The following is a 140,793-nucleotide window of genomic DNA, read 5'->3' on the forward strand; positions in this document are numbered from 1 at the left end:
GGCCACAGGTGAGTGAGGGCGGTCCCTGGGTAGAAACAAAGGGCAAATGAAAACACAGAGGGGTCGGACCTCGGTGGGTCATACCTGTAATCCCAGCATTTTGCGAGGCTGAGGCGGAAGGATCGCTGGAGACCAGCCTGGGCAACAAGGTGAGACCCTGTCTCTAAATACAGAGAAAAAAATAACAAACAAAGAAACAAGCAAACAAAGAAAAAACAGGCCTAAGCAGGACCTGAGGCTGGGCCCGTGCAGTGGCAGCTTGCTGTGCTTGGTCTTGATGGCCTCTGGGACAGGAGTCTTTGTGCCTTCAGGTGGTGAGTGTGCCGAACGGAGCCCCTCAGCTCAATCCAGTGTTTTTGCAGGGTTACCTCCGGGATAAAGGAAAGATGGCGTGAGCCCTCCCTCAGCACAGGGAGCTCAGGGATAGCAGGTCCATGTCAGCCTGGGTCTGTGTGAGCAGGCGAGGAGAAATCTGCCCGCCTCCCAGCAGGTGCCTTGAGCACCCTCTAGCATGGCCTGCTTGCCCACAGGCGCGGGGAAAGGGACAGGTCTCTGTGAGCCCCGGCTCATAGATCACCTCACCTCCCTAGTGCAGTCATACTGCTGGGATCCTGGCAGAGACAACTTACCTTCCCTAGAGGGGACACATCACCCCAGGATTCTGCCACAGGACTTTTGGAGGTAAAGCTGAAGTGGGGCCCACAGCCTCACAATGACAGCACTGGCTACCATCATGGAGAATCAGTGGCCAGGTCAAAGAGCAAGGCTGGACCTGTCAGGCTGGACCTGTCACGGTTCTGGGGTGGAATCATCGAAGAGCCCCAATCACATCATTGTCAGCAATGGCTGGGAGCATCCACCCCCTCCTCACAGCAGCCCTAGGATGTCGGTGCCAGTGTTACCCCCATTTTCAGACAAGAACAGGAGGGAAATGTGACTTATGAAGTTGGGCTCCAGAGCCTGAGCCCTTTCTCGGATTTGCTGCACTCACTCCCGCTCCTGCCCTCTGAGATTCCCTGTGGTGTGTGGTGTGTGGATTGTGGTGCATGTGGAAGGAAGGAGTCGGAGGTAAGTCTGGCTCAGTATCTCACAGGCCTCGGGTCATCACACGAAAAACAGAGTAGGGTAAAATGAGAACCACTGTTCTCCTCTCTGGCCTAATCGGGTGAACTCTGCAAGCACAGACTGACCAGCTTAGAATTCTCAGCAGATCACAGAGCAGTTCTCATAGATGTTTGCATTATTGTGATGTCAAGCTACTGACTCCTCAGATCTCTAATAATCTCTCTGATACAACCACCTAAGGGTAGAAAGAAAGGGATACAAAAGAGAAAAGTTAGTTTAGAAGTCCAGGGAGATTTGAAAAGCAGCACATACACAAGCCTGGTCATTGAAATAAAAATCTCATCTGATGAACTCAACAGCAAATCGATGCCCCTGAAGACAGAATGAGTGACCTGGAAGATGATACCAAAGACACTTCCTCTTGCCCCGTTCTTAGCAGATAATGTGGCTTCCTACTTCTGTGATGCACTGCAGCAGCCCCTCCTTGGAGTCCGGAGCCCTAGGCCTTCCATGCTCCCAGGCTCACTACTAGACTCCTGGCCACCCCAACGTCTTTATTTTTGCCCCCCCCACCCCCTGCTCTGGGGGTTATAGCTTCTTCCTTCACCAACTCTGTTACTTCAGTGTCCCTTTTGCACTTTCAGCCCTCAAACCCCAAGTAAACATGCTTTCAATTCCCTTTCTTGAGATACTTGGTGTGTATTTTTGTCTCCTAACTGGTTCCTGACTAACCCACAACTGGCCCTGGGTGAGGTTCTAGAAGAAAAGGCCTATGTATACAGAGTTTGGGTATTGGTCTGGTCCTGCCTTTGGGCTGGAGTGCAGGGTTGAGCATTTTCCCAGTGGGAAGTGGGGCATGAGCCATCCATGGCCTGCAGTGGCTTCACAGTTAATCGAGCTGTCACTTCGGTTGTTTGGGATGATGGGCCAACTGAAGTAAGCACCAGGGAGCTCAAGTCCTTGCTGCACCTGACTGTCATGGTGGTCGCGGATGGCTAGGAGGGCTGTGGTATGGGATGATCCTTAGTGGCCCTGACTATGTACTATGAAGACACGATGGGCTCAGGCTCCCTAACTCTCAGCTCAAGCCACAGTGAGAGAACCAGGGTGCTTCCAGGAAAGGCCTCAAAATTCCCTTACTCCTTATACCTGCAGGGCTGACAGTTCTGACAATCACATTTGATTGTGCCAGTTACAGATTCCCAAAGTGATGAATTCCCAGCCTTGCCACATTTCACACGTGAATTGTGGGCAGTGATTTGGGAAGAATGGGACCCTGAAACCCGGAATTGGGCCATCTGGTTGGCCTTGGTTGAAGCTGAGACTCAAGAAGCCCCCAGTCCCTCTGCACCTCCCTTGGTAGTGGAGGTGGTTCGACCTCCCGTGTCTGGGGGACTGGTGTTTCTTTGTTGGAGAACTCTGTCGCAAGTTTACCTGGGGAGGAGCCTTGCCAGGGGACACTCACTTGTATCATCCAGGAGACCCTCTACAACTAGATCGTTGTCATTAGACCCAGAACTAGTGTCAGGTACACACTTAGGGAGGGAGGGAATGTCTCAGATGGGCCCTGATACCAGGTACAGCCCAGGTCCTGCCCTGAGCGGTAACTGTGTGTGCTTGGCTTCCTCACCCAAGTACAGAATGACACATTGGATCATTCTAGCTCTCCCGAATCTAACGACCCAGCTTCTCTAACCCAACCTCGGCCTGGCAGGGTGAGGAGGCCTCATGAAGCGGTAGAACCTCTCTTGGCTGCCCAGGGGAGGCCGGGCTCCGAGGGTGAAGGCGAGTGTCTGGCTCTCCAGGACTTTCCTCCCTGCATTGGTGTCCAGAAGGGCCCGGGCTGCACGCCTCCACCCACGCCACACCTGCACCTCCGTTCCCTCCGGGGTGGGAGGGTGTGCGGGGCTGGCGCGAGGCGGTGTCCGATAGTGGGTAGCTGGTGTCCAGGGAGGGCGGTGGGACGGCGGGGACAGGGGAGCAGCCCGGGTTGCAGAAGGCTGGCTGGCCCAGGAATGGGCAGGTGGGTTGGTTGCTGCCAACCCCAACATAACCCCAGTGAGGCGGGGAAGGAGCATGAGGAGGGGACAATGGGGCTGGCCAGCCAAGGGTGCGCTGGGGAGTAGGAAGCTGCCAGGTATGCAGGGCCGGCCTGCATGGGTGTTTCAAAATGATGGCACTAACATCCTGACCACAGCCCTGTGTGATACATACTGTCCCCGTCGTGAGCGCCATCATCCCCTTCTACAGCTACCCAAGGCCCCACAGTCAAGCAGCAGATTTGGGGATTCAAGCCAGGTTTTGGGACACATGGTTCCCGAGTCCCTGCTGGGTGGCTTCTCCACGGGAAGTAATCAGAGCAGCAAGGTGTTAGGAGGACTCAAGGGCGAGGGGGCTGGCCCGAGGCCAGGGTCCATGGCATCTTCCAGGGAGTATTCATTACCAGTCTCGTAACAGCTAAGAAACACACTTGTCTACTCAGAAGCCACAGCCAGGCCAAGCTGGGAACAGGGCTCACTCCCCTCGCTGGGCGATCATGGCTCCTGTGCTCATTACTTTGATCTGCCCTACTGTTTCTGCCCAGAACCTTCTAGGGGACTGAAGTGAGGCTTTGGGGGCTCTTTCGTGTGTTTAGAAATTGTACATTTTCATCATGGAATTTGTTGCTCTATTTGTTGCCACAGTGCGCTGTGTCCTGTTGTCTCACCAAATCCGACATTTTGCACCTGAATACAAGCAAGCATGGCTTGTCTGTTAAGAATGCCTTCCTCTAGGCCGGGCACGGTGGCTCACGCCTGTAATCCCAGCACTTTGGGAGGCCGAGGCGGGCGGATCACAAGGTCAGGAGATCGAGACAATGGTGAAACCCCGTCTCTACTAAAAAATAGAAAAAAATTAGCCGGGCGCAGTGGCGGGCGCCTGTAGTCCCAGCTACTCGGGAGGCTGAGGTAGGAGAATGGCGTGAACCCGGGAGGCGGAGCTTGCAGTGAGCCGAGATTGCGCCACTGCACTCCAGCCTGGGCGACAGAGCGAGACTCCGTCTCAAAAAAAAAAAAAAAAAAAAAAAAAAAAAAAAGGGAATGCCTTCCTCTAAAGTACTGCTTTACAGCCACCTTCAGTGTCACTGCATCTACTCCTCGCAAAACGGTATTTAAACACCACCCCCCACCACACACTTGAAAGGGTACACAGAATTATCCTGCAACACAGCAATTCAATTCCACTCCTAGTATACACGTCCCTAAGAAGGGAAAATCTACATCTACACAAAATCTTTCACATATTTTGTGACATCTACTCATTCACAAAATATGTGAATTGTCAGAACACTATTCACAAGAGACAAAAGTGGAACTAATCCACATTCATCAACTGAATGGAAGAAAATGTGTTATCTCTGTACAATAGAATAGTATACGGCCATAAAAAGAATGAAAACCACTAAATTGTATACTTTGAGTAAAATTGTCTGGAGTGTGAGAAGCTATTACCTTGAAGTAGTGAGATAAGTGAGGTAAAAAAATTTTTGCTTCTTTGCATTTTCTAAATTTTCTGCAATCGCCCTATAGAAACTATTTTTACAAAATAAATTTTGAAATTTTATGAAATAAGCATCATCATCATGCTCATTTTACAGGCCAGGAAACCAGCTCAGTGACTTACAAGGGCAGGAGTAGGAAAAGGTCCCGAGGACTCCAAGCCCCAGGCCAGTGCTTCCATCTCTATCCTGCACATTCTGGAACAACTCCTCAGTCACACTGGTCATGACACCAAAGATCTCTGACCACTTAATTTGGACAAAATAAGGAATGGGCTACGCATGGTGGCTCACGCCTATAATTCCAACCCCAGCACCTTGGGAGGTCCAGGCGTGAGGATCACTTGAGGCCAGGAGTTTGAGACCAGCCTGGGCAACATAGTGAGACCCTGTCTCAAAACAAAACCAAAGCCAAAACAGGAATGTGACACAGCAGACACATCTAGTAGAATTTTAAATCTAGTTTTGAAGCTCAGGTTCAACTTTTTCTGGCTCTCTGATTCTAGCCACATACTTAAAAAAATTTTTTTTTCGAGGTGGAGTCTTGCTGTGTTGCCCAGGCTGGAGTACAACGGCAGGATCTCAGCTCACTGCAACCTCCACCTCCTGGGTTCAAACGATTCTCCTGCTTCAGCCTCCTGAGTAGTTGGGATTATAGGTGTGCACCACCATGCCTAGCTAATTTTTGTATTTTTTAGTAGAGAGGGGGTTTCACCATGTTGTCCAGGCTGGTCTTTGAACTCCTGACCTCAGGTGATCCACCTGCCTTGGCCTCCCAAAGTTCTGGGATTACAGGCGTGAGCTACTGCACCTGCCCTCTAGCCACATACTTTATGTGCTTATAGCTGACAGCAAGGCATCAGCTCAGGGACAGCTTTTCAGGCCATGTGTTGTTTTCGAGCAAGTGCTTCCTTTGCAGCCCATTATTCTTTCCCAGGTTTACTGGTGGGGGCCACAGCTCATTCTCCTTCTGGTTTAGATAAAAGCTCTTTCCTTATTTAGGAATTGACCACTGAGAAACTGATTCACACAGAAGGCACGTGCTGAATAAAGCAGCTGGTTTTGAAATGCTTTATTAACATTGACTTGAACAGTACAGTGTGGAGACCTTCATCACAAGCAGTACAGGACATCCTAACAAGCTTTTGCTGCTGCCTGACAACCTCTCAACTGTGAAGGGGAGATTAAGGCAAACAGTGAAGGGAATTCCAGGGTGGCTGCAGGTGGCATGGCACAGAATTCCAAGGTGGGAACAGCGGTAGGTGTCATGGTGTTATTGTGCTGTGGAACCTAGGCTACTGCAATCTATACTTCAATTCACATTTTCTTTACTCATGAAGGAAATACACTGTAAAAACTATTACCTCTACCAGTTACGAAGGAAACACTTTTGAAGAACTGATGACCTCTACCACTTATCTATAGTCTTATCAGAAAACTTACTATCAGGTGGTTGTTTTGTTACCTATTTTTCTCACTTAAAGTTGTGTAACTCCCTTTAATGATTCAAAAATTACAGTGGTACTTGTATATGCAGTCACCATTTAAAGGATAAGTAGTTAGCTTGAATTTCCAAACTAGGGGATGAAAGAAGGTGTTAGCTGGCTTTGCTTTTAAGAAACAAAGCCTGACAGTATAGATTTAAATGATGGTTTTGGAACAAACATAAACATAGGGTAAAGAGGCCAAAAGACCAAAGCTAACAGCTATTTTAGTTCAACAACATGCATTTCACGGCCACTATGATATGTCTGGCACTAATTCCATACATATCCAGCAGTTCCTCGGACTTCCCACTCTGGGGCACTCCTGACACTGCCAGCGAATGAACCTGAATGTCAGGATCCATGGAGACGGCCGCACAGACAGCTTCCCCGATGCCACCTGGGAAAACAAGGATGTTAGGCCCTTTTGTGAAAGCAGCTCCTCAGCCTTAAAGCCTCAACACATAGAGGCCTTTGAATGCGTGGGAGGCACTTCTTAGTATGCCCCTTGTGGGACGAGGGGAAGGCTGGGGCAGGACTTCTTTGTTCCTGCCCTGGTGGATCCCACCTGCATCCTTTCCCTGTCATCAACCTCAGGTGTGAGGACAACCGTGTGCTGGGTCCCAGGAGTCCTTCAAGAGAATCAGACACCACTTGTGCAAGCTCAGGGCCCCTGCCACGTGGACACATGATGCTCTTCCTTGCATCACATCTGTCCCACTTAACCTTTCCAGGCGCAAACACTGCCCAGCCCCTTCTCCCTGATACACTGTTTTTCTGCACTTGCTGTGTTCTCTGCTTGCAAGGCACTATTCCTGCTTCTTTCGTCAGGGCACGCTTTTTTTTTTTTTTTTTTTTTTGAGGCAGAGTCTTACTCTGTTTCCCAAGCTGGAGTGCAATGGTATGATCTCAGCTCACTGCAACCTCCACCTCCTGGGTTCAAGTGATTCTCCTGCCTCCACCTCCCAAGTAGCTGGGACTACAGGCGTGCACCACCACACCCAGCTAATTTTTGTATTTTTAGTAGAGCTGGAGTTTCACCATGTTGACCAGGCTGGCCTCAAGCGATCTACCTGCCTCAGCCTCCCAAAGCGCTGGGATGACAGGTGTGAGCCACCATGCCTGGCCTAGGGCATACTATTCGTCATTCCAAACCTAAAGAAACAGTGATGCTTTTCATGACGCCTCGCTTGCCTGCAATAGCCACTCCTCTGTGTTGCCACTGACCCGGCACCGTGCACTCTGCTGGAGACACACAGATGTGGATAAGCGTGGCCCCACGCTTAGTGAACACCAAACAACAAAGGCATGCTGGGTGAGAGATAGACTATAGGTGATGCCTGAGAGCATGCCATGTGGCCAATCAAAGAAAACAAAAACACCAAAACCTTCCAAAGCATTCCCAATGCCCACACACACCTTGCAGGTAGTGATCCTCCACTGTAATGATCCGGCCCTCTGTGGCTTTTGCACTGGAGATGATAGTGGTGACATCCAGAGGTTTAATGGTAAACAGGTCGATGACACGGATAAAAATATCTGCAGAACAGCAAAAACCAGCTTGGTACAAGAAACAGACTTAGCTAACTAACATGCAGGGATAAAAATAAAAAGAGCACTCAGGGCATAGGAGGTAGCTGAAGTCCTACCTCTTCCCAGCTTGAACCTCAATGCTCAGACTCAACCAACTGACCTTGTTTCAAAAGCTCATCAGCAGCTGCTAAGGCTTCATACACAGTAATTCCAGCTCCAATAACTGTGACCTTGTCACTGACACAGTGGCGGAGGACCTGGTATAGTGCCAGCAAAACAGAACACCGTGGTTACTACACACAGAATGCATCTCAAAATGGAAGGCACTTTGCTATGCTGCTATCCTCCAATTCTAACAATTTCACTCCTTAATAATTTGCTACTAAAAAAATCAGATGCATTTACGAGTCAGGACACATACTTTTTGATAGGCAATCACACTGCTCCAGCTGTCCTGGAGCATGGATATGCCACATACCCACCAGGAGTCTGGTTTGAGAGCTCACTATGGCACGCAAATATTGGACTCCAATGACTAACACGTTAATGGGAACATGCTGGGCACTGGAAACACGCTCAGTGCTAAGATCTTGTGTGCCTGAGCTCTGAGAACCCTCACAGCCTCCCTGTAAGATCTGTTCAGTGGCACAACCATTCTGCAGCTGAGGAAAGCAAATCTCAAAGCAGGAGGAAGTGGCCCAGGGCAGGGCTGGCACCCACAACCAGGTGGGGCTGACATCAAAGCCCTCGCTCTCAGTAACGTACCATTCTGCAAGCAAAGACAGAGTTCCTGGGCTTCTTTCATAGTTTAGTTGCCTCCAAAGCTACCCATCGGAGGCGGCATCTGGAATTATTCTCCACTTCCTCTCTGTATAGGTTTCCCTGTAGCTTAAGAACCATTGCTGATGGTACAGATAGGGTTTCTGAGCCACCCCATTCTTTGAGGATGCCCTGGCCTCTTAAAATACATATACACGTATGCACACATATTCATGTCCTCTTTGCAAAGCCCAGCCCTCTGATGATCCATGCCATGCATGTTATCACACACATTTAACTCACATTCTTTACTAGCAGTAAATTTACTTGCTTTTGTCAGGACAGGAAAATTATTAGAAAAAAGATGACGGAAATAAGCAAGCTCTGCAAACCATGTGAATGTCAAGAGACCCTCCCCATAGAAACAGAACCTGAAGTTAACACCAAAGGTGAACACTGACTTTTCTATTTGGTGGCGTTTTCCAGCTACCTCATGGCACACAGTGGACAGTTCTGGAAACACCTGCTTTATGGCAGCACTCTGGCCATTCTGAGCACTTGCAACTGTGAATTCTGGAGCAGCCTAGTCCTTAGCAACCAAATCAGATGTTACCTGCTGCTCTTTCAAGAGTGGCTATGGGCAAACCTTTCTATACAGTACGATCGCAACTCTGTAAAATATACATGTATGCCTAGAACAAAGACCGGAAGGAAGCATGCCAAAATGTCTGCAAGCTCCACTCCCTAGGTGAGCAGAGTCACTTATTTTCTCCATAGAAGTTTCTGGTTTTCCCCATGCATGGCCCTGACAGGCAGGCTGAACAGGGGATGGTCAGTGTGGTAGGTAGGCCTGGGGAGATTGGGCTCACTACTCAGGCCTGGATTCTGGTCTTGGTACTCACAAGCTGTAAACCCTTAAGTAAGACACTTACCTTCTCCAATCCTCATCTAAAGATAGGGTTGATAACCTAACTTCTCAGGGCTTTTGCGAGAATACCAGAGATCATGTTCCCTTTTATTCCTGGCCTCATATCTGTAAAATCTGAACCTAACAGATTATTCATTTCAAGTAATTTCTATTATTTTTTATCTTGTCTTGTTTTTAGAGACAGGGTCTTACTCTGTCATCCAGGCTGGAGTACAGTGGTGCAATCCATCATAGCTCACTGCTGCCTTGAATTCCTGCGCTCCTCTATCCTCTTTCCTCAGCCTCCTGAGTAGCTGACACCACAGGTGCATGCCACCATACCCAGTTAATTTTAAAAATTTTTGTAGAGATGGGAATCTCACTATGTTGCCCAGGCTGCTCTGGAATTCCTGGCCTCAAGCAATCTTCCCACCTTGGCCTCCCAAAGTGCTGGCTTCTGTTTTGTTTAGCTTGCAGCCAAGATAAATTACAGCCACGATGCTCAAGTGGCTTCATGTTATTATCTTTGAGCTCAACAACAAAAGACTCCATTTGGAAAGTAGAGAAGTTCAGGCTAAGCTGAAGTTCATAGAATGTTCCTTCCCAAGGAAAAGCAGGTAAAGGTCACAATTGTTTTTTAAAAAAATGACAGCAAAGAAAGGATGATGTCTCAACCCTGAAGATACCTGGTGATAGATTCAGAAGTGTTCTTTTTACAGGAGATGATACTGAATAACACTGCAGCGCTTAAGCCCTTACCTTGGCCTGTCCGATCTCAAAGCGTTCCTGTGGGGTGTAAATAACCATAGTTTCTGGTCGGGTGGTCCGAATGAAGCACATCCCCTAGGACATAAATGGAGCCATGGTTTAGAAGAGCAAACAATGAATTTCCAACAACAGACATTGAAAGAAGTGAAGGAGGGTTGTGAACAGGACAGCTCTTTTTACTAAAACTGTAGGCTTTGGAGCAAGGGGTGAGCATATACAACCAGTGGACGACACGTCCCAGCAGGGCCCTGGGGCTGCCCTGAAGGACAAGCTCCCCGTGCCATCACACCAATCCCCCTGAAAGATTCCCCAATACTCACTGACTTGTTCTGTCTGCACAGAACATTAACTCACGGCAGGAGCACTGACTCACATTGACTAGAAAGCCCAGAAAAGAATGTTAAAACATTAACTTTTGCCACAATAGCTTGTAATGTTTCATCCTTAGAAAGACCATAAACATCTATCTGAATACAAGATGACTTGCCCCTTTCCCGATCAGATGTAAATACATTTTTATGACCAATTTGAGCACATAAACATTTACCAGCATAAATGAACACTTATATGTCTAAAGTATTTGTTAATTTACATACATGTTAATGGATGCATCATAAACGAATATAGCAAGAAATGTTGCTGCTGTTCATTCATATGCCATGACCCATCTTTATTCAGTGTCTTCACTGAGGCATAACTCAGCTGCAGTGAAATGCATACATCCTAAGTTCAGCACTTCCCGAATGCTGCATCCACCGTGGAGCCCTCTTCCAAGCCCAGCAGCGTTTCCGCCAGCAGAGCCCTTGTTCCTCTTTCCAGTCAGTCTCCACCCACTAAGAAGCAACCTCTACTCTAATTTCTAGCACCTAATCTTGTTTTGCGCCTCTCTTGACCTTTCTAGAAATGAAATCCTATAGCATGTGTGAATCACAGAACGATCTCCAAGATAAACAAATTTTAAAGGTATACAATTGGCCAGGTGCGGTGGCTCATGCCTGTAATCCCAACACTTTGGGAGGCCAAGGCAGGTGGATCGCTTCAGGCCAGGAATTTTTAGACTAGCCTGGCCAACATGGTGAAACCCCATCTCTCCCCCAAAATACAAAAATTAGCCGGCCGTGGTGTAGCCGACCTGTAGTCCCAGCTACTCAGGAGGCTGAGGTGGGAAAACCTGGGAGGCGGAGGCAGAGGCTGCAGAGAACCGAGATCGTGTCACTGCACTCCAGCCTGGGCGACAGAGTGAGACTGTCTCAAAAAAAAAGAAAGAAAGAAAGAAAGAAAAGTACATAGTAATATGTAAAGTGGGAGCCCACTTATATTAAAAAAAAAAACAATCAAAGAACCCATGAGTGCTTGGAAAGGGAACATATAGTCCCCACCCCAACTGTGCCAGGGGTTACCTGTATGGGGCATGGGTGAGGTGCAGGGTGGCAAGGGGAGCCTGCTGAACATTAGCAGGACAGGCTGGGAAGATCAAGACCACACTGCCTTGTCTCCCGTGCAGCTAGGTTCGAAACAGGAATTTGATTCTGTCCATCTGATGCCCTTGCATGAGGTCCCACACACTCTTGGCGCCCTAAGCTGTTCCAAAGGCAAGCCAGGGCCAGGGAACACAGATTCGTCTGTAGTGGCATCCTACCACCCGCTCTCCAACTTCCTGGATGTCAGGATGCAGCAGGAGCTTCTTCACCTCTGGCTGCAGCCACTGGGGGCTAAAACACTATAGTCTGGGACTCTGCCTGGGGCTTGCTCCTGCGGCTTCTTAAGCAACCTTTGTTAAACACCTTCTCATGTTTACAATACCCAGAATGGTCCGTGCATCTTCTGCTGAGCCCTGACTGAGACAGGCTGTCAGGTTCTGTTCAGTATCCTGTACTGTTTGACTCTTTTACAAAGAAAATGTGTTTGTGTGCATAATCGCCTGTTTTTTATAAAGAATTCTATCACCAAATTTTCTAAAATGAATTACCACTTTTATGCTGAGAAAAAAGGTCCAACCATCAGTATGAAACTAGTAGCAGAGTCCAGAAGCATTTTCTGTCTGAAACTAGTGTCCCCTCAAAAATACCTTGGTATTGGCCGCCAGAAAAACAGCATGCTCCGTGGAGACAGCATCAGTTGGGTAGAAGATCGTGCACTTGGGAATGGTTCGGAACATGGCTATATCCTCCAGGGCCATCTTGGAAGCACCGTCTTCACCTGAGAAAACCACAGCCCGATTAAAACATGAGCATAACCCCATTAGGAACCTGCCCTCCACGCGATTCTAGCTCTGAAGAAGTAATTATTCCTATTGCCACTGGATGTCCGAAGTTCTAGCAGAGCCCCATAAATGGTCCTACTGCATCCTTGTAACTCATTTACATTGTGTTCTTGCACGCCTGTCTCCCTTGAGGTCACACTGTGACACCTCGGGTTAGGCTCCCAGTTGACTTTTCAGATGGATCACTCCAAGCTACTGTCCACAATGGCTGAGAATTGGCCTCTGAACCCGTGCTCTTTAGGAACGTCCTCAGGCTTTGTTCTCCCTTTTCTGCTCTACCTTTTCTACATCCAGAGACCGGGTTTTACATACCAAAGTGGTGTTTTTCATTTCTCCAGGCCTTCCAAGTAGTTAACACACCTTTAAGGCACGTTGAGAGTGCTACAGGGTACTTTAGGGTATATCTGGGAATGCAGTTTCTGGCCAGAAATGTGGGAGAAATCTTATTGTGCACTGGGTGGCTTAGCTCTTCTCAGCTAGGAAGGGGACTGTCACCATGCACACTGCCTTGCCTAGGACCACTGTCTAACCTCAACAGCCCAGCTTTTTTTTTTTTTTTTTTTTTTTTTTAAATTAACTTATTATTTTGAGACAGAGTCTTGCTCTGTTGCCCAGGCTTGAGTGCACTGGGCGATCTCGGCTCATTGCAACCTCCACCTCCCAGGTTCAAGTGATTCTCCTGCCTCAGCCTACCAAGTAGCTGGGATTACAGTCATGTGCCAACATGCCTGGCTAAGTTCTATATTTTCAGTAGAGATAGGGTTTCACCATATTGGTCAGGCTGGTCTCAAAATCCTGACCTCAGGTGATTCACCTGCCTCGGCCTCCCAAACTGCTGGGATTACAGGTGTGAGCCACTGCCCTGGCTTTTTTTTTTTTTTGGACAAAGTCTCTATCGCCAGGCTGGAGTGTAGTGGTGTGATCTTGGCTCACTGCAGCCTCTGCCTCCTGGGTTCAAGCAATTCTCCTGTCTCAGCATCCTGAGTAGCTGGAATACAGGTGCGCGCCACCACACCTGGCTAATTTTTCTAATTTTAGTAGAGATGGGGTTTCACCAAGTGCTGGGATTACGGACATGAGTCACTGCACCTAGCCTTCCAGTTCTTCTTTGGATGGAACCTAGGGCCACTTTCTCCATGTGACTATTTCAAAACTGACACTGAGCACAGCTGCAGGTGGGCTCAAGGACCTCGGCCCCTCTGCCCCTGCAACACTATCGTGCCTCCAGCTTCACCCAGACAGCCGTGACTCCAGCTCCATCTAGAGCCATCTCGTCCAGCCTCATTCTCCCATGGAGTCCCTGAGATGGCTACCCAATGTGCACCTCTGGCATTCTAGAAGCGTGTGCAGCCATATCTACTGAGCCCATCTGCCTGCCACAGGCACGCCAGCTGGCTCATCTTCCCATGTCATTTCTGTCATTCATGAAAATGACTCCCTGATGTTTCCCAAGTGAGGAATCCTGGAGATTGGTGTGTTTTGCTCTTCACACCATCGCAGAGTGCTCCATCTGTTAGGAGGCACACTCACCTCTCTCTTCACTCTTAGAGCCCCTCCCCACCGCCTGGCTTTCTCCCACCTTGCACAACTTCTTTCAATCCCCCCTCCGGCTTCCCATTGCCTGTGGTTTCCTTCTAGCCCACCTGCCAGGTGAATACTATTCTGAGAAGGGCGTGTTTGTAAGAGTTCCTGCCTTGTGTCATGCTCCAGGGTTCTTGCTGCCCCAGGCAGGAAGGAGGGGGTGGTGGTCCCCCCTCCCCCGACCTGAGCAGGCTGTGCAGCCAGTCAGAATGCTCCTTGTCCTCTGTGATGCTGTTCACCTTCAGTTAGATTGCAACCACAGCGAGGGCAGAAAAGGCTCCATGACTCTGCCAGTCCTGTCCATAACCTGCATACAGCTCAACACACAAGGGGCACTCAGGATAGGCAACTGTTTCTCACTGTCTGAAACAACAGTACCACCGAGAGATGCACTTCAAAAGTTGCCCTGAGCGTCTGACACTTTTAAAGAACAACATGGCACTTTCAAAAAAAAGACTTGAATAATCAAACTTCATGGAACCATAAGGAAATTCATGGTTTGACCAATCACATGCTTATCTTTCTCTGTGAAGGAGGAAGGCTATCAAGATGATGGCATTAAAACCCTTACCAACAGATACCCCACAGTGGGAACCAATAATGTTGATGTTGCTCTCAGACAGGCCTCCTATCCGGATCTGATCAAATGCTCGAGTCAGAAAGGCAGCAAAGGTGCTAGCAAAAGCAATGGTCCGTCCACGGGAGGCACAGCCCAGCGCCACGCTCACCTGCAACACAGAGAACATGAATCAGAACATCCCTGGGTACTGCCCCCACTGCCCCTTCTCCCACAGTCCCCACGATAACCCCCATTCTGCACCTGGTGAACTGCTCTGAAGTTCTAGCAGGCGTCCTTCCCACGCCCCTCTTTCCTCAAACCCTGGGCACCCGTCTGTCCCTCCTGCTCAGATGGTGCCCTCAGCTCATAGCTCCTAGGGAGCAAGAGACGAGTCTCTTCTGCCTGCCCTCCTGGTGCCTGCAGTTTTCCAGGGTCCACGCCCTGACAGGACATCCTGAATCCATCCTGTTCCTTTCTCACAGGGGTCTCCAGCCATGCAGCTCCTCCTCCCCTCTTGTGCTACTTCCTTTTCTCTTGGATCATTCCATTTCCATTCAGGTGTGTGCCAGTACCTTTTATCTGCACACCCCCATCTCTGCCTTGTCCTGCCTTCACATCTCTGTTCTCCTTCACAGCAAACTTCTCAAAACTTGCCTAGAGTCATTGCCCCTTCCTTCTCATTTCCCATGCTCTTCCCAGCCAACTTCATCTAGGCTACCATCCCCACAAGGTACCTCGAAGCCACAAAACCAAGAGGCTGCCTGACCTTGGCTGGCCTGTGACTTGACTTGGCCCTTGATCTCAAGACATTTCCTCCTCTCAGTTTCTGCAGTGTGGCAGTGGCCCGGTGCTGTCGCCTCATGGGCGCTGCTGGGGCAAGTCCTCAGGGCCCTGCGCATCCTTGGGAAGTCGCATCTGGCCCAATGCTCCCCTGATCTGCATTCTGGTAATGATCCCCACTTTACACTGCCACTCTTTACCCCACTTCCCCAGAAGTCTGGGCTCAAATACCCCAGTAGGCTTCAAACTAGAATACACACCTCTCTGGGGCTACACATAGGCTTTCCAAAGGAGATGCGGCTGTGGGTGTTACACTCAAGATCCCAAACTCCAGATCAACTCTGTCTACATTCATCTGCCAAAAGGAGGGTCTGTACTTCCCTTCCACAGTCTTTTTTTTTTTTTTTTTTTTTTTTACAAGGTCTTGCTCTGTCACCTAGGCTGCGGTGCAGTGGCACAATCTTGGCTCACTGCAACCCCCGCCTCCCAGGTTCAAGCGATTCTCCTGCCTCTGCCTCCCGAGTAGCTGGGATTACAGGCACCTGCCACCACATCCGGCTAATTTTTGTACTTTTAGTAGGGACGAGGTTTCACCATATTGGTCAGGCTGGTCTCAAACTCCTAACCTTAGGTGATCCACCTGCCTCGGCTGGCCTCCCAAAGTTCTGGGATTATGGGTGTGAGCCACTGCCCCGGGTCTCCCACTGTCTCTTTTAACAATCACTTCCTAGCAACCTGATCCCCAAACGGCATGCTCTCAGTCACCTGACTCTTACAGGGGGATCATCCTGGAGTGAAGAACCTCCAGACCCAAGCAAAGAGGACAATTTGAAATAACTATGCTGGTGGAGAGAAAGTGAAGAACTTAATTAAACTGTCAACTCTGCAAATAATTTTTATAAACAACTTTACATGAAAGATCAGTATGTGATTTTTTGGCTTATAACTGGGAAGGAATTCAAAGAATTGAGTGACATTCCTCCAACAAAACTTCCCTTCCCATCTACTTATTCATGTAAGGTTTCGTAGCACATCATTAAAATGAAAAACAGGAACAGAATCTGTTCTCAACGCTATCACATTCAAATTACAAGTATATTCATCCACTAACATACTAGCTAATAATAATAAAAACTCTATCTCACTCCAGAAAAAACCTAATGCTCAGAGGCCTATAATTTTTTTAAAAAAGCTATCAATTTATATGCATATTTTTGTTGCAGAGAAAAATGATAGGACAATCAATAAAAGGCTTTCATGCATAAAGATATATTGGGGAAATGAATGGAATGGAAATTGGAAATAAAGTAGAAAAAGGGATTTAATTTCTGACAAAGAAAAGTGGCTTAGCATGAATTTTTTTTTTTTTTTAAATTAGAGACCAGGTCTCACTATGTTATTCAGGCTGGTCTTGAACTCCTTCTTTTTTTAGACGGAGTCTCGCTCTGTTGCCCAGGCTGGAGTGCAGTGGCGCGATCTCGGCTCACTGCAAGCTCCGCCTCCCGGGTTCACACCATTCTCCTGCCTCAGCCTCCTGAGTAGCTGGGACTACAGGCGCCCGCCACCATGCCTGGTTAAGTTTTTTTTTTTTTTTTTTTTTTTGTATTTTTAGTAGAGACAGGGTTTCAGCATGTTAGCCAGGATGGTCTCGATCTCCTGACTTCGTGATCCACCTGCCTTGGCCTCCCAAAGTGCTGGGATTACAGGTGAGCCACTATGCCTAGCTAGCGTCATCTTTAAACGGCATGATTTGAGTATTAAAGTTTCAAAAATGTCAATATATGAACAACTACATCCTTTGCAACTATTTAAATTTGTGATTAAAAATTCAGATATGGCCAGGCATGGTGGCTCATGTTCACAGTCCCAGCTCCTCAAGAGGCCGAGGCCAGAGGACCCCTTGAGCCCAGGAGTTTGAGGCTGCGGTGAGCCATGACTGTGCCACTGCATTCCAACTTGGGTGACAGAGCAAGACTCTGTCTCTACAAAAAACAAAAATAAAAAAATGATGTTAGCTTAAAAACTATGCCAAGGGATATGTAGTTTAGAAAACTGCATTTAGCGGTGTGGAGCAGCCACATGTGAAAATGACTGACTGATCTACTGCCCAGCCATCTGATACCACTGTCTCCCCTCTGTACATCTAACCGGTGCCCCAACCCCCTAGGCCCACAGAGAGCTCCTGCTGGTGCCCCCCAGTCCACTTCTCTCCCAGTCTTGTCAATCTCAAGAGGTGATACCACCTTCCCTCAGGTGCTGCCGCCCACACTCAAGTGCCAGCCTTGGTTCCTGTCCTGACACCTGCTGTTGGCAGCCTGCTGGCTCTCCTGCCAAGGCAATATGTGACGAGTCTGCTTCCCTCCGACTCCACAGCTACTGCCCTGGTCCAAGTCACCCTCTCCTTCTCCTCCCTTTCCTACGTGAAGCCGTTCTTCACTCTTCAGAGTCTTGGAAAACGCAGGCTGTTGCTTTCCTGCTTAAAGCCCCCCAGCTGCTTCCCAGCAAACTGCAAGAGAACCACAGATACTGAACAGGGCCTCTGTAAGACCCCGTATGACCTGGGCCCTGGAGAGCTTTCTGTGTTCACCATGCTTCTACCACTTGGCCTTCCCTCTGCTCTCCAAACATCCCAAGCCTGGGCCTGCCTACAGCTGGCCATGCCCCCTGCTCGAAACGCTGTCTCCCACATCTGTACACGGCTGACCCCTCGTCACGCGAGACTCAGCTTAAGTATCACCTTTTCTGAGAGGCTGTCCCTGACTGCCCCGGTCAAGCTCTACACTGTAGCCACCTTTTTCAGCATGGCACTAAATACCACCTGCTCGCCTTTTCTTTACAACTTTTTTCCAACTGTGAGAACATATCAGCAGGCACGGAAAAGACTACATGGCTGTGTGCTGAGGGAATCAGTGAGGTGGGGAGCAAACTTTTTGACAGGAATATCAATCCAGAAAATTATGGATTGCATTGTTTTCCATTCAAAATGAAAGCAGCTTAATGAGCCAGGCTCGGGGGCTCATGCCTGTAATCCCAGCACTTTGGGAGGCCGAGGCAGGTAGATTACCTGAGGTCAGGAGTTGGAGACCAGCCTGACCAACATGGTGAAACCCTGTCTCTACTAAAAATACAAAAATTAGCCAGGCGTGGTGGTGCATGTCTGTAATCCCAGCTACTTGGGAGGCTGAGGCAAGGGAATCGCTTGAACCTGGGAGGCAGAGGTTGCAGTGAGCTGAGATCGTGCCACTGCACTCCAGCCTTGGTGACAAAGAGAGAGAGAAACTCCATCTTGAAAAAACAAAAAACAAAAAACAAAAAAATCAAATGGCCCAGCAGAGCATGGGGAGCTGTGGGGGTACCCATCTCAACAGGGGTGCTTTTTGGCTTCAGTCAACTGGCGTCAGGAGGGAATGCCACCCTGTGGTAGCAGTTCTTCCCATCTTTCAAGAGAATCCAGAAATGTGTATTCTATATAAGACCTCCTGATTCATTCTTTTTTGAGACGGGGTCTTGCTGTTTCACAGGCTGGAATGCAGGGGTACACTGCAGCATTAAAGTCCCAGGATCAAGCATCCTCCTGCCTTAAGAGTCCCGAGTAGCTGGGACTGCAGGCTTGTGCCACCACACCTATAATCTGATTTTTAAATGCTGGCAACTAATTTTAAAAAATTTAAAACATTGGCCGGGCGCGGTGGCTCATGTCTGTAATCCCAGAACTTTGGGAGGCTGAAGTGGGTGGATCACGAGGTGGGCGGATCACGAGGTCAGGAGATCGAGACCATCCTGGCTAACACAGTGAAACCCCGTCTCTACTAAAAAAATACAAAAAAATTAGCAAGATGTAGTGGCGGGCGCCTGTAGTCCCAGCCACTCGGGAGGCTGAGGCAGAAGAATGGCATGAACCCAGGAGGCAGAACTTGCAGTGAGCCGAGCACTCCACTCCAGCCTGGGCGACAGAGCGAGACTTCGTCTCAAAAATTTTTTTTAAAAAATACTACTTGTTCCACATAAAGTCACTGGTGGTCACATAAGACCTGCTGGCCTGTGGTTTTCTGGCATAATGACAGGGGATGGGCAACATCTATGACGCACAGAGCTTTAGAGTTCAAAGGGTTTACTGGCAGTAACTCCTTCCTCTTTTGAGAGAGGTGTGCTTGTGTGCATGTGCTTGAGATACTCGCTGCATTAGTATCCCTCTGGGGAGAGACTGAGGCACAGATAAGCAGAATGGCTTTGCCTAAGGCACCAGCTCTAAGTATTGATATTCTTGTGATTGCAGTAAGTACAACATTTGCATTTCTGTGATATATTAGGCCCCTCTACAGTGGAGAGAAAGAAATTGCATTCCCTGTGACTCCTCAACCAATGTGCCTCTGGGTGGTTGCAGAATTGGGCAGAAGGAGCTACTAGGAAGCCTGGGATGCTTCAGGCCCAGAGCCCTGGGTTCAGATGGTTCTAGGCTCAGAGGGCCCACTGTCTGTGGCCTTGGGCCTGCTGCCCTCAGCCAACTTGGAGAGGGTGCCCAGAGAGTGCCAAGTAGTCTATTACGGCCCTCGTAGCAGACCTAGAAGCCACCTCTCAGACTCTACCTGGCTACTTGCCTCCTGTTTCCCTGGACTTTTTTTTCCACTCCTTTTGCTTTCATAAATGGAAAGAAAAACTAGCACAGGCTGGGCCTCCTGTGTCCAGTGGGCCATTAATTGTAAGAAGCCCTGGAGACACTACACACTCACCATGTTTTGCTCAGCCATAAAGCATTCGATGAAACGCTCAGGGTACTCTTTGTTGAATATCTCAGAGAAGGTAGAGTACTTGGTGTCACCATCCAGCACAATGACTCTGTCATTTGCATAGCCCAGCTTAGCCAGAGCCAAACCACATGCTTTCCGGGTAGCTATCTAGAAGAAAGAATCAGGGGGTAGAGTTTCTTCAAATGCATTTAGAAGGAACGACTACAGAAGGAAGGTGCCATATCGTAGAATGACAAATTATCATCTATCTTGAAGAAGGTAAATTTGTGACTCACCAAAAATTTCCTTTAATGTCATAAACATGGATTGCTAGCCAATCTTAAATCCATACTAAATAGCTGATGTGGCACTCAAGTTTTTCTCAAATTGTGTTCTTTTTAGTCAACATCCCCCCTCCCGACCCCCACTTCCTAAGCAGGTAAACACTCCACAGCTCAGGAGTGAGGTTTCCGACATCAATGGTTCTCATTATATTTTTCAAATTACTTGGTCAGGTGTGCTGGCTCACACCTGTAATCCCAGCATTTTGGGAGACTGAGGCAGGTGGACCACCTGAGGTCAGGAGTTCGAGACCAGCCTGGCTAACAAGGTGAAAGCATGTCTGTACTAAAATACAAAAATTAGCTGGGTATGATGGCGGGTGCCTATAACCCCAGCTACTTGAGAGGCTGAGGCTGGGGCAGAATCATCACTTGAACCCAGGAGGCAGAGGTTGCAGTGAGCCAAGCACTCCAGCCTGGGTGACTGAGCCAGACTCCATCTCAAAAAAAAAAAAAAAAATGTTGAATTTTATGAATTGCTTTTGTTTAGTGTGTATGATGATGATCACACCTCCCCCCGTCCTTTGACCTAATACTAGAACAGTGAATTCTATTCCTACGTCTCCTGGCATGAGTCATCTGCATTACTAATTTGAGCTCACTGATTCACTTAACTTTTTTAATGTACTAATGAAGTTGAGATGGGTTAATGTTCTATTTAGAATTCTTACATTGCTATTCACAAATAAAGTTGCTCTACAGTTTGCTTTAGGCTAACTTTGTCACATTTTCGCTTCATAAATAAATCGCGATGACATTTTCATCTTCCTCCGTATTTGGAAAAATGTGAAACAGTTTAGAAATTACTCTTTTCGGGAAGGTTAAAAATGAGTCACTCTTATATAACCTGGTGAGCCTGGAGCTTTGGGGGATGGCCCTTGGATAGCTTTCTCCATTTTTTTCTAGGGCTATTGATCCATTTAAGTTTTTATACCTCTTTTAGTCAATTTTGATATTTTATGTATTCCTAAAAATGCTCCCCCCGCTTTTCACATTTTCATACCAATTATACAACTATGGTGTTATACAGTTTTCTAAAAAAAAAATTTTTTTTTTGAGACAGAGTCTCGCTCTGTTGCCCAGGCTGGAGTGCAGTGGCCCAATCATAGCTCACTATCCCCTCAAACTCCTGGGCTCAGGTGATCCTCCTGCCTCAGTCTCCAGAGTAGCTGGAACCACATTATGGCACCATGCCTGGCTAATTTTTAAATTATATGTAGAGATGGGGGGTCTTACTACTTTGTCCAGGCTAGTCTTGAACTCCTGGGCTCAACTGGTCTTCCTGTCTTGGCCTCCTAATAGTGCTGGGATTACAGGTGTGAGCCACTGTGCCTGGCCCACCCTCTGTTGATACACCTTTTTCTTTCTTCTGGTTTTTATCTTCTGATTTCTCAAGTATTCAAAATTCATTTATTTTTAACCCTCATTACCAGGCTAAGAAAACACAAACAACATTCAAAATTTCTCCAAATAAAAAAGGGTCAGAAAGTGTGTCCTTCCTCCCTAGGCTTGCCATCTTACTTCCTCTAGGCCATAGAGAACTTGCCTATGTCAGGTCTGCTATACCAGAAGGCAGGATGTAAACATGCTAAAAACCAAAAGGACTTGATATTCAGAGTTTTGTGCATAATTTTATTCCTTTTTGAGGTTTCTGATGAATTGGCCTGCTCCTCTGTGTAATTCAGAGAGTAAGTTCAAAAGATCAGCCCGCCTGGGACCAGTATTCTTAGCGGAGATACAGAATTGTAGCAGTTCCGTGCACAAACCGAAGTTGGGAAGCAATAAAAAGGCACACCACACCAGGAGTTAATAAATAGCAGTGGACCAATCAGAAAATTCAGACACACGTGTGAAAGCCAAAAATAAAAATCAGACCTAATAATAGAGAAGGGGGGCTAGGAGTGGTGAAGGATCAAGTACCTATTGGGTGCAATGTCCACTACTCTGATGCTGGGTGCACTGAAAGCCCAGACCTTACCACTACACAAAATCTATCCATGTGACAGAACTGCACTTTGTGCCCCTAAATCTGTTTTTTTTAAATGGCAAACCTCTCTTTATTGCTTATAAACTGTTATACGTTACTCTAATAATTGATTCGTCCATGGAGACCAGAATAAATGAAGAATCCTGTGTATATACGAACAACATTAGAGAACAAAACAGTTGACATACATTATTTATTCAATTATCCACCTTTCTGCCTACCTTGTCACCAACTCTGTAATCAGGTGGAGAGGTCATCCTTACATCTGTGATGTTGACTTCAGGTGAGTCCTCAATGGGGAGCTGTGGGTCAAGATTCCTGCTGGTCTCTATCTGGCTCTCAATTAATTTGATAATGGCATCTGCTCTTTCTCTTGGCATTGGCTTTCCATGCCAACTTTCTGCATCCTCAATACCTGTAATGAAACAAATAAAAGACATCCATTCCATAAATATTTAATGAGTGCCTATGAGGTCACCTGAAAAACAGACCCTGATGAAAAAGACGTCACCCTAGGACTCACAGGAGGAACACCTGGCACGGAGGGCCTGGGATGCTGCTGCAGCCAGAGAGAACAGCTTGGACAAAGATCTTGAGGCTTTTTGTTTTGAGACAGGGGTCTCACGCTATGACTCCTCCCCAAGCTGGAGTGCAGCGGGTGGTCATAACTCACCACAGCTTCCAACTCCTTGGGCTCGAGAGATCCTCCCGCCTCCGCCTCCTAAGTAGCTGGGATTATAGGTGCAAGCCACTGCACCTAGCTATGCCCCTGAGGGCCACTGGTGAGTGGAAGGGAGAATGATGACAAGGCTGGAGTGACAGGTAGGGCAGATCATCGAGGGTGGGTCTTGTGGGTATGGTAAGTTTGAGTTTTATCTAAAGCAAGATTGGAAACTATTGAAGGGTTTGGAGTGGGGAAAGTGACTGATCAGATCCATTATAGAAAGATCACTGTGGTGGCAGTGTAGAGACTGGTGCAGAGGCAGGCCAGCTGGAACTTTGGGAGAGATGATGGGTGTGGCAACAGCCATGGTAGTAGAGACGGGGAGGAGTGAATGAGTCCAAGATATGTAATCTAGGGGACTGGGTGTATGTGTGGGCCTATGAGGGGGAGGCAGAGGCAAGGCCAATACCCAGGGTCCTGCCGGGAGCACACTGGCAAAATAAGTTACCGAACAGAGGGTACCAGAGTAAAACTATATTTTCGGTAGGAGTCACAGAACGGTTTTATTCTAAAATGTCTACAGTCTTAAAAAAAATCCAGGAACTGGCCGGGCGCGGTGGCTCAAGCCTGTAATCCCAGCACTTTGGGAGGCCGAGACGGGCGGATCACGAGGTCAGGAGATCAAGACCATCCTGGCTAACACGGTGAAACCCCGTCTCTACTAAAAATACAAAAAACTAGCCGGGCGAGGTGGCGGGCGCCTGTAGTCCCAGCTACTCGGGAGGCTGAGGCAGGAGAATGGCGTAAACCCGGGAGGCGGAGCTTGCAGTGAGCTGAGATCCGGCCACTGCAGTCCAGCCCGGGATACAGAGCAAGACTCCGTCTCAAAAAAAAAAAAAAAAAAAAAAAAAAAAAAAAAAAAAAAAAAAAAAAAAAATCCAGGAACTACACTCTTTGTAATGAGTTAAATTGAGATAAACAATTTCAGCTATCAGCCTTGAAATGTGATAGTTGGTGATTCCAAGCTCCCTTCTTCCCCAACTCCCAGGGTTCTTCCAGAAAAGTGTGGACCTAGGCACGTGTTTAAGTATGCACTCTTATTTCTGCACCTGCTCATACACACAGCACACTTTCTGATTCTACTAACCGTAGAGATGGTTCCCTGTCAGTCCTCCAGTGGGCTGTACTCCTAGCCACTCCCTCGTGCAGGCAGTACATCACTGTCCACCTGCTAGGGCTTTCGATGTCCCCTACGCTAAGCAGACACTAGCTAGTGAAAATGAGAGAGCAGGAGCCTCCAGCATATACTCCAGGCAGAATTGCTATTCACTAAATGAGTCATCTTCCTAGGCCCATTTAAGCCTCTCCCCACCTCTGCTGCTGAGCGGACAGATGCTTTGAACAACCAGGAGCACGAGGAAAGGGCTTGCTTACTTGGTGTGCCCCGGCCCTTGAAGGTCTTGGCCACCACAGCAGTGGGCTTGTGCTTCACCTGAGAGGCCTGCCAGAACACCTGGCACAGCGCCTCCACGTCCCGGCCATCCACCACGTAAGTGTTCCACCTGCCAACGGAGGAGCAGGCTGGGTTACAAGAGATGAAGGGGGCAGGACAGAATGGAAATCAAGCGCAAGAGAATACAGTTACCCGAAGGCTTCGCAGCGCCTCTGATAGATGTCTATGCAGTGCTCGGCGGGCAATGCACCACTGTGTCCCAGGCGGTTCACATCAAAGATCGCCACCAGATTGTCCAGACTGTAGTAGGAAGCAAAGGCCATTGCCTCCCAGACAGAGCCTTCTGAGGACTCGCCGTCACTCATGAGGCAGAACACCCGGTAGCTGGAGCAAGACAAGAGAGGTTTAGGACCCTGTGGGGGCTCATCTGGGCCAACCAAGCAAATGCGTTTCAGGAGGAGAAATGGAAGCAATTGGAGCAGCTGCTTCAGACCATCCACTTCCCACAATTTCCGTCATCAACTCTGCCCCAGCCCAGCAGCTAAGGAAGCCGACCTTGAAGAGCCTGGGGCTCACAAACAGGCTTTGCCTCTGGCTAGTTTTCTCTTTCTAACTGTAAAGCAACTTTTAGGTTCTTCTGCCACATTTCCTTATCAATAAGCAAACAGGGCCAGAGGGGAAGGGGAAGAAAGTAGCACCCTTAAGTTCCCCAAACATTTACACATTCATTTTCCTGGTAAGTTCCCTTTTAAAGCACTGCCATCTTCTAATTTTTTTTTTTTTTTTTTTTGAGACAGAGTGTCTGTCATCCAGGCTGGAGTGCAATGGCGTGATCTTGGCTCACTGCAACCTCCACCTCCCGGGTTCAAGTGACTCTCCTGCCTACAGGCCCACGCCACCATGCCCAGCTAGTTTTTGTATTTTTTAGTAGAGACGGGGGTTTTGCCATGTTGACCAGGCGGGTCTTGAACTCCTGACCTCAGGTGATCCGCCCACCTCGGCCTCCCAAAGTGCTGGGATTACAGGCGTGAGTCACCACCCCCAGCCACCTCTTTCTAGTTCTGTTCTTACAACTTATTTACAATAATCACAATCAAAACACCCCACCTGGAAACGTGTTCTGCTGTGAAGTAAATTCCTCCACAACCAACAATGCGAGTGTTCCCATCAAGAAAACACATCCGGCCAGGCACGGTGGCTCCCACCTGGAATCCCAGCACTTTGGGAGGCCAAGGCAGGCGGATCACCTGAGGTCTGGAATTTGAGACCAGCCTGGCCAACATGGCGAAACCCCATCTCTACTAAAAATACAAAAAGTAGCTGGGCATGGTGGTGCATGCCTGTAATCCCAGCTACCCAGGAGGCTAAGGCAGGAGAATCACTTGAAACCGAGAGGCAGAGGTTGCAGTGAGCTGAGATCGTGCCACTGCACTCCAGCCTGGCCACAGAGTGAGACTCAGTCTCAAAAACAAACCACACATCCCAGACCCCACTAAAGTGCTGGAAATCTTCAAAAAAGCTATAGAACGGAAAGGCAACAGCAGCTGAAACCTTTCAACAGACCTGTGGGATAGGAAGCGGGGCAGCTGCCCGAGGAGGGGAGAAGGCACAGGGAAGCCTTCCAGAGGGGTCACCACGGGATGTGATGGGGACTAGCCCTTTAGGGCTCTCCACTTCACGGAGATAGGTGGCTGTCCCCCAAGACTCTAGGAAGGGGGACGCAGGGCAGTTAAATGGCTTCTGGGTAAGAGCCTTACCTGGCCCGATCGAAGTACTTGCCAGTATATGCCATTCCACATGCGACTCCCAGTCCTTGTCCAAGCCATCCTGTTGCCACATCCACAAACGACAGTCTCTGTAAGAGAAGGGACCCAGGGAACCCTGATGCAGCTGCAGGACATGGTATCAGGTGGACTCACGCACTGAGTGCAGGCTACTCCTGTCAGCTGTGTAGCAGTGTTCCATCCAAACGGCCCCTCCCACCCCGCTGAGTGAATTCCTCTTCCCCACACCCATATGCACCCCAAGCTTCCAATCAACGTTACAAGTGGACAATGGGTCAAGCCCAGGGCTCAGCCTGGGCTGGAAACTCAGGTGACTAAGGTGACGAAGACATCCACTGTCCCTGCCTGGGGAGTCATAGCTAATCCATACAGTATGGCAAGGGTGGCTGGAGCTTTGGGAATAGAGACAGGGAGCCTAAGTGTAAAGCAGAAAATGTACAGTATGATTTTTGCCATTTTCCCATGGCCTTTTCCGGTCAGGTACAAATGAGATGTTCAATCCTATGGAGGATATGGATTCTTAAACAGAAACCAGACTATTCTGGTTCCCTGGTTTATAAAACTCAGGTCAACTGAGATCTTACAAGTGGTCATCGAGAAGTGCCCATGCTACAAATGAATCCCTTTCTACTAGCATTACCCCACCCCCAACATTCTGTTTGCAGGCACAGGGTCATCACTATCCCAAGCAGAAAATGTGGCCCTCTGTGGGCCACAAGGTCATGCCAAAGAGCTGCTGCACTGACTGGAGAGGCCCAACTTGCAAGCATACTGAATTTACCCAACAGCTTCTGCAGCCACCGTTTCCACCTGGTCTTAAACATCCCTTGCATCTGTCACAGCCATTCTCAATCTAGCCACCAGGGGGAGCCTGTTAAAACTGAAGTTGACTGATCACATCTCTGTTAACTTTTCAAGGTCTTCCCACCTCCCACCAAGTACAGCTCAACTTTTTGCACCTGTCTGCCCACCCCAGCCCCCATCACCTCCATTTCTCCCTCCCACTGCTCCGGCACCCTGGCCTCCTTGCTGCTCCTTGAACACAGTGGGCATACACCTGCCTCAGGGCCTTAGCACTCATGGCACCCACTAGTGGAGTGCTTGTGCCTGGATGTGGACACAGCTCACTCTCCTGCCTCTTCCAAATCCCTACACAAGCGTCAGCACTGAGGTCTTTCTGGACCATTCTTTTTCAACCAGTGCCTCCTACCTCCTCCACTTTTACTTGATCCCAGATGCTTGGCCCCACCTTACACTCCATCTATTGACTTAAAAGTTTGTTTCCTGCCTGTCACCCTCCTCTGCTCAAATGTCAGTGCCTTTCCAGCAGAGAAGAGCAGGGTCATCACTACTGTAGATGGATGGATGGTATTTATGATTCTCAGATCTCCTGCTTCTTGCCTCCTACCCTCTGCTACTCCCTGGGTACTCTTGACCTTCTCCGGCATTCTCTGCATGCTTTGTGCCCACCAGAGACTCCCTTTTGGTTCTGCATTACCAGCCCAGCACAACTGTCCCACTCAACTCAAGTCTCTTTTGACTATGTCTCCAGTCACGTCTCCCTTCCTATGGCACCCACCACACTCACGTAACAAGCTCTGGCTCCCAGTCGCCTTGCATGCCCTTGGAAGTCCTACAAAATCATGGACCGAGCCTGGGCTCAGCAGTACAGACCAATTCTGCTTCCCTCTAGCTGTGAAGTGTGAGGCCAGCGGGCCCACCTCAAAGATTTTATGGGTACAATGAAGACCAGAGCCCCTTAGGTGACAGGAGGTTAAGGATAAAGTGAGGATAGACTGAGAAAATGGTGAGGCATCAGTATGATGCCTGTTATGGCAGAAGTGCTCCCACATGGGTGTTGTCTTTCTTAAGAACCCTTATGCTGTGGGGGTAGACAATTCAGGGAGGTGAAAGGCTAGAATACAGATCTGCTCTGCTTGGAGGATAGCTGTTTGCCCCGTCCCCAGGCAAACCATAATGGACTATGCTTCACATGTTTTCTCTTTTGTTCCAATTTCATCTACCAGCTAAATCTGATGAACACACAAATTCTGGCAGCTGAACAGTGCCTGGTGTGCTGCTGCCCAATAGAAAGCCTCTTCATCCCCTAAGGCCAATGGCTCTGATAGCAGCTGTTACATGACAGTCTAGACTTTTTTTTTTTTTTTTTTTTTTTTGAGACAGCGTCTTGCGCTCTGTCTCCCAGGCTCAAGTGATCCTCCCACCTTAGCCTCCTGAGTAGCTGCAGGCACGCATCACCATGCCCAGCTAATTTTCGTATTTTTTGTAGAGATTGGGGTCTTGCTATGTTGCCTAGGCCGGTCTCAAGAGATCCTCCTGCCAGAGCCTCCCAAAGCACTGGTGTGAGCCACTGTACCCAGCCTTTCCTTATTTTAAACCAGAAATCTAAACACCCATATTGCATTTATACATCTAATTTCTTTTTTCAATTTTCATTGTAAAGGGGGCTGGAAGTGGTGGCTTGTTGCCTGTAATCCCAGCACTTTGGGAAGCTAAGGTGGGCGCTTGGGCCCAGGAGTTTAAGGCCAGCCTGGGCAACATAGTGAGACCCTGTCTCTACAAAAAATACAAAAATTAGCCGGTCGTGGTGGCGCATGCCTGTAATCCCATCTACTCAAGAGGCTGAAGTGGGAAGATTGCTTGAGGCCAGGTGGTCAGGAGTGCATTTTGCTGAGACCAAGCCACTGCACTCAAGCCTGGGCAAAAGCGAGACTCTATCTCCCCCCAAAAATAAAGAAAAAAAGATGTAAAAAAAGTTCAAGTTTACAGACATGTTTAAAGACTAGCACAATGAATTCCTTCCTGTATACTGCTTACCTCCAGTAACCAACTAAAAGCAATGGAAGGCATTTACTTCCTCTCTCTCCACACATGCGCGTACACATATAAATTCTATTTATTTTTTGCCAAACCGTTTGACATTATGGTTCAGACACCAAGACAAGGATCACAATTATGACCTTTAGGCACCTCAACTATGCCCATAGTTTTTGTCTTTACTTCCCACTGTGCTAATCTGACATTTCTATTTGGACACAGTACTCTACCCAGCCAGATTTTTTTTTTCTTTTGAGAAGGAGTCTTGCTCTATTGCCCAGGCTGGAGTGCAGTGGCACGATCTCAGCTCACTGTAACCTCTGCCTCCCAGGTTCAAACAATTCTTGTGCCTCAGCCTCCCAAAAAGCTTGAGATTAGAGGCATGTGCTACGATGCCCAGCTAATTTATTTATTTATCTATTTATTTATTTATTTTTAAGTAGAGACAGAGTTTTGCTATGTTGACCACGCTGGTCTCGAACTCCTGGCCTCCAGTGATCCGCTCACCTCAGTCTTCCAAAGTGCTGGGATTACAGGCGTGAGCCACTGCGCCCGGCCCCTAGCCAGGTTTTAATTTGCTTCGGGACACAGTGTACTTTGAGATGGCATCAAACCAGCCACACAGATTGACCTTGAGGTTTTTTCTTTCCTATCCCCCAACATCATGAGGTAGCTGGTATTGCGCCCAATCTAATGAGAAGTGCCCCATCAGTTTCAGGTCAGATGTGCAGAAACATAGAAGAGGAGGAAGCTGACTGACAGGGGTGGGATGTCCCTCCCAGTTACGCTCAATTTCCCCCAGGCTCAGTGAGTGGGATTCACTGAGGCTGTCTGCCTCTGCTCAGGCAGCCCAGAGGGTGGGAGCAGCATAACCCGCCAAGGAGGAAGCTTTCATGCTAAGTGGGGTGAGGTAGGGTATGACCAAAGGAAAGGAAGGACAGCCAGCTCTCCCAAGCCACCCTTCCTACCATGCCATCACAGGGCTCCAAGTGGCCCTCACTAGAACACTAAAGCTTTAAGACTCAAAGAAAGAACCAAAATGATAAACGAGGCCCATTTCAGGCCTTGTTCCCACATGGTGGCTGTTCAAACTGGGCTTAACTGGCAAGCACCACAGCAGCCCTAGGCTCCCCCCGGCATACCTTTGCGAGGACAAATCGGTCGTTGTCTGGATTCTCTGGATCTGACTGCTTGTACCTCATGATGTAGAAGAACAGCACAGACATGATCTCGGCAGAACTGCTACAGGATGTAGGGTGGCTGAAAGACAGACATGACACTGGTCATTTCTCACAGCAACTGACTTCCTAACACGTGACCTTGGCACATGGTCTCCTCATAGAAGCAGTCATTTATCCCAGCCCGGGAAGAATCCAACCAAGGGTAAGGAACGCAGGGCTCACGGGTTGGAAGGGTGCTTTAAAGCCCAGTAACCTCACCACCCCTCCCCCTGCGCACAGCGAGGCCAGCTCCTAACAGCAGAGCACTGTGGACTCAGGGCAAGTTTCCTTCATGCCTCTGACGTGAGTATTCTTTCACACGCTTAAATTCATTTGTGGCCTTTCCACATGCCGAGGAACTTTCAGGAGCATTGCTAACCAGAAATGCCATGAAGATCCCATTCTACCTTCTACAATGAATTTCTTTTAGGAAGTGAATGGTGACATATTGAGAAATTTGTCATGGTAGAGTAACTGAGGACCTTTCTGAGTGTTGGCAAAGTAATTGCTGCTCTTAGAAAGCGGCCTGCATGTGAATCCAGCCAGGTCCTAATTAATTAAACAGGGGGAGGGGACAAGACACAGCAGGGGAGAGAACCAACTCCCTGGAGCTCTGCCCAACTGTAAGTAAAAAAAGATGTTAGGCCCAGCTCATATTAATAATCTCTCATTTCAAATTTCACTAAGAAAGTCCCCATTAAGAAAATGGGGACTTAGACGCCGGGCGCGGTGGCTCAAGCCTGTAATCCCAGCACTTTGGGAGGCCGAGACGGGCGGATCACGAGGTCAGGAGATCGAGACCATCCTGGCTAACACGGTGAAACCCCGTCTCTACTAAAAAATACAAAAAACTAGCCGGGCGTGGTGGCGGCGCCTGTAGTCCCAGCTACTCGGGAGGCTGAGGCAGGAGAATGGCGTAAACCCGGGAGACGGAGCTTGCAGTGAGCTGAGATCCGGCCACTGCACTCCAGCCTGGGTGACAGAGCCAGACTCCGTCTCAAAAAAAAAAAAAAAAAAAAAAAAGAAAATGGGGACTTAGGCTGGGCACGGTGGCTCACGCCTGTAATCCCAGCACCTTGGGAGGTCGAGGCGGGCGGATCACCTGAGGTCGGGAGTTCGAGACCAGCCTGACCAACGTGGAGAAACCCCCATCTCTACTAAAAAAAAAAAAAAAAAAAAAAAGTGTGGTGGCACATGCCTGTAATACCAGCTACTTGGGAGGCTGAGGCAGGAGAATCACTTGAACCCGGGAGGCAGAGGTTGCGGTGAACCGAGATCACGCCATTGCACTCCAGCCTGGGCAACAACAGCAAAACTCCATCTCGGGGAAAAAAAAAAAAAAAAAGAAAAAGAAAATGAGACTAAAACCTCTTGCTTTGCAAACATCCTCTAAGTGGATGATTTAGATTTAAAAGCCACACAGATCCCTCGAGAAAATTCAGCCATCTGTTACTAATTTTGAAGGTGAAGGGAACAAAATGAACATGTACAAAAAATTCAGACAATATATGGTTCTTAACTGCATCCACACTGTCCTTTTACTATCTAGCTCAGGCTCTGGAGCAAGATTTATTTTATTTACTTATTTTTTGAGACACAGTCTCACTCTGCTGCCCAGGCTGGAGTACAGTGGTGCTATCTCGGCTCACTGCAACCTCCGCCTTCTGTGTTCAAGTGATTCTCCTGCCTCAGCCTCCCAAGTATCTGGAATTACAGACGTGCACCACCACGCCCGGCTGATTTTTGCATTTTTAGTAGAAACAGGGTTTCACCATGTTGGCTAGGCTGGTCTCAAACTCCTGACCTCAGGTGATCCACCCCACCTTAGCCTCCCAAAGTGCTGGGATTACAGGCATGAGCCACCGCACCCGGCCAACAAGATTTAAAAAGACATAGTGTACTAAGTATTTTCTCTTAACCGCAATGGGATGAGGTTAGAAATCAATAATAGATGGAAAACCGGAAAATTCACAAATTTGTGAAAATTAAGCAACACACTCTTACACAACCAAAGAGCAATGGCGAAATAAATAAAGGGCATCCACATTGGAGAAGAGGAAGTCAAACTAGTGCTGTAACACTGATGATACAATCAGACAGCTAGAAAACCCTAGGCCAGGCGCAGTTGGCTCACGTCTGTAATTCCAGCACTGTGGGAGGCCGAGATGGGCGGATCACCTGAGGTTAGGAGTTCAAGACCAGCCTGGCCATGGTCTGGTGAAACCCCGTCTCTATTAAAAATACAAAAATTAGCTGGGTGCGGTGGCGCACACCTGTAGTCGCAGCTACTCGGGTAAGGCAGGAGAATTGCTTGAACCTGGGAGGTGGAGGTTGCAGCGAGCTGAGATCATGCCACTGCACTTCAGTCTGGGTGACAGAAGCTCCATCAAAAACAAACAAAATCCTAAAGACTCATCCAAAAGACTCTTAAATCTGATAAACAAATTCAGTAGTCTCAGGTCACAAAATAAATGTACACAAATCAGTAGCACTAGACCAACAACAATCAAGCTTGAGAATCAAATCAAGAACTCAATCCCTTTCACAACAGCTGTAAACAACAACAACAAAACCCACCCTAGGAATATACTTAACCAAGGAGGTGAAAGGTAACTACAAGAAAAACTACAAAACACAGCTGAAAGACATCACAGATGACACAAACAGAAACATATCTCACGCTCATGGATAGGAAGAACCAGTATTGTGAAAATGGCAATACTGCCCAAAGCTATCTACAGAGTCAATGCAGTTCCCATCAAAATACACCATTGGGCTGGACGCAGTGGCTCACGCCTGTAATCCCAGCACTTTGGGAAGCTGAGGCGGGCGGATCACAAGGTCAAGAGATCGAGACCAGCCTGGCCAACATGGTGAAACCCCATCTCTACTAAAATTACAAAAATAAGCTGGGAGTGGTGGCATGTGCCTGTAGTTGCAGCTATTCGGGAGGCTAAGGCAGGAGAATCCCCTGAACCTGGGCAGCAGAGGTTGCAATGAGCCAAGATTTTGCCACTGCACTCCAGGCTGGGCGACAGAGCAAGACTCCATCTCAAGACGAAAACAAAACAAAACAAAACAAAAAGCAAACAAACAAACAAAAAAAGACAAAAAACCGAAAAACAGTAGATCTACCATCTATCTACCATCCAATCCAGAAATTCCACTACTGGCTATCTACCCAAAGGAAAAAAAGTCATTATATGAAAAAGGTACATGCACACATGTTTATAGGCAGCACAATTCACAACTGCAAAGATAAGGAACCAACCTAAGTGCCCATCAACCAATGAGTGGATAAAGAATGTGGTGTATATACAACATGGATACTACTCAGACATGGAAAACAATGTATTCTGCAGCAACTTGGGTGGGGCTGGAAGCCATTATTTTAAGTGAAGTAACTCAGGAATAGAAAACCAAATACTGTATGTTTCACTTGTAAGTGAAGCTAAGCTTTGGAGTGATATAATGGACTTTGGGGAGAAGAGTAAAGGGGGAGGGTAGGAAGGAAGTGAGGAATAAAAGACTACATATTGGGAACAGTGTACACTGCTTGGGTGATGGATACATTAAAATCTCAGAATTCACCAATATAGAAGTTATTCACATAATCAAAAACCACGTATACCCCTAAAAGCATTAAAATTAAAAAAAGAAAGAGAGGCTTGGTGCAGTGGCTCATGCCTATAATCCCAGCACTTTGGGAGGCTGAGGTGGATGGATCACCTGAGGTCGGGAGTTCGAGACCAGCCTGACCAACATGGAGAAACCCCGTCTCTACTAAAAATACAAAATTAGCTGGGCGTGGAGGTGCATGCGTGTAATCCCAGCTACTCAGGAGGCTGAGGCAGGAGAATTGCTTGAACCTGGGAGGCAGAGGTTGCAGTGAGCCTAGATCGCGCCATTACACTCCAGCCTGGGCAACAAAAGCAAAACTCCGTTTCAAAAAAAAAAAAAGAAAAATCCTTCAGGGACAAATGAAAACAGAAGCACAAAATACCAAAACCTATGGGATGCAGTAAAAGCAGTGCCAAGTGGGACATTTATAGCTGTAAACACATTTTTTAAAACCCCTCATATCTGGCCAGGTATGGTAGCTCACACCTGTAATCCCAACACTTTGGGAGCCGAAGCAGGCAGATCACTTGAGGCCAGGGTTCGAGACCAGCCTGGCCAACATGGAGAAACTCTATCTCTAGCCTGGGCGACACAGCAAGACTCTGTCTCAAAAAGTAATAATAAATAACCCTTCAAATCAACAACCTAACTTTACAACTTAAGGACTAAACTCAAAGCTAGCAAGAGAAAGAAATTAAAAAGATCAAAGCACAAATAAAACAGACTAAGAAAATAGAAAAAAATCAATGAAACCAATTTTTTTTTTTCTTTTTGAGACAGGGTCTCACTTTGTCACCCTGGCTGGAGCGTAGGGCACAAATATGGCTCACTGCAGCCTCAAGCAATCTTTCCACCTCAGCCTTCCAAGTAGCTGGGACTACAGGTGCTCGCCATGTCTAGCTAATTGTATTTTTGGCAGAGAGGGGGTTTCCCCATGTTGGCCAGGCTTGTCCTGAACTCTTGAGCTCAAGCGATCCAGCTGCCTTGGCCTCCTAAAGTGCTGAGATTACAGGCATGAGCCACCTCTCCCAGCCAAAGCTGGTTCTTTATAAAAGGTCAACAAAACTAGCTATTAATAGATGGGCAGGGCACCGTGGTGTGCACCTGTAGTTCCAGCTACTCACGAGGCTGAGAGGCAGGAGAAGTCGCTTGAAGCCCAGGAGAGTTCGAGGCTGCAGTGAACTATGATTGCACCACTGCACTCCAGCCTGGGTGAAAGAGCAAGACCCTGCCTCAAAAAAAAAAAAAAAAAAAAAAAAAAAAAAAAAAAAAAAGGTTCATCACGTTAAAGTGGGGTCACTAATACCGCTTCTACGGAAATAAAAACAGTGACAGTGTACTATGAATAATTGCATGCCAACAAACGGGTTAACCTACAATAGATAAATTCCTAGAAACAGAAAGCCTCACAAGACTTAATCAGCACAAGAAAATCTGAATAGACCTACAACTAGCTAGTAAGGAGATTACAGCAGTAATAAAAAAAACTCCCAATAAATAAAAGCCTCATAGGCAATTATTACCAAACATTTAAAGAAAAATTAACAACAATCTTCTTCAAACTCCTCAAAAAAAATTTTTTTTTTCTCTACAATGTCTCGCTTCCTCTGTTGCCCAGGCTGTTGTATAGTGGCGCAATCTCAGTTCACTGCAAACTCTGTCCCCCGCGTAGCTGGGACTACAGGCACGTGCCACCACGCCCAGCTAATTTTTGTAACATTCTGCAGAGGCTTGCCATCTTGCCCAGGCTGATTCAATGCAATTCCCATCAAAATACCATGGCTCACACAATCCTCCTGCCTTGGCCTCCCAAAGTGCTGGGATTACAGGTGTGTAATCTCATCCCATGAAGCCAGCATTACACTTTGATACCCAAAGCAAACACTACAATAAAACCATAGACCAGGCCGGGCGCAGTGGCTCACGCCTGTAATCCCAGCACTTTGGAAGGCCGAGGTGGGTGGATCACGAGGTCAGGAGATCGAGACCATCCTGGCTAACACGGTGAAACCCCGTCTGTACTAAAAAATAGAAAAAATTAGCCGGGCGTGGTGGCGGGTGCCTGTAGTCCCAGCTACTCGGGAGGCTGAGGCAAAAGAACGGTGTCAACCCGGGAGGTGGAGCTTGCAGTGAGCAGAGACTGCACTACTGGACTCTAGCCTGGGGGACAGAGTGATACTCCATCTCAAAACAAACAAAAAACCAAAACAGAAAGAATCATGGACCAATATCCCTTATACTGAAGCAAAAACCATCAACTGCATACTAGCAAATCCAACAGCTCATTTTTGTTCCAATTCGTACTCAATTGCCAGTTTCTTTTACCTTTTTTTTTTTTTTTTTTGAGGCAGGGTCTCACTGTTTCCCAAGCTGAATTCGAACTCCTGGGCTCAAGCGATCCTCCTGCCTCAGGCCCCACGTACTGAGACTGCAGGCCTGAGCCACCGCGCTCAGCTAGGTTTAACTTTTTTTTCCTTGAGACAGAGTCTCGCTCTCGCCCAGGCTGGAGTGCGGTTGCGCAATCTCAGTTCACTGCAACCTGACCCTCTCCGCCTCCCGCGTAGCTGGGACTACAGGCACGTGCCACCACGCCCAGCTAATTTTTGTAACATTTTGTACAGAGGTTCGCCATCTTGCCCAGGCTGATTTCGAACTAGTTTCTAGCCTCACACGATCCGCCTGCCTCGGCCTCCCAAAGTGCTTGGGATTACAGATGGGAGCCACTACACCCGGCCACTCCAAAACATTTAAGATGGAACACTTTGAAACATCCTATGAAGCCAGCATTACACTTTGATACCAAAACCAAATACTACAACCAGAGACAAATCTCTCTCAAACTGATGCAAAAACCATCAACCGCATATACCAGCAAACCCAACAAAAAGCAACCCTCCCACCTCAGCCTCCCGAATAGCTGGGAGCGCAGGCGCGTGCCCCCATGCCCAACTCATTTTTTATTTTTATTTTTTGGTAAGAGACGGCGTTTCACCACGTTGCCCAAGTTAGAATTTTAATTGCTTTTTCTCCTCACATTCTGGGTTAGGGTCGCTTATTCACCCTCAGGGATCCCCTGCAACTGCTTACCCGGGAAGCCGTGCTCCCCGCTAAAATGAAAACCACAACTAGCCCGATTTGATCCCAACAACATCCCTCTGCCACCTCGGTCCGGTCTGGATCCTTGTCTCCCAACTGGGGATCTTGGGGACCTCCAGAACTTCGGCCGGGGGTAAATGAGGGGCGGGCTCCAGAGCCTGTGGCCGACCGACTAACCGACCGACCCTTGGGCTGGCGGGAAGAGTGCCTCGCCGCCATCTAGGGTGCTCGGCCCGCCCCAACAGCCCAAGACAGGGCATCTACCACAGAGCCCATTGCGCCTCTGAGGGCTCTCCCCTCACCACACGGCCTCATGGCCACCGGGCCCATGGCCCCTGCACGACCCAGACTTCAACGAGGAGAACTTACCCGGAGCTCGTGGAGCATGTAGCCCTGATGGAATGGATTCGCAAGCGGCTGGCCATATCTCTCAGCACCTGCAAGGTGCCCCCGTCGGGTCTGGCCTCCTCCGGCAACTCTGCGCTCGCCTCAGCATCCGCCATTAATCCAATCCCTTAGGTGTCCGAAGACCCACTCTAAACCCTCCGGCGTCTGAAGAGCGAATGGTGGCGGCGTGCTGCCCAGCGCGTTTATGTGATATCGGCGTGGCTCCCTCCGCGTGCTGCGTGCCGCTCCCTCCGCGTGCCGATCCCTCCGCGTGCCGCTTCTTCCGCAAGCAATTCAAGGGATCTGGAATGTTTGTGACTGGCATGTGCAAAAGTTATTGAAAATAGTCCCATCTCATCTTCTCTCATGCTAGCAATGTCAAAAGGGCTCCCTCCGCGCGGGTGCAGGGTCTTCTTTCTGTGTGCAAAAAGTTCCGGCACCAGCTGTGTGGTGCGGAAGGTGTCACGGGGTGATGCTGCACGTGGCACGTGCAGCCGCAACCGTAAAGCAAGGGGGGAGGTGCTGTGGCGCATTTTTTTTTTGCTTTAAATGGTAACCCCTCCCCCACAACAGCCCAGGCTGTGGCGGGAGCAGGCGGGGGGAGGGAATGCTCAGGGTTCCGAGACCAGCGGTGCCTGCGCCAGCCTCCTCTTTCTAGAACATTCTATGAGGCAAGCCCCATGTGATTGTTGAGGTGAGGTTAGCCCATTGTTAGACTGTGACGTGACCGTGACTTGAGTGAACCCTGGTAACTAGGAAATGTGCTCGCCCTCTGTCTGAAATGCCCCATGTCCGGTGGTGCCTGCGCTAGCCCCCATGTCGGTCTCAGAGAACCTTCTCCCCACCTCTGAGGTAACCTACCGACCCAGAACTAGCATGGCTCCCAACGGCCCCAGCTCTACAGCCCTGTGCCCAAGTCCAGACATTCGGGATGCCAAGTACTGTCTGTTGGTTCAAAAATGCCGAATTTCTATGTGAGCTCAAGTCAGGCCGCCTGGTCACGCCACAGGCTGAATGCCCCTTGGGTTCCCATGGTTAAAGGGAACGTGCGTTTACATTTTTTTTTTTTTTTTTTTGAGACAAAGTCTTGCCCTGTCGCCCAGTCTGGAGTGCAGCGGCTCGATCTTAGCTCATTGCAACCTCCGCCTCCTGGGTTCAAGCGATTCTCCTGCCTCAGCCTCCTGAACAGCTGGGATTATAGGCGTGCGCCACCACGCCTGACTAATTTTTTGTATTTTTAGTAGAGACGGGGGTTTCACCGTGTTGGCAAGGTTGGTCTTGAATTCCTGACCTCAGGTGATCTGCCAAACTCGACCTCCCAAAGTGTTGGGATTACAGGTGTGAGCCAGGGCACCAGGCTGTAGTGGGCACCTGTAGTCCCAGCTACTGGGAGTCTGAGGTGGGAGAATCGGTTGAACCCAGAAGGCGGAGGTTGCAGTGAGCCAAGATGGCGCCACTGCACTCCAGCCTGGGCGACAGAGCAACACTCCGTCTGAAAAAAAAAAAAAAAAGTGGCTGGGCACAGTGGCACACACCTGTAATCCCAGCACTTTGGGAGGCCAAGGTGGGTAGATCGCCTGAGGTCAGGAGTTTGCGACCAACCTGACTAACATGGAGAAACCACATTTCTACTAAATACAAAAAAATTAGCTGGGCATAGTGGCGCATACTTGTACTCCGAGCTACTTGGGAGGCTGAGACAGGAGAATCACTTGTACCTGGGAGGTGGAACTTGCGTTGAGCCAAGATGGAGCCATTGCACTCCAGCCTGGGCAACAAGAGCAAAACTGTGTCTCAAGAAAAAAATTTAACACGCCACCTAATTGCGATAAAAAAAAACCAACCCTGAACCTGTTTAGATTCCCACTTGCAGAGTATGTGACATCGCCTTCTGCTACATTCTCACCAGCCCTAGACATTGTTAGGCTTTTTAATTTTTGGTGTTCTGGTGGATGAGAAAATAGTATTTAATCGTTGCTTTTCGTTTACTATTCCCCGATCACCTTGCAATTACACGTTTTTTCGTAGGTTTTACTGCCTTTCATTTTTCGTCTTGTCTGAGATGTCCGTGGCTACCGTTTAATGTCTTTATTTTGGGTTATTTGCTCTTAGTTTACTGAATTGCAGTTCTTTATATATGTGATGATTAGCCCTTTATCTATTAGATATATTTCAAGCTTTGTTTTTCTTATTTGTTTGCTTTTATTTATTTATTTATTATTTATTTATTTATTTTTAACTTTTGGAGACAGAGTCTCGCTCTGTCACTTAGGCTGGAGTGCAGTGGTGTGATCTCTGTTCACTGCAAGCTCCGCCTCCGGGTTCATGCCATTCTTCTGCCTCAGCCTCTTGAGTAGCTGGGACTACAGGTGCCTGCCACCACGCCCGGTTAATTTTTTGTATTTTTAGTAGAGACGGGATTTCACCGTGTTAGCCAGGATGGTCTTGATCTCCTGACCTCGTGATCCGCCCCCCTCAGCCCCCCAAAGTGCTGGGATTACAGGCGTGAGCCACGGGGTCCAGCCTATTTATTTATTTTTTGAGATGGGATCTCAGTCTGCCACCCCGGCTGGAGGGCAGTGGTGCGATCACGGCAGCCTCGACATCCCCGGGATCAAGTGATCCTGCCGTCTCAGCCTCCTGGGTAGCTGGGACTACAGGTGTGCACCACCACTCCAGGATAATTTTTGCATTAATTATTTTTTAATAGAGACAGGGGTTTTGCCATGTTGCCCAGGCTGGTCTCGACCTCCTGGGCTCAAGAGATCCACCCACCTTGGCTTCTAAAGTGCTGGGATTACAGGCATGAGTCAGCATACCCAGCCCTTGTTTTTTTTGTTTGTTTGTTTTGTTTTGTTTCCCCTTTCTTTCATTTTTTAAAAAATTATTATTAATCAAGTCCCATTTTTTTCTCCCCTTGGTTATTTGGATGTTATGTACATATGTAGCTTCTTTTCTAGTTATTACTTTTTTTTGGAGACAATCTCACTCTGTCAGCCAGGCTGGAGGGCAGTGATGCAATCTCGGCTCACTGCAACCTCCGTCTCCCGGGCTCAAGCAATTCTCCTGCCTCAGCCTTCCCAGTAGCTGGAATTACAGGTGTGTGCCTCCAAGCCCAGCTAATTTTTGTATTTTTAGTAGGGACAGTGTTTCACAATGTTGACCATACTGGTCTCAAACTCCTGACCTCAAGTGATCCATCCGCCTTGGCTGCCTAAAGTGCTGGGATTACAGGTGTGAGCCACCACACACCGCTCCTTTTTTTTTTTTTTTTTAAGACAAATTCTCACTCACTCTGTTGCCCAGGTTGAAGGGCAGTAGCACAGTCACAGGTCACTCTAGCCTCTACTTGCTGGGCACAAGTGATCCTCCTGCCTCAGCATTCTGGGTAGCTGGGACCACAGGTGCACACCACTGTCCTGGCAAGACTTGCTTTTTAAAGAGTTAATGAATTCTTAGATTTGTCAATGGTGTACTGAACTCTTTCATGTCTAAAAATGTCTTTAGTCTAACCCCACAGTAGACAGTTGGGGTGTAGAATTTTAGGCTGGGAAATCATTTTTCCCTCAGAATTTCGAAGGCAGCACTTCATTGTCTTTTTTTTTTTTTTTTTTTTTTTAAGATGGAGTCTTGCTCTGTCGCCCAGGCTAGAGTGCAGGGGCGTGATCTCAGCTCACTGCAACCTCTGCCTCTTGGGTTCAAGTGATTCTCTTGCCTCAGCCTCCCGAGTAGCTGGGATTACAGGCGCCCACCACCATGCCCGGCTAAGTTTTGTATCTTTAGCAGAGACAGAGTTTCCTCATGTTGGTCAGGCTGGTCTCAACTCTTGACTTCAAGTGATCTGCCTGCCTGGGCTTCCCAGAGTGCTGGGATTACAGGCGTGAGCCACCGTGCCCAGCCAGTACTTCATTGTCTTCTAGTTCCCCATGCTGTTGCTGAAGTCTGAAGCCATTCTGACTTCTGATTCTTTGAATGTGACCTATTTTTTTCTCTCTGGCAGTTATTCTCTCAGCGTGTCGAAGGTATCAGTCAACTATCTTCTGGATTGCATTGATGCTATTGAGAAGGCAGCCTGCAGTCTAAAAGTCATGGTTTTAAAGGTAATCAGCTTTTTTCCTCTGGCTGCTTTTAACATCTTGTGTCGGCCGGGTGCAGTGGCTCATGCTTGTAATCCCAGCACTTTGGGAGGCCGAGGCGGGTGGATCATTTGAGGTCAGGAGTTCCAGACCAGCCTGGCCAACATGGTGAAACACTCTCTCTACTAAAAATACAAAAGTTATCTGGGCATAGTGGCGGGCGCCTGTAATCCCAGCTACTTGGGAGGCTGAGGCAGGAGAATCGCTTAAACCCAGGAGGCAGAGGTTGCAGTGAGCCGAGATCACACCACTATACTCTGGCCTGGGCAACAAGAGCGAAACTCTGTTTCAAAAAAAAAAAAAAAAAAAAATCTTGTGCCTAGGTGTGGACCTATTTTTGTCTTCCCTGCTTAGGATTTATTGGGCTTCTTGAATTTGTGAATTTGTGTCTTTCTTCAGTTCTGGAAAGTTCTTAGGGAGTTATCTCTTAAAATATTGCTGCTGCGGCTGGTCATGGAGGCTCATGCCTGTAATCCCAGCACTTTGGGAGGCCGAAGTGGGTGGATCACCTGAGGTTGAGAGTTCGAGAACAGCCTTGCCAACATGGTGAAACCCCATCTCTACTAAAAATACAAAAGAATTAGCTAGGCGTGGTGGCACGCACCTGTAGTTCCAGCTACTCGTGAGGCTGAGGCACGAGAATTGCTTGAACCCGGGCAGCAGAGGTTGGCAGTGAGCCGAGGTCGTGCCATGACACTCCAGCCTAGGCAACAGAGTGTGACTCCTTTTCAATAAAAAAAAATTATATATATATTGCTGCTGCTGCATTCTCTCTGTCTTCTCTCTCTGGTATGACAATTGCATTTTTGTTAGACCTACTCACGCTACCTTCCATGTCTTCTATTTTTCAAGTTTTCTATTTCTTTGTGCCTCTGTGCTGTATTCTGCATACCCCTTCCTTCCTTCCTCCCTCCCTCCCTCCCTCCCTCCCTCCCTCCCTCCCTTCCTTCCTTCCTTCCTTCCTTCCTTCCTTCCTTCCTTCCTTCCTTCCTTCCTTCCGATGGAGTTTTGCTCTTGTTGCCCAGGTTGGAGTGCAATGGTGCGATCTCAGCTCACTGCAACCTCTGCCTTCTGGGTTCAAGCGATTCTCCTGCCTCAGCCTCCGGAGTAGCTGGCATTACAGGCATGTGCCACCACACCTAGCTAAGTTTGTATTTTTGATGGAGATGGGGTTTCTCCATGTTGGCCAGGCTGGTCTTGACCTCCCGACCTCAGGTGATCCGCCTGCCTCGGCCTCCCAGAGTGCTGGAATGATAGGTGTGAGCCACCATGCCAGGCTTTTTTTTTTGTATGGATGGGGTTTCACCCTGTTGGCCAGACTGGTCCTGGACTCCTGACCTGAAGTGATCTGCCCACCTCGGCCTCCCAAAGTGCTGGGATTACAGGCATGAGCCACCACACCTGGCCTATATTGAACATTTAAATAGTTTTAAAACTGTGAAATCTGGCATATGTATATAAAGGTGCAGAAAACATTGATGTATGTTTTAAGAAATAACGATAAGGTGAACACACATTTAACCACTACTCAGGCCAGGCACCGCAGCCTCCACTGTCACCCCAATCATAATCACCTTCTCCCGCCCTAGTGGGAACCACCATCCTGGGGTTTCTGTTGCCAGCATCCATGCTGCCCTTTATGCTTTCCTGCCTGCGTAGTCATCCCTACACAATATCGTTTAGTTTTGCCTGCTCTTGGAATTTGTGTAAGTGGAACCGTTTGTAGTATGGATTTTCTGTTTGGTTTCTTTTGTTGAGCATTATGCTTGTGAAATGTATTCATGTTTTTCAAGGCTGTAGCTCATTCTCCTTGCCGTACAGTAGTATATTGTTGCATATATTACAGTTTACTTACACTTTCTGGGCAGGTGGTTTGTTGCTAGTTGTTGGATATTGGGAACATCAGTGTATTTGTCTCCTGGGAATATTGCCTACGAATGCAGTTGCTGGATCATTTGGTATGCATGTCTTCAACTTTGTGATACTGTCAAGTGCTTTTCCAAGGTGGTGGTAGTACAAATTTGCTTCCCACCAGTAATGATTGAGAGTTCCTGTTGCTCTATATCCTTGCCAACACTCATCATTGTTAGTCTGTCTGAGTTTGACCAATCTACTGGGTGCATAGTGGTACCACTTTGAGTTTTAAAAATTGAGGTAGGCCAGGCGTGGTGGCTCAAGCCTGTAATCCCAGCACTTTGGGAGGCCGAGACGGGAGGATCACTTGAGGTCAGGAGTTGGAAACTAGCCTGGTCAACATGGTGAAACCCTGTCTCTACTAATAATACAAAAATTAGCTGGGTGTGGTGGTGCACACCTGTAATCCCAGCTACTCGGGAGGCTGAGGCATGAGAATTGCTTAAACCCGGGAGGTGAAGGTTGTAGTGAGCTGAGATTGCACCACTGCACTCCAGCCTGGGTGACAGAGTGAGACTCCATCTCAAAAAAGAAAAGAAAAAAAAAAGGCCGGGCACGGTGGCTCAAGCCTGTAATCCCAGCACTTTGGGAGGCCGAGACGGGCGGATCATGAGGTCAGGAGATTGAGACCATCCTGGCTAACACGGTGAAACCCCGTCTCTACTAAAAAATACAAAAACCTAGCCGGGCGAGGTGGCGGGCGCCTGTAGTCCCAGCTACTCGGGAGGCTGAGGCAGGAGAACGGCGTAAACCCGGGAGGCAGAGCTTGCAGTGAGCTGAGATCCGGCCACTGCACTCCAGCCTGGGGGACAGAGCGAGACTCCGTCTCAAAAAAAAAAAAAAAAAAAAAAAAAAGAAGTAGAAACAGAACAGAGGCTGCACCTGAGCTGCCCCCCACCTCCGTCTCCTAGCTCCTTGCTCCCCAGTCTGCCCTGGTGGGCTGGGTTCCAGCTATGCTTCTCTTGCCATCTTTGTTTTAGAGGTAAGAAAACTGAGCCTCAGAGCAGTTTATTAACTTGCTCAAGGTCTCAGAGTGGTAGAGCCAGGATTTGAACTGGGCTCTTTGTCAAAGGCAACGTTAACCCCCTCACCATGTGAGAGACTCATTCTTTTGTGTTACAATAAAATTTTCTACCCTAGACTGTCAGCTGTATGAGATCAAGGAATGTATCTGGCTTCTGTACCACATGGTAGGCACTCAAAATATGTGTTGAATGAATGATTGGATGAATGAATGAACCTGTTAGGAGGCAAATCTCTCTGCCTAACCCTTCCTGTCTCCCTGGGAGTAGCAATACAGCAAGCTGTAAGGGTTAACGGAAATGTTTATTCCATAGTTTACAAGAACAGCTCTTTATAAGTGAGACCCACAATTGGTAATTTTTGGAAGAGAAAATAGGAGTGCAGTGCAAAAACAGGCAGATGTAGAAGGGAGTCTGGCCACCTGTCGGTCGTAGTGAGGCACAAAACGTAGAGCAAGGAGTCAGACGCTGAAAAGGAGGGGAGAGGAGCCCTGAAGATGAGCATCACCTCCCCAGTCTGCGTCGGGCCCATCTTGAACGCACAAATCTTGCGTGTGTAAGTATCCATGCATATGTGGAGGTATTTTATGGAGCCATAACGTGTCCAATTCTCTCACACTTTGCGGCTCACAGAGCACCGTATTGTGATTTCTTGTTTCCCAATGTAGGCGGAACACACCAGGAGCCCCAGCGCAACCCTCCCCTCCAATGTGCCTTCATGCAGGTCCTTGTCATCCAGCGAAGACGGCCCCAGTGGCCCTTCCAGCCTCTCAGATGGGGGCCTAGCCCACAACTTACAGGATAGTGTCGGGCACCGCATCCTCTACCTCTCAGAGCAGCTGAGAGTGGAGAAGGCCAGTCGGGATGGCAACACCGTGAGCTACCTCAAGCTGGTGTCCAAAGCAGACCGGCACCAGGTGCCGCACATCCGGCAGGCCTTTGAGAAGGTGAACCAGCGCGCCTCTGTCACCATCGCCCAGATCGAGCACAGGCTCCGCCAGTGTCACCAGCAGCTCCAGGAGCTGGAGGAAGGCTGCAGGCCCAAGGGCTTACTGCTGATGGCAGAAAGCGACCCAGCCAACTGCGAGCCACCCAGCGAGAAGGCCCTGCTTTCAGAGCCCCCCATGCCGAGTGGGGAAGACAGGCCCGTCAACCTGCCCGATGCCAGCACACCCTTCACCGAGGAGAGTCGCTTCCAGAGCTCACAGCAGGGGACGCGCTTAGAGACAGAGGATGTGGCCCGGCAACAAAACCTGATATTGCAGAAGGTAAAGGAAGAGCTGGAAGAAGCCAAGAGGTTCCACATCAGCCTCCAGGCGTCCTATCACAGCCTAAAAGAGAGGTCTCTGACTGACCTGCAGCTGTTGCTGGAGTCCCTTCAGGAGGAGAAGTGTAGGTGAGGCCTTGGCTTTGGGGACTGGAAGCAGAGGAGGAAGCGCTCCCGGGAGCCACGTCTGGGAGGGTGAAAGGGAGCCAGGACATGAGCCTGGAGAGCCAGGGTGAGGGGCTAGTTGGAAGAGCAGGTCCATGCTTCTCTTAGCGACCGGGCCCTGCCGTGGGGCGACCAGCCCTCTCCCTGCAGTCCCACACCTGCCTTGACCCTTGCTGGCGAAAATGCTCCAGCTCGGCAGCCCCTGCCAGGTGGTTGCAGCGGCACAGCGGCTGGCCCTGACTCTGTGGTGGCAGGAGACAACATGGGGGTGGCAAGAGTCCGGTAGACACCTGGCACTAGTTAGGGAGGTGGCGTCCTCTGGTCCCAGTCTGCCGGGAAGGTGGGAGTCAGGACCGGAGTCGCCTCGCCAGCTCTGGTCTCTTCACCCGTGCTCCTAGCTGAGCTGGGCACAGGTCGGGTCTCAGATACTTATTTCAAAAATGACTGCCTTCTGGTGAGTGCTTTCTCTGCGCCGTGCAGTAGCTCGATTTTCTTTTTCTTTTTCTTTTTTTTTGAGACGGAGTCTCGCTCTGTCGCCAGGCTGGAGTGCAGTGGCACGATCTCGGCTCACTGCAACCTCCACCTCCCAGGTTCAAGCGATTCTCCTGCCTCAGGCTCCCGAGTAGCTGGGACTATAGGCGTGTACCAGCACACCCAGTTATTTTTTGTATTTTTAGTACAGGCGGGGTTTCACCATGTTGACCAGGACGGTCTCAATCTCTTAACCTCGTGATCCACCTGCCTCGGCCTCCCAAAGTGCTGGGATTACAGGCGTGAGCCACCGCACCCTGCCCTAGCTTGATTTTCTTTCCCTCTAAGATAAGGCTAGGGCCTACCAATTGGGGAAAAAAAAAAAAAAAGGCAAACTCAGTCTCTCAACGGATTCTCTCCATTCCGACTGGGACCGTTCTCTGGGTTTCCATGGGCCCTCAGGGGGTGTCACATTCTGTCCCCCTCGCTGCAGTCTGTGGCTAATCAACGCCAGTCCCTCCAGAGTCCTGGCTAGGGAGGCAGTGACTCCCTTAGGTGAGCCAAGATTCTCAGCATTTGCTTGAAAAGAAGAACTCCGCAGTCCTTTTAGTGCCTGATGCAGGGGAAGAGGCACGTGGGAATCGTCCTCTTTAGTTTCCCCAGGGAAATTTTGCCAGTGTTTATTTACATAGCCTAAGAATCTGTTAAAGGACAATCAAAGAATATTACAGGACAACCACTATCAATGAGATGACTAGTCAGAGTCACAGGTGTCTCTTGGAGGTTATTTTCATAGGACATGGCAACCAAATCTAAAATCTTGGGAGCATTAGAGACCCTTTTGTCAAAATCACACTTACCCAGTCAGCTTTCTATTAAGCAACAACAGAGTTTGGTGGCAGTTACAAACTTCCCCGTATGTTTCCAAACCGTATGGGTCAATGAGAATGCTGTGCTCGGGTAAACTCTTAACCCCTCTCAAATCCGAGTCTTTCACCCCCTCTTGATACAGGGGTGACTACCGGGGAGCAGGGCAATACCTCTCTCTCCCCCTCTCAGACTTTTGCTGCAAATTCCAGAAGCCTGCACTTCTGACCCAGTACCCACCATTGGACTGTGACATGGGATTTCTGGTTGTTTGCTGCAGCAGCGAGCCTATCCTTACTAATGTTCGTCGTGAGCGGAAAAGCAGATCTGCAGGGCCCAAATTTACTAGGAGGAGAAAGGGCTGATGATGATTTTTCACTGTTGTCACGGGCTCGTAACTGAGCTGGGGCACCAGGTTAAGCAGCATTGTTCTTTGGCCCTCAGACGCCTACTTTATGGTTGGGGAAGCAGAGTCTCACAGAGGCAGCACAAGCAGCCTATGTGGATGGTAAGAGTGGACCTGAGAGCATTTCACCACACCTTGGCTGTGTGGCTAAGTTAGATGCAGGGGACACAGGAATTCATGGCATTATAAAAACATATACTTTCGTAAAATCTTCTTCAAAACTTTTACATGAGCTGGACACAGAAGTGTTTCAACCAGCCAGGCCTCCTGTGACTGTTGCGTCCCCTCTGGTGCATCACAAACTGAGAAGCCACGCTGCAAGTCCTGTGCTGTTTATCACAGTTAAATCCGTTTGCTTTCAAGAGGGCTGTAGTGGTTTTTACCATTCTGGTTTCTTTTTAATTTGATCTTGGCATGTCTCTACTGAGCGTGGCCATAGCCGAGATACCCAGTCTCTAGGAGATCCCTGACCCGTGGGATCGTTAGGTTCGGGTGTGCGTGTCAGGGGAGCCACAATGAGGAGGCAGATGAAAATGCATGCAACAGCGACATGGGCTGGGCGCGGGGGCTCACACCTGTAATCCTAGCACTTTGGGAGGTTGAGGTGGGCAGATTGCTTGAGCTCAGGAGTTTGAGACCAGCCTGGGCAACATAGCGAGACCTTGTATCCACAAAAAATTCAAAGAAATTAGCTGGGCGTGATGGCGCGTGCCTGTAGTCCCAGCTACTCAGGAGGCTGAGTGGGAGCGGGGATCCCTTGAGCCTGGGAGGTTGAGGCTGCAGTGAGTCATGATTGCACCACTGCACTCCATCCTGGGTGACAGAGCGAGACCCTGTGTCAAAAAACAAACAAACAAACAAAACGGAAAAAAGAAATGTATGACTCAGATCGCAGAGACGTTAGGTGTGCTGATGGGAGGCAGAGGGGAAGTCTGGATGCAGCAGGGAGCTGATTGAGCTCATCAGTTGTGCAAGAGCGAAGCCCAGAACGAAGAGCGGGGAAGCTTCCGGGGCTGTGCCTGTATTAAGGTCGCAGGGTGTGAAGGGGTCCCACAGGCTTTCCTGTGGGGGTTGCGGTTGGCTGGTTTAAAGAAAACATGCACAAAGGAGGAAACTGATTTACATGACTCTGGTGTTGAGCATTAGGTTTTATCGTGGTCAGCAGCCATGGAATGTGTTGGGTTTTGGGTCAGTGAGGTGAGGACCACATGAGCTATATCGCAAACAATCACATGGTAGGGAGGGACGGGTGTTATCTAGGGCAAAGGTGACAGGGTACAACTGCTAAAGTTGGATGCTGAGGCAGCAACTGTATTAAACACATTTATGACAAGCACTTTAAAAAATTGGTGTAGAATTCACACAATTTCACATAATGTGAAATTAACCATTTGGAAGCATGTAATTCAGTGCATTAAGTACATCTGCAGTGTGGTCCAACTGTCACATCTGTACAGTTGTCTAACATTTTCATCACCCCAGAAGGAGACCTCCAGACTCACTATGCAGTCACTCCTAGCCTCGGCTCCAGGCGTTCCCTAATCTGCTTTCTATCTCCGTGGGTTTGCCTCCTCTGGACTTTTCATATAAATGGGACCACACAATATGTGGGCTTTTGTGTCTAGCTTCTTTCGCTGTTTTCAAGGTTCATTCATGTTGTAGCATGTATCAGTACTTCATTCTCTTGATGGCTGACTTATATTCCAGTCCATGGGTAGACCACATTTTGTTTATCTGTCCGTCGGTGGATGGAGGTTTGAGTTGTTTCCACCTTTTGGCTATTGTGAGAAGCCCTGCCCTGAACACTCACATACATGCCACTTATTTGAATACCAGTTTTCAATTCTTTGGGGTCTATCTATAATCAGGAGTAGAATTGCTGGACCCTGTGGTGACTCCAAGTGTAAGGTTTAGAGGAGTCTTCCCACAGCAGCCGCGCCGCTCCGCCTTCCCACCAGCAATGCTGAAGGCTTCCAGTTGCCTCACATCCTTGCCAACGTTTGTCGTTATCCTTTTTTTTTTTTCAACAGATGTCACTGTGAAGTGGTATCTCATTATGAGGGCTGGCTTTCTTTTTTATTTTTCCTGAGTCTTTCGATACGCAAAAGTTCGTTTTCTTTCTTTCTTTCTTTCTTTCTTTCTTTCTTTCTTTCTTTCTTTCTTTCTTTCTTTCTTTCTTTCTTTCTTTCTTTCTTCTTTCTTTCTTTCTTCTTTCTTTCTTTCTTTCTTCTTTCTTTCTTTTTCTTTTGCTTTCTTTTTTCTTTCTCTCTTATTCTCTTTCTTTCTTTCTTTCTTTCGTTTTTTTTTTTTTTTTTTTTCAGGGTCTCTGTTGCCCAGGCTGGAGCACAGTGATGCAATCATAGTTCACTGCAGCCTTGAACTCCTGGGCTCAAACGATCTTCCTGTCTCATCCTCCCGAGTAACTGGGAGTACAAAGCATGTGCCACCATGCCTGGCTAACTTTAAAAAAATTATTTGTAGAGATGGGATCTTGCTATGTTGCCCAGGCTGGTCTTGAACACCTGGCCATGGCCTCCCCAAGTGCTGGGGTTACAGATGTGATCCACTGTGCCTGGCCAGTTCTTACTTTTTAATGCATTTTTTAAATTGATTGTGGTAAAAAAAAAAAAAAAGGCAACACAGTATATTCTTTTTGATTCTGCAACGTGCAGGGTCTCTATCACAGCAACAATTAGACTCAGGAGGCTTGGGGCTGGGCTAGTGGCCCTGGGGTCTCCTCCTTCATGAGGTCTGGGTTTGTGGGTCCTTGCAGAGGACATTCCTTGGCCCTGGAAGGACTGTGACAGCTTCTGCTGGAGTTGCTTGCGGCCCCTGGTAACTCTCCCCTCTGTGTGCTGAGGAGAGGCACGGGCGTCGCGAACTTGATTCTGGATGGAAGGGTCTTTGCCAAGCTTCTCTTTCTTTCTTGTGGAAATTGGGGGAGCTTCAGATCTCCAAGAAGATGCACAGTGAGTGGCCTGTCTCCTCAGCACAAGCCAGTCTCCTGGGGGACCAGAAGGCCCCGGTTCCTCAGCGTCTCTGTGGGTCAGGAGGAAAGAAGGCTTGAGAAAGTCAGAAAATGTTCATTGGTAGAAGAGATGGCACCCAAGGAAGGCGTGTGGAGCCTTCAAGTGAAAGTCTCGACTGGGCAGGTCTCATCTGGGCACCTTGCATGGAGAGTTGCAGGAGATCCCCTCTAGCCTCCTCATGAGCCAGGGGGCTCTGGGAGGGTCTGGGGGTCCTTCTCCCTGTCTTACAGGATGTGCAGCTGACTTCTGCTTGATGGTGAAAGGCAGTCAGGTTTCAGGCTTGGCCCCGTAGACAGGGCATGGACAAGTCCTGGAGTTGGGGGTGTGGTGCCAGCAAAACCATCTTTACTCTCTGGGGTCCATAGCCAGTCCCAGCCTGCCCAGCCCACCCTCCTCCTTCACCTTTGTAGCCCTAGTGGTGAATGCCTGGGTTAGATGGGTTGCTGGGACATCTTTGTTCTTTGTTGGATGAGTAAAATGGTCCCAGGAGAAAACCCGACGGTGAGGAGGACATTGCTTCTTTTTTTTTTCTTTTTTATGAGATGGAGTCTCACTCTGTCCCCCAGGCTGGAGTGCAGTGGCACGATCTCGGCTCACTGCAATCTCTGCCTCCCTGGTTCAAGCGATTCTCCTGCCTCAGCCTCCCAAGTAGCTGGGATTACAGGCGCCCCCCAGCACGCCTGGCTACTTTTTTGTATTTTTTAGTAGAGATGGGATTTCGCCATGTTGACCAGGCTGGTCTCGAACTCCTGACCTCAAGTGATCCACTTGCCTCGGCCTCCCAAAGTGCTGGGGTTAGAGGCGTGAGCCACCACACCTGGCTGGAGGACATTGCTTCTTACCCCATTTCTAGTTCCCTAGACCTGCCTTGGCATCACCTCATTGAAGGCTCCACTTGGTGACAAGGAACTGGCTTATTTGGAAACAGGGTCGTTGCGGACATGATGAGTTAGATTTGGATGAGGTCATTCTGCAGAAGGGCAGGTCCTAATGCAGTGTGACCTGTGTCCTGAAAGAAAGGGGAGACGGAGACACAGACACACCCAGAGGGAGAACACCATGTGGAGACAGAGGCCGAGGCTGACCTGCCGTGGCAGAAGCCAAGGAAGCCTGCGGATGGGCAGCAGAGCAGAAGCTGGGACAGAGGCCCCGAGTGGAGGCGCCTTCTCAGTCCTCAGCAGGAGCCCAATTCCGCCTGCGCCTTCCTCTCGGACTGCTGGACCCCCAGCCAGGAGAGAGGCCGTCTCTGCTGGGAAAGCCACTCAAAGTTTGCAACGCTTTGTGATGGCAGCCACAGGAAACTCCCACACTCAGCTTGTCCTTTAGGCTCTGCTCTGATGTCCTCTCCTCAAAGGGACTTCCCAGGCTACCATGTTCAAATGGCCTCTTCTTTTATTCTTTTGGAGGTGGGGTTTTTTGAAGTAAAGGTTTTTGTTTGTTTGTTTGTTTGTTTGTTTTGACGGAGTTTTGCTCTTGTTGCCTAGACTGGAGTGCAATGGCGCGATCTTGGCTCACTGCAACCTCCGCCTCCTGAGTTCAAGCGATTCTCCTGCGTCAGCCTCCCGAGTAGCTGGGATTATAGGCATGCAGCACCACGCCTGGCTAATTTTGTATTTTTAGTAGAGATGGGGTTTCTCCATGTTGGTCACGCTGGTCTGGAACTCCCAACCTCAGGTGATCCACCCGCCTCAGCCTCCCAAAGTGCTGGGATGACAGGCATGAGCCACCGCGCCTGGCCTTTTCGAGGTAAATTTTATACAGTGAAATTGCATTTAAGTTTAGGCATACAGTTTAACGAGTTTTGACAAAGGTTGACACCTGGGCAACTAAAATCCCAATAAAGAGCTTTGCCACCACCCCAGACAGTACCCTCACGCCCTCTTCCAGTGAACACCCATCTCCCATAATCAGCCACTGTTCTGGTTTCTGTCACTCTAGCTTGGTCTCCTCTTGAACCTCATGTAAGTGGAATCGCACGGCACGCAGTGCTTTGCGTCTGGCTGCTTTCGCTCCGTGGAATTGTTTTGAGATCCACCCAAGCTGTGTGAGGAGCTCATGGCTTCGTATTGCTTGGCAGCATTCCATTGCATGGAGACACCGCAGGTTGCTTATGCCCCGGTCCGCTGCCAGTTGGGCGAGTGAATAAAGCTGCTATGAACGTTCTCGTACAAGTCTTTCTGTGAACATATGCTTTCATATATGGAATTGCTCGATGACAGGGAAGTGTTATGTGTCTTAGTCCCACTTTCTGGTGCTGTAACAGAGTACTGCAGGCTGGGTAGTTTATAAAGAAAGGAAGTTCAATGTCAAAGCGCTGGCAACTGGTGAGGACCTTTGTACTGCATCATCCTATGGCAGAAGGCAGAAGGGCAAGAGGGCGTGAGAAAGCGAGCGGGGACCAAACTTTCACGATAACAATATTAATATTAATCCCCTCTTACCAGTCCCATCCCTTAACACCATCACATGGCCATTAAATTTCAACATGAGTTTTGGGGGTGACATGCACACCATAGCAGTATGCTTAACTTTTTAAGAAAGAGGAAGGCCGGGCACGGTGGCTCACGCTTGTAATCCCAGCACTTTGGGAGGCCGAGGTGGGTGGATCACCTGAGGTCGGGAGTTGGAGACCAGCCTGACCAACATGGAGAAACCCCGTCTCTACTAAAAATACAAAATTAGCCGGGCGTGGTGGCCCATGCCTGTAATCCCAGCTACTCGGGAGGCTGACACAGGAGAATCGCTTGAACTCAGGAGGCGGAGGTTGCAGTGAGCCGAGATCGTGCCATTGCGCTCCAGCCTGGGCAACGAGTGAAACTCTATCTCAAAAAACAAACAAACAAACAAACAAACAAAAAAAAAACAAAACACAAAAACCACCAGAGGAACGGTTTTCCGACATGGTTATACCATTTTACAGTCCCGCTAGGAGTGTGTAAGAGTTCCAGTTGCCAACGTTTGGCAAGATCAGTCTTTTAAATTTCAGCCTCTTAAGTTCAGCCACAACTTGGTGAAATTAGACTCCAAAATTTCATCACCCTAGCCCATGTTCTCTCAACCTTGGCACTGTCGACATTTTGGACCAAATGATTCTCTGTTGTGCGGGGCTGTCCCATATATTCTAGGATGATGAGCAGCATCCCTGGTCTCCAATTACTTGATGCCAGTGGTGCGGTGAATTAATTTGCTGATGGTGCCGTGACAAATTGCCCCCAACTTCACGGCTTAAAATAATAGAAAGTTATTCTCTCACTGTCTTGGAGGCTAGAAGGCTGAAATCAGTTTCACTGGGCTGAAATCAGGCGAGGACACACTCTCATTGAAGGCTCTAGGGGACAAACTGATCTTTGCCTCTTCCAGTTTCTGGTGGCTGCCAAATTCCTTAATTTTGTGGCCACATCATTCTAGTCCTGAAGGCCAGCATCTTCAAACCTGTGTTCTGTCTTCACATGACATTCTCCTCTGTGCGTGTCTAATGTCCTTTTGCCTCTCTCTTATACATGTGATTGCATTTAGGGCCCACCAGGATAATCTGGGATAATCTTTGCATCTCAATACCCTTAAACTCACCACTTCTGGAAAGCCCCCTTTTTTGGTCATAGAAGGTAACATTCACAGTTTCCAAGGATTATGACATAGATATCTTTTGCTTGGGGGGGGGGGGTGTTTTTCTTTTTTAGACAGAGTCTTGCTCTGTCATCCAGGCTGGAGTGCAGTGGCACGATCTTGGCTCACTGCAACCTCCACCTCCTGGGTTCAGGCAATTCTCCTGCCTCAGCTTCCCAAGTAGCTGGGACTACAAGCACGTGCCACCACACCCAACTAATATTTTATATTTTTAATAGAGACGGGATTTCAGCATGTTGCCCAGGCTGGTCTTGAACTCCTGAGCTCAGGCAGTCTGCCCACCTCAGCCTCGCAAAGTGCTGGAGTTACAGATGTGAGCCACCGTGCCCAGCCCAGGGGGGCAATTTTAACCTACCATGCCCCACCTATTTGTAACAACCAGAAATGTCTCTCCAGAGATTGCCAAATGTCCCTTGGAGCGGAGGGGAGCAAATTGCCCCTGGTTGAGAACCACTCTCCTAGCCCATGAAACTAGTGGGTGTGAACCTGTCTCTGATGATTAATAGTGCTGAACCCCTTTTCATGTGCTTATCAGCCAACAAGTCTTTGGCTTGTTTTCAACTTGGTTTGTTTTTTCATTGTTGAGTTGTCAGAGCTCTTTGCATACTCTGGACTAATCTTTGTCACTCCCCTACTTTTTCCTTTCTCGCACCACTCACCGCCCAAACTGCTCTCCCTTGTGTAGGTATTCATTTGTGTTGTATTGTTCTCGTCAAAATATCAGCACATTCAGGTTGGCCAGTGTGTTCGAGTGACTGCCCAAAGACATGTTGACACATGATGGCTGTTCTGTGAGTACCTGTTTCATGGATCAATCTGGGTGCTGCTTTTCCTCCCTTCCTGAAGGGACCCAGCTCGCCCTCTGGGCTGCTTTCCTCCTCCACGTATGCCAGAACTCTATCTGCTGTGTCTTGGGAACATCAGGGCAGGGTCAGGAGGGCTGATTCTGGATTTAGGCCTGACCCAGCCTCCTCTGTGCCGGGTATTTCCTACCTTGGACAAGGTGCTTCAAGTTTGCAATCCTCAGTTTCCATATCTGTAACATGGAGGTAATAATGATCCCACTATTGTTGGAACTGTTGTGAGTATTAATTAATACTTGTGTGTAAGCCCCAAGTAGATGCTGATGGAACTGAATTTACAATTCCTTTCTGCTTCCTATCTACAAACTAAGTCCTTGAAAGATTGTAAAGAAAAATTGGGCCAGATGTAGTGGCTTGTGACTGCAATCCCAGTGCTTTGGGAGGTCGAGGCAGGAGGATTGCTTGAGCCCAGGAGTTTGAGACCAGCTTGGGTAACAAAGTGAGACCATATCTCTGCAAAAAAATTTAAAAGTATTAACCGGACTTGGTGGCACATGCCTGTAGTCCCTGCTACTTGGGAGGCTGAGACAGGAGGTTCGCTTGAGCCTGAGAGTTTTATGTTGCAGTGAGGTATGATTGTGCCACAGTACTCCAGCCTGGGTGATAGAGGACAGAGTGAGACCTTATCTCAATTAAAAAACAAAAACAAACCAAAAAAAAAAAACAAAAACAAAAAGGGAAAGAAAGAAAAAAGTTGTTAATGGCTTTTTCTTTTTTCTTTTTCTTTCTTTCTTTTTTTTTTTTTTGTTTTGAGATGGTGTCTTACTCTGTTGCCCAGGCTGGAGGGAGTGCAGTGACTCCATCTCAGCTCACTGCAACCTCTGTGTCCCGGATTCAAGTGGTTCTCCTGTCTCGGCCTCTTGAGTAGCTAAGATTACAGCATGCACCACCATGCCCAGCTAATTTTTGGGTTTTTTAGTAGAGACAGGGTTTCATCATGTTGGCCAGGCTGGTCTCCAACTCCTAATCTCAAATGATCCACCCGCCTTGGCCTCCCAAAGTGCTGTGATTACAGGCGTGAGCCACCACTCCCTGGCCAATGACTCTTGATAAATTCATCAATGGAGCACCCTAGGTTGATGAGCTCAGGGATTTGGCCAAGATCTCGACCTGACCCTGCCTTCCTCTTCTTTCCCTGAGTCAATGCCTCCTGGGCTTGTCATTCCTGCTGCCCTCTCCTCTCCACAGCATTACAATGCCCCACTACCCCTTACTCTGGTTGTCTGTCATTTTCTAGCAGCTTGTCTAGGACCGTCTCCACACATCTGATGGTCTTGTCCATCTCTCATTCATAAGTTGCTGGTAGAGGTTCAGAGATAAGAAGCTGCTCAAGTCAGAAAGCAGGTTGGTGGTTGCCAGGGACTGGGGTGATGGGAATGGGGAGTGACTGCTAAATGGTATTTTTTCGAGGGGGTGATGAAAATGTCTTGGAACTTTTTTTTTTTTTTTTTTTTTTTTTTTGAGACGGAGTCTCGCTCTGTTGCCAGGCTGCAGTGCAGTGGCGTGATCTCGGGTCACTGCAACCTCTGCCTCCCAGGTTCAAGCGATTCTCCTGCCTCAGCCTCCCGAGTAGCTGGGACTACAGGCGTGCACCACCATGCCCAGCTAATTTTTGTATTTTCAGTAGAGACGGGGTTTCACCATGTTGGCCAGGATGGTCTTGATCTCTTGACCCCATGATCCGTCCGCCTCGGCCTCTCAAAGTGCTGGGATCACAGGCGTGACTGCAGCCGGCCAATGTCTTGGAACTATTAACAGCCATGGTGGTTGCACACCACCACATGTGCTAAATGCCACTGAATTGTTCGCCTTAAAATCATTCATTTTATGTTACATGAAATTTACCTCAATAAAAATTGAATAAAATGAAGCTGCTCAGGTGCCGAGTAGGCAAAAGTTTCACTCTTGCTTTGTGTTTCTGGCTGTATCCACAAGTGGGCAGTTGTGAAATTTTCTTATAGCCTCCTGCCATATTGAAAATGCCCTGAAGTGAATATGCCAGGTCTCCATGCTTTTTTTTTCCTTCTGGACACCAGGTCCTTGCGGGCATCCAGACCCTAGCTCCTCTGTCCCAAGAATGTTCTGGTATGTTTTGCTTTCAGACAAGGCTTGGAGATAACAGGCTATGGTTACTAGAGGCTTCACTGTTGCTGTGTGACCTCTCAGCCCCAGGGATCCAGTCTCGGGCTGACTTTCCTCAAGGTATCTGCTTAGGCCTTTGTTGCAGGCTCAGGTCGTGTTAACTTGAAGACATAAGAACTTCCATTTTTTCCCCGACTTCTCCTCCACGTCAGAGCATCCTGCATCTTTGGATCTCTGAGGAGGTCTGACCTGAGGTCTGACCTAAGGTCTGAGGTGCTCTCTGAACTGGTTCCTCTCATCCCTATTGTGTTGAAGCAAAGCACAGACATTACATCAGTTCATCTGTAAATATTTCAGTGTGAACCTGAAATATGGATCATTTTGTTAATGTAGCCTAAATACCATACCAAAAATGTCTTAAAACAAGTCCACAATGTTAAATATACAGTCACGGTCACCTGATTGCCTCACACATGCCATCATTCGTTTTTATTTCTGAAGGATTTTTTTTTTTTTTTTTTTTTTTTTTTTGTGGGATGTAGTCTCACCCTGTCACCTAGATTGGAGTGCAATGGTGAGATCTTGGCTCACTGCAACTTCTGCCTCCCGGGTTCAAGCGATTCCCCTGCCTCAGCCTCCCGAGTAGCTGGGATTACAGGCATGTGCCACCACGCCCGGCTAATTTTTGTGTTTTTAGTAGAGACGGGGTTTCACCATGTTGGCCAGGTCTTGAACTCCTGACCTCGTGATCCGCCCGCCTCGGCCTCCCAAAGTGCTGGGATTCCAGGCGTGAGCCACCACGCCCGGCCCTGAAGGATATTTTTTGCCAGACATAGAATTCTAAGTTGGCACTTAATTTTTGGAGATAATAAGCATTTTGAACAAATCATTCCCTTCTGACTTCCATGGTCTCTGTTGAAAAGGCAGCTGCCAGTCTTCTTGTTGCTCCTCAGATCACAGTTTTGTTTTCCTCAGGCTCCTTTTAAGATCTTTTCTTTTTCATTGTTGTTTAGTGGTTTTGCTATCATGATGTTTGGTGTGATTTTCTTTCTCGTGTTTTGTGCCGCTGACTCTCCCCTTGGTGTGATTTTCTGTGCATTCATCCTGCTTAGGGTTCGCATGGCTACTTGGGTTTATGGCTTGATGTCTTTTGTCAGTTTTGGAAATTTTCAGCCACTGTATCTTCAAATGTTGATTCTGCCCTAGTCTCTCATTTCTCCCCTTCTAAGGCCCCAGTTACATGTATGTTCGACCTTTCTACTGTATCCCTACATCCTCTGGGTTCCTGTGTGAGCCGTCCTGGTGATTTTCCTTCCACTTTGGCTTCTGTTTTGTTGGCTCTTCCCGCAGCTCCCTAGGGCCCCTTGCTTTGGCACATTTGCTCAGAGCGAGCTCATCCATCCTGGCCACATGCGTCGATTGCCCCCGGGCTATTGACCCCTCCTACAGCTGTTTCTCCATCTCAGACTTTTCCTCCAAGTTGCGGGCCATGATTAGGTTCTAGCTCAATTTGCCAAAAGCAAATTCTCAGAAATGATCAAGAATATACTCTTTCTGGCTGGGCCCAATGGCTCACGCCTGTAATCCCAGCACTTTGGGAGGCCGAGGCAGGCGGGTCACCAGAGGTCAGGAGTTGGAGACCAGCCTGGCCAACATGGTGAAACCCTGTCTCTATTAAAAATACAAAAATTAGCCGGGCATGATGGTGCATGCCTGTAGTCCCAGCTACTCAGGAGGCCGAGGCAGGAAAATCACTTGAACCCGGGAGGCGGAGGTTGCAGTAAGCCAAGATTGTGCCACTGCACTCCAGCCTGGGCAAACAGAAGGAGATCCGTCTGAAAACATAAAAATAAAAATACACTAGTTTGAAAAAATAAATAAATAAAGTTTACAACACTTTTTGTTGGAGAGGGTGGTCTTAACACCCTTGGTCTGTCTTGAGGGTGTCTGGGTTGACTGGTCATTGTTCTGTCTTCATAAGAGCATTCTCCAGAGTTGTCCATTTGCCTCTGTGACTGTAGGAGTTGGAGAGAGAGGGGTCCTTGACCAAGGAAGAGAAGGGAGCGTGGCTGCCAGAGGGCCAGGAGATGGGGGCCAGAGAGAAGGGGAGACTGAGAGAATATCCTTATGAAAATATTGTTTATTAACATCTGAATAGGCTATTCAGGAATGCATTCAAAAATATCTTCATGTGTCTTTATCTACACATTGATGAAGATTGACTTCATATTCCTGAGGACACTTAAAATCTTGAATGTTCTCGCAGCTAGATCATTCATGTAAATGGAAAGACAGTAATGAGGAATCTATTTTCGGGGTGACCATCCTGCCGACCCACTCCCCCTCTCTGTGAGCAGTAGCCTAGTCCATGTTGTCCACCGACTCTCTTCTTAACAGGGACCTGGGGCCGAGGCAAATGAAACATTCCTTTAAATGCTGCGAGGAACCGGCTTTTGACAAATTGGCTTTCAACAAATGAGCTGTCAGCTTATTCAGTGCCCAGGGGATTTCTCCGTGTGGGTGTTGGTCAAGTCCTTGGAGCGGGACCAAATAGAAGTCGTCACCGTTTTCCCCGTCACTGTCAGCACCACCGTTTAGACCTCCTGCACCTGAGGCCTGCCGCCACCCTCCTGGGCCTCCTGGGGCAGCAGCCCTGCCAGTCTATGGGTTCCATCGCTCTCCGGTGCCTTCTCTCTTCTGCGTAAGCGGTGGTGCCAGAGCCCCCTCACTGGCCCCCCGGCCTCTGTCCTTCTGGCCTGTTCTTTGTGGTGCCGAAAGAGGAACTTTGAAGGAGTTTTTAAATTATGAAGTATTTCAAGCACAGGGAAAATGTACAGGATAACATAATTAACAGCCCCAGCTTTCTGAAATCTTAACATTTGCCATGTTCACTTCAAATCTTACTTTTTTTAAGGAAATAAAACTTGAAAATATTCAGTTGAAGTCCTCATTACCCCTTTCCAGTACCATCTTCCTTCCTTGGTATTCTGGCCTCGCTATACCGGCCTCGCCATTCTCATTTGGGTGCTTATCTTTTCCATGCGTGGTTTTATACTTTTACTACTTATATAATTATATACACAACAGGTAGTGATTGTTTTCTTTTAGAGATGGGGTCTCACTCTGCTGCCCAGGCTGGAGTGCGGTGGCGTGATGGCAGCTCACTGCAGCCTCGAACTCCTGGGCTCAAGAGATCCTCCTGCCTCAGCCTCCAGAGTAGCTGAGACTACAGGCAGGTGCCACCACACCCAGATAATTAAAAAAATTTTTTTGTAGGGACAGGGTCTCACTGTGTTGCCCAGGCTGGTCTTGAATTCCTCCTGGCCTCAAACAATCCTCTTGCCTTGGCCTCCCAAAGCGCTGGGATTGCAACTGTGAACCACTGTACCTGGCCTGCTTGTGTTTTTTTAACAGCTCTATTGAGATATAATTTACATATTATAAAATGCACCATTTTAACTACATTTCAATGGTTTTTAGTAAATTTACTGAGTTGTGCAACTATTGCCATGATTCACTTTTTTCTTTTTGTTTAAATAACAGCTCTATTGAGATATAATTCACATCCCATAAAATTCACCAATTTAAAGTGTACAATTCACTGGTTTTTAGTATATTCACAGAGTTGTTCAACCATCACCACTATCTAATTCCACAGTATTTTTATCAGCCCCAAGGCAACCCTGTACTCATTAGCAGCCGCTGCCTATCCCCCACCCCCAGCCCCTGGCACCCACTAATCTGCTTTCTGTCTCTATGGATTTGCCTGTTCTGGACATTTCGTAATTAGTGGAATCGTACTGAAATCTGTGGTCTTTTGTGACTTTTCAATCCTTATAGTCACCATGTTTCTATAGAGTAACTGCAGGCTAAACTTCGTACTCCACACTGGTCCTAGGGGATCTGCGGAATTGACGAGCACCCACGGATAGTTCACACTGTCATTTCTACAACTTCTAGTCTATGGCTATTCTTGTAAAGCTGTTACAAAAGAGTAACTACATATAAAATATATATGAATGTTGGTGTGTGTGTGGCTGGTGTGTGTTTGGGGTGTTCCCAGGCAGACCTGGAGCGGGAGTCAGTCTTTTCCTAGAGCCTGGGGAGGGAGGAGGAGGGCAGAAGCTGAACCCGAATCTGGTCTAGGTCAGGACCGCTCCCTGTTGGCATGAACTCTGGGTGAAGTACTGAAGGAATCTTACTTTCTCTTTTGCTCCCAAGACAAGCGTTGGTGGAAGAACGGGTGAATGATCGCCTGCAGGGACACCTGAATGAGATTTACAACCTCAAACACAATCTGGCCTGCAGCGAAGAGAGAATGGCCTATCTATCCTATGAGAGAGCCAAGGAAATATGGGTGAGAACCTCCTGGGGGAGCCTTGTGAGAAGACTGGAGAGATGAGCGAATCCATTCTGATACCCCCAAACCAAAGCAAGGCACTCGAGCTGCCCCCTCCTGAGTGTTCAGTGGCCACATACACATTTGTTTCAGAGCTAGCAGCATCTGACCTTTACACGCACGCTCCGCTTCCCACCATCTGGCTTAGCTGCTTTTGCCACTCTGGTGCTGCAGTGCTCACCCGTGAGCCTCTGACTCAGGAGATCTGGGGTGGAGCTGCTTCTGCTGCGGCTGTGGGTGTAGGGAGCACCCTCTCAGAACCCCTCCTTAGACCTGGCTTCCCTCTCCTCACTGTTCCATTTCCATAGCGCCCACCCTCGTCCCTGGGTAGTTGTGTCTTGACCAGGTCCTCAGCTTCGGGAGACAGGGGATGAGGGAGTGCGACTGGGTCAGATGAAGCTTTCCCAGTTGCTGGAGAGCCTGCGCCCTCCCCTCTGCCCTGGATGTGCTCTAGGCTCTCTGCCTGCCTCCTCGAATACCCACCCCACAGTGCTTGCTGCTCACCCCTAGGAACTCAATAAATGACCACAGTTGCGTGCTGACTTCTGGTGCGTGCATTTTCGTCTCCTGCAGGAGATCATGGAGACCTTCAAGAGCCGAATATCCAAGCTGGAGATGCTACAGCAAGTCACCCGACTGGAGGCAGCAGAGCACCTCCAAAGCCGTCCTCCGAAGATGTTGTTCAAGTTCGTGAGTCTGCTCTTCTCACCGGCAGCCATCCTCTTGGTCTTTATCTCCACCTTGTGTGCCTGCCCCTCATCACTGATCACCTCACGCCTGTGCACTTGCACCACCCTGATGCTGATTGGGCTTGGGGTACTGGCCTGGCAGAGGCGGCATGCCATCCCTGCCACAGACTGGCCAGAATGGGTCTCCTCCAGGTGTAGACTGTACTCCAAGAACTCTGGGCCTCCAGCCCATGGACCTTAAGGGGCCAGGAGGGCCACCTGCCTTAGCTTGCTAGCTCCCTCCCTCCTCCTGGGTGTCGAGGGCATCCAGCAAGCCCTCCCCAGACAGCCCCTCCACAGCTCTTGCTTGCCGATTATGTAACCACCAGCCTGGCGAAATGGATATAGACGCCCACCTGCCTTACACTTCCGTTTTGTCAGGATCCTTTCACGCCATCGATAGACATGAGGCTCGGGAAAGATTAAAGTCTATGAAGCACTCTCTCCTCTTTATCCCCCTTGCACCCTCTCGAGACCCAGTGCCTGCACACGCAGAGGCTCAGGTGGTCCCAAACTGCAGTGAAAGCCTCTGTGACTTTGTTGGTTTTGGCAAAGATAAATTACATTTATTTCACAGGGATGGAGAAGGAGGGGGAAGGGAGAGGTGGCCAAAGCCCCGGTGGGCGGGATGGGTAGGAGGCAGATCTCATGCAGGCGACACCGAGGACACAGATGAGACCTCCGTTTTGGAGGCGCTGGAGAGTTCAGAGCCATCGTCAACCTTCTTCCCAAAAAGCTGCAAGATGCAGTTTCGAAACTGGAAGGACAGAAAGTGTTATTGAGCAGAGCAGGAAAGGGTGGAGCCCTGTGCTGAACGTACGTGCCCGAGCCTTCCGTTCACCCATTCCAAACGCCATGGGGGATGGAGGAAGGCTTGGGTTATTTCTCCCTCACATGCCGGGATGTCATCCGACTTAGCAGTTGATGGTGACTACACTGGGTTGAAGTGTGTTCCCCAAAAGATGTGTTCAGGTTAAGACGAGGTCACACTGGAGCCGGGTGGGCCCTAATCCAGTGACTGGTGTCCTCATAAGAAAAGGAATGCTTAGACACGGACACGCAGACAGAGGGAAGATGGCCACGTGAAGATGAAGGCAGAGACTGGGGCGACACACCTTGGAGTCAAGGAGTGCCAAGGACTGCCGGCAGCCCTGCAGCTGCTTCTCCCTCTCGGCCTCCATGGGAAATCTTTCCATTTGCCAACACCCTGATTTCAGACTCATGATTTCCAGAACCGTGAGAGAATCCATTTCTGTGGTTTGAAGCCACCGAGTTTGTGGTAGTTTGTGACAGCAGCCCCAGGACAGTCATCCACAGTGACAGCTAAGGGGCAGTGGTGACCTGTCCCCAGACTGTCTGGTGAGCGGCTCAGAGAAATGTTAATGAAAAGGCATGTGGTTGTCATGTTTTTTCCAGTCCATGAATCTGGGGCAAGGTGAGGCCTAGGTAATGACAATCTAGCCCCTACCTCATCTCTCCAGGCAAGCGTCTCCCGGTACCAGGAGGGGGTCTGTCTTTGCTGCTTCACCCCAAAGAGATCTGGGCCATATGAATGTCTCAAATCATGTCCTGTGTCATCACTGAAGTAACCGCAATGCTTTGAGGACCCAGACCAAAGGCATTTTCTAATTATTTCAGGCCTACTCTTGACGAGTTCTACCTCCCTCTATCATCAAAACTCTCAAAATTAAAAAAATATAATGGTTGAAATTAATAACATAAGACATGGGATGAACAGCAGAATCAGCTCAGCTGAAGAACTGGGAGATAGGGTTGAGGAATCCGTCCAGCAGCTGCTGCTTGAGCACCCGCTGTGTGCCAGACTCTGTCCTGAGCATAATTTCCTGTCTTCTTGGAACTGCGTTCCAGAAAATTCTCTCAGAATGTGGCAGGACAGGATAATTATGTGGAAAGGGTGAAAGCAAAGTTGGGGGCCTGGTGGGGTCCAGAAGTGCCAACATTTGTCTAGGAGGGGGAGTTCTGGAAGGGAGAATGGAAATAATCCAGTAAAGACAGTACTTGGCAAGATAGTTTAGGATCCCAGAAACCTAGAAAAGATCCTCATGAAAGTCAGGAAACGGGGTTCAGGGATAGAACTACACTCTGGGCATCAGTGTGCTACAGCGAGTTCCCGGAAATCCACTGCAGGCCTGGTCCTACTTACTGTTTAAAAGTTACCAGAGAGAATGAACCCTTAATGAACTCTGCAGACTTGGCTTGTGTGAGTCAAAGCCGAGCCAAAGGGGCTGGAGCCGTTGAGTGGCTCTAAGATGGAGGAGCAAGGAAGAGCCGAGTGGAAGGGATGGACTGGGCCTGGTGAAATGGGAGGCCCCTGCGTACCTTTCTGGCCACCATCGAGTCACATCACAGCTGCGCTTTAATGAAGCTTGTAACCTACAGGAGGTAGGGGGATTTAGGTGTGTGAGCAGCTTGCTGCTGAGGCCCAATATGTCAGCTAAGGAGGCTGCCTCTGGGCAGGACCACAGCACTTCCCCACTGAACTAACCCACGAACTCGTGAAAGCTCTTGAACTCTTGGTCAGTGTAGCCAAGAAGGGCCGACATTTGCTCTTATAGGAAGACAAATTCCAGAGGTTATGCTTTGAAAATGGAGAGATGAGGGTTGAGAAGGGTTGAGTCTGAACAGAAGAGGGGCACATGTAGGGTGGATATACCTAGGGCTCACCAACTCCTAGAGCGTCTGAACGCCAGGGGAGCCCCTGAAGCTCGGCAGCCATAGTTCTAGGGCCACCGGAAAGGAAGAGCACACAGCACACAGACGCTTTGGGAAATGCCATCCTTGGGCTGAGACTATAAAGGATTCCAGAGGGCGCACCTAAGCCTTCTGCTAAGGGCCAGCTGGAGCTCTGACTGGGGCTGGGTCACATGCTGAGCCTTTCCCGGTCATTTCCCTGGGGGGTCCCCCAGATGCTCCGTGGGCTTCTCATCAGAGACATGGTTCCAGGTGGGGCCATCACTCTGTCCTTCTAGGCCACACAGTATTTTGAGCGGGATCTGCTGATGGCGTTGCTTACCTGCCGGTTCATAAAGACATAGATAATGGGGTTGTAGATAGTGGCACTTTTGGCAAAGTAGGCTGGCAAGGCAGCCATCAGAGGGTGGAAGGCGTAGCCAGGGTTGGCAGCAGCAAAGCATGCGAAGAAGGCGTAAGGTCCCCAGCAGAAGCAGAACGCCAGGAACATCACCACCACCATGCGCGTCACTTCCTTCTCTGCCTTCTGGGTGGATTCAGACTCTTTCTGCTGCTTTGCCACCTGAGGGAGACAGGGACAGTGAGTCGGGGGTTGGGGGGCAGCAAGAGGCAGGTGCCCCAGGCATAGGGAGATGTGGGAAGGAGGAGAGGAGCCCAGCAGCCAGCTTCCAGCCCTGAGTCGTGCATAGCCAGTCCCAGGCAGACATGGAGGCCTCAGGCTGGCCCTGGGGGAGTTATAGAATTGGAGGTGGCACGTAGCTAGGCCTGGCCTAAGAGGACCTCAGAGCTGGATCTAACAAGCTCCTTTGCTTCACCTGATTCCTTAACAGACTGTCCTGTCCTGCGCTCAGGCCTGAGCATGGAGGCCGGACCTGATCACTGGGCGTGGAGAATGAAGGAGCTAACAAGATGGAGATGGCGGGGGAGGCGAAAGCTGTGGCTGGCGGGGTGCCCAATAGGAGTTTCAGAGCAATGCATACACATCCCTCAGGCTTCCTAGGCCAGGTTGGCCACTCTGTGGGCTAAATCCTGCCCTGGACTCATTGTGGCTGAGGGCAGCTGTGGTGGGGTGACTCCTTCATGCCTGGGAGGAAGGAGACGAATGACCTCCAGGCAGAGGCACTGTGGGGGAGGCCACAAAGGCCAGCAACCAGCTGCCAGGGATGAGGGACTGATGGTAGGCAGATGAGTGGGGATGAGAGAGGGACTGTGAGGGCTGGAATGCGGGGACGGCCAAGATAACAGGGCTAAGGTCACATTCTGGAGCTGGGGCTCCACCATCCCAGACTAATACAGCCCAAGCTATGGTTGGGTACGTGTGGGAGCCTTCAGCCCAAGGTGGTGGGGTGAGGGGGCCTTTCACAGGCTCACAGACTCCTCTAGGGAGAGCTCAGCAGGCATGCCCATCCAATTGTGGGCACAGGTAGCTTCATATAGGAAAGCCACCACCCTGAAAGGGCTCCCACTGCTAACAGAAAGAACCAGCCTTGCTCTCCTCGCTTGCCTGATGTCCCGCAGGGGCTCCCAGTGGTAACCTAGTCTAGGGGTAGAGGGTGATGGCTGTGGACAGGATCAGCTTCCCAAGGCAGAGGGCCAGACATGGAGGGTGGAGAGTGCGTCAGGGGTCAAATGGCACACTTGGGTCCACTCCTTGGTCGGCCCCACAGCCTATGAAAGGGACAAGGGTACTCCGGTGGCAGCCTCATAAAAACATGCCTTGATTTGCAGGTGTCATTTGCTGATGTGGCTGCTCCACTCTACTCTGTGGGAAAGGCAGCCTTTCCACCCCGGGGAGAACTGTCCGGGGTCGGGGAAAGGCACACCTCTGTTCCCTTAGCGGACTCCTCCAGGGAGGGAGTGGCAGTGCTTTCCTGTCTCACAGACCTGAGGACAACAGGGCTGGGGCTGAACCTGCAGGCAGTGGTACAGCCCCAAAGGAATCGCCCGATTCTCATTGCTGGATCTTAATATTTTCTTATAGGGGTAGAATCCTCTTCTCTAATGATTTTTGAAAAAAATAGTTTAGGAGTCTCAGTGGACTGATTTGGGGGCAGAGAAACTTAGGGGCAGGAGGGGGGTGAGGCCAGGAGGAATCGGGGGGCTTACCGCTCGGATGGCCAGCCACACTTGGAGGTAGCAGAGCACGATGATGGTGAGTGGGGTGATGCAGCAGGTGACCATGAGGACAATCATGTAAGACTGCACCCCGGGGTACGAGCTGCCACTGAACACATCAGGGCCACATGAAGTCTTTAGGCCGTGGGGCCAGTACCTGGAGAGAAGGGCCAGCAGCCAGTCCTGATGCAGGGGACAGTGACCCAGGACCCCTAGCTCAGGCATGGTGCTGACTCGGATGGGGTTTGTTTTTTTAATTTGAGGTGAAATTCACTTTGCATGAAATTTCCCGATTTGAAGTGGTCAGTTCTGTGACAGTCACCACCTCTGCTTCCAGAACATTTGCATCAACCCAAAACGAAACCATTGGGTAGGATTTTGGTAAATCCTTGTCCATTTTTAGATGTCATGCCTTTTCTGTTTTTAAAATTCTGGTAAAATATACATAACATAAAATGTACCATTATAGGCCAGGCACAATGGCTCACGCCTATAATCCCAGCATATTGGGAGGCAGAGGTAGGAGGATTGCTTGAGCCCAGGAGTTCAAGACTAGCCTGGAACACGCAGTGAGATCTTGTCTCTACAAAAAATTAAAAAATTAGCCGGGTAAAGTGGTGCACCTGTAGTCCCAGCTCATCAGGAGGCTGAGGTGGGAGAATCACTTGAGCCCAGGAGGTCGAGGGTGCAGTGAGCCATAATTACACCACTGCACTGTGCCAGCCTGGGTGACAGAGTGAGACCCTGTCTAAAAAAAAAGTACCATTATGACCTTTGGTACATTCACGATGCTGTGCAAACATCTCCACTATCTGCTTCCAGGACATTTTCATCTACCCAATCACTCCCCCTTTTTACAAACGGAGTGTGAGGTTCCATCTTGCCCTGACCTTCTGAGAACACCCGTGAAGAGCTGAGTCTTTTATCTGAGGTCAGCTAGGCCATGACTGAAATAAAAGGCCCTGCTCACTGGGTGGCCTGAAGGATTAAATGAGATAACCCGCAGGAGAGCCTCCACCAGGGTCAGCTCGCCACACATGTTTGATAACAGGCAACTGTGTGGGGCATGGCGGCATGAGGAGGGTGGGAGACAGAGACAGGCTTTCACAAGGTTTGTTTCCCAGAATGATGGAACGTTCCCAAAAAAAGAACATTCCCTCTCCAAACACCACGAGAACTTATTCACGAGCTTGTTGATAAAACAGTGAAATGCTGTCCATCCAGTCCCTCCCAATCAAACATTTGAGCCACTTGCTTGGCCTGGCCAAGACATGTGCTCTGCAGGCCCAGGTGGATCTATGACCCAAGCAGCCTCTGAAAGGTGGGGGGCGGGGTGGGGCAGCATGTGCACGAAAGAGACCTGGAATGCAAACACACTGTCTGTTCACTGACAGCTGTGTTGATGGCCCGAGCTCCGTGTGCTCCTGTGACCCGATCGTGCTTGGGACAAATATGTTTCCAGAGGTTCGGGGACCACAGATCCATTTCTATGTTGCAGCCACATTCATACATTGATAGACGTTGCATGCTCAGAGGTGCCCAGAGAAAGGAAGTGATTTGCCTTAAGGTCACAGAGTCTGACCCTGCCGACTCCATCTTGCGCCCTTGCACCCTTACCTGCTCCAACCAAAGATGGGCGGGGCCGTCCACACAGCAGCCCATACCCAGGAGAAGACAATGCCCACGATGGCGAGCTTGGCATCAAATCTCACGTTGCCAAAGGGCTTGCAGACCACCATCCATCTCTCCCAGGAAATGATGGCCAGGGACCAGAGACCTGTGATCCCTAAAGGGAGAGCAGACAGATGAGGGCTTTGTGCCGAAGCAAAGGTAGAACAGCCTTCAATGTCACTGCTCCCTTCCCCGACCAGCCGAAAGCTTTCAAAATCAGGAGGTGTCCTCCCACCCAGCTGTAAAACCTAAGTCTCCAAAGAGTGTTTTCAGGTCCAGGGTGAGCAGGCCTCTGGGTCAGCTTGTTTCTCTAACTCCTGCTTTCCACTTCCTTCCCCATCTCATTCAGCCTCTCCTCCCACCTTGCTTCCCCACTGACCCCAGCGCCTTACTCTCTGCTCCTCTGTTCTCCTCCTCTCCTCCCCCTTTCTTTCTTTCCTCTTAAACCTCTGTTGCTCTCCCTCTGGAGCAGGAGCTTAGAGCTCCCAGTTTGGCCAGCGGGTTTCTTGCCAACCCAGTCTTAGAATCTCGAATCTGGGAACAGAACTCAGGGAGCTCTGTCCTCAACCTCCACACATCCAGCACCAAAAGGGAAGCCAGAGCCACAGACACAGTGGCCAGTGCCTGTTCACCCACAGGAGCCCTGTTACCACTTCTCGCCCTCTTGGCCACCAGCCCTTCCTCTAATGACAGAACTCTTGATGGCCACGTCCAGAGCAGCATAGCCACACTGAGCTGTTGTTGTCCGAGCCAAGAGCAAGGAATCAGGCCCTGTGTAGAACCCTGCGTTCCTCCTTCCGGTACACACCCATGTTCCTTTAGGCGTTTGTAAAGGCCTTAGATTCTCCCCGGCTCCCTCTCTGCAGTAGGTGGAGACAGTTTCCCACTGTCCTGCTTAGACCCCAAACGTCTGCACACAGAATTCAGAGCTCCACGGACTGAGGTGGAAAAAACGACATCTTTCTCTCCATCAACCTCGAACAGACACTGGACATTTCCTTCCATTATGAACGTGGCAGTATTAGCAGTACCTGTGACTCGGTCAGCAAGAGAGGTCACAGATGTTTTTCTGTCAATTCATAGAGGTGGCAGACAGTTCGAACATCACTTATGTTCATCACTACTCTGAAATAACAGTGGTTGTCAGGCGGGATCCTGTTATTTAATACTTTAGTACTGAGTGGTGTCACTAATACGTTTAATACATGCTTTTATTTTTATTTACTTTTTGAGACAGAATCTCACTCTGTTGCCCAGACTGAGTGCAGTGCTGCCATCACAGCTCACTGAAGTCTTGACCTCCAGAGCTCAAGTGATCCTCCCACCTCAGCCTCCTGAGTAGTCCTGGGACTACTGGTGTGCCACCACGCCCAGCTGTTTTTATTTGTTGTAGAGAAGAGGTCTCACTATGTTGCCCAGGATGGTCTCAAACTCCTGGAGGCAAGCAGTCCTCCTACCTCAGCCTCCCAAAGTGCTGGGATTACAGGCATGAGCCTGGCCAATAAATGCTTTTAACGAAAGACTGTGCTACTGATGAATGTTTAATACTTCGATAACTGTTTTTCAATATAATTTGCTGCCTTTGTAATCCTAGGGGTCTCATTTTATGCGTTTGCAAAAATTCCTCTGAGATGGGGTCCATAGGCTTCCCAGATGGCCAAGGTCATCCGTGGACCAAAACTGGTGGGGAAGTGCTGGCTGCTTGGCACCTGACTGACCCAGGAACAGACCATGAGCAGAGGCAAGGGTGAGCGGGAGACCTTGGCAGAAACAGAGACAGACGTGGGCGGAGATGCAGGGGGCACTCAGGAAGGGTCGTGTGACCACCGAGGCCATGCCTGCTGCAGAGAGCACTCAGATCTGGGGATGGACTTTCACTGCCTGACCTTCCCTTGGCTTCCCTTCTAGACTGTCAGGGTAGTGCCAGGACTTGGACAAACGCCCTCTCTGGTCTGGGCCATCGTGGGTACAATTCAAGGCAGTTAACAGGGAGTGGGGAGGCTGCTAAGAGAGACGAGGGGAGGCAAGAGCAGGAGCTGCTCCTGTTGGATGTGGGGTCTCCTCCTCCTGAAATAAAGTTCCAGCTGCTAGGTGTGACCTCTGAGGCCTCCAAGACCTGGGCCTGGCCACCTTGTGTCTGGCAGCCACGGCTGCTTGGTGGCACTCTGCCCACTGGAACCACCAACTGCTCCCACCTGCTCCTCCACCACCTGCCCCAGGCCCCTTCCTGTCTGAGAGGACTGATGACAGTACTGTGTGGTCGCCGTCTGGGTGTAGGGTCCCCTCCTTAGCACAGAGCCTGGCACACTGGTACCTCTCAGCCACTGTCTGCTGACCTGAGCGGAATTGTGGCCCACAGATATATTAGTGATGGGGATGGGGAGAGGATCTGGGAATTGTGTCTCCTCCAGGAAAAGCAGATGCCGGTGAGCTGAAATGGCAGGCATCCCTAATTGCAGGGAAGTTCTGTCCAGAGTGCCCAGAGTCCCCACTCCCCTACTGTTCTGGAGTTGTCTAGCTCTGTATCTGTCTCCTCCCACACCAACCCCATAGCTCCGAAATGGCTGTTCCCGGGCAGAGCCTGACTCAAGAGTAGGAACTCAGGGTATATTGGACTGAAGGGAGCTGAATTTAATGTGACTGTCCAGATAGAAACCTCCAGAACCCTTCATTATATGGATGTGAGGCACAGATGTGGAGGGAGATAGACCCACAGGAGAAGCTGGGCCCAGCTCATCATGAGGTGGTCGGAGGGTCTTGCAAAGTGAATGAATGTTTTCTGCTGAGCTTGGGCCCCAACTGGCTTACCACACAGGGAGACGGTGTAGCCTTCCAGGACACACATAGGGTGGCCCAGCACGAAGTAGCCATAGACCTGGTTCACAACACTGATAGTGCTGGCGATGACGGTCTCTGCTAGGTCAGCAACTGCCAGGTTCACCAGGATCCAGTTCAGCGGGTGGCGCAGCTTCTTGAACTTCATGGTGGCAGCCAGCACAAGCCCATTTGTGAAGACGGATGCGATGACCACAAAGATCATCCAGACACTGGTGAGGTGGTACACCCATCTGGGAGCGATGTGGTAGTTGGGGCCTTCAAAGGGGCCTGGGGGCAGGAGGCAGAGGAGAGAGAGGAGCTGGGCGGCAGCCCCGCCTGTCTATACCAATGTTGATCTCACCTCTCCCTGCCCCATCAAGGCCTCCCCTCCCCCTCCCCCCCTCCTGCGTTTGCAATTGGCTCTTTCCCTCCAGCTTTGCCCATCCTCAGACCGACAGCCTCCCCTCCATCCTGTCGCTCAAGCCAGAGACCATCGCCTGCTGGTCACCGGCACTGGCACCTTGAACTTAACGGAACTCCTCATCATCTCCCCAAACTGATTCCCTGCTCGCAGTGTGCAGTCACCCCGCTTCCCTGCTCCCCTCTTCCCTTCGCCTCAGCTCTACCTCCTACCTCCCAGAGTCCTCTGCCCTTCCATAGACAGATGCTTTCCTCGTGTAAAGCCAAGCTCAGATGCATTTGCCTTCCAGAAGCCTTTCCAGATTCCCCAACTAGTGGTAACTCACCCCCTTGAGGGGAAGACCACTACCCACCTCTGTCACCTTCTGTCACATATAGGAGTTACTGTTCATGATGATCTGAATGTGCGTGTCCCCCATAAATTCCTGTGTTGAAATCCCAACCCCCAAGGTGATGGTATTAGGAGGTGGGGCCTTTGGCAGGTCATTCAGTTCATGTGTGCAGAGCGAGTGGGGCCCTCATGAATGGGATTAGTGCCCTTATAAAAGAGGCCCTAGAAGCTGGGCATGGTGGCTCACGCCTGTAACCCCAGCCACTCAGCAGGTCAACGTGGGAGGATCACTTGAGCCTTTGGGAACAGTTCAAATTAGCTGGGAATGGTGGCTCATGCCTGTAATCTCAGCACTTTGGGAAGCTGAGGGGGGAGTGTCTCTTGAGCCCAGGAGTTCAAATCCAACCGGGGCAACATGGCAACACCTCATGTAAAAAAAATATTTTTTTTAATTAAAACTTTTTAATTTTTTAAAAGAGTCCCTAGAGCGCTTTCTAGCTCTCTTTTTACCCTGTGAGGATACAACAAATTGTTGGCAATCTGCGGCCAGGAAGAGGTTCCTCGCCAGAGCCCACCACGCTGGCACCCTGACTTCCAGCCTCCAGAGCTGTGAGAAATAAATTTGTCATTTAAAAGCCACCCAATCTATGGTAATTTCTCTTTTATTCTTTTCTTTTTTTTTTTTTTTGGTTTTGTTTTTTGTTTTATGAGACAGAGTCTTGCTCTGTCGCCCAGGCTCGAGTGCAGTGGTGTGATCTTGGTTCACTGCAACCTCTGTCTCCCGGGTTCAAGTGATTCTCCTGCCTCAGGCCCTCAGGTATCTGGGACTACCAGGTGCGCATTACCGCAATGGCTAATTTTTTTATTTCTGTAGAGATGGGGTCTGGCTATGTTGCCTAGGCTGGTCTCGAACTCCTGACTTCAAGTGACCCGCCCACCTCGGCCTCCCAAGTAGCTGGGACTACAAATGCATTACTTCTCCTTTTTATTTGTAGGAGTTTGCTAGGGCTCTACACCTTTTTTGTTGGAAGGACCTTTGTTGTAACATTGTTTTTGGCAGATTACTTGAAGGGATTGCAAGCCACAGACCTGCTGCCATATAAGGCCTCATGGAGAGTCCCAAGATTTATCAAGAGATTCTTTAGTTGTGTGTTAGAAAAGTCCAACTCAAGCTAGCTTAAGAAAAATGGGGATTTCCTGGCTCTGGCCAGGAGAGACAGATAAATCTCACCCCTAGCACAGCTGGATCCCACAAGGCCCCTGCTGCCCTCTGTGCATGGGCCCCATTTGTTCCTAACACAAGGAGCTTCTAGAAACCCACTGACAATGTCTGCAATTCTGATACCTGGCACTGGCTCCCCAGGAACCCTCAGTATGAGCAGTAGGGACAGACCATTGACAATTGAAGGCCTTCGTGGTGTCAGTCTCCATGCAGAAGGAAGCAGAGGGGAGCAATGGGGTTGCTGATGGACCTAAGAACAGAGAACCCCCAAACTGTCGGCAGCTCTTCCCTGGGAAGTACTTCGGGTGAACTGGGGAAGAGCAGCTGAGACTGGGAGGGTTTGGGACACTCTGGCCTGTAGGCAAGTGCAAGGGGCTGGAGCAATCTAGGTGCTGTGACCTCTCAAAACAAGGCAGCCAGTTCTCTTCCCTGGCAACCCTTGCGGTCCAAATTGGGCAGTGCAGGGACAAGGGGGCAAAGGAGAGAACAGGTCCCAGCAGCAGTGGGGGAGGGGACAGGAGCTGCCACCAGTGCAACTAGAGCTGGTGTAATGGCCTGCCTCGCCCTTGTGAAAGTTCTGGAACTGATTTCGTGAAGCAACGAGCAAGAGAATCAAAGTCAACTCCCAGGCAAAGTGATTCGAAGAAATACAGGGAGAGAGGGAAGGCAGCAGCAGGGGGAGAAGGGGATGCAGTGGCGCAGAGAAGCCAGACTTCTTCAAGTACACCTTCTTTTCTAGATTTTAATTTGAAACATTTAACTGTTTTATTACATAATTATAAAACAAAATTTAAGTGGCTGGGGTCGGTGGCTCACATCTGTAATCCCAGCACTTTGGGAAGCTGAGGTGGGCGGATGACTTGAGGTCAGCAGTTTGAGACCAGCCTGGCCAACATGGTAAAACCCTGTCTCTACTGAAAATAAAAAAATTAGCTGGACATGGTGGCGGGCACCTGTAGTCCCAGCTCCTTGGGAGGCTGAGGCAGGAGAATCGCTTGAACCCAGGAGGCGGAGGTTGCAGTGAGCTGACATCACGCCACTGCACTCCAGCCTGGGCGACAGAGTGAGAGTGTCTTGAAAAAATAAAATAAAATAAAATAAAAATTTAAATTGAAAGACCAATCTCTGAAAATCAGCAACAAAAGAAATGAAACGAAATGCATATCCACTGAGTGGCATATCACTTAGAGAGGGACTGTTCTAAGGGACTTGAAACACACTGGTTTACTACACTACCTAGTGGCATATACCCTCAGGGGAAGAAGACCTGTGAAGATGTGAAAGTTTTGGTCACCAATGGGTGAAGACAGGGTAAGGTGTCCAAATGCCATCATTTTCCATCCGCACTGCAGTGGTTTAATTGGTACGGGCGTTGAGTTCACTAGCTGCCAACACCCCTGAAAAGAGACGCTCTCCTTGCCAAAAACACACCAACAAATCCAACCTGCCTCTGGTCAGACCCTCAGATCAACTACCAATTTACAGAAAAATCATAATGAACAACGTCAGAGGAGCCTGTCAGGCTACGTCATGAACGACTTGCTTTCTTCCAGAAATAAATTGCAGGGAGATAGAGCGGGAACCTCTAGATTCAAAGATAGTCAAAAGGCTTATCAATCAATCTGAATGTGTGGACCTCAACTGAGCCCTGGTTCAAGCAAACTGAAAATACGTATGACATTTTTTGAACACTATTAGGTATTTGAAGCTATTCAGGAAATATTGTTACACTCGTCAGTGTGATGATGACTTGTGGTTATGTATTGAGAAGATCCCTTTTCTCCTAGAGTAACATAGTAAAGATTTACAGAGGGAAGGGTGTGAGGTCTTGGATTTGCTTCCAAGAATCAGGAAGAAAGGGTAGTCGAGGGGTTACAGATGAAATGAGATGAAACTGTGGAAGTTGAGTGATGGGTACCGGGGTTCATTACACTCTATTACACTCTTCCTTCTACTTTAGTAGATGCTTAAAGTTTTGTGGGAAAAAAAACAACAAAAAACAAAAAACAAAAAACCCACCCGGACATTTGAAAAGAGTGCATTGAAGCATCATGCATTGATGAAGTCTGGGGGCATCTAGGAAGAGACTGTTGCATTGCCACCAAGGAAATTCTGGGCACAGTCATGTTGAGGTCAACTGCAAGATCCTCAGCCGGTTTGGTCTGTGTACTCTGTCACTAATTGGCACTCGGTCCTGGCCACCCCACAGTGGGATATTTATTGGCAACCAAGGAGCTGGCGTGGTTTCTGGAAACCACAGCCCCATAGCCTGCATGATATTCTCTTTTTTGAGACGGAGTCTCGCTCTGTCACCAGGTTGGAGTGCAGTGGCACGATCTTGGCTCACCACAACCTCCGCCTCCCGGGTTCAACGATTCTCCTGCCTCAGCTTCCGAAGCAGCTGAGACTACAGGCGTGTGCCACGAAGCCCAGCTAATTTTTGTAATTTTAGTAGAGACGGGGTTTCACTATGTTGGCCAGGATGGTCTCCATCTCTTGACCTCAAGAGCTGCCCGCCTGGGCCTCTCAAAGTGCTGGGATTACAGGCATGAGCCACCACGCCCTGCCTTCACGATGTTCTTGAAGGCACCAAAGGAATTTGGTTTGGAAGAGGGGCCAGGGGAGAGGGCCAGGAGTAGGGAGGTCACTGGCGTCCTCAGCTTCTTTGAGGGCCTGCGTGCAGCTTTTGGATTGGGCAACTGCCAATGGCAGAACTCAGGCTGCCCTGATGAGAACTTTCAGCTTTCTATTGTGCCTGAGCCCTCTCTCCCAGGACTGCTCCAAAGGGAAAGGTGGCCCTGGGCGCCAATCTAGCCTCTTCCCCCAGAGGTGTGCAGCCAAAAGCTGTGTGGCCCCATCACAGAGTTCAACAAAATGACTGCTACAATCTCTGCCGACCCTGAAGTTCTAGAAGTTTCTTGCCCTCTGCTGCTGTCTTCCCCACCCTCCCGCCTCCCTTGAGTGTGTCAGTATGTTGCCTCCTTTTGGCTTCAAGTGTAAAGACAGACCCGACTCTTCCCCAGGAAGCTGAGGGACTCCGTGGAAAGAGAGGTTACTTGCTAGCAGTGAACACACTCATCTACGGGCCAGAAAGAAACAGCACATAAATTCTTCCCCAGCCATGGATTCTCAAAGAGGCTGGGAAGCCTGTGTGGCTTGCGAATGCATATTCGATATTATGGTGTCCTTCTAGATTCGGAGAGGACCCCTGGATTCATGTCGTCTGAAAAGCTATGGGAGAAAGCCTCTGCTGGTGGGGATGTGCAGAAGAGAGATTCCCTTGGGCGGGGCAGGTGGGTGGTCGGTGGCCCCCAGTGCAGCCACCCAGCCTCCACGGGCCTGCTGGCTCACCTCTGGTGGAGTTGCTGTTGGTGTAGGTGAAGATGCTGGACTGGGTGCTGTCCTCATAGCTGTCCTGCGGATGGCGGCCTGCGAGCCTTTGGAGGCTCCACTGCTGGGCCATGGCTATGGAAAGCCCTGTCCCCGACGGCAGCCAGCCCTGGCGCATCACCTGAGGGTCACGGCGCTTTATACTGGCCTGTGAGATCAGCTCGGGCCTCTTCACCTTAAAAGCTCCCAAATCCTACACTACCTGATCTCTTAATTGGGCCTGGGACTTAGACCTCCTCCTCCCACCTCTTGCTCCCCTGCTCCTGAGGTGAGCCCCCGAGGGCGGCTCAGAGGGATTTGCTGGAAACCTGTAATCCCATCTACTGGGAGGCTGAGGCAGGAGAATCGGTTGAACCCGGAAGGCGGAGGTTGCAGTGAGCCAAGATGGCACCACTGCACTCCAGCCTGGGCGACAGAACAAGACTCCGTCTGAAAAAAAAAAGTGGCTGGGCACAGTGGCACACACCTGTAATCCCAGCAGTTTGGGAGGCCAAGGTGGGTAGATCGCCTGAGGTCAGGAGTTTGCGACCAACCTGACTAACATGGTGAAACCACGTTTCTACTAAATACAAAAAAATTAGCTGGGCATAGTGGCGCATACTTGTACTCCGAGCTACTTGGGAGGCTGAGACAGGAGAATCACTTGTACCTGGGAGGTGGAACTTGCGTTGAGCCAAGATGGAGCCATTGCACTCCAGCCTGGGCAACAAGAGCAAAACTGTGTCTCAAGAAAAAAATTTAACACGCCACCTAATTGCGATAAAAAAAAACCAACCCTGAACCTGTTTAGATTCCCACTTGCAGAGTATGTGACATCGCCTTCTGCTACATTCTCACCAGCCCTAGACATTGTTAGGCTTTTTAATTTTTGGTGTTCTGGTGGATGAGAAAATAGTATTTAATCGTTGCTTTTCGTTTACTATTCCCCGATCACCTTGCAATTACACGTTTTTTCGTAGGTTTTACTGCCTTTCGTTTTTCGTCTTGTCTGAGATGTCCGTGGCTACCGTTTAATGTCTTTATATTGGGTTATTTGCTCTTAGTTTACTGAATTGCAGTTCTTTATATATGTGATGATTAGCCCTTTATCTATTAGATATATTTCAAGCTTTGTTTTTCTTATTTGTTTGCTTTTATTTATTTATTTATTTATTTATTATTTATTTATTTATTTTTAACTTTTGGAGACAGAGTCTCGCTCTGTCACTTAGGCTGGAGTGCAGTGGTGTGATCTCTGTTCACTGCAAGCTCCGCCTCCGGGTTCATGCCATTCTTCTGCCTCAGCCTCTTGAGTAGCTGGGACTACAGGTGCCTGCCACCACGCCCGGTTAATTTTTTGTATTTTTAGTAGAGACGGGATTTCACCGTGTTAGCCAGGATGGTCTTGATCTCCTGACCTCGTGATCCGCCCCCCTCAGCCCCCCAAAGTGCTGGGATTACAGGCGTGAGCCACGGGGTCCAGCCTATTTATTTATTTTTTGAGATGGGATCTCAGTCTGCCACCCCGGCTGGAGGGCAGTGGTGCGATCACGGCAGCCTCGACATCCCCGGAATCAAGTGATCCTGCCGTCTCAGCCTCCTGGGTAGCTGGGACTACAGGTGTGCACCACCACTCCAGGATAATTTTTGCATTAATTATTTTTTAATAGAGACAGGGGTTTTGCCATGTTGCCCAGGCTGGTCTCGACCTCCTGGGCTCAAGAGATCCACCCACCTTGGCTTCCAAAGTGCTGGGATTACAGGCATGAGTCAGCATACCCAGCCCTTGTTTTTTTCGTTTGTTTGTTTTGTTTTGTTTCCCCTTTCTTTCATTTTTTAAAAAATTATTATTAATCAAGTCCCATTTTTTTCTCCCCTTGGTTATTTGGATGTTATGTACATATGTAGCTTCTTTTCTAGTGATTACTTTTTTTTTTTTTTTTTTTGGAGACAATCTCACTCTGTCAGCCAGGCTGGAGGGCAGTGGTGCAATCTCGGCTCACTGCAACCTCCGTCTCCCGGGCTCAAGCAATTCTCCTGCCTCAGCCTTCCCAGTAGCTGGAATTACAGGTGTGTGCCTCCAAGCCCAGCTAATTTTTGTATTTTTAGTAGGGACAGTGTTTCACAATGTTGACCATACTGGTCTCAAACTCCTGACCTCAAGTGATCCATCCGCCTTGGCTGCCTAAAGTGCTGGGATTACAGGCGTGAGCCACCACACACCGCTCCCTTTTTTTTTTTTTTTTTTTTTTAAGACAAGTTCTCACTCACTCTGTTGCCCAGATTGAAGGCAGTAGCACAGTCACAGGTCACTCTAGCCTCTACTTGCTGGGCACAAGTGATCCTCCTGCCTCAGCATCCTGAGTAGCTGGGACCACAGGTGCACACCACTGCCCTGGCAAGACTTGCTTTTTAAAGAGTTAATGAATTCTTAGATTTGTCAATGGTGTACTGAACTCTTTCATGTCTAAAAATGTCTTTAGTCTAACCCCACAGTAGACAGTTGGGGTGTAGAATTTTAGGCTGGGAAATCATTTTTCCCTCAGAATTTCGAAGGCAGCACTTCATTGTCTTTTTTTTTTTTTTTTTTTTTTAAGATGGAGTCTTGCGGCCGGGCGCGGTGGCTCAAGCCTGTAATCCCAGCACTTTGGGAGGCCGAGACGGGCGGATCACGAGGTCAGGAGATCGAGACCATCCTGGCTAACACAGTGAAACCCCGTCTCTACTAAAAACACAAAAAACTAGCCGGGCGAGGTGGCGGGCGCCTGTAGTCCCCGCTACTCGGGAGGCTGAGGCAGGAGAATGGCGTAAACCCGGGAGGCGGAGCTTGCAGTGAGCTGAGATCCGGCCACTGCACTCCAGCCCGGGCAACAGAGCAAGGCTCCGTCTCAAAAAAAAAAAAAAAAAAAGATGGAGTCTTGCTCTGTCGCCCAGGCTAGAGTGCAGGGGCGTGATCTCAGCTCACTGCAACCTCTGCCTCTTGGTTTCAAGTGATTCTCTTGCCTCAGCCTCCCGAGTAGCTGGGATTACAGGCGTCCACCACCATGCCCGGCTAAGTTTTGTATCTTTAGCAGAGACAGAGTTTCCTCATGTTGGTCAGGCTGGTCTCAACTCTTGACTTCAAGTGATCTGCCTGCCTGGGCTTCCCAGAGTGCTAGGATTACAGGCGTGAGCCACCGTGCCCAGCCAGTACTTCATTGTCTTCTAGTTCCCCATGCTGTTGCTGAAGTCTGAAGCCATTCTGACTTCTGATTCTTTGAATGTGACCTATTTTTTTCTCTCTGGCAGTTATTCTCTCAGCGTGTCGAAGGTATCAGTCAACTATCTTCTGGATTGCATTGATGCTATTGAGAAGGCAGCCTGCAGTCTAAAAGTCATGGTTTTAAAGGTAATCAGCTTTTTTCCTCTGGCTGCTTTTAACATCTTGTGTCGGCCGGGTGCAGTGGCTCATGCTTGTAATCCCAGCACTTTGGGAGGCCGAGGCGGGTGGATCATTTGAGGTCAGGAGTTCCAGACCAGCCTGGCCAACATGGTGAAACACTCTCTCTACTAAAAATACAAAAGTTATCTGGGCATAGTGGCGGGCGCCTGTAATCCCAGCTACTTGGGAGGCTGAGGCAGGAGAATCGCTTAAACCCAGGAGGCAGAGGTTGCAGTGAGCCGAGATCACACCACTATACTCTGGCCTGGGCAACAAGAGCGAAACTCTGTTTCAAAAAAAAAAAAAAAAAAAAATCTTGTGCCTAGGTGTGGACCTATTTTTGTCTTCCCTGCTTAGGATTTATTGGGCTTCTTGAATTTGTGAATTTGTGTCTTTCTTCAGTTCTGGAAAGTTCTTAGGGAGTTATCTCTTAAAATATTGCTGCTGCGGCTGGTCATGGAGGCTCATGCCTGTAATCCCAGCACTTTGGGAGGCCGAAGTGGGTGGATCACCTGAGGTTGAGAGTTCGAGAACAGCCTTGCCAACATGGTGAAACCCCATCTCTACTAAAAATACAAAAGAATTAGCTAGGCGTGGTGGCACGCACCTGTAGTTCCAGCTACTCGTGAGGCTGAGGCACGAGAATTGCTTGAACCCGGGCAGCAGAGGTTGGCAGTGAGCCGAGGTCGTGCCATGACACTCCAGCCTAGGCAACAGAGTGTGACTCCTTTTCAATAAAAAAAAATTATATATATATTGCTGCTGCTGCATTCTCTCTGTCTTCTCTCTCTGGTATGACAATTGCATTTTTGTTAGACCTACTCACGCTACCTTCCATGTCTTCTATTTTTCAAGTTTTCTATTTCTTTGTGCCTCTGTGCTGTATTCTGCATACCCCTTCCTTCCTTCCTCCCTCCCTCCCTCCCTCCCTTCCTTCCTTCCTTCCTTCCTTCCTTCCTTCCTTCCTTCCTTCCGATGGAGTTTTGCTCTTGTTGCCCAGGTTGGAGTGCAATGGTGCGATCTCAGCTCACTGCAACCTCTGCCTTCTGGGTTCAAGCGATTCTCCTGCCTCAGCCTCCGGAGTAGCTGGCATTACAGGCATGTGCCACCACACCTAGCTAAGTTTGTATTTTTGATGGAGATGGGGTTTCTCCATGTTGGCCAGGCTGGTCTTGACCTCCCGACCTCAGGTGATCCGCCTGCCTCGGCCTCCCAGAGTGCTGGAATGATAGGTGTGAGCCACCATGCCAGGCTTTTTTTTTTTGTATGGATGGGGTTTCACCCTGTTGGCCAGACTGGTCCTGGACTCCTGACCTGAAGTGATCTGCCCACCTCGGCCTCCCAAAGTGCTGGGATTACAGGCATGAGCCACCACACCTGGCCTATATTGAACATTTAAATAGTTTTAAAACTGTGAAATCTGGCATATGTATATAAAGGTGCAGAAAACATTGATGTATGTTTTAAGAAATAACGATAAGGTGAACACACATTTAACCACTACTCAGGCCAGGCACCGCAGCCTCCACTGTCACCCCAATCATAATCACCTTCTCCCGCCCTAGTGGGAACCACCATCCTGGGGTTTCTGTTGCCAGCATCCATGCTACCCTTTATGCTTTCCTGCCTGCGTAGTCATCCCTACACAATATCGTTTAGTTTTGCCTGCTCTTGGAATTTGTGTAAGTGGAACCGTTTGTAGTATGGATTTTCTGTTTGGTTTCTTTTGTTGAGCATTATGCTTGTGAAATGTATTCATGTTTTTCAAGGCTGTAGCTCATTCTCCTTGCCGTACAGTAGTATATTGTTGCATATATTACAGTTTACTTACACTTTCTGGGCAGGTGGTTTGTTGCTAGTTGTTGGATATTGGGAACATCAGTGTATTTGTCTCCTGGGAATATTGCCTACGAATGCAGTTGCTGGATCATTTGGTATGCATGTCTTCAACTTTGTGATACTGTCAAGTGCTTTTCCAAGGTGGTGGTAGTACAAATTTGCTTCCCACCAGTAATGATTGAGAGTTCCTGTTGCTCTATATCCTTGCCAACACTCATCATTGTTAGTCTGTCTGAGTTTGACCAATCTACTGGGTGCATAGTGGTACCACTTTGAGTTTTAAAAATTGAGGTAGGCCAGGCGTGGTGGCTCAAGCCTGTAATCCCAGCACTTTGGGAGGCCGAGACGGGAGGATCACTTGAGGTCAGGAGTTGGAAACTAGCCTGGTCAACATGGTGAAACCCTGTCTCTACTAATAATACAAAAATTAGCTGGGTGTGGTGGTGCACACCTGTAATCCCAGCTACTCGGGAGGCTGAGGCATGAGAATTGCTTAAACCCGGGAGGTGAAGGTTGTAGTGAGCTGAGATTGCACCACTGCACTCCAGCCTGGGTGACAGAGTGAGACTCCATCTCAAAAAAGAAAAGAAAAAAAAAAGGCCGGGCACGGTGGCTCAAGCCTGTAATCCCAGCACTTTGGGAGGCCGAGACGGGCGGATCATGAGGTCAGGAGATTGAGACCATCCTGGCTAACACGGTGAAACCCCGTCTCTACTAAAAAATACAAAAACCTAGCCGGGCGAGGTGGCGGGCGCCTGTAGTCCCAGCTACTCGGGAGGCTGAGGCAGGAGAACGGCGTAAACCCGGGAGGCAGAGCTTGCAGTGAGCTGAGATCCGGCCACTGCACTCCAGCCTGGGGGACAGAGCGAGACTCCGTCTCAAAAAAAAAAAAAAAAAAAAAAAAAAAAGAAGTAGAAACAGAACAGAGGCTGCACCTGAGCTGCCCCCCACCTCCGTCTCCTAGCTCCTTGCTCCCCAGTCTGCCCTGGTGGGCTGGGTTCCAGCTATGCTTCTCTTGCCATCTTTGTTTTAGAGGTAAGAAAACTGAGCCTCAGAGCAGTTTATTAACTTGCTCAAGGTCTCAGAGTGGTAGAGCCAGGATTTGAACTGGGCTCTTTGTCAAAGGCAACGTTAACCCCCTCACCATGTGAGAGACTCATTCTTTTGTGTTACAATAAAATTTTCTACCCTAGACTGTCAGCTGTATGAGATCAAGGAATGTATCTGGCTTCTGTACCACATGGTAGGCACTCAAAATATGTGTTGAATGAATGATTGGATGAATGAATGAACCTGTTAGGAGGCAAATCTCTCTGCCTAACCCTTCCTGTCTCCCTGGGAGTAGCAATACAGCAAGCTGTAAGGGTTAACGGAAATGTTTATTCCATAGTTTACAAGAACAGCTCTTTATAAGTGAGACCCACAATTGGTAATTTTTGGAAGAGAAAATAGGAGTGCAGTGCAAAAACAGGCAGATGTAGAAGGGAGTCTGGCCACCTGTCGGTCGTAGTGAGGCACAAAACGTAGAGCAAGGAGTCAGACGCTGAAAAGGAGGGGAGAGGAGCCCTGAAGATGAGCATCACCTCCCCAGTCTGCGTCGGGCCCATCTTGAACGCACAAATCTTGCGTGTGTAAGTATCCATGCATATGTGGAGGTATTTTATGGAGCCATAACGTGTCCAATTCTCTCACACTTTGCGGCTCACAGAGCACCGTATTGTGATTTCTTGTTTCCCAATGTAGGCGGAACACACCAGGAGCCCCAGCGCAACCCTCCCCTCCAATGTGCCTTCATGCAGGTCCTTGTCATCCAGCGAAGACGGCCCCAGTGGCCCTTCCAGCCTCTCAGATGGGGGCCTAGCCCACAACTTACAGGATAGTGTCGGGCACCGCATCCTCTACCTCTCAGAGCAGCTGAGAGTGGAGAAGGCCAGTCGGGATGGCAACACCGTGAGCTACCTCAAGCTGGTGTCCAAAGCAGACCGGCACCAGGTGCCGCACATCCGGCAGGCCTTTGAGAAGGTGAACCAGCGCGCCTCTGTCACCATCGCCCAGATCGAGCACAGGCTCCGCCAGTGTCACCAGCAGCTCCAGGAGCTGGAGGAAGGCTGCAGGCCCAAGGGCTTACTGCTGATGGCAGAAAGCGACCCAGCCAACTGCGAGCCACCCAGCGAGAAGGCCCTGCTTTCAGAGCCCCCCATGCCGAGTGGGGAAGACAGGCCCGTCAACCTGCCCGATGCCAGCACACCCTTCACCGAGGAGAGTCGCTTCCAGAGCTCACAGCAGGGGACGCGCTTAGAGACAGAGGATGTGGCCCGGCAACAAAACCTGATATTGCAGAAGGTAAAGGAAGAGCTGGAAGAAGCCAAGAGGTTCCACATCAGCCTCCAGGCGTCCTATCACAGCCTAAAAGAGAGGTCTCTGACTGACCTGCAGCTGTTGCTGGAGTCCCTTCAGGAGGAGAAGTGTAGGTGAGGCCTTGGCTTTGGGGACTGGAAGCAGAGGAGGAAGCGCTCCCGGGAGCCACGTCTGGGAGGGTGAAAGGGAGCCAGGACATGAGCCTGGAGAGCCAGGGTGAGGGGCTAGTTGGAAGAGCAGGTCCATGCTTCTCTTAGCGACCGGGCCCTGCCGTGGGGCGACCAGCCCTCTCCCTGCAGTCCCACACCTGCCTTGACCCTTGCTGGCGAAAATGCTCCAGCTCGGCAGCCCCTGCCAGGTGGTTGCAGCGGCACAGCGGCTGGCCCTGACTCTGTGGTGGCAGGAGACAACATGGGGGTGGCAAGAGTCCGGTAGACACCTGGCACTAGTTAGGGAGGTGGCGTCCTCTGGTCCCAGTCTGCCGGGAAGGTGGGAGTCAGGACCGGAGTCGCCTCGCCAGCTCTGGTCTCTTCACCCGTGCTCCTAGCTGAGCTGGGCACAGGTCGGGTCTCAGATACTTATTTCAAAAATGACTGCCTTCTGGTGAGTGCTTTCTCTGCGCCGTGCAGTAGCTCGATTTTCTTTTTCTTTTTCTTTTTTTTTGAGACGGAGTCTCGCTCTGTCGCCAGGCTGGAGTGCAGTGGCACGATCTCGGCTCACTGCAACCTCCACCTCCCAGGTTCAAGCGATTCTCCTGCCTCAGGCTCCCGAGTAGCTGGGACTATAGGCGTGTACCAGCACACCCAGTTATTTTTTGTATTTTTAGTACAGGCGGGGTTTCACCATGTTGACCAGGACGGTCTCAATCTCTTAACCTCGTGATCCACCTGCCTCGGCCTCCCAAAGTGCTGGGATTACAGGCGTGAGCCACCGCACCCTGCCCTAGCTTGATTTTCTTTCCCTCTAAGATAAGGCTAGGGCCTACCAATTGGGGAAAAAAAAAAAAAAAGGCAAACTCAGTCTCTCAACGGATTCTCTCCATTCCGACTGGGACCGTTCTCTGGGTTTCCATGGGCCCTCAGGGGGTGTCACATTCTGTCCCCCTCGCTGCAGTCTGTGGCTAATCAACGCCAGTCCCTCCAGAGTCCTGGCTAGGGAGGCAGTGACTCCCTTAGGTGAGCCAAGATTCTCAGCATTTGCTTGAAAAGAAGAACTCCGCAGTCCTTTTAGTGCCTGATGCAGGGGAAGAGGCACGTGGGAATCGTCCTCTTTAGTTTCCCCAGGGAAATTTTGCCAGTGTTTATTTACATAGCCTAAGAATCTGTTAAAGGACAATCAAAGAATATTACAGGACAACCACTATCAATGAGATGACTAGTCAGAGTCACAGGTGTCTCTTGGAGGTTATTTTCATAGGACATGGCAACCAAATCTAAAATCTTGGGAGCATTAGAGACCCTTTTGTCAAAATCACACTTACCCAGTCAGCTTTCTATTAAGCAACAACAGAGTTTGGTGGCAGTTACAAACTTCCCCGTATGTTTCCAAACCGTATGGGTCAATGAGAATGCTGTGCTCGGGTAAACTCTTAACCCCTCTCAAATCCGAGTCTTTCACCCCCTCTTGATACAGGGGTGACTACCGGGGAGCAGGGCAATACCTCTCTCTCCCCCTCTCAGACTTTTGCTGCAAATTCCAGAAGCCTGCACTTCTGACCCAGTACCCACCATTGGACTGTGACATGGGATTTCTGGTTGTTTGCTGCAGCAGCGAGCCTATCCTTACTAATGTTCGTCGTGAGCGGAAAAGCAGATCTGCAGGGCCCAAATTTACTAGGAGGAGAAAGGGCTGATGATGATTTTTCACTGTTGTCACGGGCTCGTAACTGAGCTGGGGCACCAGGTTAAGCAGCATTGTTCTTTGGCCCTCAGACGCCTACTTTATGGTTGGGGAAGCAGAGTCTCACAGAGGCAGCACAAGCAGCCTATGTGGATGGTAAGAGTGGACCTGAGAGCATTTCACCACACCTTGGCTGTGTGGCTAAGTTAGATGCAGGGGACACAGGAATTCATGGCATTATAAAAACATATACTTTCGTAAAATCTTCTTCAAAACTTTTACATGAGCTGGACACAGAAGTGTTTCAACCAGCCAGGCCTCCTGTGACTGTTGCGTCCCCTCTGGTGCATCACAAACTGAGAAGCCACGCTGCAAGTCCTGTGCTGTTTATCACAGTTAAATCCGTTTGCTTTCAAGAGGGCTGTAGTGGTTTTTACCATTCTGGTTTCTTTTTAATTTGATCTTGGCATGTCTCTACTGAGCGTGGCCATAGCCGAGATACCCAGTCTCTAGGAGATCCCTGACCCGTGGGATCGTTAGGTTCGGGTGTGCGTGTCAGGGGAGCCACAATGAGGAGGCAGATGAAAATGCATGCAACAGCGACATGGGCTGGGCGCGGGGGCTCACACCTGTAATCCTAGCACTTTGGGAGGTTGAGGTGGGCAGATTGCTTGAGCTCAGGAGTTTGAGACCAGCCTGGGCAACATAGCGAGACCTTGTATCCACAAAAAATTCAAAGAAATTAGCTGGGCGTGATGGCGCGTGCCTGTAGTCCCAGCTACTCAGGAGGCTGAGTGGGAGCGGGGATCCCTTGAGCCTGGGAGGTTGAGGCTGCAGTGAGTCATGATTGCACCACTGCACTCCATCCTGGGTGACAGAGCGAGACCCTGTGTCAAAAAACAAACAAACAAACAAAACGGAAAAAAGAAATGTATGACTCAGATCGCAGAGACGTTAGGTGTGCTGATGGGAGGCAGAGGGGAAGTCTGGATGCAGCAGGGAGCTGATTGAGCTCATCAGTTGTGCAAGAGCGAAGCCCAGAACGAAGAGCGGGGAAGCTTCCGGGGCTGTGCCTGTATTAAGGTCGCAGGGTGTGAAGGGGTCCCACAGGCTTTCCTGTGGGGGTTGCGGTTGGCTGGTTTAAAGAAAACATGCACAAAGGAGGAAACTGATTTACATGACTCTGGTGTTGAGCATTAGGTTTTATCGTGGTCAGCAGCCATGGAATGTGTTGGGTTTTGGGTCAGTGAGGTGAGGACCACATGAGCTATATCGCAAACAATCACATGGTAGGGAGGGACGGGTGTTATCTAGGGCAAAGGTGACAGGGTACAACTGCTAAAGTTGGATGCTGAGGCAGCAACTGTATTAAACACATTTATGACAAGCACTTTAAAAAATTGGTGTAGAATTCACACAATTTCACATAATGTGAAATTAACCATTTGGAAGCATGTAATTCAGTGCATTAAGTACATCTGCAGTGTGGTCCAACTGTCACATCTGTACAGTTGTCTAACATTTTCATCACCCCAGAAGGAGACCTCCAGACTCACTATGCAGTCACTCCTAGCCTCGGCTCCAGGCGTTCCCTAATCTGCTTTCTATCTCCGTGGGTTTGCCTCCTCTGGACTTTTCATATAAATGGGACCACACAATATGTGGGCTTTTGTGTCTAGCTTCTTTCGCTGTTTTCAAGGTTCATTCATGTTGTAGCATGTATCAGTACTTCATTCTCTTGATGGCTGACTTATATTCCAGTCCATGGGTAGACCACATTTTGTTTATCTGTCCGTCGGTGGATGGAGGTTTGAGTTGTTTCCACCTTTTGGCTATTGTGAGAAGCCCTGCCCTGAACACTCACATACATGCCACTTATTTGAATACCAGTTTTCAATTCTTTGGGGTCTATCTATAATCAGGAGTAGAATTGCTGGACCCTGTGGTGACTCCAAGTGTAAGGTTTAGAGGAGTCTTCCCACAGCAGCCGCGCCGCTCCGCCTTCCCACCAGCAATGCTGAAGGCTTCCAGTTGCCTCACATCCTTGCCAACGTTTGTCGTTATCCTTTTTTTTTTTTCAACAGATGTCACTGTGAAGTGGTATCTCATTATGAGGGCTGGCTTTCTTTTTTATTTTTCCTGAGTCTTTCGATACGCAAAAGTTCGTTTTCTTTCTTTCTTTCTTTCTTTCTTTCTTTCTTTCTTTCTTTCTTTCTTTCTTTCTTTCTTTCTTTCTTTCTTTCTTTCTTCTTTCTTTCTTTCTTCTTTCTTTCTTTCTTTCTTCTTTCTTTCTTTTTCTTTTGCTTTCTTTTTTCTTTCTCTCTTATTCTCTTTCTTTCTTTCTTTCTTTCGTTTTTTTTTTTTTTTTTTTTCAGGGTCTCTGTTGCCCAGGCTGGAGCACAGTGATGCAATCATAGTTCACTGCAGCCTTGAACTCCTGGGCTCAAACGATCTTCCTGTCTCATCCTCCCGAGTAACTGGGAGTACAAAGCATGTGCCACCATGCCTGGCTAACTTTAAAAAAATTATTTGTAGAGATGGGATCTTGCTATGTTGCCCAGGCTGGTCTTGAACACCTGGCCATGGCCTCCCCAAGTGCTGGGGTTACAGATGTGATCCACTGTGCCTGGCCAGTTCTTACTTTTTAATGCATTTTTTAAATTGATTGTGGTAAAAAAAAAAAAAAAGGCAACACAGTATATTCTTTTTGATTCTGCAACGTGCAGGGTCTCTATCACAGCAACAATTAGACTCAGGAGGCTTGGGGCTGGGCTAGTGGCCCTGGGGTCTCCTCCTTCATGAGGTCTGGGTTTGTGGGTCCTTGCAGAGGACATTCCTTGGCCCTGGAAGGACTGTGACAGCTTCTGCTGGAGTTGCTTGCGGCCCCTGGTAACTCTCCCCTCTGTGTGCTGAGGAGAGGCACGGGCGTCGCGAACTTGATTCTGGATGGAAGGGTCTTTGCCAAGCTTCTCTTTCTTTCTTGTGGAAATTGGGGGAGCTTCAGATCTCCAAGAAGATGCACAGTGAGTGGCCTGTCTCCTCAGCACAAGCCAGTCTCCTGGGGGACCAGAAGGCCCCGGTTCCTCAGCGTCTCTGTGGGTCAGGAGGAAAGAAGGCTTGAGAAAGTCAGAAAATGTTCATTGGTAGAAGAGATGGCACCCAAGGAAGGCGTGTGGAGCCTTCAAGTGAAAGTCTCGACTGGGCAGGTCTCATCTGGGCACCTTGCATGGAGAGTTGCAGGAGATCCCCTCTAGCCTCCTCATGAGCCAGGGGGCTCTGGGAGGGTCTGGGGGTCCTTCTCCCTGTCTTACAGGATGTGCAGCTGACTTCTGCTTGATGGTGAAAGGCAGTCAGGTTTCAGGCTTGGCCCCGTAGACAGGGCATGGACAAGTCCTGGAGTTGGGGGTGTGGTGCCAGCAAAACCATCTTTACTCTCTGGGGTCCATAGCCAGTCCCAGCCTGCCCAGCCCACCCTCCTCCTTCACCTTTGTAGCCCTAGTGGTGAATGCCTGGGTTAGATGGGTTGCTGGGACATCTTTGTTCTTTGTTGGATGAGTAAAATGGTCCCAGGAGAAAACCCGACGGTGAGGAGGACATTGCTTCTTTTTTTTTTCTTTTTTATGAGATGGAGTCTCACTCTGTCCCCCAGGCTGGAGTGCAGTGGCACGATCTCGGCTCACTGCAATCTCTGCCTCCCTGGTTCAAGCGATTCTCCTGCCTCAGCCTCCCAAGTAGCTGGGATTACAGGCGCCCCCCAGCACGCCTGGCTACTTTTTTGTATTTTTTAGTAGAGATGGGATTTCGCCATGTTGACCAGGCTGGTCTCGAACTCCTGACCTCAAGTGATCCACTTGCCTCGGCCTCCCAAAGTGCTGGGGTTAGAGGCGTGAGCCACCACACCTGGCTGGAGGACATTGCTTCTTACCCCATTTCTAGTTCCCTAGACCTGCCTTGGCATCACCTCATTGAAGGCTCCACTTGGTGACAAGGAACTGGCTTATTTGGAAACAGGGTCGTTGCGGACATGATGAGTTAGATTTGGATGAGGTCATTCTGCAGAAGGGCAGGTCCTAATGCAGTGTGACCTGTGTCCTGAAAGAAAGGGGAGACGGAGACACAGACACACCCAGAGGGAGAACACCATGTGGAGACAGAGGCCGAGGCTGACCTGCCGTGGCAGAAGCCAAGGAAGCCTGCGGATGGGCAGCAGAGCAGAAGCTGGGACAGAGGCCCCGAGTGGAGGCGCCTTCTCAGTCCTCAGCAGGAGCCCAATTCCGCCTGCGCCTTCCTCTCGGACTGCTGGACCCCCAGCCAGGAGAGAGGCCGTCTCTGCTGGGAAAGCCACTCAAAGTTTGCAACGCTTTGTGATGGCAGCCACAGGAAACTCCCACACTCAGCTTGTCCTTTAGGCTCTGCTCTGATGTCCTCTCCTCAAAGGGACTTCCCAGGCTACCATGTTCAAATGGCCTCTTCTTTTATTCTTTTGGAGGTGGGGTTTTTTGAAGTAAAGGTTTTTGTTTGTTTGTTTGTTTGTTTGTTTTGACGGAGTTTTGCTCTTGTTGCCTAGACTGGAGTGCAATGGCGCGATCTTGGCTCACTGCAACCTCCGCCTCCTGAGTTCAAGCGATTCTCCTGCGTCAGCCTCCCGAGTAGCTGGGATTATAGGCATGCAGCACCACGCCTGGCTAATTTTGTATTTTTAGTAGAGATGGGGTTTCTCCATGTTGGTCACGCTGGTCTGGAACTCCCAACCTCAGGTGATCCACCCGCCTCAGCCTCCCAAAGTGCTGGGATGACAGGCATGAGCCACCGCGCCTGGCCTTTTCGAGGTAAATTTTATACAGTGAAATTGCATTTAAGTTTAGGCATACAGTTTAACGAGTTTTGACAAAGGTTGACACCTGGGCAACTAAAATCCCAATAAAGAGCTTTGCCACCACCCCAGACAGTACCCTCACGCCCTCTTCCAGTGAACACCCATCTCCCATAATCAGCCACTGTTCTGGTTTCTGTCACTCTAGCTTGGTCTCCTCTTGAACCTCATGTAAGTGGAATCGCACGGCACGCAGTGCTTTGCGTCTGGCTGCTTTCGCTCCGTGGAATTGTTTTGAGATCCACCCAAGCTGTGTGAGGAGCTCATGGCTTCGTATTGCTTGGCAGCATTCCATTGCATGGAGACACCGCAGGTTGCTTATGCCCCGGTCCGCTGCCAGTTGGGCGAGTGAATAAAGCTGCTATGAACGTTCTCGTACAAGTCTTTCTGTGAACATATGCTTTCATATATGGAATTGCTCGATGACAGGGAAGTGTTATGTGTCTTAGTCCCACTTTCTGGTGCTGTAACAGAGTACTGCAGGCTGGGTAGTTTATAAAGAAAGGAAGTTCAATGTCAAAGCGCTGGCAACTGGTGAGGACCTTTGTACTGCATCATCCTATGGCAGAAGGCAGAAGGGCAAGAGGGCGTGAGAAAGCGAGCGGGGACCAAACTTTCACGATAACAATATTAATATTAATCCCCTCTTACCAGTCCCATCCCTTAACACCATCACATGGCCATTAAATTTCAACATGAGTTTTGGGGGTGACATGCACACCATAGCAGTATGCTTAACTTTTTAAGAAAGAGGAAGGCCGGGCACGGTGGCTCACGCTTGTAATCCCAGCACTTTGGGAGGCCGAGGTGGGTGGATCACCTGAGGTCGGGAGTTGGAGACCAGCCTGACCAACATGGAGAAACCCCGTCTCTACTAAAAATACAAAATTAGCCGGGCGTGGTGGCCCATGCCTGTAATCCCAGCTACTCGGGAGGCTGACACAGGAGAATCGCTTGAACTCAGGAGGCGGAGGTTGCAGTGAGCCGAGATCGTGCCATTGCGCTCCAGCCTGGGCAACGAGTGAAACTCTATCTCAAAAAACAAACAAACAAACAAACAAACAAAAAAAAAACAAAACACAAAAACCACCAGAGGAACGGTTTTCCGACATGGTTATACCATTTTACAGTCCCGCTAGGAGTGTGTAAGAGTTCCAGTTGCCAACGTTTGGCAAGATCAGTCTTTTAAATTTCAGCCTCTTAAGTTCAGCCACAACTTGGTGAAATTAGACTCCAAAATTTCATCACCCTAGCCCATGTTCTCTCAACCTTGGCACTGTCGACATTTTGGACCAAATGATTCTCTGTTGTGCGGGGCTGTCCCATATATTCTAGGATGATGAGCAGCATCCCTGGTCTCCAATTACTTGATGCCAGTGGTGCGGTGAATTAATTTGCTGATGGTGCCGTGACAAATTGCCCCCAACTTCACGGCTTAAAATAATAGAAAGTTATTCTCTCACTGTCTTGGAGGCTAGAAGGCTGAAATCAGTTTCACTGGGCTGAAATCAGGCGAGGACACACTCTCATTGAAGGCTCTAGGGGACAAACTGATCTTTGCCTCTTCCAGTTTCTGGTGGCTGCCAAATTCCTTAATTTTGTGGCCACATCATTCTAGTCCTGAAGGCCAGCATCTTCAAACCTGTGTTCTGTCTTCACATGACATTCTCCTCTGTGCGTGTCTAATGTCCTTTTGCCTCTCTCTTATACATGTGATTGCATTTAGGGCCCACCAGGATAATCTGGGATAATCTTTGCATCTCAATACCCTTAAACTCACCACTTCTGGAAAGCCCCCTTTTTTGGTCATAGAAGGTAACATTCACAGTTTCCAAGGATTATGACATAGATATCTTTTGCTTGGGGGGGGGGGGGTGTTTTTCTTTTTTAGACAGAGTCTTGCTCTGTCATCCAGGCTGGAGTGCAGTGGCACGATCTTGGCTCACTGCAACCTCCACCTCCTGGGTTCAGGCAATTCTCCTGCCTCAGCTTCCCAAGTAGCTGGGACTACAAGCACGTGCCACCACACCCAACTAATATTTTATATTTTTAATAGAGACGGGATTTCAGCATGTTGCCCAGGCTGGTCTTGAACTCCTGAGCTCAGGCAGTCTGCCCACCTCAGCCTCGCAAAGTGCTGGAGTTACAGATGTGAGCCACCGTGCCCAGCCCAGGGGGGCAATTTTAACCTACCATGCCCCACCTATTTGTAACAACCAGAAATGTCTCTCCAGAGATTGCCAAATGTCCCTTGGAGCGGAGGGGAGCAAATTGCCCCTGGTTGAGAACCACTCTCCTAGCCCATGAAACTAGTGGGTGTGAACCTGTCTCTGATGATTAATAGTGCTGAACCCCTTTTCATGTGCTTATCAGCCAACAAGTCTTTGGCTTGTTTTCAACTTGGTTTGTTTTTTCATTGTTGAGTTGTCAGAGCTCTTTGCATACTCTGGACTAATCTTTGTCACTCCCCTACTTTTTCCTTTCTCGCACCACTCACCGCCCAAACTGCTCTCCCTTGTGTAGGTATTCATTTGTGTTGTATTGTTCTCGTCAAAATATCAGCACATTCAGGTTGGCCAGTGTGTTCGAGTGACTGCCCAAAGACATGTTGACACATGATGGCTGTTCTGTGAGTACCTGTTTCATGGATCAATCTGGGTGCTGCTTTTCCTCCCTTCCTGAAGGGACCCAGCTCGCCCTCTGGGCTGCTTTCCTCCTCCACGTATGCCAGAACTCTATCTGCTGTGTCTTGGGAACATCAGGGCAGGGTCAGGAGGGCTGATTCTGGATTTAGGCCTGACCCAGCCTCCTCTGTGCCGGGTATTTCCTACCTTGGACAAGGTGCTTCAAGTTTGCAATCCTCAGTTTCCATATCTGTAACATGGAGGTAATAATGATCCCACTATTGTTGGAACTGTTGTGAGTATTAATTAATACTTGTGTGTAAGCCCCAAGTAGATGCTGATGGAACTGAATTTACAATTCCTTTCTGCTTCCTATCTACAAACTAAGTCCTTGAAAGATTGTAAAGAAAAATTGGGCCAGATGTAGTGGCTTGTGACTGCAATCCCAGTGCTTTGGGAGGTCGAGGCAGGAGGATTGCTTGAGCCCAGGAGTTTGAGACCAGCTTGGGTAACAAAGTGAGACCATATCTCTGCAAAAAAATTTAAAAGTATTAACCGGACTTGGTGGCACATGCCTGTAGTCCCTGCTACTTGGGAGGCTGAGACAGGAGGTTCGCTTGAGCCTGAGAGTTTTATGTTGCAGTGAGGTATGATTGTGCCACAGTACTCCAGCCTGGGTGATAGAGGACAGAGTGAGACCTTATCTCAATTAAAAAACAAAAACAAACCAAAAAAAAAAAACAAAAACAAAAAGGGAAAGAAAGAAAAAAGTTGTTAATGGCTTTTTCTTTTTTCTTTTTCTTTCTTTCTTTTTTTTTTTTTTTGTTTTGAGATGGTGTCTTACTCTGTTGCCCAGGCTGGAGGGAGTGCAGTGACTCCATCTCAGCTCACTGCAACCTCTGTGTCCCGGATTCAAGTGGTTCTCCTGTCTCGGCCTCTTGAGTAGCTAAGATTACAGCATGCACCACCATGCCCAGCTAATTTTTGGGTTTTTTAGTAGAGACAGGGTTTCATCATGTTGGCCAGGCTGGTCTCCAACTCCTAATCTCAAATGATCCACCCGCCTTGGCCTCCCAAAGTGCTGTGATTACAGGCGTGAGCCACCACTCCCTGGCCAATGACTCTTGATAAATTCATCAATGGAGCACCCTAGGTTGATGAGCTCAGGGATTTGGCCAAGATCTCGACCTGACCCTGCCTTCCTCTTCTTTCCCTGAGTCAATGCCTCCTGGGCTTGTCATTCCTGCTGCCCTCTCCTCTCCACAGCATTACAATGCCCCACTACCCCTTACTCTGGTTGTCTGTCATTTTCTAGCAGCTTGTCTAGGACCGTCTCCACACATCTGATGGTCTTGTCCATCTCTCATTCATAAGTTGCTGGTAGAGGTTCAGAGATAAGAAGCTGCTCAAGTCAGAAAGCAGGTTGGTGGTTGCCAGGGACTGGGGTGATGGGAATGGGGAGTGACTGCTAAATGGTATTTTTTCGAGGGGGTGATGAAAATGTCTTGGAACTTTTTTTTTTTTTTTTTTTTTTTTTTTGAGACGGAGTCTCGCTCTGTTGCCAGGCTGCAGTGCAGTGGCGTGATCTCGGGTCACTGCAACCTCTGCCTCCCAGGTTCAAGCGATTCTCCTGCCTCAGCCTCCCGAGTAGCTGGGACTACAGGCGTGCACCACCATGCCCAGCTAATTTTTGTATTTTCAGTAGAGACGGGGTTTCACCATGTTGGCCAGGATGGTCTTGATCTCTTGACCCCATGATCCGTCCGCCTCGGCCTCTCAAAGTGCTGGGATCACAGGCGTGACTGCAGCCGGCCAATGTCTTGGAACTATTAACAGCCATGGTGGTTGCACACCACCACATGTGCTAAATGCCACTGAATTGTTCGCCTTAAAATCATTCATTTTATGTTACATGAAATTTACCTCAATAAAAATTGAATAAAATGAAGCTGCTCAGGTGCCGAGTAGGCAAAAGTTTCACTCTTGCTTTGTGTTTCTGGCTGTATCCACAAGTGGGCAGTTGTGAAATTTTCTTATAGCCTCCTGCCATATTGAAAATGCCCTGAAGTGAATATGCCAGGTCTCCATGCTTTTTTTTTCCTTCTGGACACCAGGTCCTTGCGGGCATCCAGACCCTAGCTCCTCTGTCCCAAGAATGTTCTGGTATGTTTTGCTTTCAGACAAGGCTTGGAGATAACAGGCTATGGTTACTAGAGGCTTCACTGTTGCTGTGTGACCTCTCAGCCCCAGGGATCCAGTCTCGGGCTGACTTTCCTCAAGGTATCTGCTTAGGCCTTTGTTGCAGGCTCAGGTCGTGTTAACTTGAAGACATAAGAACTTCCATTTTTTCCCCGACTTCTCCTCCACGTCAGAGCATCCTGCATCTTTGGATCTCTGAGGAGGTCTGACCTGAGGTCTGACCTAAGGTCTGAGGTGCTCTCTGAACTGGTTCCTCTCATCCCTATTGTGTTGAAGCAAAGCACAGACATTACATCAGTTCATCTGTAAATATTTCAGTGTGAACCTGAAATATGGATCATTTTGTTAATGTAGCCTAAATACCATACCAAAAATGTCTTAAAACAAGTCCACAATGTTAAATATACAGTCACGGTCACCTGATTGCCTCACACATGCCATCATTCGTTTTTATTTCTGAAGGATTTTTTTTTTTTTTTTTTTTTTTTTTTTGTGGGATGTAGTCTCACCCTGTCACCTAGATTGGAGTGCAATGGTGAGATCTTGGCTCACTGCAACTTCTGCCTCCCGGGTTCAAGCGATTCCCCTGCCTCAGCCTCCCGAGTAGCTGGGATTACAGGCATGTGCCACCACGCCCGGCTAATTTTTGTGTTTTTAGTAGAGACGGGGTTTCACCATGTTGGCCAGGTCTTGAACTCCTGACCTCGTGATCCGCCCGCCTCGGCCTCCCAAAGTGCTGGGATTCCAGGCGTGAGCCACCACGCCCGGCCCTGAAGGATATTTTTTGCCAGACATAGAATTCTAAGTTGGCACTTAATTTTTGGAGATAATAAGCATTTTGAACAAATCATTCCCTTCTGACTTCCATGGTCTCTGTTGAAAAGGCAGCTGCCAGTCTTCTTGTTGCTCCTCAGATCACAGTTTTGTTTTCCTCAGGCTCCTTTTAAGATCTTTTCTTTTTCATTGTTGTTTAGTGGTTTTGCTATCATGATGTTTGGTGTGATTTTCTTTCTCGTGTTTTGTGCCGCTGACTCTCCCCTTGGTGTGATTTTCTGTGCATTCATCCTGCTTAGGGTTCGCATGGCTACTTGGGTTTATGGCTTGATGTCTTTTGTCAGTTTTGGAAATTTTCAGCCACTGTATCTTCAAATGTTGATTCTGCCCTAGTCTCTCATTTCTCCCCTTCTAAGGCCCCAGTTACATGTATGTTCGACCTTTCTACTGTATCCCTACATCCTCTGGGTTCCTGTGTGAGCCGTCCTGGTGATTTTCCTTCCACTTTGGCTTCTGTTTTGTTGGCTCTTCCCGCAGCTCCCTAGGGCCCCTTGCTTTGGCACATTTGCTCAGAGCGAGCTCATCCATCCTGGCCACATGCGTCGATTGCCCCCGGGCTATTGACCCCTCCTACAGCTGTTTCTCCATCTCAGACTTTTCCTCCAAGTTGCGGGCCATGATTAGGTTCTAGCTCAATTTGCCAAAAGCAAATTCTCAGAAATGATCAAGAATATACTCTTTCTGGCTGGGCCCAATGGCTCACGCCTGTAATCCCAGCACTTTGGGAGGCCGAGGCAGGCGGGTCACCAGAGGTCAGGAGTTGGAGACCAGCCTGGCCAACATGGTGAAATCCTGTCTCTATTAAAAATACAAAAATTAGCCGGGCATGATGGTGCATGCCTGTAGTCCCAGCTACTCAGGAGGCCGAGGCAGGAAAATCACTTGAACCCGGGAGGCGGAGGTTGCAGTAAGCCAAGATTGTGCCACTGCACTCCAGCCTGGGCAAACAGAAGGAGATCCGTCTGAAAACATAAAAATAAAAATACACTAGTTTGAAAAAATAAATAAATAAAGTTTACAACACTTTTTGTTGGAGAGGGTGGTCTTAACACCCTTGGTCTGTCTTGAGGGTGTCTGGGTTGACTGGTCATTGTTCTGTCTTCATAAGAGCATTCTCCAGAGTTGTCCATTTGCCTCTGTGACTGTAGGAGTTGGAGAGAGAGGGGTCCTTGACCAAGGAAGAGAAGGGAGCGTGGCTGCCAGAGGGCCAGGAGATGGGGGCCAGAGAGAAGGGGAGACTGAGAGAATATCCTTATGAAAATATTGTTTATTAACATCTGAATAGGCTATTCAGGAATGCATTCAAAAATATCTTCATGTGTCTTTATCTACACATTGATGAAGATTGACTTCATATTCCTGAGGACACTTAAAATCTTGAATGTTCTCGCAGCTAGATCATTCATGTAAATGGAAAGACAGTAATGAGGAATCTATTTTCGGGGTGACCATCCTGCCGACCCACTCCCCCTCTCTGTGAGCAGTAGCCTAGTCCATGTTGTCCACCGACTCTCTTCTTAACAGGGACCTGGGGCCGAGGCAAATGAAACATTCCTTTAAATGCTGCGAGGAACCGGCTTTTGACAAATTGGCTTTCAACAAATGAGCTGTCAGCTTATTCAGTGCCCAGGGGATTTCTCCGTGTGGGTGTTGGTCAAGTCCTTGGAGCGGGACCAAATAGAAGTCGTCACCGTTTTCCCCGTCACTGTCAGCACCACCGTTTAGACCTCCTGCACCTGAGGCCTGCCGCCACCCTCCTGGGCCTCCTGGGGCAGCAGCCCTGCCAGTCTATGGGTTCCATCGCTCTCCGGTGCCTTCTCTCTTCTGCGTAAGCGGTGGTGCCAGAGCCCCCTCACTGGCCCCCCGGCCTCTGTCCTTCTGGCCTGTTCTTTGTGGTGCCGAAAGAGGAACTTTGAAGGAGTTTTTAAATTATGAAGTATTTCAAGCACAGGGAAAATGTACAGGATAACATAATTAACAGCCCCAGCTTTCTGAAATCTTAACATTTGCCATGTTCACTTCAAATCTTACTTTTTTTAAGGAAATAAAACTTGAAAATATTCAGTTGAAGTCCTCATTACCCCTTTCCAGTACCATCTTCCTTCCTTGGTATTCTGGCCTCGCTATACCGGCCTCGCCATTCTCATTTGGGTGCTTATCTTTTCCATGCGTGGTTTTATACTTTTACTACTTATATAATTATATACACAACAGGTAGTGATTGTTTTCTTTTAGAGATGGGGTCTCACTCTGCTGCCCAGGCTGGAGTGCGGTGGCGTGATGGCAGCTCACTGCAGCCTCGAACTCCTGGGCTCAAGAGATCCTCCTGCCTCAGCCTCCAGAGTAGCTGAGACTACAGGCAGGTGCCACCACACCCAGATAATTAAAAAAATTTTTTTGTAGGGACAGGGTCTCACTGTGTTGCCCAGGCTGGTCTTGAATTCCTCCTGGCCTCAAACAATCCTCTTGCCTTGGCCTCCCAAAGCGCTGGGATTGCAACTGTGAACCACTGTACCTGGCCTGCTTGTGTTTTTTTAACAGCTCTATTGAGATATAATTTACATATTATAAAATGCACCATTTTAACTACATTTCAATGGTTTTTAGTAAATTTACTGAGTTGTGCAACTATTGCCATGATTCACTTTTTTCTTTTTGTTTAAATAACAGCTCTATTGAGATATAATTCACATCCCATAAAATTCACCAATTTAAAGTGTACAATTCACTGGTTTTTAGTATATTCACAGAGTTGTTCAACCATCACCACTATCTAATTCCACAGTATTTTTATCAGCCCCAAGGCAACCCTGTACTCATTAGCAGCCGCTGCCTATCCCCCACCCCCAGCCCCTGGCACCCACTAATCTGCTTTCTGTCTCTATGGATTTGCCTGTTCTGGACATTTCGTAATTAGTGGAATCGTACTGAAATCTGTGGTCTTTTGTGACTTTTCAATCCTTATAGTCACCATGTTTCTATAGAGTAACTGCAGGCTAAACTTCGTACTCCACACTGGTCCTAGGGGATCTGCGGAATTGACGAGCACCCACGGATAGTTCACACTGTCATTTCTACAACTTCTAGTCTATGGCTATTCTTGTAAAGCTGTTACAAAAGAGTAACTACATATAAAATATATATGAATGTTGGTGTGTGTGTGGCTGGTGTGTGTTTGGGGTGTTCCCAGGCAGACCTGGAGCGGGAGTCAGTCTTTTCCTAGAGCCTGGGGAGGGAGGAGGAGGGCAGAAGCTGAACCCGAATCTGGTCTAGGTCAGGACCGCTCCCTGTTGGCATGAACTCTGGGTGAAGTACTGAAGGAATCTTACTTTCTCTTTTGCTCCCAAGACAAGCGTTGGTGGAAGAACGGGTGAATGATCGCCTGCAGGGACACCTGAATGAGATTTACAACCTCAAACACAATCTGGCCTGCAGCGAAGAGAGAATGGCCTATCTATCCTATGAGAGAGCCAAGGAAATATGGGTGAGAACCTCCTGGGGGAGCCTTGTGAGAAGACTGGAGAGATGAGCGAATCCATTCTGATACCCCCAAACCAAAGCAAGGCACTCGAGCTGCCCCCTCCTGAGTGTTCAGTGGCCACATACACATTTGTTTCAGAGCTAGCAGCATCTGACCTTTACACGCACGCTCCGCTTCCCACCATCTGGCTTAGCTGCTTTTGCCACTCTGGTGCTGCAGTGCTCACCCGTGAGCCTCTGACTCAGGAGATCTGGGGTGGAGCTGCTTCTGCTGCGGCTGTGGGTGTAGGGAGCACCCTCTCAGAACCCCTCCTTAGACCTGGCTTCCCTCTCCTCACTGTTCCATTTCCATAGCGCCCACCCTCGTCCCTGGGTAGTTGTGTCTTGACCAGGTCCTCAGCTTCGGGAGACAGGGGATGAGGGAGTGCGACTGGGTCAGATGAAGCTTTCCCAGTTGCTGGAGAGCCTGCGCCCTCCCCTCTGCCCTGGATGTGCTCTAGGCTCTCTGCCTGCCTCCTCGAATACCCACCCCACAGTGCTTGCTGCTCACCCCTAGGAACTCAATAAATGACCACAGTTGCGTGCTGACTTCTGGTGCGTGCATTTTCGTCTCCTGCAGGAGATCATGGAGACCTTCAAGAGCCGAATATCCAAGCTGGAGATGCTACAGCAAGTCACCCGACTGGAGGCAGCAGAGCACCTCCAAAGCCGTCCTCCGAAGATGTTGTTCAAGTTCGTGAGTCTGCTCTTCTCACCGGCAGCCATCCTCTTGGTCTTTATCTCCACCTTGTGTGCCTGCCCCTCATCACTGATCACCTCACGCCTGTGCACTTGCACCACCCTGATGCTGATTGGGCTTGGGGTACTGGCCTGGCAGAGGCGGCATGCCATCCCTGCCACAGACTGGCCAGAATGGGTCTCCTCCAGGTGTAGACTGTACTCCAAGAACTCTGGGCCTCCAGCCCATGGACCTTAAGGGGCCAGGAGGGCCACCTGCCTTAGCTTGCTAGCTCCCTCCCTCCTCCTGGGTGTCGAGGGCATCCAGCAAGCCCTCCCCAGACAGCCCCTCCACAGCTCTTGCTTGCCGATTATGTAACCACCAGCCTGGCGAAATGGATATAGACGCCCACCTGCCTTACACTTCCGTTTTGTCAGGATCCTTTCACGCCATCGATAGACATGAGGCTCGGGAAAGATTAAAGTCTATGAAGCACTCTCTCCTCTTTATCCCCCTTGCACCCTCTCGAGACCCAGTGCCTGCACACGCAGAGGCTCAGGTGGTCCCAAACTGCAGTGAAAGCCTCTGTGACTTTGTTGGTTTTGGCAAAGATAAATTACATTTATTTCACAGGGATGGAGAAGGAGGGGGAAGGGAGAGGTGGCCAAAGCCCCGGTGGGCGGGATGGGTAGGAGGCAGATCTCATGCAGGCGACACCGAGGACACAGATGAGACCTCCGTTTTGGAGGCGCTGGAGAGTTCAGAGCCATCGTCAACCTTCTTCCCAAAAAGCTGCAAGATGCAGTTTCGAAACTGGAAGGACAGAAAGTGTTATTGAGCAGAGCAGGAAAGGGTGGAGCCCTGTGCTGAACGTACGTGCCCGAGCCTTCCGTTCACCCATTCCAAACGCCATGGGGGATGGAGGAAGGCTTGGGTTATTTCTCCCTCACATGCCGGGATGTCATCCGACTTAGCAGTTGATGGTGACTACACTGGGTTGAAGTGTGTTCCCCAAAAGATGTGTTCAGGTTAAGACGAGGTCACACTGGAGCCGGGTGGGCCCTAATCCAGTGACTGGTGTCCTCATAAGAAAAGGAATGCTTAGACACGGACACGCAGACAGAGGGAAGATGGCCACGTGAAGATGAAGGCAGAGACTGGGGCGACACACCTTGGAGTCAAGGAGTGCCAAGGACTGCCGGCAGCCCTGCAGCTGCTTCTCCCTCTCGGCCTCCATGGGAAATCTTTCCATTTGCCAACACCCTGATTTCAGACTCATGATTTCCAGAACCGTGAGAGAATCCATTTCTGTGGTTTGAAGCCACCGAGTTTGTGGTAGTTTGTGACAGCAGCCCCAGGACAGTCATCCACAGTGACAGCTAAGGGGCAGTGGTGACCTGTCCCCAGACTGTCTGGTGAGCGGCTCAGAGAAATGTTAATGAAAAGGCATGTGGTTGTCATGTTTTTTCCAGTCCATGAATCTGGGGCAAGGTGAGGCCTAGGTAATGACAATCTAGCCCCTACCTCATCTCTCCAGGCAAGCGTCTCCCGGTACCAGGAGGGGGTCTGTCTTTGCTGCTTCACCCCAAAGAGATCTGGGCCATATGAATGTCTCAAATCATGTCCTGTGTCATCACTGAAGTAACCGCAATGCTTTGAGGACCCAGACCAAAGGCATTTTCTAATTATTTCAGGCCTACTCTTGACGAGTTCTACCTCCCTCTATCATCAAAACTCTCAAAATTAAAAAAATATAATGGTTGAAATTAATAACATAAGACATGGGATGAACAGCAGAATCAGCTCAGCTGAAGAACTGGGAGATAGGGTTGAGGAATCCGTCCAGCAGCTGCTGCTTGAGCACCCGCTGTGTGCCAGACTCTGTCCTGAGCATAATTTCCTGTCTTCTTGGAACTGCGTTCCAGAAAATTCTCTCAGAATGTGGCAGGACAGGATAATTATGTGGAAAGGGTGAAAGCAAAGTTGGGGGCCTGGTGGGGTCCAGAAGTGCCAACATTTGTCTAGGAGGGGGAGTTCTGGAAGGGAGAATGGAAATAATCCAGTAAAGACAGTACTTGGCAAGATAGTTTAGGATCCCAGAAACCTAGAAAAGATCCTCATGAAAGTCAGGAAACGGGGTTCAGGGATAGAACTACACTCTGGGCATCAGTGTGCTACAGCGAGTTCCCGGAAATCCACTGCAGGCCTGGTCCTACTTACTGTTTAAAAGTTACCAGAGAGAATGAACCCTTAATGAACTCTGCAGACTTGGCTTGTGTGAGTCAAAGCCGAGCCAAAGGGGCTGGAGCCGTTGAGTGGCTCTAAGATGGAGGAGCAAGGAAGAGCCGAGTGGAAGGGATGGACTGGGCCTGGTGAAATGGGAGGCCCCTGCGTACCTTTCTGGCCACCATCGAGTCACATCACAGCTGCGCTTTAATGAAGCTTGTAACCTACAGGAGGTAGGGGGATTTAGGTGTGTGAGCAGCTTGCTGCTGAGGCCCAATATGTCAGCTAAGGAGGCTGCCTCTGGGCAGGACCACAGCACTTCCCCACTGAACTAACCCACGAACTCGTGAAAGCTCTTGAACTCTTGGTCAGTGTAGCCAAGAAGGGCCGACATTTGCTCTTATAGGAAGACAAATTCCAGAGGTTATGCTTTGAAAATGGAGAGATGAGGGTTGAGAAGGGTTGAGTCTGAACAGAAGAGGGGCACATGTAGGGTGGATATACCTAGGGCTCACCAACTCCTAGAGCGTCTGAACGCCAGGGGAGCCCCTGAAGCTCGGCAGCCATAGTTCTAGGGCCACCGGAAAGGAAGAGCACACGGCACACAGACGCTTTGGGAAATGCCATCCTTGGGCTGAGACTATAAAGGATTCCAGAGGGCGCACCTAAGCCTTCTGCTAAGGGCCAGCTGGAGCTCTGACTGGGGCTGGGTCACATGCTGAGCCTTTCCCGGTCATTTCCCTGGGGGGTCCCCCAGATGCTCCGTGGGCTTCTCATCAGAGACATGATTCCAGGTGGGGCCATCACTCTGTCCTTCTAGGCCACACAGTATTTTGAGCGGGATCTGCTGATGGCGTTGCTTACCTGCCGGTTCATAAAGACATAGATAATGGGGTTGTAGATAGTGGCACTTTTGGCAAAGTAGGCTGGCAAGGCAGCCATCAGAGGGTGGAAGGCGTAGCCAGGGTTGGCAGCAGCAAAGCATGCGAAGAAGGTGTAGGGTCCCCAGCAGACGCAGTATGCGAAGATCATCACCATCACCATGCGCGTCACTTCCTTCTCTGCCTTCTGGGTGGATTCAGACTCTTTCTGCTGCTTTGCCACCTGAGGGAGACAGGGACAGTGAGTCGGGGGTTGGGGGGCAGCAAGAGGCAGGTGCCCCAGGCATAGGGAGATGTGGGAAGGAGGAGAGGAGCCCAGCAGCCAGCTTCCAGCCCTGAGTCGTGCATAGCCAGTCCCAGGCAGACATGGCGGCCTCAGGCTGGCCCTGGGGGAGTTATAGAATTGGAGGTGGCACGTAGCTAGGCCTGGCCTAAGAGGACCTCAGAGCTGGATCTAACAAGCTCCTTTGCTTCACCTGATTCCTTAACAGACTGTCCTGTCCTGCGCTCAGGCCTGAGCATGGAGGCCGGACCTGATCACTGGGCGTGGAGAATGAAGGAGCTAACAAGATGGAGATGGCGGGGGAGGCGAAAGCTGTGGCTGGCGGGGTGCCCAATAGGAGTTTCAGAGCAATGCATACACATCCCTCAGGCTTCCTAGGCCAGGTTGGCCACTCTGTGGGCTAAATCCTGCCCTGGACTCATTGTGGCTGAGGGCAGCTGTGGTGGGGTGACTCCTTCATGCCTGGGAGGAAGGAGACGAATGACCTCCAGGCAGAGGCACTGTGGGGGAGGCCACAAAGGCCAGCAACCAGCTGCCAGGGATGAGGGACTGATGGTAGGCAGATGAGTGGGGATGAGAGAGGGACTGTGAGGGCTGGAATGCGGGGACGGCCAAGATAACAGGGCTAAGGTCACATTCTGGAGCTGGGGCTCCACCATCCCAGACTAATACAGCCCAAGCTATGGTTGGGTACGTGTGGGAGCCTTCAGCCCAAGGTGGTGGGGTGAGGGGGCCTTTCACAGGCTCACAGACTCCTCTAGGGAGAGCTCAGCAGGCGTGCCCATCCAATTGTGGGCACAGGTAGCTTCATATAGGAAAGCCACCACCCTGAAAGGGCTCCCACTGCTAACAGAAAGAACCAGCCTTGCTCTCCTCGCTTGCCTGATGTCCCGCAGGGGCTCCCAGTGGTAACCTAGTCTAGGGGTAGGGGGTGATGGCTGTGGACAGGATCAGCTTCCCAAGGCAGAGGGCCAGACATGGAGGGTGGAGAGTGGGTCAGGGGTCAAATGGCACACTTGGGTCCACTCCTTGGTCTGCCCCACAGCCTATGAAAGGGACAAGGGTACTCCGGTGGCAGCCTCATAAAAACATGCCTTGATTTGCAGGTGTCATTTGCTGATGTGGCTGCTCCACTCTACTCTGTGGGAAAGGCAGCCTTTCCACCCCGGGGAGAACTGTCCGGGGTCGGGGAAAGGCACACCTCTGTTCCCTTAGCGGACTCCTCCAGGGAGGGAGTGGCAGTGCTTTCCTGTCTCACAGACCTGAGGACAACAGGGCTGGGGCTGAACCTGCAGGCAGTGGTACAGCCCCAAAGGAATCGCCCGATTCTCATTGCTGAATCTTAATATTTTCTTATAGGGGTAGAATCCTCTTCTCTAATGATTTTTGAAAAAAATAGTTTAGGAGTCTCAGTGGACTGATTTGGGAGCAGAGAAACTTAGGGGCAGGAGGGGGGTGAGGCCAGGAGGAATCGGGGGGCTTACCGCTCGGATGGCCAGCCACACTTGGAGGTAGCAGAGCACGATGATAGCCAGTGGAATGATGCAGCAGGTGACCATGAGGACAATCATGTAAGACTGCACCCCGGGGTACGAGCTGCCACTGAACACATCTGGGCCGCATGAAGTCTTCAGGCCGTGGGGCCAGTACCTGGAGAAAAGGGCCAGCAGCCAGTCCTGAGACAGGGTGGGATTCCCAATCCAGGCATGGTGCAGAGTCGGGTGGGTTTTTTTTTCTTTTTTCTTTTTTTTTTGAGACGGAGTCTCACTCTGTCACTCAGGCTGGAGTGCAGTGGCGTGATCTCGGCTCATTGCAAGCTCCGCCTCCTGGGTTCATGCGTTTCTCCTGCCTCAGCCTCCCGAGTAGCTGGGACTACAGGCACCCTCCACCACGCCTGGTTAATTTTTTTGTATTTTTGTAGAGATGGGGTTTCACCGTGTTAGCCTGGATGGTCTTAATCTCCTGACCTCGTGATCCGCCCACCTCCACCCCCCAAAGTGCTTGGATTACAGGCCTGAGCTGCCGTGCCCAGCCTGTTTTTTTAAATTGAGGTGAAATTCACTTTGCATGAAATTACCCGATTTGAAGTGGTCAGTTCTGTCGCAGTCAGCACCTCTGCTTCCAGAACATTTGCATCAACCCAAACGAAACCATTGGGTAGGATTTTGGTAAATCCTTGTCCATTTTTAGATGTCATGCCTTTCCTGTTTTTAAAATTCTGGTAAAATATACATAACATAAAATGTACCATTATAGGCCAGGCACAATGGCTCACGCCTATAATCCCAGCATATTGGGAGGCAGAGGTAGGAGGATTGCTTGAGCCCAGGAGTTCAAGACTAGCCTGGAACACGCAGTGAGATCTTGTCTCTACAAAAAATTAAAAAATTAGCCGGGTAAAGTGGTGCACCTGTAGTCCCAGCTCATCAGGAGGCTGAGGTGGGAGAATCACTTGAGCCCAGGAGGTCGAGGGTGCAGTGAGCCATAATTACACCACTGCACTGTGCCAGCCTGGGTGACAGAGTGAGACCCTGTCTAAAAAAAAAGTACCATTATGACCTTTGGTACATTCACGATGCTGTGCAAACATCTCCACTATCTGCTTCCAGGACATTTTCATCTACCCAATCACTCCCCCTTTTTACAAACGGAGTGTGAGGTTCCATCTTGCCCTGACCTTCTGAGAACACCCGTGAAGAGCTGAGTCTTTTATCTGAGGTCAGCTAGGCCATGACTGAAATAAAAGGCCCTGCTCACTGGGTGGCCTGAAGGATTAAATGAGATAACCCGCAGGAGAGCCTCCACCAGGGTCAGCTCGCCACACATGTTTGATAACAGGCAACTGTGTGGGGCATGGCGGCATGAGGAGGGTGGGAGACAGAGACAGGCTTTCACAAGGTTTGTTTCCCAGAATGATGGAACGTTCCCAAAAAAAGAACATTCCCTCTCCAAACACCACGAGAACTTATTCACGAGCTTGTTGATAAAACAGTGAAATGCTGTCCATCCAGTCCCTCCCAATCAAACATTTGAGCCACTTGCTTGGCCTGGCCAAGACATGTGCTCTGCAGGCCCAGGTGGATCTATGACCCAAGCAGCCTCTGAAAGGTGGGGGGCGGGGTGGGGCAGCATGTGCAAGAGACCTGGAATGCAAACACACTGTCTGTTCACTGACAGCTGTGTTGATGGCCCGAGCTCCGTGTGCTCCTGTGACCCGATCGTGCTTGGGACAAATATGTTTCCAGAGGTTCGGGGACCACAGATCCATTTCTATGTTGCAGCCACATTCATACATTGATAGGCGTTGCATGCTCAGAGGTGCCCAGAGAAAGGAAGTGATTTGCCTTAAGGTCACAGAGTCTGACCCTGCCGACTCCATCTTGCGCCCTTGCACCCTTACCTGCTCCAACCAAAGATGGGCGGGGCCGTCCACACAGCAGACCAGATCCAGGAGAAGGCAATTCCCACGATGGCGAGCTTGGCATCAAATCTCACGTTGCCGAAGGGCTTGCAGACCACCAGCCACCTCTCCCATGAAATGATGGCCAGGGACCAGAGACCTGTGATCCCTAAAGGGAGAGCAGACAGATGAGGGCTTTGTGCCGAAGCAAAGGTGGAACAGCCTTCAATGTCACTGCTCCCTTCCCCGACCAGCCGAAAGCTTTCAAAATCAGGAGGTGTCCTCCCACCCAGCTGTAAAACCTAAGTCTCCAAAGAGTGTTTTCAGGTCCAGGGTGAGCAGGCCTCTGGGTCAGCTTGTTTCTCTAACTCCTGCTTTCCACTTCCTTCCCCATCTCATTCAGCCTCTCCTCCCACCTTGCTTCCCCACTGACCCCAGCGCCTTACTCTCTGCTCCTCTGTTCTCCTCCTCTCCTCCCCCTTTCTTTCTTTTCCTCTTAAACCTCTGTTGCTCTCCCTCTGGAGCAGGAGCTTAGAGCTCCCAGTTTGGCCAGCGGGTTTCTTGCCAACCCAGTCTTAGAATCTCGAATCTGGGAACAGAACTCAGGGAGCTCTGTCCTCAACCTCCACACATCCAGCACCAAAAGGGAAGCCAGAGCCACAGACACAGTGGCCAGTGCCTGTTCACCCACAGGAGCCCTGTTACCACTTCTCGCCCTCTTGGCCACCAGCCCTTCCTCTAATGACAGAACTCTTGATGGCCACGTCCAGAGCAGCATAGCCACACTGAGCTGTTGTTGTCCGAGCCAAGAGCAAGGAATCAGGCCCTGTGTAGAACCCTGCGTTCCTCCTTCCGGTACACACCCATGTTCCTTTAGGCGTTTGTAAAGGCCTTAGATTCTCCCCGGCTCCCTCTCTGCAGTAGGTGGAGACAGTTTCCCACTGTCCTGCTTAGACCCCAAACGTCTGCACACAGAATTCAGAGCTCCACGGACTGAGGTGGAAAAAACGACATCTTTCTCTCCATCAACCTCGAACAGACACTGGACATTTCCTTCCATTATGAACGTGGCAGTATTAGCAGTACCTGTGACTCGGTCAGCGAGAGAGGTCACAGATGTTTTTCTGTCAATTCATAGAGGTGGCAGACAGTTCGAACATCACTTATGTTCATCACTACTCTGAAATAACAGTGGTTGTCAGGCGGGATCCTGTTATTTAATACTTTAGTACTGAGTGGTGTCACTAATACGTTTAATACATGCTTTTATTTTTATTTACTTTTTGAGACAGAATCTCACTCTGTTGCCCAGGCTGAGTGCAGTGCTGCCATCACAGCTCACTGAAGTCTTGACCTCCAGAGCTCAAGTGATCCTCCCACCTCAGCCTCCTGAGTAGTCCTGGGACTACTGGTGTGCCACCACGCCCAGCTGTTTTTATTTGTTGTAGAGAAGAGGTCTCACTATGTTGCCCAGGATGGTCTCAAACTCCTGGAGGCAAGCAGTCCTCCTACCTCAGCCTCCCAAAGTGCTGGGATTACAGGCATGAGCCTGGCCAATAAATGCTTTTAACGAAAGACTGTGCTACTGATGAATGTTTAATACTTCGATAACTGTTTTTCAATATAATTTGCTGCCTTTGTAATCCTAGGGGTCTCATTTTATGCGTTTGCAAAAATTCCTCTGAGATGGGGTCCATAGGCTTCCCAGATGGCCAAGGTCATCCGTGGACCAAAACTGGTGGGGAAGTGCTGGCTGCTTGGCACCTGACTGACCCAGGAACAGACCATGAGCAGAGGCAAGGGTGAGCGGGAGACCTTGGCAGAAACAGAGACAGACGTGGGCGGAGATGCAGGGGGCACTCAGGAAGGGTCGTGTGACCACCGAGGCCATGCCTGCTGCAGAGAGCACTCAGATCTGGGGATGGACTTTCTCTGCCTGACCTTCCCTTGGCTTCCCTTCTAGACTGTCAGGGTAGTGCCAGGACTTGGACAAACGCCCTCTCTGGTCTGGGCCATTGTGGGTACAATTCAAGGCAGTTAACAGGGAGTGGGGAGGCTGCTAAGAGAGACGAGGGGAGGCAAGAGCAGGAGCTGCTCCTGTTGGATGTGGGGTCTCCTCCTCCTGAAATAAAGTTCCAGCTGCTAGGTGTGACCTCTGAGGCCTCCAAGACCTGGGCCTGGCCACCTTGTGTCTGGCAGCCACGGCTGCTTGGTGGCACTCTGCCCACTGGAACCACCAACTGCTCCCACCTGCTCCTCCACCACCTGCCCCAGGCCCCTTCTTATCTGAGAGGACTGATGACAGTACTGTGTGGTCGCCGTCTGGGTGTAGGGCCCCCTCCTTAGCACAGAGCCTGGCACACTGGTACCTCTAGGCCACTGTCTGCTGACCTGAGCGGAATCGTGGCCCACAGATATATTAGTGATGGGGATGGGGAGAGGATCTGGGAATTGTGTCTCCTCCAGGAAAAGCAGATGCCGGTGAGCTGAAATGGCAGGCATCCCTAATTGCAGGGAAGTTCTGTCCAGAGTGCCCAGAGTCCCCACTCCCCTACTGTTCTGGAGTTGTCTAGCTCTGTATCTGTCTCCTCCCACACCAACCCCATAGCTCCGAAATGGCTGTTCCCGGGCAGAGCCTGACTCAAGAGTAGGAACTCAGGGTATATTGGACTGAAGGGAGCTGAATTTAATGTGACTGTCCAGATAGAAACCTCCAGAACCCTTCATTATATGGATGTGAGGCACAGATGTGGAGGGAGATAGACCCACAGGAGAAGCTGGGCCCAGCTCATCATGAGGTGGTCGGAGGCGCTTGCAGAGTGAATGAATGTTTTCTGCTGAGCTTGGGCCCCGACTGGCTTACCACACAGGGAGACGGTGAAGCCTTCCAGGACACACATAGGGTGGCCCAGCACGAAGTAGCCAGAGACCTGGTTCACAACACTGATAGTGCTGGCAATGACGGTCTCTGCTAGGTCAGCAACTGCCAGGTTCACCAGGATCCAGTTCAGCGGGTGGCGCAGCTTCTTGAACTTCATGGTGGCAGCCAGCACAAGCCCATTTGTGAAGACGGATGCGGTGACCACAAAGATCATCCAGACACTGGTGAGGTGGTACACCCATCTGGGAGCGATGTGGTAGTTGGGGCCTTCAAAGGGGCCTGGGGGCAGGAGGCAGAGGAGAGAGAGGAGCTGGGCGGCAGCCCCGCCTGTCTATACCAATGCCGATCTCACCTCTCCCTGCCCCATCAAGGCCTCCCCTCCCCCTCCCGCCCTCCTGCCTCTGCAATTGGCTCTTTCCCTCCAGCTTTGCCCATCCTCAGACCGACAGCCTCCCCTCCATCCTGTCGCTCAAGCCAGAGACCATCGCCTGCTGGTCACCGGCACTGGCACCTTGAACTTAACGGAACTCCTCATCATCTCCCCAAACTGATTCCCTGCTCGCAGTGTGCAGTCACCCCGCTTCCCTGCTCCCCTCTTCCCTTCGCCTCAGCTCTACCTCCTACCTCCCAGAGTCCTCTGCCCTTCCATAGACAGATGCTTTCCTCGTGTAAAGCCAAGCTCAGATGCATTTGCCTTCCAGAAGCCTTTCCAGATTCCCCAACTAGTGGTAACTCACCCCCTTGAGGGGAAGACCACTACCCACCTCTGTCACCTTCTGTCACATATAGGAGTTACTGTTCATGATGATCTGAATGTGCGTGTCCCCCATAAATTCCTGTGTTGAAATCCCAACCCCCAAGGTGATGGTATTAGGAGGTGGGGCCTTTGGCAGGTCATTCAGTTCATGTGTGCAGAGCGAGTGGGGCCCTCATGAATGGGATTAGTGCCCTTATAAAAGAGGCCCTAGAAGCTGGGCATGGTGGCTCACGCCTGTAACCCCAGCCACTCAGCAGGTCAACGTGGGAGGATCACTTGAGCCTTTGGGAACAGTTCAAATTAGCTGGGAATGGTGGCTCATGCCTGTAATCTCAGCACTTTGGGAAGCTGAGGGGGGAGTGTCTCTTGAGCCCAGGAGTTCAAATCCAACCGGGGCAACATGGCAACACCTCATGTAAAAAAAATATTTTTTTTAATTAAAACTTTTTAATTTTTTAAAAGAGTCCCTAGAGCGCTTTCTAGCTCTCTTTTTACCCTGTGAGGATACAACAAATTGTTGGCAATCTGCGGCCAGGAAGAGGTTCCTCGCCAGAGCCCACCACGCTGGCACCCTGACTTCCAGCCTCCAGAGCTGTGAGAAATAAATTTGTCATTTAAAAGCCACCCAATCTATGGTAATTTCTCTTTTATTCTTTTCTTTTTTTTTTTTTTTTGGTTTTGTTTTTTGTTTTATGAGACAGAGTCTTGCTCTGTCGCCCAGGCTCGAGTGCAGTGGTGTGATCTTGGTTCACTGCAACCTCTGTCTCCCGGGTTCAAGTGATTCTCCTGCCTCAGGCCCTCAGGTATCTGGGACTACCAGGTGCGCATTACCGCAATGGCTAATTTTTTTATTTCTGTAGAGATGGGGTCTGGCTATGTTGCCTAGGCTGGTCTCGAACTCCTGACTTCAAGTGACCCGCCCACCTCGGCCTCCCAAGTAGCTGGGACTACAAATGCATTACTTCTCCTTTTTATTTGTAGGAGTTTGCTAGGGCTCTACACCTTTTTTGTTGGAAGGACCTTTGTTGTAACATTGTTTTTGGCAGATTACTTGAAGGGATTGCAAGCCACAGACCTGCTGCCATATAAGGCCTCATGGAGAGTCCCAAGATTTATCAAGAGATTCTTTAGTTGTGTGTTAGAAAAGTCCAACTCAAGCTAGCTTAAGAAAAATGGGGATTTCCTGGCTCTGGCCAGGAGAGACAGATAAATCTCACCCCTAGCACAGCTGGATCCCACAAGGCCCCTGCTGCCCTCTGTGCATGGGCCCCATTTGTTCCTAACACAAGGAGCTTCTAGAAACCCACTGACAATGTCTGCAATTCTGATACCTGGCACTGGCTCCCCAGGAACCCTCAGTATGAGCAGTAGGGACAGACCATTGACAATTGAAGGCCTTCGTGGTGTCAGTCTCCATGCAGAAGGAAGCAGAGGGGAGCAATGGGGTTGCTGATGGACCTAAGAACAGAGAACCCCCAAACTGTCGGCAGCTCTTCCCTGGGAAGTACTTCGGGTGAACTGGGGAAGAGCAGCTGAGACTGGGAGGGTTTGGGACACTCTGGCCTGTAGGCAAGTGCAAGGGGCTGGAGCAATCTAGGTGCTGTGACCTCTCAAAACAAGGCAGCCAGTTCTCTTCCCTGGCAACCCTTGCGGTCCAAATTGGGCAGTGCAGGGACAAGGGGGCAAAGGAGAGAACAGGTCCCAGCAGCAGTGGGGGAGGGGACAGGAGCTGCCACCAGTGCAACTAGAGCTGGTGTAATGGCCTGCCTCGCCCTTGTGAAAGTTCTGGAACTGATTTCGTGAAGCAACGAGCAAGAGAATCAAAGTCAACTCCCAGGCAAAGTGATTCGAAGAAATACAGGGAGAGAGGGAAGGCAGCAGCAGGGGGAGAAGGGGATGCAGTGGCGCAGAGAAGCCAGACTTCTTCAAGTACACCTTCTTTTCTAGATTTTAATTTGAAACATTTAACTGTTTTATTACATAATTATAAAACAAAATTTAAGTGGCTGGGGTCGGTGGCTCACATCTGTAATCCCAGCACTTTGGGAAGCTGAGGTGGGCGGATGACTTGAGGTCAGCAGTTTGAGACCAGCCTGGCCAACATGGTAAAACCCTGTCTCTACTGAAAATAAAAAAATTAGCTGGACATGGTGGCGGGCACCTGTAGTCCCAGCTCCTTGGGAGGCTGAGGCAGGAGAATCGCTTGAACCCAGGAGGCGGAGGTTGCAGTGAGCTGACATCACGCCACTGCACTCCAGCCTGGGCGACAGAGTGAGAGTGTCTTGAAAAAATAAAATAAAATAAAATAAAAATTTAAATTGAAAGACCAATCTCTGAAAATCAGCAACAAAAGAAATGAAACGAAATGCATATCCACTGAGTGGCATATCACTTAGAGAGGGACTGTTCTAAGGGACTTGAAACACACTGGTTTACTACACTACCTAGTGGCATATACCCTCAGGGGAAGAAGACCTGTGAAGATGTGAAAGTTTTGGTCACCAATGGGTGAAGACAGGGTAAGGTGTCCAAATGCCATCATTTTCCATCCGCACTGCAGTGGTTTAATTGGTACGGGCGTTGAGTTCACTAGCTGCCAACACCCCTGAAAAGAGACGCTCTCCTTGCCAAAAACACACCAACAAATCCAACCTGCCTCTGGTCAGACCCTCAGATCAACTACCAATTTACAGAAAAATCATAATGAACAACGTCAGAGGAGCCTGTCAGGCTACGTCATGAACGACTTGCTTTCTTCCAGAAATAAATTGCAGGGAGATAGAGCGGGAACCTCTAGATTCAAAGATAGTCAAAAGGCTTATCAATCAATCTGAATGTGTGGACCTCAACTGAGCCCTGGTTCAAGCAAACTGAAAATACGTATGACATTTTTTGAACATTATTAGGTATTTGAAGCTATTCAGGAAATATTGTTACACTCGTCAGTGTGATGATGACTTGTGGTTATGTATTGAGAAGATCCCTTTTCTCCTAGAGTAACATAGTAAAGATTTACAGAGGGAAGGGTGTGAGGTCTTGGATTTGCTTCCAAGAATCAGGAAGAAAGGGTAGTCGAGGGGTTACAGATGAAATGAGATGAAACTGTGGAAGTTGAGTGATGGGTACCGGGGTTCATTACACTCTATTACACTCTTCCTTCTACTTTAGTAGATGCTTAAAGTTTTGTGGGAAAAAAAACAATAAAAAACAAAAAACAAAAAACCCACCCGGACATTTGAAAAGAGTGCATTGAAGCATCATGCATTGATGAAGTCTGGGGGCATCTAGGAAGAGACTGTTGCATTGCCACCAAGGAAATTCTGGGCACAGTCATGTTGAGGTCAACTGCAAGATCCTCAGCCGGTTTGGTCTGTGTACTCTGTCACTAATTGGCACTCGGTCCTGGCCACCCCACAGTGGGATATTTATTGGCAACCAAGGAGCTGGCGTGGTTTCTGGAAACCACAGCCCCATAGCCTGCATGATATTCTCTTTTTTGAGACGGAGTCTCGCTCTGTCACCAGGTTGGAGTGCAGTGGCACGATCTTGGCTCACCACAACCTCCGCCTCCCGGGTTCAACGATTCTCCTGCCTCAGCTTCCCGAGCAGCTGAGACTACAGGCGTGTGCCACGAAGCCCAGCTAATTTTTGTAATTTTAGTAGAGACGGGGTTTCACTATGTTGGCCAGGATGGTCTCCATCTCTTGACCTCAAGAGCTGCCCGCCTGGGCCTCTCAAAGTGCTGGGATTACAGGCATGAGCCACCACGCCCTGCCTTCACGATGTTCTTGAAGGCACCAAAGGAATTTGGTTTGGAAGAGGGGCCAGGGGAGAGGGCCAGGAGTAGGGAGGTCACTGGCGTCCTCAGCTTCTTTGAGGGCCTGCGTGCAGCTTTTGGATTGGGCAACTGCCAATGGCAGAACTCAGGCTGCCCTGATGAGAACTTTCAGCTTTCTATTGTGCCTGAGCCCTCTCTCCCAGGACTGCTCCAAAGGGAAAGGTGGCCCTGGGCGCCAATCTAGCCTCTTCCCCCAGAGGTGTGCAGCCAAAAGCTGTGTGGCCCCATCACAGAGTTCAACAAAATGACTGCTACAATCTCTGCCGACCCTGAAGTTCTAGAAGTTTCTTGCCCTCTGCTGCTGTCTTCCCCACCCTCCCGCCTCCCTTGAGTGTGTCAGTATGTTGCCTCCTTTTGGCTTCAAGTGTAAAGACAGACCCGACTCTTCCCCAGGAAGCTGAGGGACTCCGTGGAAAGAGAGGTTACTTGCTAGCAGTGAACACACTCATCTACGGGCCAGAAAGAAACAGCACATAAATTCTTCCCCAGCCATGGATTCTCAAAGAGGCTGGGAAGCCTGTGTGGCTTGCGAATGCATATTCGATATTATGGTGTCCTTCTAGATTCGGAGAGGACCCCTGGATTCATGTCGTCTGAAAAGCTATGGGAGAAAGCCTCTGCTGGTGGGGATGTGCAGAAGAGAGATTCCCTTGGGCGGGGCAGGTGGGTGGTCGGTGGCCCCCAGTGCAGCCACCCAGCCTCCACGGGCCTGCTGGCTCACCTCTGGTGGAGTTGCTGTTGGTGTAGGTGAAGATGCTGGACTGGGTGCTGTCCTCATAGCTGTCCTGCGGATGGCGGCCTGCGAGCCTTTGGAGGCTCCACTGCTGGGCCATGGCTATGGAAAGCCCTGTCCCCGACGGCAGCCAGCCCTGGCGCATCACCTGAGGGTCACGGCGCTTTATACTGGCCTGTGGGATCAGCCCGGGCCTCTTCACCTTAAAAGCTCCCAAACCCTACACTACCTGATCTCTTAATTGGGCCTGGGACTTAGACCTCCTCCTCCCACCTCTTGCTCCCCTGCTCCTGAGGCGAGCCCGCAAGGGCGGCTCAGAGGGATTTGCTGGGAACCAAACTCAGACGCCCCACCCATCCCCGCCAGGCAGGTGGAGGTGACTGTGGGAGCCTCTGTGGGCCTCTCTGTGTTTATGTGTCCTCTGTTCCCTTCTACTGTCTTGTGCCCGCCTTTGGGGCAGGTAGACTCAAGGGTCAGGTTTTGCAGACTGGGGGGTGGGTGGTGAAGCTGCCCAGAGCCTGAATCCTCCTTTCTCATGTGGTTCTCTTGAAAGCCCAGGGAGACTTTTTAGGGTCGAGGCCTGGAACCAGATCCTCCTTGTGAAGCTGGCCATCTCCGTGGGCCCAAACGGGCGAGATTTGTGCCAGTGGGGGCTCCTCCTCCGGGGTGGGGGGAGGGTGCAGGCTGACTGTGCGCATCCTGCTCTTGGCTTCCCTCCTCCCCCTTTCCCCCCATGAGCTGCAGGTCCTTCAGCCGTCAGGGTGCTCATGCAGTGCCCCCATCAGCCCAGGGCAGCACCTGCTCAGGTCTCCCTTGCCCTGAGTTCACAGGCTTGCCTTGGGCTTTACCAACCACAGGCCCCCTGTTGACAGAGTATTCAGACAGGCCGTGTCTGCTGTCCCTCTGTCACCATGCTTGGCAGGGGCACAGATGACCTGTTAGTGCCCAACTCCGTAGCCTTGCCTCAGTTTCCTACCAAGGGGCCCTGTCCTCTCCACAGCCCACCCATCCCAGCGCTCCCCACCGGGGGCACGTCCCCTTTCACAGCTTACACCAGCTCCCGGCTCAGCCCGGGAATCCAGGTCCCTCCAGTTACCTCCTTTTGGGTTTATTCCTTAAGCTCAGGAAAGCCAAGATGTGAGCTTGTGGCCTCCTGTCCCTGTTCTTGGAGCCACAATTCTCCAGCATTCCTGGCTCATACTTACACTCCTGGCAGCATGGCCTCTGCTGCAGGCACAGGGGAGCCCTGGCTGCCAAGCTGAAGCCCAGGGCTGCATGGAGCCCTAGCCTGGCTACCCATAGCAAGAATGGCTTTTAACATCTGTCACTGCCTGCCACGTGCTAGGTGCCAAGCTAGGGGCCCCATGTGGAAGAGAAGACGAGTCCTGACCACAGACTTGCCAGGGTCCATTCACAGCCTAGAAAGGTGGGCTTGATGCCCAGCAGCACTGGTGAGATTTTTCCCTGACTCCGTCACTTCTACGCCTGTGTACCCAAGAGACTTGAAAATGTGTATCCACACAAAAACCCATACATGAATACAAACAGAGCACTGTTCCCAACAGGCCACATGGTAGAAGCAACCTGGAAGTCCAGGAGCAGAGGAGTCGGTAATCAAAAAGTGGCCTGTCCGTACAATGGAGTATCATTTGGCCATAATGGGGAATGAAGGGCTGACCTACGCTACAACGTGGACAGACCTGAAAAACAGCACACTTGGTGAGTGAAGCCAGACACAAAAGGCCACAGAGTGCATGGCTCCATCTCTGTGAAATGCTTAGATAGGCCAATCCAGAGACACAGAAAGCAGAGGAACGGGTGTCAGGACAGCGGAGGGAGGGAAATGGAGGATCACTTCTTAATGGGTACAGGGAATGCTTTATGGGTGATAAAAATGTTCTAAAATTGGATTGTGATGGTGCAGCCACTGTGGAAAACAGTTTGGCAGCTCCTCCAAAAGTTAAACCTAGAATTCCCATAGGGCCCAGCAACCGCACTGCTGGGTATAGGCCCAGAGGAATGGAAAGCAGGGTCTGGAAGGGCCTCCCAAAGAGCTGGGATTACAGGAATGATTCACAACAGCTGAAACATGGAAGCAACCTGTGTCCATCAACAGACAATTGGGCTGGACATGGTGGCTTATGCCTGTAATCCCAGTTCTTTGGGAGGCCAAGGTGAGAGGATCACTTGAGCCCAGGAGTTTGAGACTAGCCTGGGCCACATAGTGAGACTCTGTCTCTACAAAAAATACAAAAATTAGCAGGGCACAGTGGCAGGCACCTGTAGTCGCAGCTACTTGGGAGGTGGAGAGGTGGGAGGATTGCTTGAGCCTGGAAGGTTGAGGCTGCGGTGAGCTGTGATGGCGCCAGGGCACTCCAGCCTGAGTGACAGAGCAAGACTCTGTCTCAAAGCAAACAAAGAAACAAACATCAATGGATGATTAGATAAACAAATTGTGGTCTATACAGACAATGGAATATGATTCACCCTTAAAAAGAAATGAAATTTGACACATGCTCAAACATGGATGACCGTTGAGGACATTGCTCAGTGAAATGAGCCAGTCACAGGAGGGCAAATACTGTAAAATTCCCACTTATACGAGGGGCCTAGAGTGGTCAACTCCATAGAGACGGACAGTGGAAGGGTGGGTGCCAGGGGCTGGGGGGTGGGGAGTTGGTGTTGAACGGGCCAGAGCTTCAGTTTGGGAAGATGAACGAGTTCTGTGGCTGGATGGTGGTGATGGCTGCACAGCACCGTGAATAGACCAAAACCACCAAGTGCCTTTCCTCCTCTTATTTGTTTTTAGAGCCCAACTCCTAAAGAGATCCCCCTGCAGAAAGACCTCCCTGATGCCTTGGCCTCGGGTCCCTGCTCTGAAGTCCCCTCTTGGACTGCATCCTGCCTCTGTGGCGGTGCTTCAGCTGGGACCCCTTGACTTTCTACTCTGGCTGCCAGCAGCATGGTGTGTGCCCCCACTCCTTGGCAAGATGGAATGGTCATTGTCCCTGTTCTGTGGATGAGATGCCTGAGGTGTGTTCAAGGCATAGACCTCACAATGCCACTTGCTGAAACAGTGTCAAGTCTCTAGAACTCAATCCCAAGGGACTTCCAAGGGTCCCTCTTCCCAGGTCCAAGAGAGCTTGGTCTGCCTGTCCCCACCAGAGTCAGAGAATCCAAGGATACAAGAATGTGAGATCACCTGCCCCACCAGGTCCCTTCTGAGCATGGGACGGCTGGCCAGCCTTGTCCTAGCACCGCCATGAGCTGGCCGGGTGGCCTTGGACAGGGCGACTTCTCCCTCTTGACCCAGATTCCCCTTCTGTCTAGAGGGAGATAAGCAACTCTGAGGTTTCCCTGGGCATTCAAGGCCACCATGTTGTTTGGAAGCCCTTTGAGAACACGAAGTGTCCTGTGAAGTGGGGGTCCGGCAGAGGAGGAGCGGGGTGTCTGGGGGAAGCCCCTAGCCTCGCCTGAGCCCCGGAGCTGGCCCTCTGCTCGCCCTGCCTGCCCTTGTCCAGGATTACGCTAATGACCCAGCTCAGCGCAATCCCACCAATGCCCTGCGCCACACGTGTGCCAGCCCCCACATCCCAGGAAGGAGAGTGGAGGTGGCAGAGGTGGGAGGAGGCCTGAAAAGGTGGTAGGTTCTGCACCTTCACTGGCTCTGCTAATTGATGATTAGGGCTAACAGAAGATCAAGTCCCATTTTAGCCTAAAGCAGATTACTGTCCTGGAAAGTCACCCAGCACCTGTGGGGGCATGTTTGTCCCCAGGCCGGGTGAAAACTCATCTGTGGTCCCACACTCTTGCAGAAGGGTGGGTGAAAGTGGAGGGAGTGCTAGAGAAGGATGTGAAGAAAGAGGGGGTGAGGGGGTAAGATAGGGGGAGAGGAGCGGGAGCAGCGGCGACCCAAGAAAGCCCCAAGGAAGGGTGGCCCCTGGTGAAAGGCCAGAGGGACCCAAGCCAGGCCAGGCCCCACTGTCAGCGCCCTCTGCTCTGCCCGGAGTCTCCCATCCTCGCTGCCAGCTGGGGCCCTGGCCACGGTGGAAGATTAAATGTCGGACTTGTCTCTAATGCGACTACTCCTAAATGACTCCACGCGGGAGAGCCGATTAGGAGTTATGGGGGCTGCTGTCATCTTGACTCAGGGGCTTTGTCACTAATAGCCGATGGCTGCTACAGCTACAGGACAAGGAACCATTTGGTCATTTGCCTTTGACATTTTAAAAAATCTTGGTAAAATATACATAATGCAAAGTGTCCCACCGCTACCATGTGTAAGTGTACAGTCCAGTCACCACCATCTGTCTCCAAACTCTTTTCACTTCATGAAACGGAAGCTCTGTCCCCATGAAACACCCATGCCCTTTCCCGACCCCTCAGCCCCCGGCACCCGCCCTTCTATTCCTATGCATTTGGGAGCTCAGAGTGCAATCCTACAGGTGCGTGGCCTTCTGTGCCTGGCCTGGGTCACTTATCCGTTGCCCGTGTGTATTTGGAATGGATTTCCAACCACTGGATTTTCATTTTTATGTGGCTAAATATCACTTGTTTCCTTTTTGACTTCTGGCCTTCCTACCTCGTTTGAAGAGGTCTGTAAACACACACCATACTCCGACCTCTTCCTCAGCCGCCGGGCTCTCTGCACTTGCCAAGGTCCTCTGCTCAGTATAGTCTTGATATTCTCAGCTCAGCCTCATAATCTCACGTGGTTGCTGCAGGCTTTCTAAGTCCCTGTCCATCCAGCCGCTCTAAGTCAAGAGTGTGGATGTGGCACGTCCACCCTCTGTGTCCTTGAGCGTGGTGGTCACTGTGTCCTCATCAGGAAGATGGGGATAACATTTACTTGCTGTAAGGCTTAAATAAGATCATCCCTTTAAAGAGTCTTAGCTCAGTCTTTGGTACAGAAAACTCAGCCAATTATTCATTCAGCAGATACTTATTAGGTACTTTTTGTGGGCCAGGCACTGTTCTAGGTCCCGGGATGCATTTGCGAACAGATGGAGATCCCATGCTCTGACAGCTGCAGCTGCCTTTCTAGTTGGGGGAGATGAGTAGGATGGAGAACAGAAAAAGGAAGACAGGAGGGTGCAGGTGCCAGGGTGGGAAGGCGGTAGATGCCCACTTTCAAAGGGCACCAGGGTGAGCCCCTCTGAGAAGGGGACATGTGAGGAAAGACTCGAGGGAGGGAGGGCAGGAGGGAGCCATCCAGAGACCCAGGAGAGGGGCAGCAAGTGCAAAGGCCCTGGGGCAAGAGCATGGCTGGCCTGCTCCGGGACCAGCAAGGAGATCAGGATGGCTGGAGTGAGAGTGGGGTTGGTGAGGAGGAGGAGGAAAGGCTACATGGCAGGGCCCTTCTCACTCTGAATGGAATGGGGAGCTTTGTTGGATTTTGAAACAAAAGTGATGCAATCTGAAGTTGATTCAGACAGACTCCTCTGGCAGCTGTCTGCGAGCTGTGGGGGCCAGGGCAGAAGCAGGAAGACCAGGTCAGGAAGGCGACAGTGGGGTGGTGAGAGGTAGCAGACTCTGGAGAGCTTTTGTAAGTGGAGCCGATAGGATTTCCTGGTGGCTTAGGTGGAAGCAGTGAGAGGACGGGAGGAGCTGCCCTCAGCTGAGAAGTCGAGGTTGTGGGCATCAGGCATCCATAAATAACGAACATGGGGACTGGCAAGGGGCCCTCACCTCACAGCCATTGACGTTCTTCACAGATCCTGACTAATGTGAACATTTGGATGGAATGGACAAACTCAGGAAAACACAACTTACCCAAATGGACTCAAGAAGAAAGAGAGAATCAGAAGAGCTGAAGCTGCTGAACCCATCATTTCAAATCTGCTCACAAAGAAGGGTCCTTGCTCCATTTCTGACCTTTGCCCAGGTTGACGTTGATTCTGAGCCTGTTGTGTCTTTCTTTCTTTGTTTCTGACATTTTTTTTTTTTTTTGAGGTGGAGTCTCACTCTGTTGCCCAGGCTGGAGTGCAGTGGCACGATCTTTGCTCACTACAACCTCTGCCTCCCGGGTTCAAGCAATCCTCCTTAGCCTCAGTGTCCTCAGTAGCTGGGACTACAGGCATGCACCACTATGCCCGGCTAATGTTTTCTTTTGTATTTTTAGTAGAGACAGGGTTTCACCATCATGACCAGGCTGGTCTCGAATTTCTGACCTCAGGTGATCCATCTGCCTTGGCCTCCCAACGTGCTGGGATTATAGGCGTGAGCCACCATACCTGGCCATTGCCTTGTATTTTTAAATTGATTTTTCTTCTTTGACTTGAAAAAAGTCTTATTTCCAAATCTGATCCACATTTACAATCTAGTCCAGAGAATTTCCACTGTAATTAAACTATTTAGTGTTTAGTGATAAAGAGCCTTCAAAAAGATACATCCCCCAAAGCCTGCCATAAAAAACAAATACTATCTGATTCCATTTATATGAGGCTCCTACAGCAGTGAAATTCAATGAATAGAAAATCAAAAAGTATGAGCTAAACTCCAAGCAGGCCCACCAAGTATTTGCTTGGCTTTGAGCCAGTGCCAGTCATGTCTTCTCAACCAAATGGAGTTTTTTGTCCTTGCCCACCAGAGGCCCAGATGGACTCTCAGCTGGGAGCAGGTGGGTAGGAGGGGGACTCACCTTGAACCTCCCATTGAGAGCCTACCTGCTGGGTCTGTGCTCCCCTCCCCGTGGCAGGCTTCTCTTTTCACTGGTTGCTCATATTGTAGGACAAAGAAAATAAGGAATTTGTGGCTGGGTCCAGTGGTTCACGACTGTAATCCCAGCACTTTGGGAGGCTAAAGTGAGAGGATCGATTGAGCCCAGGTGTTGGAGACCAGCCTGGGTAATATAGTGAGACCCCATCTCTACTAACAAAATTTTAAAATTAGCTGGGCGTGGTGGTGCACACCTGTAGTCACAGCTACTCAGGAGGCTGAGGTGGGAGGATTGCTGGAGGCCAGGATGTGGAGGCTGCAGTGAGCCATGATCCTCCAGCCTGGGCCATACAGCAAGACCCTGTCTCGAAAAGAAAAGAAAAAGAAAAAAAGAAAAGAAAAGAAAGAAATTCAAATTCACTTCATGGTCCTGATCTTCAGTGTAAGCGGAAGGAGAGAGACATAATGGGCCATGTTAATTGAAAACTGCATGCCTAAATTTCTTTTTTTTTTTTTTTTTGAGACGGAGTCTCGCTGTATCGCCCAGGCTGGAGTGCAGTGGCCGGATCTCAGCTCACTGCAAGCTCCGCCTCCCGGGTTTTTACGCCATTCTCCTGCCTCAGCCTCCCGAGTAGCCGGGACTACAGGCGCCCGCCACCTCGCCCGGCTAGTTTTTTGTATTTTTTAGTAGAGACAGGGTTTCACCGTGTTAGCCAGGATGGTCTCGAACTCCTGACCTCGTGATCCGCCCGTCTCGGCCTCCCAAAGTGCTGGGATTACAGGCTTGAGCCACCGCGCCCGGCCCTAAATTTCTTTATTAAACGCATGTTTCCTAGCACTGTCAAAAAAAAAAAAAAAAAAAAAAGACGAATCCGGAGCAAGGCTGCGGCTTTGGAAGCGGCTGGGCAAACGGCCGTGGGACCCGGAGACCCAGAACAACTCCCAGCAGGAAGTAGCTGAACGCCTCTGTGAAGCCCCTGCCTCGGGCCCTGTGCAACGCTTTTTCCGGTGAGCGGCGGGGGCGGCAGCTGGGTCCTCTTGCTCTGTGGGTCTCTTTGCTTTGTCCCAGTGCCTGCCGCACGTAGGCCTTTGTGGATTCTGGTTCTCACTGCTGACAGGTGGGCGCCTTCTATCTGCCTTAGCCCGGGGACCACCCCGGGAACGCGGGAAGGCCCGGGGCTTGGCCTCCTGTTCGGCTCCCGGGCGCCCTCTTCTGGCGCCGCCGTACAGTTCGTGCGTCAGGAAGCTCCCCGCGGCCGCCTCCGGGCCCCGGGAGTTCTCCTGGGGCTCGCATCTGCCGCCATGCGATCCTGCGCTGGCCTGGGCCATGTCCTGAAAGGGTGGGTCCTGGTCAGGACCGCTGAGGCCCTTTGTAGTCCCCTCCCTGCTTTGTCACATCCTAGCACTTTCTGATGTCATAGGTTCTGGTTTTCTCCAGTATATCAAGGAGGGGGTTTCATTCATTCTTCTTGTATTTGGACTTCTTTTAGGAGAAATGGGGGAATTCGGGTTTTCACTGCCTTCCTACTCCTGCCTGAACCCAAAAATCTTATTAGCCGTTTTTCTTAATTTTTTAATTTTTTTTTTAATTTTTTTTTTTTTTTTTTTTTTTGAGACGGAGTCTCGCTCTGTCGCCCAGGCTGGAGTGCAGTGGCGCAATCTCGTTATTAGCCGTTTTTCTTAAAAGCTTTTTTTTAAAATAGTGGTAAAATACCCATAACATACAACTTACCATCTTAACCATTTTTAAGTATACAGTTCGGTGGCATTAGTGCATTCACGTTGTCTTCAGTATCATTTTTGTGTTAAGATTATTAATTCAATGTGTGGTCCAACCAAGTGTTTATTTTTTAATTTTAACTCTTACAGACAGTGGAAATCAGACAAAAGCTTGATTTATACCATACATATGCAATTAAAATATCAAGATTTACACATACAATGACATGATTCCCTTTAACTGTCTTTCATTGCTAGGGAAGAAATTTCTAACAGAACTTTAGTGCAAACCCATTTAAACAGCACTATTTCCTGTCATTCAGGGACCCAGGTGTTTTTCTTGCACCCATTTCCTGTATATTTCCTTTATCTGTTATTGTGTGTGTTCCATTGATCTGTCTCACATTTTGTACACGACGCAAGAAGAGATATTATTTGCTTCCATTGTTCTAAAAAGGTTTTTACTGCCTTTGAACAGAAAACTTGTCCCCACTCTGACTGCAGCCCCTGTGCATCTGGGTAAGGCTGTGACCCTCCAGGTCATCAGGGTAAGCTCTAGCACATTGTCTCCCCTCTCAAGTTCCATCCTTGTTCTGCAAGGCTGGGTTTCTTAGAGTCTTGGATCTGATGATTTGAGCTTTGCATTTACAAGTGACATTTCTGGTGATATTGTACTTACAAACTTGATATATCCAATGATAGCATGGGAGGCAAGAGGACCAACCTGGATTCACTGATACAAATAACTGCTTTGTTCTGAAGCCGAGCAGCCGTGGGCAGTGGCGTGGCACAGACTTCAGACATTGGTCACATTCCCTGCCCAGTCATAAGCTCACCTGAGGTTGGTCATCGACGTAATCATTTGAACAAATAAAAGTCAAGTTGAATATGTTCTCGACCCAAACTCCTCTATCAAAGATAGCTATGGTTTTCTAAAGCATAACCTGTTTGCTACACAAGCTTTTTTTTTTTTTTTTGAGACAGAGCCTCACTCTGTCCCCCTGGCTGGAGTGCAGTGGTGTGATCTCGGCTTACTGCAACCTCCACCTCCTGGGTTCAAGCAATGTTCATGCCTCAGTCTCCCAAGTAGCTGGACTACAGGCAAGCACCACCATGCCCGGCTAATTTTTGTATTTTTAGTAGAGACGGGGTTTCACCACCTTGGCCAGGCTCATCTCGAACTCCTGACCTCAAGTGATCCGCTCACCTCAGCCTCCCAAAGTGCTGGGATTACAGGTGTGAGCCACCTAGCCCAGCCTATACAAGCATTTTCCACATTGTGATACTATCTCTTGCCACGGAGGCATATAGGATCTAATGTGGTGCTCGATGTCTGAGCTGCAGCATCCAGCCTGCACAGACCTAACCTGTTAAATGGAGAAATAGAGAAAGGGCAAGAGGACAATACGTCATTGTATGACTATTAGAAATAGTACACTAAGGATGATGCCAAAAAATATTCCAAGACAGGGCCGGGCGCGGTGGCTCAAGCCTGTAATCCCAGCACTTTGGGAGGCCGAGACGGGCGGATCACGAGGTCAGGAGATCGAGACCATCCTGGCTAACACGGTGAAACCCCGTCTCTACTAAAAACACAAAAAACTAGCCGGGCGAGGTGGCGGGCGCCTGTAGTCCCAGCTACTCGGGAGGCTGAGGCAGGAGAATGGCGTAAACCCGGGAGGCGGAGCTTGCAGTGAGCTGAGATCCGGCCACTGCACTCCAGACCGGGCGACAGAGCGAGACTCCGTCTCAAAAAAAAAAAAAAAAAAAAAAAAAAATATTCCAAGACAGATAGAGAACAAGAACCGGCTCTCCCTCATCAATTTCCCTTGTTCCCTTCAAATCCTTTGTAATTATTACTTATTCTGCTGGGGGAATAAGTAGGGGCCAGCAGTCTTCCTCCACAAGTCGAGTCCGCCAGGCCTTTCAGGTTACGACCTGCTCCCCAGAGCTTACCATAGTCTCTCCATTTGGTCTGGATCTCAAGTGTAGAGCCGCCTAACAAGCCACCCCCAAATTTAGTGGCATAAAATAACAATTGATGAGTTCTTATGAGTTTATGTATTGACTGACCTGTAAGGCATGGTTCTTCTGCTCCATCTCGTGTTGGTTGGGGTCACTCATGTGACTTCATCCAGCAGGGAGCTTAGCCAAGGCTTGAACATCCAAGATGGCCTCCATCCCATGTCTGGCAGTTGGTGCTGGCTGTTAGCTGGCTTGTATTACTCTCCTCCACATGGCGTCTCATCCTGCAGGGCCTCTCTCTCCATGCGGCCTCTCAGGCAGGATAGCCCAGACTTCTTTCTACAGTGCTGGCTTCCAAGAGGGCAACGGCAGAAACTGCAAAGCCTGTTATGGCCTAGGCCTGGAAGTCACCTAATGTTCCGTCTGCCACATCCTAGTAGTCAAAACAAGTCACAAGGCCAGCTCTGATTCCAGAGAAGGGGAAAAAGCCTCTGACTCTTGTTGGGCAGAGTGCCAAGTAATGCTGTAGAAGGACATGCAGAGTGGGAGCCATGGGAGCAGCCACCTTTGGAAACAATCTACCTCATGAAGTGAAAGGTGTTCCGTCCATTCCCACGTTTAAGAGAAAACCCTATGCTGGGCACTGTGGCTCACGTCTGTAATCGCAGCACTTTGGGAAGCCAAGGTGGGTGGATCACCTGAGGTCAAGTGTTCGAGACCGGCCTGGCCAACATGGTGAAACCCCGTTTCTACTAAAAATACAAAAATTAGCCAGGTGTGGTGGTGGGCGCCTGTACTCCCAGCTACTCTGGAGGATGAGGCAGGAGAATTGCTTCAACCCAGGAGGTAGAGTTTGCAGTGAGCTGAGATGGTGCCATTGCACTCCAACCTGGGCGACAAAAGTGAGACCCTGTCCCCCCACAAAAAGAAAAAAAAAGAGAGAAAACCCAAGGAACAGGAAGAAGTTGGTACATCCCTGGCACTGGGATCTCTGATGGGGAAAGTGGGGGTCTATGATGGTGGCACTACCATTTTCCAAGTATTGGTGTCCACAGTGTCACTACTTGATAAACCTTGGTGTTGATGCATTCTAGCCACTGCATTCACACCAAGGCACAGCTTGGCTGTACACCATGACCTTGTCCTGCTAGGCCACTTGTTTCTAGCTATCTTGGGTCTGGAAATCTCCATTTTGTGAGTCACTAAAACTATTAATGGACAAAGAGATTTTTTCTTTTTTTTTTTTTTTTTTTAGGCGGAGTCTCGCTCTGTGGCCCAGGCTGGAGTGCAGTGGCCAGATCTCAGCTCACTGCAAGCTCCGTCTCCCAGATTTACGCCATTCTCCTGCCTCAGCCTCCCGAGTAACTGGGACTACAGGCGCCCGCCACCTCGCCCGGCTAGTTTTTTGTATTTTTTAGTAGAGACGGGGTTTCACCGTGTTAGCCAGGATGGTCTCGATCTCCTGACCTCGTGATCCGCCCGTCTCGGCCTCCCAAAGTGCTGGGATTACAGGCTTGAGCCACCGCGCCCGGCCTGGACAAAGAGATTTTAAAGCTCACAGTACAATCTTTCAGAAGGTAAAAAGTCATCATGCTGAGAGCACTTGTGTTAGCTCTTGCATAAAAAATAAACAATTAAAATTCATCCTAAGAAGTTATGAATTACCAAAATATATTGTGTTTTTGTTGTTGTTTGAGACAGAGTCTCACTCTGTTGCCCAGGCTGGAGTGCAATGGCGTGATCTCCAATCACTGCAGCCTCTGCCTCCTGGTCTCAGGCGACCCACATCAACCTCCCAAGTAGCTGGGACTACAGATGTATGCCACCATACATGGCTAATTTTTTGTGTATTTTTTTGTAGAGATGGGAGTTTCGCCATGTTGGCCAGGCCGGTCTCGAACTCCTGGGCTCAAATGATACTCCTGCCTTGGCCTCCCAAAGTGCTGGGGTTATAGTTGTAAACCACCATGCCTGGCCAATATTGTAGTTTTTAATTAAAGTGAAAATCACACAACATAAAATTAGTTATCTGAAAGTGTACAGTTTAGTGACATTTAGTGCATTTACTAATGCACGTTGTGCCACCATCGCCACTATGTACTTTCAGAATATTTCATCATCCCATACAGAAACCCCGTATCCATTACATGGCCGCTCCCCACGCCCTAATCCCTCAGCCCCTGACAACCCCTAATGTGCTGTCTGTATCTATGAATTCTTCTATTCTGGATATTTCACATAAAGTGAATCATCTGATATGTGACTTTTGGTGTGTGGCTTCTTTCCTGAGCATAATGTCTCTGAGATCGGTCTCAGTTTTAGCATGTATCAGGACTTCATTCCTTTTTACTGAAACACATTGAAATTAGTGACATTTCTGTACATTTGCAGGATACGTTTTTTTTTTTTTTTTTTCGAGACAGGATCTTGTTCTGTGACCCAGGCTGCAGTAGTAGCACGATCACAACTCACTGCAGTCTCGACCTCCTGGGCTCAAGTGATCCTCCTGCCTCAGCCTTTCGAGGTACCTGGGACTACAGTAGCCACACACCACCATGCCCAGCCAATTTTTGTATTTTTTTCTGCAGAGACATGGTCTTGCTATATAGCCCAGGCTGGTCTCCAACTCCTAGCTTCAAGCGACTCTCCTGCCTTGGCCTCCCAAAGCACTGGGATTACAGGTGTGAACCACTGCTCCCAGCCTGCAGGGTAGATTTTATAATCCAATTGAGTCACTTTTCATAACTACAAGCCTCATTCTTCTCGGCATCGGCCTTTATTCGTGTGCACCATACAATGGGTTACCCAAGCCAGGCAAAGGGGCAAACCTGGATGGTCCCAAGCAGCCGGCTACCAAACACGGTGGTCCGAAGCCCATTGTCAGTGTTGTTATTAATTTGAGGACTGACCTTGGAGAAGGCGGTACCAAAGAGAGTTGCCCGGGGAGATGGGTCAGTTGCTTAAGAGAGGAGCACAGCTGCCCTAGAACAAGAAAGGCCCATGGCCTCGCCAGTGTAACCAGAGTCCCAATATTTGATAACAACACACAGGAGAAAGTAACGTGATAAGCAGTGGGAATTTTAGCTCTTCCACAAGGGAAGAGCCTTTGCTGTCTGTTCTGTTTGATTGCTTATTCTCTTATAATTGGCTGCAGTTATGAAATAACCATGCCAAGGGGCAGCATGAAAGCACCTCTGTTAACAGATTTGCAGTGCTGTGAGCTCCTAGTACGGTGAGAAAAAAAACCTCTGGCTCTAGATAGGATACTTGAGGTTGAAAATATATTGATTACTTAAAGACTCTTTTCTCCCTTGCGCCCAGGCCTCTGCACTCCATTATACAGAAACTTTTAAAAACATTCATTGATGTAATACACCTCTATGTATGTCTATGTAAACATACACTTACATGCAGTCACATTAAAAGATGTTCAGGGCCAGGCGTAGTGGCTCATGCCTATAATCCCAGCACTTTGGGAGGCTGAGGCGGGCAGATCACCTGAGGTCAGAAGTTCAAGGCCAGCCTGGTCAACATGGTGAAACCCCATCTCTACTAAAAATACAGAAATTAGCCAGGCATGGTGGTGCATGCCTGTAATCCCAGCTACTCGGGAGGCTGAAGCAGAAGAATTGCTTGAAACCTGGGAGACGGAGGTTGCAGGGAGCCAAAATCGCACCGCTGCACTCCAGCATGGGCAACAGAGTGAGACTCCATCACACACACACACACACACACACACACACACACACACACAGATGTTCAGGTAGTGGTATTATTTATTGCTTTAAGAGTTTACGTTTTATAGTAAAAATTTAAAAATCAGGCATAGGTTGGGCGCAGTGGCTCATGCCTGTAATCCCAGCACTTTGGGAGGCCAAGGTGGAAGGACTGCTTGGAGGCCAGGTGTTCAAGACTAGCCTGGGCAACACAGCAAGGCCCCATCTCTACAAAAAGTAAAAATACAAAAATTAGCCAGGCGTAGTGGCACCCGCATGTGATCCCAGCTACTTGGGAGGCTTAGATGGGAGGATCACTTGAGCTCAGGAGTTTGAGGCCACAGTGAGCTAGGATTGCACCAGTACACTCCAGCCTGGGTGACAGAGTGAGACTCTGTCTCTAAAAAAATAAATAAGTAAGTAAAAATCTAGGCATAGCACAAAGTAATGTTTAGACTACAGTGATTTTCTGATTTATGAGTGTTGTGTGTGGCACCGTTGTGTTTATGCATAGACTAGAATACACATATGTCAGAAATAACTGTGTGCATTTGTATTTTGTCTTCATGAATTTTCATTCCTTTGGAGATTATCCAGGTAAACATACTTGCTAATTACCTCAATTCATTGTCCACTCCAGGTCTCAAAGTCAGTAGATGAGGGAGTCTTAGAAATTGTAGTAGAATGGCCGGGCGTGGTGGCTCACACCTGTAATCCCAGCACTTTGGGACCCCGAGGTGGACAGATCATGAGGTCAGGAGTTCGAGACCAGCCTGGCCAACATGGTGAAACCCCGTCTCTACTAAAAATACAAAAATTATCTGGGCGTGGTGGCGAATGCCTGTAATCTCACCTACTCAGCAGGCTGAGGCAGGAGAATCGCTTGAGCCTGGGAGGTGGAGGTTGCAGTGGAGCAAGATTGTGCCACTGCACTCCAGCCTGGCAACAAAGCAAGACTCTGTCTTAAAAAAAAAAAAAAAGAAAAGAAAAGAAAACAAAAAGAAAGAAACTATAGTAGGGTGACATTGAAGCACAATATGATCACACTTGATGAATAAAATTTGACAAATATGACACTAAAATTTATTCCATTTACAAGGTGGAGTAACTTTGTAGGGCTGCAAAATTACTGCTATTATTGGAAGTTTAAAAGGTTGATTTAAAAAATACAGATATTCATTATTATAACTCAGTTTAGCTCAGCTCATGTTTACATTTACAAAACCTTAGATATTTAGTGTAAGAAATGCTGACGTACGTGATCTGCAAGGTAAGTATTACGGGTTTAGAAAGGTCAACATAATACAATTTCTCAAGAGAAAATCATAATGGATACATCTCAAATCTTGCAAAAAACTAAAGCGCAGTGTTCCTATTGTCACTTTTACATACCTCATACTGTGATAAAACTGGAGAGAAGACATTGAGCTATCTTTTACATGAAGAATAAAACTATGTAATCCATTCAAGGATTTTTCTTATAAAGAAATATTGAGGAAATCTGGAGTTTTAGATTATTTTCTTGGCTTTATTTGTTTTTTCTCAACACATTGTAATCATGCATATTTATGGTGGCACAATTTGATGTCAATTCATATCATGTTGCACAATGATCCAATCACGGTAGTGTATCTATCACCTCATGCAAGTATCATTTCTTTACAGTGCGAACGTGCAAATACCTCTCTTCTAGCTATTTTATTTTTTATTTTATTTCTTTGAGATGGAGACTTGCTCTGTTGCCCCCAGGCTGGAGTGCAGTGGTGCGATCTTGGCTCACCGCAACCTCCGTCTCCCAGGTTCAAGTGATTCTCCTGCCTCAGCCTCCCGAGTAGCTGGGACTACAGGCATGCGCCACCACACCCGGCTAATTTTGTATTTTTAGGTAGAGACGGGGTTTCACCATGTTTGCCAGGCTGGTCTTGAACTCCTGACCTCAGGTGATCTGCCCACCTCAGCCTCCCAAAGTGCTGGGATGACAAGCCTCTTCTAGCTATTTTAACGGTAATGTGCAATATCTTACTGTTAACCACCATCATCATCCCACTGTGCACAGAACACCAGAACTTACTCCTCCCATCTAATTGTTATTTTGTACTGTTGACAAACCTCTCCCCGTGCTCCCTTACCCAGTCTGTTCTACTCTGTGCTTCTACAATATCAGCTTTTTTTTGTTTTGTATACAGACAGGGTCTCACTCTGTCACTCAGGCTGAGGGCAGTGGCATGATCCTAGCTCACTGCAGCCTTGAACTCCTGAGCTCAAATGATTCTCCCACCTCAGCCTCCTGAGTAGCTGGGACTACAGGTTCACACCACCATGCCCGGCTAATTAAAAAAAAAAAAAAAAATTGTAGAGACAGGGTCTCGCTAGGTTACCCAGGCTGGTTTCAAACTCCAGGCCTCAAGGGATCTTCCTGCCTTGGCCTCCTAAAGCACTGGGATTACACTTGTGAGACACTGCACCTACCCTCACCTCTTTTAAAAAAAATTCCACATGTGAGATCACACAGTATTTGTCTTTCTGTGTCTGGCTTATTTCACTTAACATGATGTCTTCCAGGTTTATTCGTGTGGTCGCAAATGACAGGATTTCATTCTTTTTATGGTTGAATGGGATTCCGTTGTGTATAGATACCACATTTTCTTTATCCATTCATCCATTAATGGACACTTGGGTTAATTCCATACTTGGCTACTGTGAATAATGCTGCAATAAGCATGAGGGGGCAAATTTCCTTGACACACCATTTCACTTCCTGTGGATATCCACCCAGCAATGCGATTGCTAGATCAGATGGTAGTTAGCTCTATTTTTGATTTGTTTTTTCTTTTATTTGTTCTTTTCTTCTTTTTTTTTTTTTTTGAGACAGGGTCTCACTGTATCACCCAGGCTGGAGTGTGGTGGCACTGTCACAGCTCATGCAGCCTCAACCTTCTGGGCTCAAGCAATCTCCCACCTCAGCTTCCTGAGTAGTTGGGACTATATGTGTGCACCACCAAGCCTGGCTAAATTTTATTATGATTATGATTATTATTTTTTTGAGACGGAGTTTCACTCTTGTTGCCCAGGCTGGAGTGAAGTGGCATGATCTCAGCCCGCCGCAACCTCCGCCTCCCGGGTTCTAGCGATTATCCTGCCTCAGCCTCCCTAGTAATTGGGATTACAGGCATGTGCCACCACACTCGGCTAATTTTGTATTTTTGGTAGAGACGGGGTTTCTCCATGTTGATCAGGCTGGTCTCGAACTCCCAACTTAAGGTGATTCGCCCACCTTGGCCTCCCAAAGTGCTGAGATTACAGGCATGAGCCACCGCGCCCGGCCTTAATTTTTTTTTTTAATGTTTTGTAGAGATCGAGTCTTGTTATGTTGCCCAGGCTACTCTCAAACTCCTGGGCTTGAGTGATCCTCCTGCCTGGCCTCCCAAAGTGCTGGGATCACAGGTGTGAGCCACCGTACCTGGCCGATTATAAATTTCTTGAGCCTCCTATTGTTTTCCACCCACACCAACTGTTCCCTTTTCTCCACATCCTCATCAACACTTGTTTTCTTTTGTCTTTTGAAAAATAGCTGTTCTAATTAGAGTAAAATGGTTATCTCACGGTGGTTTTAATGTGCATTTTCCTGATGATTAGTGATGTTGAACATTTTTTCATATATCTGTTGCCCATTTCTGTGCCTTCTTTTAAGAAATGTCTACTAAGGTCTTTTGGTTTTTGGTTTTTTTTTTTTTTTGAGACAAAGTCTCATTCTTGTCGCCCAGGCTGGAGTGCAGTGATGCGATCTTGGTTCACTACAACCTTGGCCTCCTGGGTTCAAGCAATTCTCTTGCCTCAGCCTCCGGAGCAGCTGGGATTACAGGTGTTTGCCACCACGCCCGGCTGATGTTTGCATTTTTAGTAGAGATGGGGTTTCGCCATGTTGGTCAGGCTGGTCTTGAACTCCTGACTTCAGATGATCCTCCTGACTCGGCCTCCCAAAGTGCTGGGATTACAGGCGTGAACCACCTCGCCAGGCCCCATTTTGTTCTGTTTTGTTTTTGAGACAGGATCTCATTCCATCACCCAAGCCGGAGCACAGGGGTACAAACATGGCTTACTGCAGCCTCAAACTCTTGGGCTCGACTGATCCTCCCACTTCAGCCTCCCAAGTAGCTGGGACTTTACATGCCATAGTTACAGTGTTATAGTGTTTTGTGTTTTTCTGTGTACTTACTATTACCACTGAATTTTATACCTTCAAGTGATTTCTTATTGCTCATTAACATCCTTTTCTTTTAGATTGAACTGCTCCCATTAGCATTTCTTGTAGGACAGGTATGGGACTCATGAAATCCATCAGCTTTTGTTTGTCTGGGAAAGTCTTTATTTCTCTTTTGTGTTTGAATAATATTTTTGCCAGTTATACTACTCTAGGGTAAGTTTTTTTTCCTTCAGCACTTTAAATATGTCATGCCACTCTCTCCTAGCCTGTCAGATTTCCACTGGGAAGTCAGCTGCCTCCATTGCATGTTATTTGTTTCTTTTCTCTTGCTGCTTTTGGGATCCTTTCTCTATCCTTGACCTTTGGGATCTAAGATACACTGCAGCTGTATCTGCTTTAGGGGGCACCCCAAGCTCAGTAACCCTGTGGTTCTTGCAGGTGGCAAAGTCGGCCAGGCCAGTGTCCTCCCCTCCAGGGTGATGAGTTCCCCCTAGTCCTGGGCGGATCCAGAGATACCATTTGGGAGCCAGTGCCTGGAGTTGGGAGCCTTAGGAATCTAGTTGGTGCTCTATTCTACTGCAGCTGAACTGGCACCCAAGCTGTGAGACACAGGCCTTCCCACTCTTCCCTCCCTTTTCCACAGGCAGAGAACCCTCACCCCACAGCCACCACCGCCCCAGGCCCACGGGGAGTACTGCCAGGCTCGTGTTCACTTGAGGACCAAGGGCCCTCAGTCAGCTTGTGGTGGTGCTGCCAGGCCTGAGCCTCCCCCTTCAGGGCAGTGGGATCCCCTCTGGCCCTAAGGCAGGTCCAGAAATGCTGCCCAGGAGCCCAGGCCTGAAACTGGGGATCCCAGGAGCCCACTCAGTGCCCTACTCTGCCGTGGTCAAGCTGGTACCCAAGCTGCGAGACAAAGTCCCCTTTACTCTTCCCTCTCCTTTCCTCAAACAGAAGGGGTCTCTGCCTGTGGCCACCGCGGCTGGGAGTGTGCTGGGCCCGCACAGCTCTGAGTGTCAGCCGAGGCCTGCGGCAAGCACGGCCTGGTATTGCTGCTGGTTCCTCAGCGTCCAAGAGCCCTTCAGTCAGCAGGTGATGAGTCCCGCTAGGACTGGGTCCTTCTCTTCAAGGAACAGGGTTCCCTTCTGGCCCAGGGTGTATCTAGAAACGTCGTCTAGGAGCTGGGGCCTGGAATGGGGGTCTCACAACTCTGCCCTGTCTTACTGTGGCTGAGCTGGTATCCAAGACACAAGACAATGTCTTCCCCACTTTTCCCTCTCCTCTCCTCAAGCAGGAGGAAGGAGGGGCTCCTGGAGCTTTGAGCGGCACTGCCTGGCCTTGGGGGAGGGAGGTGTAAACATGGCCTGAGCCACTCCGGCTGCTAGCTCACTAAGTCACTTGTGCCCCAAGTCCACTGGCACCGAGCCCAGTCCAGCATCAGGACTTGCCCAGGAATTGCCGTCCTTGTGGCCTAGATTGCCTTTCAAGTTTATTTCGGGCCCCTGAATACTTTAGGCCGCAGTGGTGAGATTTTGCTGGAACTCAGACTCCATCCGCTGGAGATGGACGATTCCTCTCTGGCTAGGGCTGGTCTAAATCCTCCCTCCGTGGGTGACCGCTGATTTCTGCCCCTTATTGCTTTCTGCTGGGACAGGGCAGCAGCGCTGAGTTCCCACGCAAAGCCCCACAGTCACTGTGCCCTCCCTTCCTCAAGTGTACAGCTTCTCTCTCTGCACCGTGAGGCTGCTGCAGGGCAGGGGCTGGGGGCGGGGGCGGGTGTTGGGGGGTAGGGGGGCTGATTCAAGACTGTCCTTCCTACCCTTGTCAGGGCCTCTTTCAGTGATGTGAAGTTCAGCCAGGTCCTGTGATGGCTCACCTGTTTTTTGGATCTTAAGAAAGTGCTTTTTTGTGTAGCTAGTTGTTCAATTTGGTGTTTCCGCAGTGGGGATGATCACTGGAGGCTTCTATTTGGCTGTGCTGTTCTGCCTCTCTATCTTCTATGTTGTTAAAGCCCTTTCAATATGAGTAAGTGTATTTAACACAGTAGAGATTCCGGAAGCTTCTTCATGACTGTTCAATTTGAGCCTGATAGCAATATGCGTTTCCTTGTTTCTTATCCTGTGACTGAGCAAGCAGGACATTGTAACAGTGGAAGAAAAAATCCCCAGTTTTCCATGTTCTCTCATTCAAAAATTTTTTGAGAGAAAGAGTATATTTAGGAAGCAGGACGACCATTTAGATTTTTACTAGTAGCCCGGTTTAATATGATTGGTTTTATATGGTTATTTATAAATGTTTTAATTTAACTTGTTAAAGTGTAATATCCCGAAATTCTATGATTTATTTTTCTCTTTTCCCATTTCAGTATTTATTTGTTTATTTTGAGAAAGAGTCTTGCTCTGTCGCCCAGGCTGGAGTTCAGTGGCACCATCGCGGCTCACTGCAACCTTCGCCTCCCAGGTTCAAGCGATTCTCTTGCCTCAGCCTCCTGAGTAGCTGGGACTACAGATGCACCCCACCATGCCCAGCTAATTTTTGTATCTTTGATAGAGACTCGGTTTTGCCACGTTGGCCAGGCTAGCCTCGAACTCCCAACCTCAGATGATCCACCTGCCTCGGCCTCCCAAAGTGCTGGGGTTACAGGCGTGAGGTACCATGCCCTGCCCCATTTCAGTATTTAAAAACTACTTTTGTGCACAGAAAAGAAATAACATGATTTGTTCCACACAACTTCAACTTTGTAATTTAATTAAAATTTCTAAACAGGTTACCATGTATATAGGAGGGAAAACCCACATTGTATAGAGACCAAAATTTATATAATTTAGGGTTCCTCTTCAAGAATACTAAATCACTTGCAAATGTGTCCATTTATTTAGAAAAAGATAATAAATCACAACAAATTACAAATTTTAAAAAGCTGACAAATACAACAAAAGGCAGCAAAGTACAATTTTTTTGTTCCTATTATTATACGTTGTACTGAAGCTACCTGTGTTATCTTTTTTCCCCACATTTTGGCTGCATAGTGTTCGATCGCATCTTCATCTGACAATGCTATTGTGACATAATTCTCACTAGAGAGAACAGAAAGATAAAGCAGTCTCCTTCCACTCTGCTTGACTGAATGTTTTCTGATTGCTATCGCAGTCTCCGTTTGTTTCCTTATCAGTAAAGCTGCACCAGAAACTTCCTCTGTCATTTCCGCTCAGAGGCGCTCCCTGCCCCAGGACTAGCTCTTTGGGTGTGACCTGTGGTGTGGCCTGTGGTGTGGCCCATCAGTCCGCCCAGGGGTCACTCGCCCTCTGTGTGGCCCTCTGTGTGGCCCTCTGTGTGTCCAGTTGCTGAGTTGCTGTTCCTGCAGCAGCTGTCCTACTCTGGCCAGGCCCTTACTGTCCCTGGTTTTCTCCATCCCAGGACCATCCTAATAACTGTTTTATCTTTTTTCTTTTCTTTCTTTCTTTTTTTTTTTTTGAAACAGAGCCTCTCTCTGTCACCCAGGTTGGAGTGCAGTGGCGTGATCTCAGCTCACTGCAACCTCCACTTCCCAGGTTCAAGCGATTGTCTTGCCTCAGCCTCCTCAGCCTCCCAAGTAGCTGGGATTACAGGTGCCCACCACCATGCCCAGCTAATTTTTGTATTTTTAGTAGAGAAGCAGTTTCACCATGTGGGCCGGGCTCGTCTAGAACTCCCGACCTTAAGTGATCCATCCACCATGGCCTCCCAAAGTGCTGGGATAACAGGCATGAGCCACCGCACCCGGCCCATCCTAACGACCTTGAAGCCTGATTGTAGCCTCCCCTCTCCCACCTGTCCTCATCCGTGCAGGGAGTGAAGCAGTGCCTCACGGGGTTCCTCTTCCTGGAAGTCAAAGAAAAGTCAAGCTTTGGACGAGGTCCGCCAGTGCCTGTGCTACTACTGACCAGGGTGTGACGGTGGCCCGGGCCTCTAGTGCCCAGCTGGGGTAGCTGCCCGGTCCCCAACTGTGTGGAGAATTTCTCACTGTGGAGAAACTCTAACTTTGAGAGTTTCTCTTAAAAGGCCAGTACTTTTATAGTACCAGAAGTATGGCCTTACATTTTAAAATGTTTTTCTCTGGTGAGTCTTCGAAGTCAATCAATCAGAATAGTTGTTCCATCAGGTGAGAGAGCCTCAGCATCTTCATTTGTTCATTTCCTTTGCAAATGGGCAAAATTATCCTTCGGGGGAAACTCCTCCCCTTTACTCTTATTCTAGCTGTACAGAAAAAAAGCCACCATCACCCAGGAGCACCGTCTTTTTTGTTTTAATTAGAAAAAAAAATTTAAGGACAAGGTCTTGCTCTGTCACCCAGGCTGGAGTGTAGTGGCATGATTGTAGCTGACTCCAGCCTCGGACTCCTGGGCTCAAGTGATCCTCCCACTTCAGCCTCCCAAAGGGTTGGAGTTTATAGGCATGAGCCACCACACCCAGCCACCCAGCAGAAGAATCTTATCAAACCCTCCAGCATGCTGGAGAGTGTCAAGGAGGCCTACCCTGAGGACATGAGTCCTTCCCCTGTGACTGTGCCTGGACTGAGGGTCTTTGATGGCTACAGAGTTTCAGGGTGTCTCTACAGAGTTGGTCAGCTCAGGAACCCCCAGGTAAGTACTGGCAGGCAGAGGGGCTGCTCCCTACTGTGCACAGCACTACATAAAGTGTGGATGGTGGGCTGAGGTTCCAAGATGGCCGAATAAGAACAGCTCCAGTCTACAGCTCCCAGCGTGAGTGACGCAGAAGATGGGTGATTTCTGCATTTCCAACTGAGGTACTGGGTTCATCTCACCGGGGCTTGTTGGACAGTAGGTGCAGGAGAGTGGGTGCAGCCCACTAAGTGTGAGCTGAAGCAGGGTGAGGCATTGCCTCACCCGGGAAGTGCAAGGGGTCAGGGAATTCCCTTTCCTAGCCAAGAGAAGCTGTGACACACGGCACCTGGAAAATCGGGTCACTCCCACCCTAATACTGCGATTTTCCAACAGTATTAGCAAACGGCACACCAGGAGATTATATCCCATGCCTGGCTCAGAGGGTCCCATGCCCACGGAGCCTCCCTCATTGCTAGCACAGCAGTCTGAGATTGAACTGCAAGGCAGCAGTGAGGCTGGGAGAGGGGCACCCACCATTACTGAGGCTTGAGTAGGTAAACAAAGTGGCCTGGAATCTCAAACTGGGTAGGAGGCCTGCCTGCCTTTGTAGACTCCACCTCTGGGGGCAAGACATAGCCAAACAAAAGACAGCAGAAACCTCTGCAGACTTAAATGTCCCTGTCTGACAGCTTTGAAGAGAGTAGTGGTTCTCCCAGCACGGAGTTTGAGATATGAGAATGGACAGACTGCCTCCTCAAGTGGGTCCCTGACCCCTGAGTAGCCTAACTGGGAGGTACCCCCAAGTAGGGGCAGATGGACACAACACACCTCACATGGCCAGATACCCCTCTGAGACAAAGCTTCCAGAGGAATGATCAGGCAGCAACATTTGCTGTTCAGTAATATTCGCTGTTCTGCAGTCTCCACTGCTGATACCCAGGCAAACAGGGTCTGGAGTGGACCTCCCAGCAAATTCCAACAGACCTGCAGTGGAGAGTCCTGACTGTTAGAAGGAAAACTAACAAACAGAAAGGACATCCACACCAAAACCCCATCTGTACATCACCATCATCAAAGACCAAAGGTAGATAAAACCACAAAGATGGGGAAAAAACAGACCAGAAAAGCTGAAAATTCTGAAAGTCAGAGCACCTCTCCCCCTCCAAAGGAATGCAGCTCCTCACCAGCAACGGAACAAAGCTGGATGGAGAATGACTTTGACGAGTTGAGACAAGAAGGCTTCAGACAATCAAACTTCTCTGAGCTAAAGGAGGAAGTTCAAGCCCATTGCAAAAAAGCTAAAAACCTTGGAAAAAGATTAGACAAATGGCTAACTAAAATAACCAGTGTAGATCGAACTGCACTTAAATGACCTTAAATGACCTGATGAAGCTGAAAACCATGGCACGAAAACTACGTGACGAATGCATAAGCTTCAGTAGCTGATTCAATCAACTGGAAGAAAGGGTATCAGTGATTGAAGATCAAATGCATGAAATGAAGCAAGAAGAGAAGTTTGGAGAAAAAAGAGTAAAAAGAACAAACAAAGCCTCCAAGAAATATGGGACTATGTGAAAAGACCAAATCTACGTCTGATTGGTATACCTGAAAGTGACGGGGAGAATGGAACCAAGCTGGAAAACACTCTGCAGGGTATTATCCAGGAGACCTTCCCCAACCTAGCAAGGCAGGCCAACATTCAAATTCAGGAAATACAGAGAATGCTGCAAAGACACTCCTCGAGAAGAGCAACTCCAAG

General features: G+C 49.4%; 5 protein-coding genes across 6 annotated transcripts; 2 read left to right on the plus strand and 3 right to left on the minus strand.

Annotated features, from left to right (window-relative positions):
- Window positions 1-5,660: 5,660 nt before the first annotated feature.
- TKTL1 (transketolase like 1) lies at window positions 5,661-37,471 on the minus strand. The gene is made up of 13 exons (XM_007993130.3): window positions 37,338-37,471; window positions 30,174-30,291; window positions 26,167-26,264; window positions 24,602-24,793; window positions 24,391-24,518; window positions 22,514-22,707; window positions 19,968-20,132; window positions 14,470-14,626; window positions 12,123-12,253; window positions 10,046-10,129; window positions 7,781-7,877; window positions 7,507-7,626; window positions 5,661-6,487 (listed from the first exon to the last, which is right to left on the minus strand). Exons 1-13 carry the CDS (start codon window positions 37,469-37,471, stop codon window positions 6,315-6,317), a joined length of 1,791 nt encoding a protein of 596 aa, XP_007991321.3. The 3' UTR covers window positions 5,661-6,314.
- A 600-nt stretch (window positions 37,472-38,071) lies between these two features.
- TEX28 (testis expressed 28) lies at window positions 38,072-62,697 on the plus strand. Of its 2 annotated transcripts, XM_073013125.1 has the most exons (5): window positions 38,072-38,207; window positions 41,356-41,455; window positions 45,096-45,823; window positions 61,426-61,561; window positions 62,177-62,697. In XM_073013125.1, the coding sequence occupies exons 2-5, from the start codon at window positions 41,444-41,446 to the stop codon at window positions 62,531-62,533; spliced, it is 1,233 nt and encodes a 410-aa protein (XP_072869226.1). In that variant the 5' UTR covers window positions 38,072-38,207; window positions 41,356-41,443; the 3' UTR covers window positions 62,534-62,697. The 2 variants fall into 2 exon arrangements, with proteins under 2 accessions (XP_072869226.1, XP_072869225.1); XM_073013124.1 differs by lacking the exon at window positions 38,072-38,207 and having other exon boundaries at window positions 41,033-41,455; window positions 62,177-62,533.
- A 65-nt stretch (window positions 62,698-62,762) lies between these two features.
- On the minus strand, window positions 62,763-77,162 carry LOC119620875 (medium-wave-sensitive opsin 1). Its single transcript, XM_073013126.1, has 6 exons — window positions 76,971-77,162; window positions 71,638-71,934; window positions 68,776-68,944; window positions 67,150-67,315; window positions 65,366-65,605; window positions 62,763-63,088 (listed from the first exon to the last, which is right to left on the minus strand). Exons 1-6 carry the CDS (start codon window positions 77,125-77,127, stop codon window positions 62,978-62,980), a joined length of 1,140 nt encoding a protein of 379 aa, XP_072869227.1. The 5' UTR covers window positions 77,128-77,162; the 3' UTR covers window positions 62,763-62,977.
- A 3,073-nt stretch (window positions 77,163-80,235) lies between these two features.
- LOC103232819 (testis-specific protein TEX28) lies at window positions 80,236-101,661 on the plus strand. Its single transcript, XM_007993131.3, has 4 exons — window positions 80,236-80,376; window positions 83,992-84,719; window positions 100,324-100,459; window positions 101,075-101,661. The coding sequence occupies exons 1-4, from the start codon at window positions 80,365-80,367 to the stop codon at window positions 101,429-101,431; spliced, it is 1,233 nt and encodes a 410-aa protein (XP_007991322.1). The 5' UTR covers window positions 80,236-80,364; the 3' UTR covers window positions 101,432-101,661.
- A 108-nt stretch (window positions 101,662-101,769) lies between these two features.
- Window positions 101,770-116,313, minus strand: LOC103232820 (long-wave-sensitive opsin 1). The gene is made up of 6 exons (XM_007993132.3): window positions 116,161-116,313; window positions 110,827-111,123; window positions 107,964-108,132; window positions 106,048-106,213; window positions 104,264-104,503; window positions 101,770-101,986 (listed from the first exon to the last, which is right to left on the minus strand). The coding sequence occupies exons 1-6, from the start codon at window positions 116,270-116,272 to the stop codon at window positions 101,876-101,878; spliced, it is 1,095 nt and encodes a 364-aa protein (XP_007991323.3). The 5' UTR covers window positions 116,273-116,313; the 3' UTR covers window positions 101,770-101,875.
- Between the last annotated feature and the right edge of the window lie 24,480 nt (window positions 116,314-140,793).

Source organism: Chlorocebus sabaeus, chromosome X (assembly GCF_047675955.1).
Source record: "Chlorocebus sabaeus isolate Y175 chromosome X, mChlSab1.0.hap1, whole genome shotgun sequence".
Classification (NCBI taxonomy): domain Eukaryota; kingdom Metazoa; phylum Chordata; class Mammalia; order Primates; family Cercopithecidae; genus Chlorocebus; species Chlorocebus sabaeus.

Coding starts and splice junctions, on each gene's coding strand:
- TKTL1 (XM_007993130.3), bottom strand. CDS start 37,471: ATGGCGGATGCTGAGGCGAGCGCAGAGTTGCCGGAGGAGGCCAGACCC. Junction 24,519..24,601: donor AGGCGCTGCGAAGCCTTCGG/GTAACTGTATTC, acceptor CTCCGTTGGCAG/GTGGAACACTTACGTGGTGG. Junction 12,254..14,469: donor CCACTGTGGGGTATCTGTTG/GTAAGGGTTTTA, acceptor TGGTTTTCTCAG/GTGAAGACGGTGCTTCCAAG.
- TEX28 (XM_073013124.1), top strand. CDS start 41,282: ATGCTGTTGCTGAAGTCTGAAGCCATTCTGACTTCTGATTCTTTGAAT. Junction 41,456..45,095: donor TAAAAGTCATGGTTTTAAAG/GTAATCAGCTTT, acceptor TTCCCAATGTAG/GCGGAACACACCAGGAGCCC. Junction 61,562..62,176: donor AGAGAGCCAAGGAAATATGG/GTGAGAACCTCC, acceptor CGTCTCCTGCAG/GAGATCATGGAGACCTTCAA.
- LOC119620875 (XM_073013126.1), bottom strand. CDS start 77,127: ATGCGCCAGGGCTGGCTGCCGTCGGGGACAGGGCTTTCCATAGCCATG. Junction 67,316..68,775: donor CCCATCTTTGGTTGGAGCAG/GTAAGGGTGCAA, acceptor CCTTCTCTCCAG/GTACTGGCCCCACGGCCTAA. Junction 63,089..65,365: donor ATGTCTTTATGAACCGGCAG/GTAAGCAACGCC, acceptor CTGTCCTTCCAG/TTTCGAAACTGCATCTTGCA.
- LOC103232819 (XM_007993131.3), top strand. Junction 84,720..100,323: donor CTTCAGGAGGAGAAGTGTAG/GTGAGGCCTTGG, acceptor TTTGCTCCCAAG/ACAAGCGTTGGTGGAAGAAC. Junction 100,460..101,074: donor AGAGAGCCAAGGAAATATGG/GTGAGAACCTCC, acceptor CGTCTCCTGCAG/GAGATCATGGAGACCTTCAA.
- LOC103232820 (XM_007993132.3), bottom strand. CDS start 116,272: ATGGCCCAGCAGTGGAGCCTCCAAAGGCTCGCAGGCCGCCATCCGCAG. Junction 108,133..110,826: donor CTTCACCGTCTCCCTGTGTG/GTAAGCCAGTCG, acceptor CTCTCCCTTTAG/GGATCACAGGTCTCTGGTCC. Junction 106,214..107,963: donor CCCATCTTTGGTTGGAGCAG/GTAAGGGTGCAA, acceptor CCTTTTCTCCAG/GTACTGGCCCCACGGCCTGA.